General features: G+C 35.0%; 1 long non-coding RNA gene across 1 annotated transcript; it reads left to right on the top strand.

Moving 5' to 3' along the window:
* Window positions 1–57,912: 57,912 nt before the first annotated feature.
* Window positions 57,913–116,236, top strand: LOC141553504 (uncharacterized). Its single transcript, XR_012485482.1, has 3 exons — window positions 57,913–57,989; window positions 63,965–64,036; window positions 115,904–116,236. It is a non-coding gene; the product is annotated as an uncharacterized LOC141553504 (long non-coding RNA).
* The last annotated feature ends 27,943 nt before the right edge of the window (window positions 116,237–144,179 follow it).

The raw sequence follows: 144,179 nt of genomic DNA, 5'->3' as shown, positions 1-144,179 counted from the left end.
ATTTAAACTCCTTCACAACTGGTCCCTCCCTCCCTTCAGTATTTGTACATTTCACTCCTTTCCACATATTTTATGATCCAGCAATCCCAGACATCTTGCTGTGGCTTATGTAGCACAATCCATCTCAACTCTTTGCCCAAAATTTTCTCCCATCTCGCTTCTGCTTCCTGCCTTCCTTCAGTATTCAGCTTAATTCCAATCTTCTATAGGAGTCCCAGTCCCTAGCTGGGAGTGTAAGCTATAATTTAGAACTGATAGGTTGTTTCTGTCCATGTAACCCTCTTCTTATCCAAGAAGCTCCAGGAGCTTCCTATTATTGAAGGATAACCTACAAACTTTTCAGTTTGGCATTTAAAGCTCTCCTCTTGAATCTAACTTCAATGTATCATCTGAAACTGAGGACACATTGTTTTCCCTCTCTCATTCTATACTGTAATTTAAATGACCTTGCTCTTTCCCTTACGTTGCATCCCATCTCCTTTCTCTGTCTTTTTACATTGACTGTCTTGCATGTCTAGAGTGCTCTTTCTCCTCATCTTTGCTTCTTGAAATCCCTGATTCCAATGTCACTTTCTATAGGAAGTCTTTACTGATTTTCTCTCTCATTAGTTTATCACCTTTTCTCCCCTAAAAAAATTATATATATATATATATGTATGTATGTAAATATATATTTTATATTTACACATACACATTTTGTACATATTTGTAATTGTTTTCCCCCAGCAGAATGTAATCTGCTAGAAGGCAGGAAATGCCTTTCAGTAAATTTTTGTTTTTGTATTCCTGGCACCTAGCATATTACTTAATGCATAGTAAGTACTTGCTAGGAGGCTCCCTGAATGAAACTGAAGCTGTCCATTTAGCCCAGAAGTCTCTGGGACTTCTGCCCTGGTCTTTTTGCAAGTTACCTCCAAAGCTACTGGGCACATTCTGGGGGTTTCCTTTGGAATAGAATGGACTAAATTTGGAAGAAGGGTGAGTAGATGTGGCAGTCTTGCAACTCAGTAGAGTCTCATAGACTAGACAAGCACCATGAAAACTTACTACTTTTAACAGTTCTTGGAATACGCCCCAGAAAACACACACCTACTGATTCTCATGGGGTGGGAGGAAGCATATGAATACTGTGAAGTCTGCAGGTTTCATTTGGTTGGGATCTGTCAGCTGGCAAGTAGTCAAGTATCTGACATACCTTCCTATGTCAACCTCAAACGCTGTGGCCAATCCACATGATGAAGTATCCAGTCAAGTTTTGGCAATTCTGAAGGTGTGGCAATCTGTATTCTCACAAGGGGCTGATGGGGAGAACATTGCGACAGAGGCCCTTATGCTTAGGATGAGACTGGCACCTGGGATCCCCACAGCAGTTTTCTGAGAAGGAGGGCATCCTTGACAGTTGACATCTGTGTCAACAGAGCCCTATGTTGCATGGAGTGGGGAAAGAACCATTCTTTGGCTGGGTAACAATGAATCAATTGATAATGGGAACTTTCCCCTGGAATCTTCAAGTGAACATGCTTTGCCCATTGACCAAATTTCAAATTTGAGGTTTTTAGTAGCTATTAGCAATGGAGTTATGGATATGGGAGACCCATGGAGAGGGCAACTGTTTTTTAAAATTTCTTTTAAGGGCTTTTTTTTTAAGTCAAAAGATTTATTGATATTTTTATCTGACAGCATGTGCAGTATCATAGATCTATAGTTCTCCACCTCTGAAAGGAAAGGGGATGGGCATATTGATTCATTCCTTCTTTGGGGTCAAGTTTGGTCAATATAATTACAGTGTTAAGTTTTGTCATTGTTATTCCTTCCATATATATTATTGGGTTATTAAGTGTATTGTTTTGGGAAATATTTTAATATAATTTAACTCAATTTTATTGTGCTGTCATCTTCCAATAATTTCCCATCCCTTTGGAACCCTCCCTTATTTCAAAGATATGTATAAAATAAATCAACACATTGGCTGTGTCTGAAAAAAGTATACCTTATTCCATATCCATAACCACCTCCACTACAAACACCTTATTAGCTACAACTAAGACTTACTTACTAACCATTCTTCCCCTCAGTTTCCTCATATCAAAATGAAAATCATATCTGTAGTTTCTATATCACTCAATTGTTGTAAGGCTCAAAAGGGATAAAGAATATAAAAATGTTTTGCAAATCTTAAAGCATTATGTAAATGTAAGCAAAGATAATGATAAACTAAATTATTTACAAACATCTAACTTTATTTCCAAAAAATCAAAATAAAAATTTATCTACCTTTTAAAAAAAATCTCAATTGTCTTACCTCATTCAAATTAAGTAAAGACTTTATTAAATTTTATTATAAATCTTAAATATACCATAAATAATTAGCATATTATGTACTGGTGGAAATACTTCATAAATTTTCATAATTTATATAAACAATAGGTTTATTTTTTGATATAATTTCTCAAAACTAAGTGGCATGGATAATATTATTTGTAATTCTTTTTAAAAATCTAATGAAAATTGCTGCTTTGTTTTATATTTGGTACAACAGAAAATATTGTTACATACCAATAGATGTTACAAATTGTTATAACATTTGACTGATAAGCCACTGAACTCCTTTATTCACCTGCAAAATATAATACAATTTTCCAGTTATTTCAATGTATCATTACAAAATGTGTTTATTAACAATAAGACAAAATATATTCTATGTCCATGGCAAATAGGTTCATATCTAAACTCTAAAATAAAAAAAAAAATTTTTAAATTGTTTCTATATACCAATCAGGTTGCAAATAATCAAGTCTTTACTTTCTTTTGCAGGGCAAATATTTTTGAAGTTAAGAAAAATGTCAAAATAATATTTTGTAATGTATTATCCATGGCAAGAATTTTAAAATTTTAACTTAACTTAAAAATAAATAAAAAATGATTTCAAGTTTCTCCTTTCCTTCCTTCAGCTCCTTTCCCTATCCATTGAGAAGACAAGCAATGTGATATCAATTAATTGTATATTTGAATACATGTAAAACATATTTTCATATTAACCATGCCACCCTCCCCCCAAAAGCAAGAAAAATAAAGGGTAGAAAATCACACTTTACTTTGCTCTCAGAATTCATCAGTTCTTTCTGGAGGTGGATAACATTTTTTATCATAGATCCTTTGTAATTGTCATGGTATTGTTCAGGCTAACTAAGCTTTTCACAGTTGATCATTATAATTTTATTGTTACTGTATATAATGTTTTCTTGGTTCTGAACAGAATTGAACAGTTCACTTTGCATCAGTTCATATAAAATCTTCCCAGGATTTTCTGAAAACATTCTGCTTATCTTTTCTAAAAGCACAATAGTATTCTATCACATTTTAATGTCACAACTTGTTTAGCCATTCCCCAACTGAATTCTTTACCACCAGAAAAAGAGATTATAAATATTTTTGAACATATAGGTCATTTCTCCCTTTTCTTTAATCTCTTTGACATACAGACCTAGTAATAGTATTAATGGACCAAAGGGTATGCATAGTTTGATAGCCCCTTGGGCATAATTCCAGATTATTTTCCAGAATGGATAGATCAGTTCACAACCCTGTCAATCATACATTAGTAACCCTATTTTTCCACATCTCCAGCAGTAATCATTTCCTTTTTCTCTTATGTTAAACTGTCTAATAGATTTTCAGTGGCATCTTGGAATTGTTTCTATTTGTATTTCTTTAATCACTTTAACAATGATCTAGAACATTTTTTTTATGTAATTATTGATAATTTTGATTTTTTTCTGAAAACTCTCTCTTTATATCATTTCACCATTTATCAATAAAAGAATTGTTTTTATTTTAATAAATGTGACTGAGTCCTCTATATATCTAAGAAATGAAACTGTTACCAGAGAAACTTGCATAAATCCTCCCTGCTCAGTTTATTTCTATTTTGGCTTCATTAGTTTTGTTTGTGTAAAATCTTTTTAATTTTATGTAATCCAAATTATTTATTTTTACTTGCCATGATTCTCTTTATCTCTTGTTTGGTCATAAAGTCTTCCCTTATCTATAAATCTGTGGCAAAAATTTCCATGTTCCCCTAATTTGCTTATGATATCTCCCTTTATCTTCCCTCCCCTTTAAAAAAAAAACCCCACAATTTTATCTTGCTATATGGGGTGAGATATTGGTTTATGTCTAGTTTCTGCCAAACTGCTTTCTAGTTTTTTTTAGCAATTTTTGTCAAAAAGTAAGTGGCAAGAACTTTTTAATAAATGAAGTTGCTTATTTTTTCTGGAACTAAACATGAATATGAGAAGTTTGTTTTAAGGTCGAATATAAAGGATTTTAAAAACACACAAAAATGTAAGTTTCAGTAGGAAATTTTTGTTATAGAGAAAAATTCACATTTCTTCCTCCTCAGCCTCCTAGTCTTCTTCACATTCTCTGATCATCTTATCATTGTCATCGTCCTCCTCTTGTTTCGCAATAACATAGAAATGCTCAATGCTCTTGCCAATCTCTAATGTCCATACCATCAGATCTTTTTCCTGAAACCTTTTTATTTTAATGTTTATTTTAAAAAGTTGAATGCTCTTTTAACAACTTGGAAAAGTTGTAGATGAATGCCATATTTTTAATGTAAATGATTGCAAAATATACAAATGTTTAAAATTGTACAATTGGTTACATATTTAGCTAGTGCTTGTAGACCTGAATTTTATTTGTCATTAATATAACTCTAGTGCACTAACTCAATGTAGTCTCCATACAACTCTTTTACATCATAAAATTTTCATTAAAAAAATTCAGAAATTAAATTGAAATTTCTCTTAATGCACATTGACATCAAGTTGCAATAATCTGCAATGATAGCCATTTATGTGTGATTCATGAAAAATTATTTTGACTAAGTCAATAATTCTAGAAATATCAACATTTCTTCTATTGAATGAAGCTTTTTATCAAGGAAAACTTTATCAGTAAACACATATGATTTAATTAATATGTCTTAGATGTGGTTCTTCAAAAGTTTGTTTTTGTCTGTTGAAAGCATATAATTTTCTTTAGAAAGTACTCTTATATTAATATAGTTTTCACTTTATGTTTTTGTATTTCCAGTACTTAAATTAACTGTGGTGTCTTTGCTCATATAATTCTCAACTGATCCTGTTAATTTTTTTCTTCAGATTATACACACACACACACACACACACACACACACACACACACACATCTCACAAAGGGATATCATTCCAACTTAAAACACAACAAAAATTTAAGACAGTTAAATTTAAAATTGTTATAAAATGCAAGCAATCCCTAATAAACTGATCTAAAACTATTTAAATTTTTTCAAAGAAGTAAATTTTTTGGAAGCCAGCTTATTATGTTATTCTTAACAAAATGAAAAAATAATAGACACTTTTAGCTTCCTCACAAAGAATGTTCTTTTAGTTTACACACATGTTCAGATGTATCAAATAATTCAGAGGTTATATCATGAATTTGGATCAGTTGATGTAGATGTTGACAGATTGTGTCTCGGAAATTTGACATAAGGTCAATAAATTTGGGCCTTCTTTGTGCATACTGCATTAAATTTTTATCATGCTTCATTAACTATCAATTGGAGCTAACTTGCCTAATTTTTTTTGTTGTTGTTGACTTGGTAAGAACTTTGTTTTCGTTGACAAAAGTAGATGTATTTGCATATCAGTTGTACTAAAAATATTCAACATTTCAAAAAAAAATTATTTTGCTCCAATTCACTGTTACAATAAAACATGCCCTTTAGTTTGGAAAAGTCTGAATCAAGGCAAAACAAAGTTGTCATGAGGTCTGAAGGGTGTGTGCCCTCAAAAGAATTATTAAAGTATTTAAGTATTCTGTAGACATAGAGAAATACAAATACTAAGTCATTTTTGGGGAGCTGTCTTAAGACCAATTGTTATGTGTCTATTAAAAAAAAATTACAAAGGACCTGCAGACATTTAAAAAGGGAATAAGAATGTTCTTAGTTTCTAGTTCCTAGAATTTTGCTATTTTACTCTTTGTTATCCAATCACTGATGGATATATGGCATCTTTAAAATTCAAATCATCATTCCAACAGCAAATATGACTAAATCTCCAACTATGTGCTTATGTACTCAAACAATGGGGAGAGTGGAGAAATGGGTAGAGAGGAAATATAAGATAGGTTCTTCTCTCCAAGGAGCTTACAGACTAGGCAAAACTCATTCTTTAGAAAGAGCAGTGAACCTTCTTTTTCATCTCACATCACTCAAATGCATTCTCTCATTATCTGTTCCTTTACCCCTGTTCCAGATAAAGAAAGGAGCCTTTCTTGCCAAGGCAAACCCCTCTATATGCAGAAGTGGGCCCATTCCATCCTATCTTCTCCAGTAGATGGACCACTCTATTATTATCTATTATGTTCAATTGATCCTGTCTATTGTCTATTTCCCTACTGCCTAAACCATACCAATGGCTCCCTTAATCTCAGTCTTCACTTCATCCATCCATCTCCACAAGCTATTGCTCCATATACGTCCTCTTTTATAGCAAATATTCTTGAAAAGACTTCTAAAATTTATGTCTCTACTTCGTCTCTTCTTACTCTGTAGTCTGACTTCTGAATTCTCTACTGTTTCAATTCATTTTTTTCTTCAGATTATTTTGTGTATACACATACACATCTTACAAAGGGATATCATTTCAATTTAAAAATTAAACACAACAAAAATTTAAGACAATTAAATTTTAAATTGTTATAAAATTCAAGCAATTCCTTGTAAGCTGATCTAAAGCTATTTTATTATTCAACAGATACTGTTTCCTCCAAAGTTAATAAAGATATCACAGTTGTCTCTTCTATTAACCTTTTCTCAGTCCTCATTTTCATAACCTTCCTGTAGATCATCTTCTTTTCTTGATCCTCTCTTCTAATTTTTTATTATACTTACTCCTACTTCTTTGAACACTCCTTCATTTTTTTCATCTACATCATGCCTGATAATTGGAGGAGTCTTCCAAGGTTCTAATTTGGGTCCTCTTCTTTTATCCCTTTAGACTATTTCATTTAGTGCTTTTATCAGCTCCCTATTCATTATATTATTATTTCAGATATATTTTTCCAGCCCTAACCTCACCTTGGACTTCCAACTGCCTACTGAACATCTTAAACTAGATGTCCCATAGACATCTTAAATTCAACATGCTCAAAACTCAACTTACTCTTTTCCCCACAAATTCTCCACTCTTCCTAATTTTCCTATTGCTATTGAGGGCATCACCATTGTCCCAGTCACCTAGGTTCACAACCTAAGTGGCATTCTTGATTTCTCACTTCTCTTCCTTGTTCATATGCCAATCATTTGTCAAGCACCACCATTTCTACCTTTGTAATATTTCTTGCATATACTGCTTTATCTCTGAAACTGCAACCACCATGGTACTCCTGTATACCTGGAATGTAACCTTGTGGTTGGTCTCCCTGCCTCAAGTATTTCTCTGCAGACAGCTATTCTTAACTCAACTGTCTTCTTAATCACAGGTTTAATCACACCACTACCCTATTCAATAAAATTCAGTGGTTCCCTATCACCTCCAGGTCTCCCACTGTATCCAGGGCCATTTGCAGTCATCTTGATCTATATCTGGCTACTGAACCCAGATGTTTCTGGAGGAGAAAATGAGGCTGATGACTTGGCACTGTCCTCCCTCACTTGCAAGTTATGGCATCATCTCCTTGATATCACGTCTTCTGTGAAAATGACAAACAACAATAGCAACTTCAATAGTTTCCTATCAACTTCAGAATTAAATATAAAAATCTACTGTTTGTTTTTTAAAGCCTTTCATAACCTGACCCCTTCTTACCTTTCTAGTTTTCTTATTTTCCACTCTCCCCCATGTACTTTGTAATCTTTGCTCCTCTTTTGTTGTTATTCTAACAATATATTTCTACTTTGGACTCTGAGCATTTTCACTGGCTGTCTCTCATATCCGGAATACTTTCTCTTCCCAGATCTACATCCACCCTCCTTTGCTTTCTTCACATTTCAGTTTGTCATCTTCTGCAAGAATCATTTGTTAGGTTCTTACTAAGTGCTAAGTTGGAACTTAACAATTCTCTAGTTCCGGCCTTTCCTGGTAGTTTGACTTGTGAATTCCTAAGGAAGAGCTTGTGTGCTTGGGAGGAGCAAGCTCATTGGTTGAAGTGGTTCTTCCCAGAAGCCCTTGCATTATCCCACGCCCATTCTCTGGGAGGATAAAAGAGGACAGCACTCCAGAAAGAGGAGAAGTCTCTGCACTACATCAGGCTTGACGGGGCTCTCTGCAGGAAGGGAAGTCACTTCTCTGGACAAGAGTTAACGGCAACTGCCTGGAGACAACGGTTCTCTACAGGAAGAAGAATCTGTCTGAGAGATTTGAGTTTACACAGAAGATCTCCTTCCAGATAGCGATCTGCAGCTTCTGGAGACAACAGCACGTTAAAATCATTTTCTAGTTCTTCACTCTGAGATTACTTCCAATGTATCCTTATATGTATGTATCCTATATATGTGTATGTGTGTGTATATATATATATATATATATATATATATATATATATATATATATATATATATATATATATATATATATATATATATATATACATACATATATATATATATATATATACATACATATATATATATATATACACACACACATATATATATATATACACACACACATATATATATATATATATATATGGTTGTTTTGCATATTGTTTCCTTTATTAGACATTAAGTTAAACTCTTTCATGGCAGGAGCTGGTTTTTTTTCCTCTCTTGCCAACTGTAAATATTTATTTTCTACTTATTTTTATTTTTATCTTTTTTTTTTTTTTTTTTTTTACAAAACAAAACAAAACATTGTCAAGTGTACAGCAGCGCATCAGGATTCAAAATATATAATAATAAATTACCAGTTGAAGAAAGGATATATAATAGTGGAAAAAAATTATATTCATGAGTGTCTATTTTTCTTTATTTCTTTATTATTTATTATAATCAATAATATGTTATATTAATATAATAATATTGTATATAATATAATAAATAATAAATATTTAATTATATATTTACATAAATATAAATGCATTCATTATTAAAATAAAATTATTTATTTAATATTTCCACTATTTATTTCTTTTTATTTATATATACATATATACATACAGAAAGAGAGAGAAAAATAGATATATAAGCATATACATATATACACACATGTGTACATGCCCACACATATATACACATACACATATATTCACACTTGCCCACATTCACACATATACACTTTTATATATACACTAACGCAGAACAACATTCATACATATCTATATACACTCAAACATATCTATATATCTATATATATACATATATGCATCCACCCACATATAAACATGCATCTAAAACAATATCAGTTTGGCTGACATATAATATAGATTTTTCTATTAATTGAATCTTTAAATTTGACTTATCTCTTCTTTTCTATCCCTGTTAACTCTTCTGCTATAAATTTGCTCTTTAAATTGCCTCACTGTTACTTAACCGCCGTCTGCCCATGGATGCCTCCCTTGTCTTCTTCCCTCTCGACCCTTATTTCTTATAGCTTTTGGATGGTGCTTGATAGAATATATATATATATATATATTTATATATTTATATAGTATTGCCTACTACATTCCTGATATGAGTAGGTTTTCAGAACTATGAGCCCTCTTCCCCACTCTAATCCTCCATGTCTATTCTTCCTCTGCACCTCATTTGTATAACATAATTACTATTTTTATCTTTTTCTAGATGGTTTTGCTTTTTTTTTTTTTTTAGTCTACTCAATTCAGCCCCAATATCTCTTTTGAGCTACCCAATTGCTTATGTCAATCTTAAACATAAGGTATGCATTTCCATATGAAAAACATAAATTTGTTTATGCTAATTTGATCTTTGATATTGGCTCATATGTTAAATGTTCTACTGAGTTCCAGTTGGTTGAAAGAAAGAACTGAAAATCTGCAAGTTCATTGAATGTCCATTTTTTTTTTGTTCAATATTATAGACAATTTTGCTGGATATGATATTTTTGGCCACAGGCTTAGTTCTTTTGATTGCCAATATAATATGATTCCAGAACCTGGGGTCATTTATTGTGGTTGCTGATAAATACTGTACAACTCTAATTATAGCTCACGTATTTGAATTTTTTTTTCTTTTTTCTTGTAGAATTTTCTCTTTGATGTGGGGATTCTGATATTTGGTGATAATATTTCTATATGTTTTCTACAAAGGATCTCTCTGAGGTGGTTATCAGTGGATTTTCCTATTTTTACTTTCCCCTCTTGTTATATCACTCCAGAATAATTTTCTTGGATTATTTTTTAGATTATTGTTTCAAGGTGGCAGAAATTAGATATGGATCCACACTTAACACCATATACCAAGATAAGATCAAAATGGGTCCATGATTTAGGCATAAAAAATGAGATCATAAATAGATTAGAGGAACAGAGAATAGTCTACCTCTCAGACCTGTGGAGGAGGAAGGAATTTATGACCAGAAGAGAACTAGAGATCATTATCAATCACAAAATAGAAAATTTTGATTACATCAAACTAAAAAGTTTCTGTACAAACAATACTAATGCAAACAAGATTAGAAGGGAAGTAACAAATAGGGAAAATATTTTTACAGTTAAAGGTTCCGATAAAGGTCTCATTTCCAAAATACATAGAGAACTGACCCTAATTTATAAGAAATCAAAACATTCTCCAATTGATAAATGGTCAAAGGATATGAACAGACAATTCTCAGATGATGAAATTGAAACTATTTCCACTCATATGAAAGAGTGTTCCAAATCACTATTGATCAGAGAAATGCAAATTAAGACAACTCTGAGATACCACTACACACCTGTCAGATTGGCTAAGATGAATGTTGGAGGGGATGTGGGAAAACTGGGACACTAATACATTGTTGGTGAAGCTGTGAAAGAATCCGGCCATTCTGGAGAGCATTCTGGAATTATGCCCAAAAAGTTATCAAACTATGCATACCCTTTGATCCAGCATTGCTGCTATTGGGCTTATATTCCAAAGAAATACTAAAGATGGGAAAGGGACCTGTATGTGCCAAAATGTTTGTGGCAGCCCTTTTCGTAGTGGCTAGAAACTGGAAGATGAATGGATGTCCATCAATTAGAGAATGGTTGGGTAAACTGTGGTATATGAAGGTTATGGAATATTATTGTTCTGTAAGAAGTGACCAGCAGGATGAATTCAGAAAGGTTTGGAGAGACTTACATGAACTGATGCTGAGTGAAATGAACAGAACCAGAAGATCGCTGTACACTTCAACAACAATGCTGTATGAAGATGTATTCTGATGGAAGTGGATATCTTCAACATAAAGAAGATCCAATTCACTTCCAGTTGATCAATGATGGACAGAAACAACTACACCCAGAGAAGGAACACTGGGAAATGAATGTAAATTGTTAGCACTACTGTCTATCTTATCCAGGTTACTAATTCCGTCGGAATCTAATACTTGACGTGCAACAAGAAAATTAGATTTACACACATATATTATATCTAGGTATTATATTATATCTACATGTAAAATATTATAAAATTATATTATATCTACATGTAAAATGTATGGGATTGTCTGTTATCTAGGGGAGGGAGTAGAGGGAGGGAGGGGAAAATTTGTAAAAATGAATACTAGGGATAATGTTATTTTAAAAAAAAAGATTATTGTGTCAAGATTTTTGTTTGTTTGTTTATTTGTTTTCACACAGTTTTCAGGTTGTCCAATTATTCTTATATTTTCTCTTCTTGATTTGTTCTCCAGATCTGTTCTTTTTCTTATGTTTAACATTCTGTTCTATTTTTTTTTTCATTCTTTATATTTTGTGTTGTTATTTCTTAGTCTCTTAATAGCTTTTATTTACCCAATTCTAGTTTTCAAGGAGATATTTGCATCTTTAAGATTCTAAATCTGAGGGGCAGCTAGGTAGTACAGTGAGTAGAGCACCAGCCCTGAAGTCAGGAAGATCTGAGTTCAAATCTGGTCTTAGATACTTAACACTTTCTAGCTGTGTGACCCTGGGCAAGTCACTTAACCCCATTTGCCTCAGCAAAAAAAAAGAAAAGATTCTATATCTCCTTTTCTAGTTGGTTAATTTTTTTAAAATTATCTTGTTTTTCTTAGATGTTTTTATTTTTTGTTTTTAGTTTTTCCTTAATGATTCTCATTTGCTTTTTAAATTCTTTTTTTGTTTTTTGTTTTGTTTTGTTTTGTTTTAATTCTTCTATGAATTATCTCTGGGAAGGGGATTTAACATTACTCTTTGATGTAAAAGCTTTTTTTTTTTTTTCCCCCAGAATTATGATCCCTCTTCCCCACTCTAATCCTCTCTGCCTGTTCTTCCTCTGCATTTCATATGGATTTATTGTTTTTATCTTATTCTAGGTGGTTTTGCTTTTTTTTTTAAATAGTCTACTCAACTCTGCCCCAATATTTCTTTTGAGCTACCCTATTGCTGATGTCAATCTTAAACATAAGGTATACATTCCTTCTCTGAAAATGAACACCAGTTTTCCCTGTTCCCATGGTAAGTTTTGTGTGGTTGGGTCCTTCTTTACTAGTTTATTTTTTTCTTTAAAAAAGAAGTAGTAATATGAGCTCTCTAATTGTGGGATGTGTGTGTGGGAATGGTGCCTCTCTTCCCTCTGACCAAGAGTTCCAACCTCCAGAATGTGCCTACAGCCAGTAGTATCCCTGCCCTACTGTTTCTGGATTCACTAGGTGCTGGTTCCTTTTCATCCAGAGCTGTATCCAGAGCTGGACCAGGAGCTTCTCATCAGCTGAGGTTTACTCTATTTTCTGGGACTCAAACCCCTACCTCCTCACATTGTCCAGGAGGTGAAGATTTCCATCGTTCCTGTTGAGGCTTCAAAAGCCAAACCCAACTCACCATAGAGGTCCCCACTTGCTGTTTCTATGGAGCTAGCTTGGAAGTGTTTGCACTTTACACTGGTTAATCTATGGGCTTGGGGGATTTCTTTGGATTTTCTTGGCTTGTACCAGGAGGAGCCCTGTTCTTCCTCAAGTTTTCTTGATTTTTCACCTGGCTATGCTTCCCCTGAGGTGCAAATTTGTTCTGTTTGTGAGGGAAATCTGGAGAGCTTGAAATTTACTGATCATCTCCCCAGAATCTTCTCCTGTAGGAATTGTTCTGCCTTTTTTTTTTGATATCCCTACTTTTTAGCACAGTTTCTAGAACATAGTAGAGACTTAATAAATGCTAATTAGCTGACTAACCTATTTTGAAATGCTCTAAGTTGAAAGCAGAAGCTTGGAATAGTCAAGGAAGATTTCTTACAAGAGGTGGGAATTGGAGATGGATTTTTGAAAGATGAATAGGAATGGATTGGTGGTAGACGTTAGACATTCCAGGAAGGGGGAATAATAGTATAAGTAAAGATGTGAAAACTTTTCTAGGCATGATCTCTCCATGGGTGGGCAGAGGGGACTCATTTTAGCTTGATTTTATTTTATGGAACAGCTTCCTTCTGTGTCTGACTTTGCCAATTTTTTTTGCCTCTTTCTCATGGAGTTGTGTAAGTGTCAGGGAAGAATCAAAGGTTAATAGCAGACTATATTCTAGATCCACTTACAATTTTTCTTTGTTTATCTTCTGTTCAGGAATTATCTGTGCCATAGAAGCAATCAGAGGCTGATGACTTAAGAGCTGACTAAATTAGAAGCCAACTCATTATTGGGCTCTCAGAGAAGATGTTAAAACCAGATTGGAGTCTTCTTGGTCAGCTATGGAAATGTTGTTTGAATACATCTTCAGGTAGATTGGTCTTCTGTCACTGGTAGCCCTGAGACACATCAATAACACTCATATGTGAAGGTATCTCCAGTGTCTGACAGGGTGAGGCTATGTTTGTATTTCTACCACCATCTCTATCACTGCCATATGTAACCACAGATGTTTGCCACCCTGGGGTCTCTTTTCCCTCTATTCCCAGGTAATCTCCTTTCTTGGCAGGAAGTCATCAGCAGGAGTTACTGTCTTTTAGGGAAACAGGTTGGCAAAGGTTCCAGGAGGGTGGGGACTTGGGACACTGGGGATGGCTGGCCCACCCAGGTTGCTCATCTCAAAGTCTTGTCACTTGGCATTAAGTTTGCAGGGACCTCCCCCATGGGTGTGCATTCCAGGTGAAGATAACCACATTGCTTCGGGTATTAGTGACCTGGGATTGGTGAGGGGTAAGGATTTCCAATAGAGATTGGCCAAACATTTGCCCATATAGAAGTTTGGAGCTTATGGTTTAGGGGAAATGCTCAAACTAATCCTTTTATTAGGTGGATTAACTTTTCAAACTGAAAACAAGCTTCTAGAGGTCCCAGTAAAAGCTTTTTGTCTTTTTTTTTTTTTTTTTTTTTTTTTTGTCAAGAACTAGAGAGCAGTGGGGTACAACAAGGAGGTGTGGCTGCTTTCAGCAAGTGGTTTCATGCTCCCATCAGCTAGCAGGGCCCTCTGGCAACAAGGCTTTACCCCAAATTGGAGTATCACTGTTCTGTAAGAACTCCACCTATGGAATTCCTTCTTTTCCTTCAAAGCCCAACATAAATGTCCCCTTAAGAGGCTTAACTCTGCTAAAAATGAATTTTCAAATCCCACAGCATTGTGTCTATATACTCTTATCTGGCTTATCATATACAATCCATTTTAAAAAATTAATATATATATTTTTTCTTTTTCTTTTTCTTTTTTTTTTTTTTAATTAGAGTTTTCTATTTACAAGGTAAATGCATGGGTAATTTTACAGCATTGACATTTACCAAGCCTTTTGTTCCAATTTTTCCCCTCCTTCCTCCTACCTCCTCCCCCAGATGGCAGGTTGACCAATACATGTTACATATGTTAAAGTATAAATTAAATGCAATATATGTATACATGTCCAAACAGTTATTTTGGTGTACAAAAAGAATCAGACTTTGAAATAGTGTACAATTAGCCTGTGAAGGAAATTAAAAATTCAGGCAGACAAAAATAGGGGTATTGGGAATTCTATGTGGTGGTTCACAGTCATCTCCCAGAGTTCTTTCACTGGGTTTGACTGGTTCAATTCATTACTGCTGTATTGGAACTGATTTGGTTCATCTCATTGTTGAAGATGGTCATGTCCATCAGAATTGATCATCATATAGTATACAACCCATTTAAAAAAAAAAAACAAAACAAACTCCAAATCAAAAAATATATGTTTGTCTCTGTCAGATCTCCCCTTCTATATCTATCTATGTATCTCTCTCTCTCTCTCTCTCTCTCTCTCTCTCTCTCTCTCTCTCTCTCTCTCTCTCTCTATATATATATATATATATATATATATATATATATATATAGTTTCCTGAGAATAGAAATGTTTGTCTCCCCTAAGTACTTAGCAAACACATAATAAACTTAGAAAATATTTATTTCTATTTTATCTCATGACTGTTTTTGTTCAATTAAATGGTATTAATATCGAGTGGGCCAGGCACTAGATATTGTGGGTGAGAATAAAGAAGACATAGTTATAGTCAAATTAGAGAGTCAAAATTTAAATTCATAAAACATTTATATGTAAAAGTAAGCTAGCTGGAAATAGGAATCAGGGTGTATTCTAATTGGCTTTTGGCCATTATTAGCTATGCAATCATAGCCAAGTTACTTTCTGAGCCTCAAACAGCCCAAACCAGATATAATATTACACTAATGGCCTAATAGGCCTATTATGAGAAATATACCTTTAAGTAAATCAATAAGAATTTATTAAGCACTGGGCATGTGCTAGATAAGTTAGCTGGTCCTCTCATCTTTGACAGTTCAAATCTAGCCTCAGATATTTATTAACTTTGTGTTTCCTTATTTGTAAAATGAACTAGAAAAGGAAATGGCAAACTAGCACATTTGTCAAGAAAACCCCAAAGAAAGTTATGGAGACAAGATGTTGACTGAAATGACTCGATGATAACAACAACCACAAATAAACTAGATTCTATAATAGGTATGACAAATACAAAGATAGAAATAAAATAGTCCCTTGAAGTTTGAGATTCAAAGAGTTACTTGGAATGACCATATATCTACTAAGTGTCCTAGGAGATTTTTTAATCTGGGTCTTGTGTCTCTAAATCCAGACCCTTTTGCAATACACATAATTTTATTTGTAAGTCTTATGTCATTATATAAATAAGAGTGTTTATTTTTAATGTTAATATGGGGGTCACTTGAATGATGAGATGGAAGATTGTACAATTTCCCAAAACAAGAATTTTGTGTTAGGTAAAATAATTATGCATGTCTCTGCAGGTTCATATGCCAACAATATATACTATATACTATATGTACTATATACTATATATATAGTAGCAACCTGATGATTTAGTACTCCAGAAGACTGATTCCTAATCTCTCCATCAGTTCCTTTCTCACCCCTCCTCCCTCTATCAAGGTAGCACAATCTAAGCCAGAAGCTTGTGCTCTAAGGCTCATTCAGAAATTTTTCTTGCTGTTGCTATAGTTTCTACCAGGCATCCTACCCTTGCCATCATTTTACCATTCTGTAGCAACAAACAACAGAATACAATTCTGTTTCCCTCTCTAGTAGAAAAGTTGTAGAAGGTGAAAGTACTCAGTTTGCAACAGTAGCTCTCAACAAGAGTATCAAAAACTAAAAGGAACTACAACAAGGTATCTGCATTGTGGGGTCTGTACTAGGTCTGAAGGAAAGGAGACTGACACCTAGTTAAACCCAATTTTATTTCTTTCAAAATCACTAGTACAGGAACTGAGGTTGGTAAAAAAAGTGACATCTCTAACATGGGAGGTTGTTGAGACAATTTTGAATATTAGCCTTTTGAGATTCACCTTGGAGAAAGGAGTCAGAAAGTGAGCATCATGTGAATAAAAGGGGGGAAAGACTGAAATTACCAAAAATCGTAGAAGGTAAAAAACACAGTTTAAAAACTTGAACACAATATTATGGAAGAAGAAATGGCCTCTAAGACATCTAAATAAGTCCAAACACCTCTGAGAAAATATTTCACAACTAGGGAAAATGAATCAATACCTGATGAGACAGAGAACCCTATGGTTTTCCAAGAGAGCATGGAACCATAGCAGGATATTTCAAATGGTTCAAGAGATAAATAAGAATTTTAAAAGAAAAAGTTACATTCAGCATAGCAGAAGCAATCAGCAAGGTAGAAAAATTTGAATTCACAATTTTCCAAAGTAAGGAAAAAGAGAAAGAAAATAGATTGAAAATACAAACTTATAGAAATAAAAGACAATTAGGGAAAGATAGAGGTAAAAAGCTAAAATCTGAAAAGATTACATGAATTATATACTAGCAAAACATGCTGTTCTTGAACATAAGATGTATAGAGACAACTTAAGGATCATAGATCTATCAGAAACACATGCCAAGCCAAAAAGTTTTAATATCAAAATGCAAGAAATAATACAAGAAAATTGTATAGAACTTCTGAATACTGAAAAAAATGCTAATCAAAAGAATCCATAGATTGCTTCCAGAAAAAAACTCATAATACAAAATAAAATATATATGTATGTATGTATGTATGTATACATATACATATTTTTTAGATTTAATGATTATAGTGACAAACAATACATTTTGCAAGTGGACAATAGAAAAATTTTAAAATATAAAGGAAAGGAGATTTAAATAACTCAAGACTATTCTGCACTCACCAGAAACCATGAGAGGGATACCATTCTGTTCTGAAGAGCAAAGGATCTCAAGATAAAATCCAAGGTAATCTTTTTAAATCTGAACCTAATCATCAGTTTAAAAATATAGTCATTCAATTAAAGAGAAGCATTTGAAGAATTCCTATGGTAAGAAAAAGACAGATTATTCATACTGTAAGAACCCTAGACAATAGAAACACAAGAAAGATAGATTAGTAGTCAAAAAATACTATTCTGGTACCTCATTGTGGTGTGGAGGTGACCCTGGAATTAAAGCCGTCAAGTCCACTTCTAGATCATACATTAAATAATATGGAGCCTCAGACTTTTTCTCTAGCTCCCTTGATTTCTCAAACCTCTCCAAACTGAAATTGCACATCAAGGATAAGGAAATTTCATTTCCATGTTTCCATGATTTGAGACATCTGGAATTCAAAAGAAGGGAAAAACAAAAACCCATAAACTGAGTGATACATTGTGCTCAATCAGTATGCCTCCCACAAAGTCCATGCTACCAGCAGCAAAGCTGCACTAGCCAATTCACATAAGCTTACAACAAAACCCAACCCCATATTTGGGTCTCTTCTAACTCCTACCAGTATAGGAGAGCTTCAGGCTCTAGGCTGCTTGAGTTGGTACAGCCAGCCAGCATACCTCTGCAGTACTGTAGGCTATAGAAACTTGCTGGGGTCACAGATCCAGCATGGAGGTGGGAAGCATTCTGTTCTGCAAAAAGATCTTTTTAGGATTTCCAGGAACAGAGGGAAAAGTGCAAGACACACTTGAAATAGAGTTCAACATCACATCTTCCTGCTTTTTCCCAAAGCTCCAGAGACCTAAATTACAAAAATTCAACCATTTAGCACCAGGAAGGCACATTTCTGAACTTCTTGTGTCAGATGAGAAAAGTGAGAAACAGAGTGAGTGGGACAGAACAAAGTGAGTGTGGGGCTTTGTGGCACTCCATTAAGCCTGAGAAAAGGTACAGAGCATTCAGATTGGGATCAGTTCTATCTACTCAAAAGGTATTTGAGGCAGATATTCAAGATGTTACATTGAACATTGCCTAGCCCTAAAGTGAGAGAAGGAAGAGACACTTCTAAAGAAGCTACTTTAAAAGGGAAAGGAGTCCAAAAGGGAATAACAGAGAGAAATAATGTGGGGAATGGGGAAGAGACTGAAGTAACCACAGATCTCAGGAAGAAGAAAATGGAAAGACCTTACACATAAATAAATCAGCACATAAAACATTAACAGCTGAAAAAAAAAAAAAAAAAAAAGATTTCCAGATCTAGTAAAGAAGTCTTGAAATCTCTGAATAAATACTACAAAACAAAGGAAAATTATCACATAATAAGGAAGAGGACTTTGTGGAATTTGAGAGCATGGAATCACATGGTAGCACAATATGCTATTCCTGAATGATTCAAAAGAAAAATTAGGATTATGAGAACAGAATTTATGATCTGCACTACAAAAATAACAAGCAGAATAGAAAAACTGGAATCTGCAATGACAAGACTCATCAAAAATACAAAAGAGAAAACAGAATAGAAGTGAAGGAATAGAGAAAGAATTCAAGTCAAAAAAATTCCACTAAAAGCAAATATGCTCACTATGCAAGCAAAACAAAGTGATCTCAAAGACAGGTTTCATGTAACATCTTCCAAGGAATCCTGAATGATTTTGATATGTAAATAAAAGACACTTTGTTATAAAAAAGCTTATAAGACAATGTTTTGTTCTTTGGCTCAGTTTTTTCATATTCAATAAACAATAATTGCAGTAGACACTTTTACTCTCATTGTGAGATGGTAAAGATGCTCATTTTGGAATAGTGATTTCAGAACCTGCTCATTTTTAAATGATTTTCATTGAGGATGCTTTCAATTCACATATATACACATCTATCTATCTATCTATCTATCTATTTATCTATCTATCTATCTATCTATCTACCAGCTATTCCTCTTCATGATTTTATGTAGATAGAGTATATATATAGTTTGGTAATTCAACTTCAAAAATATTAATAAGGTTTGACAATTTGTTCATGCCTTTGGTATCTTTCTTTTCTTAGATACCTTGTATTTTAGTCTCTCAATGTCCTCACAATTGTATCACCTCCAGAAGAAATCTTCTCTGTGTGTACTTGATATGATAGGAATAGTTTTCTTTATTTTTCTTTAGTGCCATTTATTCTTCTTCTGTAAGCTCCTCCAGGAGTATCATATGATTGTTCCACTCTCTTTGATGGACAAAACAGTTTGTTAAAAATGTTTTTCACAAATCTTTTTACTTTTAAAAATTCCCCTTGGAATCCATTCATAATATTTAATCATTATTCTTTATAAAAATTGTATAGCCAAATTTATAATTCAGTATTGCCTTTGTTGCCTCTCTTTTTGACAAGTAAGTCATGTGTTTGCTGACTAAGATATCCTCTAGGCCCTTTGGCCCTCCTTAATATAGTAATTAATTTACAGTGGTTTAATTTCTTTATAAAATTACTATAATTGGGTCACTTCTTCATTTTTTCTTGTACTGTACTCCCAACTTCTGGACTTCTTTTTCCATCATGACCTAGCAATTTTCTCCCATTGGATGACCACTTCATCATTATGATATTTCCTTTTTCTCTGACAATTCTTCTTTCTCTGGTTGGTAAGTTTTTCCTGGTACCTCCATTTTAAGGAAAGTGCACAGGCCAGTGATGTTCACTCCTTCATTCTTCTTTAGCTCTCTCTATTCCTGTCTCTGTGGACTTTTTTCTCCACCATGATTCAGAAGATCATTCTGCTTTTGTAGCCTTTCCTCTCTTTGGTCAGTTTCTCCCAATATCTCCATTTTAAGGAAAGGCCAACTGTATTCAATTTTTCATCCTTCTCTGGACTCTGCTCCCAACTCTCTGAACTTCTTTTTACACTCCGAAGCAATGCTTCTTCCTACAATCCTCATACCCACTTTTCATCTTATATGTGTTATTTTCTCTCAAGAATGTATAGCATGTATAGCAGATACACTCCAGTAGAGCTGTCTCAGTAGATGGGCTAAACCAAGATAAAGAAAACTGATAGGACTCAAACTTATTAGTGAGTTAGAGGTACTCCAAGTATGTGAAAACTTCTCTTCGTGGAATGGATAGATGAGAACAGTTTGTTCCAACAGCTATGAAGATAGCTGATCTAAGTGCTGTAAAGCACTTAGATTTTAATCTAACACAAAGATGTCAAGGTTATCCTTCATGACCTTGTCACAATGTCACTGTATCCTGGGCCATCATCAGACTTGACTTTTGGCTTGTCATTAGAATATAAGTTTCTTGAGAACTATCTTCCTTTTTGTCTGTATTTGTATTTCTTATGCTCCAAGTTCCTAAAAATAAAAAATTTTGCAGGGGTTGTGGAATGTGATACTTTAGTATATTGAGATCCTATGAAATGGTATAATCATTTTGGAAAGCAATTCAGAATTATGCAAATAAAGTGATTACAATTTCCTTATCATTTGAACCAGAGACACTATTTCTGGGCTTATACCCCAAGGAAGTTAACAATAGAGAACAATATCTCTGAGTACTCCAAAACACTTATAGTCACACTTTTTGTCATAGATAAGAATTGGGAACAAAATAAATGCCCATCAATTGGAGAACAGCTAAATAAATTGTGGTACATGAATGTAATGGAATATTATTGTGCTGTAAGAAATGATGTGATAGCACAGTGGATAGAATACCAAGAATACCAAGCCCGAAGTCAGGAAAACTCCTCTTCCTGAGTTCAAATCCAGCCCCAGATGCTAACTAGCTATGTGACACTGCACAAATGATCTGGTTTGCCTCAGTTCTTCATCTGTAAAATGAGTATGAGAAGAAAGTATCAAATCACTCCATTATTTGCTAAGAAAATCTCAAATAGGTTTTGAAGAGTCAAACATGACATCTGTAAGATGGTGGACCCACAAGTGTTACACATTACACATGTTTTGAACTTTTTCTACATATCAATCAGTTGTATTGAATTTTGTTTTCCTCTCTAAAAAATAATATTTGATCTAAGGGGTGACTTTCTGGAAGGGAAGAAGGAGGAACACAGGATAAATATGTTGATGTAAGAAATAGAAAATATGAATAAAAAGTTTAAAAAAGAGAGACTAGTCCATGATTTGGGATATCTAAAATCTAAAATAAAGGAAACTAATACACCAATCTATGAACTTAATTTTACATTGAGATCACTCAGCATCCCTCCCCAAATCCCATCTTATTAGCATCCAGGCTGCACAAACCCTCACCCTCCCAGGTACTCAAGAAGAACCAATTTCAGACCCTGGTCTTTTCTCCTTTTCAGCAATAGTATCTCTCCATCTTTACAGAAGTCTGTTTGGCTTAGGACAGAGAACCAATACATCCATATAGTATTCTAGACTATGGAAACTTGTTGGGATTAGATAGCCTGCTCCATAATTGGCAACATTCTGTGCTGAAAAGATCTTTGCAGGAGAGCCAGGAACAGAGGAAAGGGCAAAACATGTGTCTGGAAGTAAAATACACATCCTATTCCACCTTTTTCTCCAAAATCTCCAAGACCCAAACTAAAAAAGTTAGCTATGTAACCTTTCTGAACTGCTGGTGCCAGACCAGAGAACTGAAGAGAGGGAACAGAATACTACATCAGAACAGGACACAGTGCACATGAAAGCTGTGTGGAGGGCAGCTAGGTGGTGCAGTAGACAGAGGACCACCCCTGAAGTCAGCAGGACCTGAGTTCAAATGTGACCTCAGACACAATATTTTCTAACTGTGTGACCCTGGGCAAGTCACTTAACCCCAACTGCTTCAGCAAAAGAAAAAAACAAAGAAAAGAAAGAAAGCTGTGTAAAACATCACTATACCTGAAGGACAGTACTCAGCCTTTACTTGAGGCCAATTCTATTCACCCATATATTACTTGGGTCAGAGACCTAGACTGGTTTATCTTAACTCCTATTTGTTTCAATTCTTCAACTGTAAAATGGGAATACATGGGAAAAGAAAATAGCAAACCACTTCAGTATCTTTGCCAGGAAAACCTCATAAACAAGTCCATGGGTCATGAAGAGTGGGATATAACTGAATGATTGAACATGTATGTTGTCGTGCCAATTAAACAAATTTCCATTTACTCTGATTTCCCCCCCTCCCCATAGCTTCTATCCCAGTTTGCTCCTCTTTCCACAATCAAGATACTTAGAGTCTTCTTCACTTGCTACTCTACTGTCTCTTCCTCATTATCCATTCATTTTATATCCTCTTCTTGTCTGGCTTCAGACCTCATGACTCTATTGAAATTATTCTTTCAAAGACCACCAACTTTAAGTTTGATGGACTTTTTCATATTCATTATCCTACATGATCTCTGAAGCTTTTGATTTTGTCAATCTTTCTCTCTTCCAGAATGCTTTCTTCTCCCCTTGCTTCTGTGACTCTTCATTCCTAGCTTGTCTCCTACCTTTCTCACCAGTTCTAGGTCTCCTCTCCTGGATTATTATCAAGCTCCTATCCCCTTCTTATGGATGTTACATGAATCCCTACCCCAGAGACCTTTTCTCTCTTCTTTCTATAGTCTCTCTCTTGTTCATGTCATCTACTTCTTTGGGTTCAATTAGCATTAGGGATACAAAAATTTTTAAATGAGTAAAGTCCCTAATTTTAAGTAACATATTCTTTCTCTTAAACTTGCTCTAAGTATTATTTTTCTCTAAGAAATAATGAGCAACTCTTCAACAATAAGATGATTCAAACCAGTTCCACTTGCTCAGTGATGAAGAGAGCCATCTACATCCAGAGAGAGAACAGTCAGAACTGAGTGTGGACCACAACATAGCATTCTCACTCTCTCTGTTGTTGTTTGCTTGTATTTTGTTTTCTTTCACAGGTTTTTTTTTCTTCCTTCTTGATCTGATTTTTCTTGTGCAGCAAGATAACTGTATAAATATGCATACATATATTGGATTTAACATATATTTTAACATATTTAATATATTGGACTACCTGCCATTTAGGGGAGGGGGTGGGAGGAAGGAGGAGAAAATTTGAAACAGAAGGTTTTGCAAGGGTCAGTGTTGAAAAATTACCCATGCGTATGTTTTGTAAATAAAAAGCTTTAATAATTAATTATAAATAAATAAAATTAAATTAAAAAAAAAATGATGAGCAAGATGATTTCAGAAAAACTCTGGAAGACATATATGAACTGATGCTTAGTGAAGTGAGCAGAACCAGGAGAACAATGTACACAGTAACAGCAAGATTTTGTGATAATCATCTGTGATGGATTTGGCTCTTCTCAGCAATGCAATGCTTCAAGCCAACTTCAATAGATTTGGGAAGGAAAATCCCATCCACATTCAGAGAGAGAACTTTGGAGACTGGATGTGGATCACAGCAGAGTATTTTCATCTTTGTTTGTTTGCTTGCTTTTTCTTTCTTATGTTTTTTTTTCTCTTTTGGTCTGATTTTTCTTGTACAACATGACAAATATGGAAATGTTTAAAAGGATTGTACATGTTTAACCAATATCAGATTATTTGCTGTCTTGGGGCAGGGAGGTATGGGAAAGAAGGAGAAAAATTTGGAATTTAAAGTCTTAACAAATGACTGCTGAAAACTATCTTTACATATAATTGGAAAAATAAAATTTCATTGAGAAAAAAACAAAAAAACAAAAAAAAAAATCTGTTCCAAGCTAGCCTATATGAAATATCAGATAGCTGAAATATCAGGGAAGAGAAAGAGAGAGACAGACAGATAGAGCAACACAGAGAGAGGAAGCAACATGTATCAGGCAAATCAAACCACTACTACTACCTTAATCAGCATGTCTCCTCAGACTCTGATGGGAAAACCCTGAACTCAAGAACCTGAAGAATTAGCAATGCTTCCAACCCAACCCATTGATCCTAGTTCTGGAAAGCAACCCTCACGGAGATGCAGTTTGAAAACTTCTCCTGAAGTTGCTACATTGTAGCAATACATTATATTGAAGACTCAGAAAGATTCAAGATTGGAAAGTAAAATGATAGTACTAGTAAAAAAAGACAATAAAGAAGAGACCCTCACATCTGCTTTGCTTCTCTACCTTGAAGATTATATCTAACGTGAAGCTTTGTGTTGCCTATGTGTTGCCTCCCAGTCATTAGAAAGTGAGCATATTTTTTCTTAATTTATGAAATTAATATTTTTTTTGCTGAATCAGAAAAAAATTTGAAAAAATTCATTTGAAAAAACAAAAATCAAGAATATCAAAAGAAATGCTGAAATAATGAAAGTGAGCTTCTTGAGAAGAGGAACATACTTTTCCAGAATTTGGTAGAATGCTTTGAACATAGTATTTTATATTAATTCATTCAGCTTTCATTCCCTTATTTCCACCTATAATCACTACCATAGTTCAAATACTCCTTACCTCTCTTTGAGACTATTGTAATATCTTCCTAATTTGTTTCTCTCTATTAACATCTTTAAGCAAAGACTGGGTGATCACTTGTTAGGTATATAGTAGGAGGGATTCTTTTTCTGATATTGATTAATCTAAATCAGAGATGACATATTCGTGGTCTGCTTTTGCAAGCAACAAACTTCCTGAGACCTGATTAAAATATAATTGGAAAATGTTTGACAAAACAAATAAAAACATAATACGACATAAGTAATTTTAATTTATAGTTTTCTAACTCAATGTATTCTTCCCCATCCCCCAGTTTTGATTTCAGGTTGATCCATTGGACTCTATGAACATGTGCTTTGGCCAAACTGGCTGTTTCTTGAACTTAGCATTCCACTTTTCATCTTCATGCCATCAAATAGGTTGTTTCCCATGCCTAGAATGTGCTTCTCCAAATCTCAGGTTCTTTATCATCCTTCAGGCCCCAGTCTAGTTACCTCCTTTAGCATGAACCCTTGATTCCCCCAATTGTTGTTGCTGACTCTCTTCCCAAATTACTTTGTGTGACACTTCTTTATGGATATGTTGAATCCCCACAATGAAGTATAGACTCCCTGAAGGCAAAGATTGTCTCCTTTTAGTCTCATATCCCCAACTCCTGTCCTAATCCTTAGCACATATTAAGAAAACTATCTAGCTACCTACCTATCTATTTATCTATCTATATCTATATCTAGCTAGCTATCAATAGATTTATCATCTATTTTATCTATCATAGGTCTAGTGTTAGATCATCTACTTATTAGTCTGTCCAAAATAGTTATTAACTGATTGCTATCAGACACCTTTCTAGGTGTAAGGAAATAAAACCAAAATTGAAATAGTCCCTTTCCTTAAAGAGTTTATAATCTATTAAATGCTTGTTGGATTGAGTCATGAGTGATGAAGGATGCTGGAAGATAGGATGAGAAGTATTAGAGCTGTTTTCACTAAACCTAGGAAAGAGGAGGCAACTCTAAATTTAGAAACATTCTGGATTAGTCTCCTTGCAGAGGATTATCAGTATTAATCTCTGTGGCCCCCAACCTCCCTCTTCCAAGAACTCAGAGTTAACATGAAAGTAGTCTAGCATCTTGGCAATGGTGGTGAAAACATTTAATTGTATTTGTTTCTGAAACAGAAAGATTTCAGATAATTTGGATCCAAATGGAAGGAAAGCATACTTTAATCTTTATTTTAATCAGGGTGACTGATTTATTACCCCATATATCAATAGATTTATAAACTGGGAGTAAAAGATAAATTTAGTTAAGATGTAAATATTATACATTAAAGTATTAACTGACTATTAAAGATACATTGAATTTTATATATTATGTAGATGTGTTCATAGACTTCAAAGTGGGGTCATTTTCACACTAAGGATATCTATAATACAGTTGTTAATCCCAAAAAATGCTATCAATTGTCAATGACTATTTTCTATAACACATTATGCCTGTAATTTTAAGTAGAATTGAAACCCAGAAAGCTATATAAAATTCTTTTACTACATAAAGCCCATATAATTGCAAAAGTACTCAGTAGAGCATGGCCTGGTCCTTCGAGGATAAATTGGTGCCTAGGACACATGGCATCCAAATTGCTTTTTAAAATCAATCCATTGAAAGCAAAATGTGACAGTTAAATAAACTTTACTGGAGCTTTCTGCATCTTCTGGAACTTCAAATTAAGACAACCCTGAGTTACTATTGCACATCTCTCAAAATTGGTTAAGATGACAGGAAAACATGATGATAAATGATGATAAATGCTGGAGGGGATGTGGGAAAACTGGGACACTAATACATTGTTGGTGGAATTGTAAACTGATTCAACCATTCCTGAGATCAATATGAATCTATGCCCAAAGGGCTATCAAATTATGCATGTCCTTTGATCCAGCAGTGTTTCCAATGGGCTTATATACTAAAGAAATCATAAAAGAGGGAAAGGAACCCATATGTGCAAAAATGTTTGTGGCAGCTCTTTTTGTAGTGGCAAGAGACTGGAAACTGAGTAGCTGCCCATAAATTGGAGAATGGCTGAATAAATTATGGCATATGAATATTGTGGAATATTATTGTTGTATAAGAAATGATCACAGGATGATTTCAAAGAGGACTGGAAAGACTTACATGAACTGATGATGCTAAGTGAAATGAGCAGAACCAGAAGATCATTATACACAGCAACAGCAAGATAATATGATGATCAGTTCTGAATGGACATGGCTCTCAACAATGGTCTTGTGATGAAGAAAGTCACCTATGCACAGAGAGAGGACAGTGGGAACTGAATGTGGACCAAAACATAGTATTTTTGCTCTTTTTGTTGTTGTTTGCTTGCATTTTGTTTTCTTTCTCTTTTTAAGCTGATTTTTCTTGTGCAGCATGATATTTGTAGGAAAATGTATAAAGGAACTGCACATTTTTACTATATATTGGATCACTTGCCATCTAGAGAAAAGGGTGGAGAGAAGGAAGGGGGAAAAATTAGAACATAAAATTTGGAAGGGTGAATGTTGAAAATTATCTATGTATATATTTTGAAAATTAAAAGCTTTCATTTAAAAAAAAAAGAGCTGGAGCTTCAAGAACCATATGTTATAGTCTATATATCTAGGCTTTTAGCATTATCTAAAGTCTCCTTTCCAGAGATATGGAGTGGGATATGGCTACCCCTTTTCTGGACTTCAATGAGAAAAAGTAAAAGCTGTCTCTGCCTCCAAGGAGCATACATTCTAGTGTGAGAAACAGTACCTATATCATTGGGTTGATTCAAGATAAATACAGAATGTATAGAAGATAGCCTTAAATGGGAAGTAATCAAGCAATTGAGGAAAACATGAAAGGCTCCTAAAGGTGGCCATTGAGCTGAGTTTTAAAAGGAGAATCTTAAGGGTAAATATTAGGAAGAATGAACATTCTAAGAATTGGAGAGCAGCAAGTGTAGAAGTATAAAGTAGGGAGATGAAGGAAATAAGCATCAGGAGTAAGGAATAAATAAACAGTAGGCCCATTATAGCTGGACCATAGAGTCCAGGTTTCAATAACAGTATTACATTGTTGGAATAGTTTGTAATGATAAGTCCTGTAGGAATCTTTCCAGAGTGGAAAGATCTACATTGATAGAAATGCTCTGGGGTAAAAAAAAAAATAAAGTAAAAAAAAAAAAATTGACTCACTCAAAATCCCATGGGAAAAGAACCACATTTGGCTTTATAGGGCTGCACGTGGCCTATGTTTTATTTTTCAGTTTCTCTCTCTCCCCCTCTGCTTCTTTCTTCCTTGCTCCTCCATTCCTATCAAAGAGATCTCATTTTAGGAATATTATTCATATCCAGTGGTGGACTAAATATTTGATATTTCAGGAACTCATGTTTTCTCACTGCTAATTTGTACAGGATGAATTGCTTGGATCCCTTCTCTACTGTTTTCCCCAACTCCTGGGAATGGCACTTTGAAATCAGTTTAAATGTAAGAACATTTATAATCTGGTTTCCTACAAGTCTCAATTCATAGGCTGCCTCTAATGAAAATTATTTTCCTCTTTCTTTAGTTGTTAAGAACTCTCTTCATCCTCTTTAAAATTTCAGTATGTTGTTGATTTTTTTTTCTGTCTCTTTCCTGGAGTCCCCATAATGCAGGCTCCTTGAAACAGGAATTGTTTGGCTTTTGTCTTTATATCTCTGGCATCTAGCATAGTATCTGGGACACAAGAGATACTTTAAAAATGCTCATTTAAGTAAGTCAAATTGGTCAGTGGAAATTTAAAATCAAATCAGTACTTTTAAAAAAAATCCAAAGTGGCTGGAGAATGGCATCATAAATATTGCTCAATTAGTTTTTAATTTAAAAGCTTATGATTTCATATATTTATAACTGAAAAGAGACTCAGAGGAACAGCTTCTCCATCTTCCTTCATTTTATTGTCTATAGGTTTTCTCAGTAATATTTTGGAAATGCTGAATAACAGATATTTGGTCTTATTCTATGGTTTCCCCAAAGTAAAGATCTCTGAAGGATTATGTGAATTGCTCAAACTGAGTAAGTTTGTCAAAAGTAAGTTGTCAAAAGACAAGACTTGGGTCAAGGATACCATTCTATCACATTGAGCACACAGCCTCTGCAGATAGCCAATATGCATATAAATATAAGGAAAGACAGTAATATGAAAGAGTCTCTTCTTGCTTTTAGATACTTCATGGCTTATAGGATGTATCTAGTCACTTCCTGGTTTGTAATTAATATTTGTATCCAGGTAATCAACAAACATTTCAATTAACCCAGTGATTTTTATGTTATTTATTTGGAATTTACTGTATTAAACTTTAAAATGTCTTGGCATTGCTATGAAAATAATTTTGATTGTGGCAACTCCTTTTCCCCTCCTACTTGGGGATATTGAGAAATCACTTGAAAATCACTGGGTTGCAAAGATCCCAACTTTTGGGATAAGAATTCATTATTTGACAAAAACTGCTGAGAAAACTGGAAATTAGAATGGCAGAAAATAGGTATGGACCCACACTTAACACCACATACAAAATAAGATCAAAATGAGTCCATGATTTAGGCATAAAGAATGAGATTATAAATAAATTAGAGGAACATAGGATAGTTAACCTCTCAGACTTGTGGAGGAGGAAGGAATTTGTGACCAAAGGAGAGCTAGAGATCGTTATTGATCACAAAATAGAAAATTTTGATTACATCAAATTAAAAAGCTTTTGTACAAACAAAACTAATGCAAACAAGATTAGAAGGGAAGTAACAATTAAAGGTTCTGATAAAGGCCTCATCTCCAAAATATATAGACAATTGACTTTAATTTATAAGAAATCAAGCCATTCTCCAATTGATAAATGGTCAAAGGATATGAACAGACAATTTTCAGATGATGAAATTGAAACTATTTCCACTCATATGAAAGAGTGTTCCAAATCACTATTGATCAGAGAAATTCAAATTAAGACAACTCTGAGATATCATTACACACCTGTCAGATTGGATAAGATGACAGGAACAAATAATGATGAATGTTGGAGGGGCTGTGGGAAAACTGGGACACTGATGCATTGTTGGTGGAGTTGTGAAAGAATCCAGCCATTCTGGAGAGCAATCTGGAATTATGCCCAAAAAGTTATCAAAATGTGCATACCCTTTGACCCAGCTATACTACTACTGGGCTTATATCCCAAGGAAATACTAAAAAAGGGAAAGGGTATGTGCCAAAATGTTTGTGGCAGCCCTTTTCATAGTGGCTAGAAACTGGATAATGAATGGATGTCCATCAATTGGAGAATGGTTGGGTAAATTATGGTATATGAATATTATGGAATATTATTGTTCTGTAAGAAATGACCAACAGGAGGAATACAGAGAGGCTTGGAGAGACTTACATCAACTGATGATTGGTGAAACGAGCAGAACTAGGGGATCATTATACACTTCAACAATGATACTGTATGAGGATGTATCCTTCAATGTAGAGAAGAGCTAATCCAATTCCAATTGATCAATGATGGACAGAATCAGCTACATCCAGAAAAGGAACACTGGGAAATGAGTGTAAACTGTGAGCATTGTTTTTTTTGTTTTGTTTTGTTTCTCTTCCCAGATTATTTTTACCTTCTGAATACAATCCTTCCTTGGTAACAACAACAATAACAAAATTTGGTTCTGCACATATATATTGTACCTAGGATATCCTATAAGATATTTAATATGTATGGGAATGCCTGCCATCTAGGGGAGGGGGTGGAGAGAAGGAGGGGAAAAATTCAGAACAGAAGGGAGTACAAGGGATAATGTTATAAAAAAAACAACACAAATTTACCTATGCATATGTACTGTCAAAGAAAATGTTATAATTATAAAAATTAATTTTAAAAATGTAATCAATAAAAAATAAATAAATAAACAAAAACTTAAAATAAAATAAAATAAAAATTTCAAGTCAGGAAAAAAAATGTCTTGGCATTGCTATGAAAATAATTTTGATTGTGGCAACTCCTTTTCCCCTCCTAAAGTCTTGGGGATATTGAGAAATCACTTGAAAATCACTGGGTTACAAAGATCCCAACTTTTGGAATAAGAATTCATTATTTGGCAAAAACTGCTGAGAAAACTGGAAATTAGTATGGCAAAAACTAGGCATGAACCCACACTTAACACCACATACAAAATAAGATCAAAATGGGTCCATGATTTAGGCATAACGAATGAGATCATAAATAAATTAGAGGAACATAGGATAGTTTACCTCTCAGACTTGTGGAGGAGGACTTGTGACCAGAGAAGAACTAGAGATCATTATTGATCACAAAATAGAAGATTTTGATTACATCAAATTAAAAAGCTTTTGTACTAACAAAACTAATTCAAACAAGATTAGAAGGGAAGTAACAAATTGAGAAAATATTTTTACAGTTAAAGGTTCTGATAAAGGCCTCATCTCCAAAATATACAGAGAATTGACTCTAATTTATAAGAAATCAAGCCATTCTCCAATTGATAAATGGTCAAAGGATATGAACAGACAATTTTCAGATGATGAAATTGAAACTATTTCCACTCAATCACTATTGATCAGAGAAATGCAAATTAAGACAACTCTGAGATATCACTACATACCTGTCAGATTGGCTAAGATGACAGGAAAAAATAATGATGAATGTTGGAGGGGCTGTGGGAAAACTGGGACACTGATGCATTGTTGGTGGAGTTGTGAAAGAATCCAACCGTTCTGGAGAGCAATCTGGAATTATGCCCAACAAGTTATCAAACTATGCATACCCTATGATCCAGCAGTGCTACTACTGGGTGTCTATTCTCTAATGTTAGTTGAGTCCCCATTGATCACATCACCTCTTCCCCAACTGTTAACTTTTAGTGAATAGTGTCCATGTTTCACTTAAATTATCATCAAAAACTTTTGGAAAGAACTATTTATTTCAATAATATATAGCAAGATCCTAAGTAAAAAAAAAAATTACCTTAACAACTCAGTAGTAAATTTTCTCCTAGATCATTTGATCTCTGGGACAGATAACAAGGTTATCATAGTTTCTAGATAATAGGAATCCCAACAAGTTCACCTTCAGATGCTACATGACTATGTTCTTGACTCTACTACCACCGGACAAGATTCCAATTGTTATTCCTTCCTCCTCAGAGCATCAATGCTAGTTCCAAAACCCAGCATGATCTTTAATTTTAAGATCCCTAGACCCCTTGAGAAAGCCCTACTGACTTTTTGAAACCATCAAAATTAGAGCCTACAATTAATATTCCTCACTAAAATGAAAAGAACAGATGTCAAGGAAAAAGGATCAAGCTTCCTTTCCATGGGGCCATATGTCAGTCCTGGAGGGGAGAAGGACCAAGACATCTTTTCTTATTGTTTTTCACTGGACACCATAAGTAGAGTCAAACCAAGGGTAGAGATCCCCTAAGACAGCAGAAGAGAATGAGACTGAACCCAAAGAAGATCTTTTTAAAGGTACCCCTAATTTTGGTTTCACACTATAGTCAATAAAAAAGCTTTCTCCCAGCTAAATAGTTAGCACATTAGAACCAGTTTCAGATGGCCTAAGCATTCTTTAGAGTCTCCCCAAACAATTCCAATGACATTATTACAATTCTTCCAAAAGCAGACTCTTCAGCATTTTCCATACGAAATGACACCATTGGAGGCACAGTGTATATGTGATAATCTATAACAGTCTATAACCACATAACAATAACCTCAGAAGGAATACTACTAGAGTTACTATTATCACAATTTTATGGATGAGAAAACTAAAGCTTGGAGTAGTTGTGACTTACCCACTGTAGAAAACCACTCTGAATAAACCCAGATTTTCTTAACAAGGTCTAGCATTCTAGTTCTTGTTCTATAATGTCTCTGGGTTGGAATGCACTTTTTGATAAAGCTAACAGCCACTTTGTGAACACAAGTATTTTAAAAAGGTCTTAGATGAGGTCTAGAATTGGGGTACCTAAATGAAATTAGGGTTTAATTGAGGTTTAGTGGCAGGTTTGGAGTACAGGGAGTCAAATAGAATTCCCCTGCAACCCCTTTGGATTCAGGGCAAGGATACAGAGTTAAATGGGTCTAGTGGCAGTGCAGAGTGCCCTGTAAAGGAATTTACAGATTTGAAAACCTAGATTGATAAAACAGGTTTATTATGGGGTTTGGAACAAAGTTAAAGTCTCATTAGTAAAAGGTGTTAAGTAAAGAGAAGATGGCACTGGAACCAGTATTCCAGTGGATAGAGATCCTTTGGCATGCCAGGAGAAAGCCTGCCATGTTAGGAACCTCTGCAAAAAGAGGACTCCAGCTTGGCTCTTTTATAATGAGAGATTAGGGGTCTGTGGTTGGCTCAGATCTGGGTGGGGGTTGTGAGAGCCTGGATCTCCTATTGGAATTCAAAAGGGTGCTTTTGACAGGATTTGTGAATTAAAGGTCCTAGCTTCTTGAATTGATAATGCATCAGCTGGAAGGGGCTGGGAATCCGAAAGGACTAAATCAATCTGAAAGGATTAGTTTCTTAAAGGGAGCACAACCCAGCTTTAGCTTCATTCTCTTCTGCTGCTCTCTTTGTGGTTCTCTACTTCCACCAGGAACCACTAGGACCCAAGTTTCCCCAAAACTCTGTATCAGTATAGTTTCAGAGTCTTCCATTGGCTTTCCTTAGCATTGAAATAGAACATTCACATCTTTACCAGACTGGTTGCAGGCTTCAGAAATGGTTTTTTGCTTCATATGGAAAAGAAGGGTCAGGGAACAGATGGAGCATATTAAGTGGAACAGCCACCATCGTATCATTTTCTAGGTTTTACAAAAGAACATCAGAATAAAGATACTCAGGACTGTGTTCTACCTGTCTACTCTCATGTTTCTGAAACCTCAGGGTTTTATAGTAGATTTATTTTAATAGGGAAGAAAAAAACTAAAGAGAGGAAGAATGAGATGGGAGCCTCCATTTCTAGCAATGACTAGCTATATTTTCTTGGGGATCCATCTCTCAGTTTTTGATGTTTTCTTTAGAAATTCATAGAGTTTTTAGTTTGAAACTTTACATTTTTATAGTTTGTATTTTTCCTTGGGGGGGGGGGAGGAGGATTACAGCAAAGTTTAGACCTATATAAGATAGTAGGGTTTGTCCCACTGCTCAGCATTACAAGGATTATGGATATCAATTATGGTTATCCCCAATTACAGAGATTTAGATTTCTCCTTGGAGGCAAAGGGCTCAATCCCATCTAAAACTCCTGTTTGTGAGAGACACCTGTCTCCCAAACAAATACCTGTACTGATGTGCAAATGTATAAAGGCTTATCCACCCAGAGGGCAATCTGGTGATTGGAGAATAAAGAGTATGAAATGAGGGCAATAGGAAGGGTCCCTGCCATCAATATGTCTTCTATTGGCTTGTCATACTGTTTGATATTCCACTATTAGAGCTTCACTCTTTTGGGTTCAACATTGACCTTTCTCAGCTCCTCTGTGAAAATATACCTGGCTTCCATCCACTCAAGGGTAAGACCTTCAGTTCTAACTGAACTTAGTGTGAGCAAGTTGGTTAGAGCTTCTCTTCCCTAACAAGGGGAAAGTCCTTTCAGTCCTAGTTCAGCCCTGTAAAATGAAAAAGATTGACTAGATAATGGAACTGTATAGTGTAGTAGAAAGATCATTGGACTTGCAATCTGGGAAAACCTGAATTGTAATCTTGCTTTTGACACAAAGTAGCTGTGCAACTGCAGGCACATTGTTTAAAATTTTCTAGTCTCAGTTTTTTATCTGTAAAGTGGGGATAGTAATAGCTGTAGTACTTGTTTGACGGGGGTTTAGTGATATTCTAATGAGGTACTTGCAGAGGAAGTTGATCTGGAGGAAATTTAGTTTTATGAGTTCCTTTATTAACATAATGAAATTTTAGGGATCTTTGTTTGGAAGTAATTGAGGGGCAACTACCCCAAATTGTGGCCAAAGTACTTTGTACCTTGCTTTAAGCATAGGGCACTCTGGGTGATTTGCTGACTCGAATTTAGGAGACCAGACTATCTTCTTCTTTCTCCAAGTAATACACTGCATTACTTTTCTGTAGAAGTTCTTATCTTTAAGTAGGGCGTTCTCTAGCTTGTGTCAAGAGAACATGTACATATTTACTTTTTGCCATTTGCTTCTGTAAGGCATCTTTATGTGCTTTGGTTGCTACTAAGTGTTAAGTTGGGAAAAAATCCATCCTCAGATTGTGTGCAAGTATTTATTATTATATTACATAAAACAAATGATATGATATACTACACATTATGTACACTATTATCCCCATTTTATGAATGAGGAAATTGAGGTTTACAGAGGTTCATTGATTTGTCTAACATCACATAGCTAGTTAATGACTAAGGCAGTTACAAATTTATCTGCCACCTAGCTGTCTTCTTAATTTCATCAATTAAAAAGAGTATTATGATATTTGACACCATTACACATTCATTGTGAAAAAACCTCCCTTTTTATTAACCTTAAAGTATCATAGAAATGTGTTATTTTCTCTCCCCTTCCTTCTCTTCATACTTCTATTCCTTTTTTGCTCTTACTCATATTCTTTATCTTGTTCTTATTCTTTTCCATTTCTTTTTATATGTGCTTAATAAAAGAGTTTAATTTATATACCAATTTCAAGTGTGTAAAGCAGCTAATGTGTATTATTTTAGCATATCCTTTTAACTACCCCAAGAGGTTGAAGTACTCCAGGCATTCCCCAATTGTACAGATAAAGAAATTGAGCTTCAAAAGGATTAAATCATTCATCCATTGTCATGCAACTAATTTACAATGAAAGTTAAGAATCTAGGTCTCTCCAGACTCCAAAATCTGTTTTTCCTGACTTTTCTACTCTTATTAGCAACCTCTAGATAAACATTTTTTGATAGGATTTGAATTGCATTCCCAATCACATGTCAGATTCTGAAAGAAGTTTATCACATTTTGGAAGAGAATCCATTGCAGAAGGGGCCTCTTTCTTGTACCACGTGGCATCCTTGCCTTACTCTCTTAGTTTTGTAGATGTCTTCCACAAGTCCTCTAAGTCAGTAGTTTCCAATATTTATTATTTCTCAAACTCATTAAAACAAACAAAAAAAGGTGTTGTGAATGCTCAGGATAATTAAACATTTTACTTACTCATAATATTCTTTAGATTTTGTAGATGTCTTCCACAAGTCCTCTAAGTCAGTAATTTCCAATATTTATTATTTCTCAAACTCATTAAAACAAACAAACAAAAAAAGGTGTTGTGAATGCTCAGGATAATTAAACATTTTACTTACTCATAATATTCTTTAGATGAACTCACTAAGTGCTTGCAATAACTACCAATACCTTTTGAACTTCATAGTATATAATTATAAAATATAAAATTTAATTCTACCTATAGTTATTAAAATTCTAAATACTGCAATGCTGAAGAAACTGAGGCAAGATAGAGATTAGAGAGTTATAATATTTTATTTCAAAGGGAGAGATTTACTGCACAAAATGGAGCCATGGTTTGGTCCTAGAGCTGAATGAGATTATCATCTCCAAGAATCCAGCCACGAATGTTGGATACAAAGATTCTTTTATAGGGTAACAAGAGCGATGACCTAAGGGGGGAGGCACCTGGGATGGGGATGACATAATGGAAGGAGGTACTGGAGTTGGGAAGAGACTCCTGATAGTCTAATGATGTCTAAGATATAAGATTTTTATCCTATCAAACATTCTAATGATTAAGAGGGAATGATTATAGCCTGAGACAGAGTAACTGAGGTAGGACATTAGAGAAAACTGGGTCAGGACAGAGAACTGTGGCACAATAATTATAATATAGTTATTATATATTATACCATAATTATAAAATATTTAATATAAGATAAACTATCAGAATAAAAAATAATACAGCAAGACCTTATCGACATATTATTACCTGCAAGACTTCATACTAAATTTCTTTATTTTTATACATTTTATTGAATATAAACAATTTAAAAATGAATTAACTTACAACTTGAAATATGTTTATCATAATATAATAATCATACATAAATTTAATTTCAATGGTGGACAAAATGAGGTACAATATTTGGCTCAACATCAGACCAATATAGACTTACATCTAAGTCTTCATTGAGTTTATTTTTGTATTTTGATTAAAAAAAAAAAAAAAAAGGTAAAAATACTTCCTCATACAAATATATGATGGGAAAGAATAGGAGAATTTTACAAGCTTACTAAGGAGATGGAAATTAGTTTTTTTTTTTAATTTTTACCCCAAATTAATAAAGCCATTATTTTTAAATGATGTTTCTATTTTTAAATCCATTGACATCTCAATTAATTTTTTTCATCAATTGTAAATTTACCAGTGACACAAAAAGAATATGAAATGAATTGAGGATTCAATTTAATTTACTGAAAATTTCAAGAATATATTCATTGAAACTCACTTCTAAAAATTTCAAATTATTCTTGACAGTCTAATCCAAAGATAGTTCATATTATAATAAGAATACTAATTGTATGTAATGTCACAAAGAAATCAATAATGTTCTATAGTTATGTGGCTCCAAAATTTTACTCTCTGAATAATCTTTTATTTTGTCTTGAACATCAAATATGCTTGTATTTACACTCTATTATGAAGTGCTGAATTGATAAATTTTTAAAAAGATGTCTGCTATACTTATCATGCTATATCTCCTGTACATTCAGATGAAAAAAATGGTCACTGAAAAACAAGCAATAACTGTGCCATGAAAAAGCCACTTAACATGAATTGGAAGTGTAATATACTTGCTGCTCATATCTTTTCAAACAATTAAGATTTAATGGGATTTGATATTATAACATTATTTTGACAATGTCATCTAACATAGTGTTGTGGAATCCTTTTTTATACCAAAACTTATTTGTGTATAATTTGTATAAATTATAGTTGTAGATATTCATTATCTCTAAAAAACTGAAAATGAAATTTAACCTTCATTTTATTGTCTCCTTTTCATGTCCATCACATAATACAGGCATCTTGAATGCAATGTATCCATAGTATATTTGAGATGAATTTTTAATGTGAAACACTCTAAAATTTCCCAGTAACCAATTTTAATATATCTGTAAAAATTCCAGTTGATTTGTTTTCTTTCAAAGTATGAATTAATTACATTAAAAATGCCTTCCCCTCTTATATATCCTATTCTCTGATGGCACCAGAGCATATTCTCTTCACTTTTTGTATCATATAAATATCTTACAAATGTAATTGAAATTGCTAGTTTACAAACATCAGTTGTCTTATCTAATTGGAAAGTATAAATGTCACTTTTTGAAATTCTTTCTACAATAACTGATTCAACATCATCAAACATATCATGTAGCTTATAAGGCGCTGTATTGTTAGAACTAGTTGCCTGTAATCATCAATTGATTTGTCTTGTAGAAAAATTAACTTTTCTGCTATAATATAAGCTTCTCTAATTTTTGTGATTTGAAAACTTACTAAATATGAAACTTCAATCATTTTTCTACATTCTTGTTTGTCACAGAAATAAATGAATTATTATTGTGTCTTCAAATATTTTTGGTTTTTTAACAGGCTTATCAACTTAGCTTTCATGTTTTAATTATAAATATCAAAACAAAAAAAAAAGGTTTTAAGCTGTTTATAAGAACTTTAAAGTTATAAGTTTATAAGTTATGTTATAAATTATAGTTGTAGATATTCATTATCTCTAAAAAACTGAAAATGAAATTTAACCTTCATTTTATTGTCTCCTTTTCATGCCCATCACATAATACAGGCATCTTGAATATATTTGTACATTATTCTAGAATTGTGACTTTTCTGTTGTTCTATCACTTCAGCCATGTTCAGTTCTTCTTTACCATACTTGGGTTTTTTTTTGCCAAGATACTGGAGTGACTCACCATTTCCTTCTCTAACTCATTTTATAGATAAGTAAACTGAGACAAATGGGATTAAGTGACTTGCTCAGAGCCACACAGCTTATTAGTTTCTGAGGGCAGATTGTAACTCAGAAAGACCTGATTCCAAGCAGGTCTGGCATTTTATCCACTGTGCTATTTAACTGGCCCATAATTATGACCTGTCATATTGTTTTTGCTGATGCCCTCATCATATAGAATATTTTGATTTCTCATAAATACATTAAAAAGTTTTTTTAAGTAAACTTCTAAGGCTTTATCAAATAATATATTGGAATTATTATAATTTTGAAAAACAAAGTGAGTATTAAAGAGTTATTATATTCAATATTTATTAAACATATAACAATAAACAATAAATAATAAACAATATAACAATATTATCACTACAGTTGGCACTAATGTTTATTCCTCCAAATAGCTTGATTTTATTACAAGACAAACATCAGGACATTCCCTTGAAACTAAATACTGCCACTACTGGTAGACTCCAGTAGATATGGCTACTTAATCAATTGACAAAAATGAATAATATGATATTATACAAAATATTCACTACAGGCCAATGGCAAAGACTATGTTAAATGATAAATGTAAAATTCCATTGCATATAATAACATTTTTTAAAAAAATTTTTTATTTTTATTTTTTTAGCAAAGTTTAACAAAGTTAAACTGTTACTAATCAGTTTATCTGAAGATCAGATGGAAAAATAGTAACTTCAGTAGAGGATATATTTAGATAAGAAAGCAACTTTATTACAACAATGAGAAAAAAACATAAAGTTTGTTTCTGTGGAATGTTTGTGATGTCTGTGATGGTTTCAAGAGGGCTTATAACAAATAACAAGTCATGGTTTTCAAACAGATTAACATGTGCTACTATTTCTAACATATGATCATGTGATTATATAGGGATGAGATGTTAACATAGGCTAACAGAAGGAGCTGCATTGTACAGAATGCATATAAGTGTATATATCTGACCAACTATAGAGGAGTAGTTTGTTTTCAAATGTTTCACCCTTCCTTGTGGTTTGGAAACAATTTGATGACAAGTTTAAATACTATGGTAACATATTGTGCGTAGTCACAAGTGGTCAAAGTTTGATGTAATCACTCCACAAGGGCCAAAATCAAGATGGTTTCTAATCACTGCAGAAACAAGCCTATAGTGCTTCAAACATGCTTGTGCTTGTCACAGAAGAAAAATATATCTGTAATATAATTGAGCAATGACTTCTTAAAGCACCATTAAATAATTCTCAGCATTAATTCCTTGGACTATTGCTTTGAACTTCTTGCTACTGGATCCAGATGGCTCTGGAAGAGACAATGAAGGTAGTGAACTTTGCACAACCCTCTCTCACTTAAATCCTTTTTTTTTTTTTCCCCTGAGGCTGGAGTTAAGTGACTTGCCCAGGGTCACACAGCTAGGAAGTGTTAAGTGTCTGAGACCAGATTTGAACTCAGGTCCTCCTGAATTCAAGGCTGGTACTCTATCCACTGCACCACCTAGCTGCCCCCTCTCACTTAAATCCAATTCACTTGCATATAATAGTATCACCTCCTTAATGTCATAGTCTTCTCGAGACTGAAGAACAAGCAACAATTTCTGTGAGTAGTAGTAGAGATTGCCCCATTGGAGACCTAACTGCCCAATTGGACAACCAACAAAACTTTGTTCCTCCCTTCCTTCCTTCCTTTTTTCTTTTCCTTCCCTTCCTCTGTCCTTCTCTCCCTCTCTCTGTCCCTCCCTCCCTCCCTCCCTTCTTTCCTTGCTTTCTTCTTTTTTCCTTCCTTCCTCCCTTCCTTATTCCTTCCTTCCCTTCCTCCTTTCCTTTCTTCTTTCTTTCTTTCCTTCCCTCCTCCTTTCCTTCATTTATTTTCTTTCTTCTTTTCCTTCCTTTCCCTTTCTCCACATAGGATATCTGCCCAAAGAAATATAAGTTGTGTTTGCTGAATCCTCCCAAGATATATTGGGGTTTACTGGATAGATTTCTTTCTTAAGGTCCATGCCTTAAACCCAAATCACTTTGGCTGTCATTGATTTATCAACAATAGGTCCCAGAGAAAGGCCCCACTTGGTTATTCTTTGGGCCCTGATTGGCTCAGAGTGAATATAAATTGCAATTGTTTCTGTTTTGGTCAGAAATCTTGAGGTTCTTTCCCTCCTAAATTGATTTTTTTTTTCCCTCTGTCTCATTTCTTTCCCAGCCTTAATCATTGAATGAGCATTGCCTCAGTCAAACTGAAAACTGTTAAAGATCTTGGCTTAAAAAAACCAAAGTTTCCCACTGCATCCAGAGCCATCTCCAGTCACTTTGAACTGTATTTTGCCTCTGGACCCAAATGGCTCTACAGGAGAAAGAGAGCCTTGTGACTTTGTATAGTGTTCTCTCACTTAAATCCAAATTCACTTGCAAGACAGGACATCACTTCCCTGGTGTCATGGTTTTCTTTGAGAATGAAGGATAAACAACAACAAAGAATTTATGGACCACTAAATGGGAATTACTGCTATAGGATAATCTTTTTTCACTTTGATCCATATTAATGCTACAAATGGAATTATCATCTGAACAGGAAAACTTCCTTTTCATTTTCTTTTAGCTTGAGAGGGGAGGTTGATGAGGCAATTTGAACACATTCTTTAAATAGCCAGTGAGGAACAAAGCTGTTGGTCCCTTTAAGAATCCAGGTGGAGGGCCAAGGTCTCCATTTGCTAAGTGAAGGTGGAGGGAGGTTCCCAGTTCCCACCCTGATGGTCATTCCGTGATAAGCAATAATACTAATAATCCCCAAGTTCATTCTGCCTTTGAACTGAACACTTTGTCTGTCTCGGGCTGGTAGTTTTTTTGAACTGTCAGTTTTGGGGGATTAGATGCATGTTTAGGCTGGATGAACTCATGAATGAAAATATTTGCCTTGGCAGTTTTTAAAAATGTAGCCTTAGCATTACCAGCCCCTCTTCTCTTTCTCCCTCTCTCCACCCCAATTAAAAAGCTGAAGCTTTAAGGGGCAGCACTTAGTTCCTCTCCTCCTCCCATTTCCTCAGGTTTATTCGGAGAAGTCCTTTTAACAAAAGCAGTAAGAGAGTAATAACATGCTCTCTGCCTGGAAGTGTTTAAGATGATTTTGTATTTTTCTGAATTTGTTAGCAATAAGTTCTCATTATATATGAGAAATGGCTTCATTTGTCCTTTATTTTTTAAAATTAAAAAGCATTTAATTTCCGCCCTTCCTGACTCTTCACAGTGCGAATTTATTTGTCTTTACAATGTTTTTTTTTTTTTTTTTTTGTGTGTGTGTGTGTGTGTGTGTGTGTGTGTGTGTGTGTGTGTGTTAACTAATAAAAGCATGACTGGGAAGATAGAAATTAGTTTTGATTTAATTTATCCTAGGATATACATACTTTCTTGTACATCTTAGGAACCAAAGAATTCCCACCCCCCAGACTCTGCTTCCTAAAAAAAGATATAGCTTCTGGTGGGGTAAGGTATGTGTATTAAGCATTTAATATTTCCAAAGCACCATGTTAGTTGTTATCCTGTAAAAGTCATTTGGTGAGTCAAGTTCAGAAACAATTTCCAATTAACCACTATGTGCTAGAGCAAGAAAATGACATAGTGGATAAAGTCAGGATGACCCAAATTCAAATCTGGTTTCAGAGACTTACTAGTTGTATAACCCTGAGCAAGTTACTTAACCCTGTTTGTCTCCATTTCTTCATCTGCAAAATGAGCTAGAGAAGGAAATGGCAAACCACTCCAGTATCTTTGTCAAGAAAAACCCAAAATGGGTCATGAAGAGTCAGTTAGACTGAAAAACAACTGAACAAAGGGATTCCAAGAGACAGATATCAAGAGCATTCCATGCAGTGGGATAACCCTAATAAAGAAACATAGAAGATATAATATTGCATATAGGCAATAGCAAAAAGGCAGCTCAATATTTTCTCCTGCTTGGAAACTGTTTTCTTCCTTAAAAGGGATTCATTTGTGGGAAAACTGGAACTCCGATATATTATTGGTGAAGTTGTGAACTGATCCAGTCATTCTGGAGAGCAATTTGGCACTATGCCCAAAGGGTTATCAGAATGTGCATACTCTTTGATCCAGCAGGGTCTCTACTAAACCCAAAGAGATCATAAAAAAGGGAAAAGGACTCACATGTGCAAAAATGTTTGTAGCAGCCCTTTTTGTAGTGGCTTTTTGTACTGGCAAGGTATTGGAAACTGAGTGGAGGCCTAATTTGGGGAATGGCTGAATAAATGATAGTATATGAATGTAATGGAATATTATTGTTCTATAAGAAATGATTAGCAGGCTGATTTCAGAAAGACCTGGAGAGACTCACATGAACTGATGTTAAGTGAAGTGAGTAGAACCAGGAGAACATTGTACATAGCAATAAGAAGATTATGTAATGATTAATTGTGATGTGTGATTCAGGGCAATTTCAATAGACTTGGGAAAGAAGGAGTCCTCAGCATACAGCCACAGGACTATGGGGACTGAAGATGTATTTTCACTTTTGGGAGGTTTTTTTTTTTGTTTGCTTGCTTGTTTTTTTCTCTCTCATTTTTTCTGCTTTTGATCTGATTTTTCTTGTGCATTATGATAAATGGGAAAATATGTGTGGGAGGACTGCACATGTTTAACCTATATTGGATTACTTGCTTTCTAGAGGAAGAGGCAGAGGGGGAGGGAAGGAGAAAAAATTGGAACACAAGGTTTTGCAAGGGTGAATGTTGAAAACTAGCTTTGCATATATTTTTAAAAATAATTAAAAAAAAAAAAAGAAATGGATTCAATGTGTGAGTTTTGCCTGAGCATTTTCTTTTCCCTAATTCCTTTTCTCTACAGTGATAGAATTGAGCTAAATAATTTGTAAGGTCATAGTCTAAAATGGTGTTAAATTTAAGGTAGCAGCATACTTGGCTCCATAATAAGCCAACTTCTACCACTGTCAGGCAAAAGGACCTCATATCTCTCTCTGCCCCACCTTTTGCTGCATGAATGAATTCCCACAAGAGATGGCATATATTTGGGTTGGAAATGGGAGACTAAGATTGGACTACACAGCCTTAAAATGGAACACTTTCTTTGATTAAGGAAGTCGTGTGGAACACAACCACAAATAAGGACTCTCAGTGCTGCAGAAGAATAAGGACCACATTACCACAGTTCAGTCCATCTTTCAGTAAACATTTGTGTTATTAGGTCCAAAAATGAGTCAGCATTTGGGGTGATTCCCTACAAAGCTTTTACTACCAGGGCTCCAACAAGGAGGTAGCTAGGAAACAAGGAGAAACTTTGGGCAAGTACTGAACTAGTATTTCATTTTGGATAGATGAAATCATCACCTGTTTTGAAGATTAATCTGTGGTAATTAATAGATTAATGTCATTTAATAGATGAGGAATGTCCTGCTTCAAGACTCCTAGAGGGTTTATCTAGTTCTCACTGCTGGAAAGTGCTAAGAGCTAATTGTGAGCTTTTTGGCCGCAAATATTTCCCAGAGTAGCAGCAAGTCTGGACTCCATGCAGGCTTCCCCATGGTTACCTCCCTCCCTATATCAATCATCCAGTGATTTTAGGAAGGTGGAGCAGAAAGTCAATATAGAAGAGACCATTCTAAAGCATGAGATGTTAAATTATGCAGAAATGAATAATTCACTAAAATATTTCTGTATTCAGTTCAGATTCAGCACAAGGAGTAGATAGTGAATCATGCACATGAGTGTTGTGCTTTGTTGCTTTTTGTTTTTCATGAGAAGGAGAGAAAGGGTCAAAACTCACATATCTAGATCTGGGTAGTGGTAGGTGCCCAGAATTGGCACCTTGAAAACATATTAATCATAAAATGGTAGAGTTGGAAGAGGCTTGGGAATCAATCTTCCAATTTTATAAATGAGAAAACTGAGATTCCAGAAAAGGGAAAAGACTTGTTCCAAGTTACTCAAGGAATCATCAGACAAGCTGGGACTAGGACTCTAGTTTTTTGCCAACCAGGTCATTGTCCTTTCCACTGACGTTGAAAAGCACTGTGGGGACGGACAAGGGAGAAAGACAAGAGTAGCATATGATATAATCTCCCCTAGAAAGGAGGTTTCACTCTATCTGGGGAAATAAAACTGATTTTAAGCACTAGAAAACAATACCCTGTGTGGCATAGTAAGGTATAGTGCTATGGGAAAGCACTCATTTTAGAATTAGGGGCCCTGGATTTAAATTTGGATCTTGCCATTTCCTACCTGTATAATTTTGGAGAAGTCTCTTAATCTGGGCTTTAGTTTTCTCATGTGTAAAATGAGAGATTTGGATTAAATCTCCTCTAAGAGATAGTGAATGAATGGGTGGAATATATGTGGTGCCCACTAAAAGTTGTGTAGGAATTCTGAGAAGTGAAAAAACAAAGAAGATTGCAGATGATGAGGAAGACTTCTTGGTGGAAGTGGCTTTCTTTTTCTTCTGGATGGGTTTTATCTAGGAGAAGATTTTAGGATGGTGAACCTGTTAGAGAATGCATGTGAGAGAGTTTTGTGTTCAACTCTTGATGGGAAGATCAAAGAACCATGTTAGCCCCACCCATGAGAGCTGCCTGGTTATGTAAAGAATTCTCATTACAGGATATGTAAGAGATAGGAGACTGGGTATGTGGAGGTCCTGGGTGGGTAATAGGACTATGTTAAGATTGATCATTTGAATTACTTAGAAAAAAAATGGGAGTGGAGAAATAGATTGGTATTTTAGATACAATATGGTGTGATAAAGAAAAACTAGGGTGGGTCAACTAGAACTTTGTCCCAAGTTGAAAAAATTTACAATGCACTGAAATTTAAAGGGTACCAATAATATGCTACTTCCTCTCTGTTACACTCCCTCTGCCTTTTCACTGGATCAAAGAATCATTTATATAAAGTTGGAAATAACTTTAAAGGAGCCAGTCCAATGCTCTCCTTTGATAGATGAAGTCATCTGACTTCAAACCCTTTCCACTATATAGGCAGCCTCCTTAAATCATGGCAGCAGCAAGAGACTTCACTGTTTCTTAGGATACACATTTTCTGATAGCCATTCTCTGTTTGGACTTCCTATTTCATCTTCTCTTGTCTTCTTCACCTTCACCTTGACTTAAGCAAAAAATTTAATCATACTTATGGTTCTGGTGGAAAGAAATCTATCCCTAGAATATAGAAATCTGATTCAAAGAGAAGAAAATGTTCACTCCTTTCTTTGTAATGTCATTACTTAAAACAATGCCTCACACAGTGGTGTTTAAAGAAATTTAGATGATAACTTTATTATATATTTAAAAGGAATAACAATAGATTTATAGCTTCATATGAAATCATCTTTTCTTATTATACTATGTTATGGAAATATTTTCCATATTCTATAAATTAAAAATAAATAAAGTTTATTGGCTGTATACAAAATATACAAGAAGTATACAAAATTGTATAATTTTGAATACATTTCTTCCCTGATTTGGGCCTGTTTCCTTTAAAAAGCGAAACAGCTAGTCACTAAGGGTCCTTCAAATTGACATTTTGTGTCTATGATCTCTTCTAGCTTCAATTTTGATTATTTTATTGGATCATTATTCATCCTGTCTTTTTGAGCATTCAAAATTGCATCATCCTTCTCAATTCAATCCTAAGATAAAACTCAATGAGGAAAGGAAAGAAAGGTATTTAATCCACACAAGGTTTTAGATTCCCAATGGAGATCTGCCATTTAGAATCCAGGCAAATTCAGAAAATAGAGGATGGATAATGGGGGCCAGTGTCTCTATTAATGTCCTGGTGAACATCAGGGCTGATCCTGAGTCCCATGAGAGAGGATCAGTCCCTATCCAGCTACTTTCAGAGATCAATAGGTAACCATTTGCTACTCCTAAGAATGACTGTGTCTTAAGTTATCCCATAATTTCTAGGCACAATCAAATGATTGTATTTTATATATTTGGCATGGGTAAGTACATGAAGTTTTTATGCTTGAGAATTCAGCTCTTTCAGGTGAAGAATAGCGGGTACCCTGTGCCTTGAGTAGAATTTCCATCCTCCCATACATATATACTCCAGTATTTTCGAAACAAGTTGTTCTCAGCTCTACTTTACCACATTAGACAATTCTTGTGTTCTCAGATATAATTACAACTCACTGATGTCATCATGGAACATGTTACATCACTTTCCCAGAGACTTCAGTCATACCCATGGCTCGCCAACCTTTTTGCTTATACTTACACCTACTTTTAATATGTCCTCTCCCCAATTCTCCCCCCTTACCTCCTAGGCCAGTGAAATGGTCATGCAGGACAAAATGTTGGGTTTTTGTCAAAAGACCCATGCTTGAGTCTGTCTGACTCTAATATTCACAACCCATATGACTTTCAACATATTCATTCTCTGTATTCCTATCTTCCTTTTGTTTATGCTATACATAGTCATATAATACCTATGACCAAGATATTTTTACATTTCATCACATTGTTAAGATTTTTCCATCACTTTCTTAAGTTTAGACAATCAATAAAACAATAAATCAAAACTCTAACTTGTAGCATCTACCAATTTCCAAAATATGAATTTTCAAGATGAAAATTCAACTATTGGCTCTGAAGGGAAAGCACAAGCTTATTCGAGTACTCACCTGATATAATTGCACATTGGCTTTTGTTTAGTTTGTGATGAATTCAAACCTGCCTGCTCCTCCATTCCTATAACTTATCAATCTTACAGGCAGGGCAAGGTCCAGTTTGCTCTCATTGGCCCAGTAACACTGTGTTCTTGGCCATTTCCCCATAAAATCTGTTTAAGGAGATGCCCCAATGCTTTAACTGATTTCAGATTAAGATAGATTTTATTTTCTTCATTGGCATAAAGTGGAAATAGTGAGGATGTTTTTTTCTTGTCATGCATCTCACCATGTATAACCTATGTGTGCAGAATAACTTTTCACAGAAAATACCTTTAAAGCTAAAAGGGAGTCTAAAGGACAATTAATTAGTCAGGCCTTTCACTTTAGAAATAGAGAGGAGGTCCATGCTGGTAGTATATGGCAGAGATGAAATTCAATCCTAGATCACTGGAATCATATATTGAAAGCTGAAAGGGTCTTCAGGTATCAGCTATTTCAATTCCTTCATTTTTCCTATGGAGAAGCTAGGGCTCAGAGAGAAGAAATAAGTTGTCCAAGTTGCACAGTTAGTAAGATGAAAGATGGAATTGGAACTTTTTGCTTTGACTCCAAATCTGGAACTCATTCCATTTTGCCATGTTGACTCTTAATCCAGAACTCCTTCCTCTGAACCACATTGCTTCCATTTCCAGTCAGGAAAGAAATCCATTGTTTAGTCCAGTGCTAAGCATGCATCAACATGGACATATATCCAAGACTTGGGATTTTATTGTATAGGAATTCCACACGAAAATTCCCTCCATCAGGACAAATAACATATTGTCTATAATTGTTGGAAAATTGAGTAAGTTTGTTAAATCTTTTCCTGACAAAAGATTTTGATAGAGGGTGGAGGAACAAAAAGGAGATGTGGATAGGAACAACCCCTTCAAAAGTGAAATGATTTGGTTAATTAGTAGGTGGAAGAGTTGATATTGAAACCCAGGTCCTCTGATTCCAGGTGCAATACTTTTGCCTTTCTCCAAAAACATACTTTACCTATCTTACAATTTGGATGCTTTGATTTAAGTGAATATAAACAGTAAGGTACAATTTCTCTTCAAGTATAAGGAGCATCCTTGTTCTTTAAGTCACTCACGATCTTCATTGGATGATAGTCTTTGGGAATCTGGAACTTTTTACCTATGAGGGAGAAGGGAAGACTTGGTAAGGAGAAAGATGCATATTTAATTTTTTTTCAAATATCTGAAAGGCTGTTGTGGAGAAATGGGATAGAAATTATCCTGAAGGGCTCTGGAGGCATGAATTAGATTCTCTAAGTAGAAGCTATCAAAAAACAAATTAAAAGATATATTTAACAAGCTAATTCACACTGAGTAATATGTGATTGTAGGTAAATATACTTATGTGTAAAATATATGTTGTTTTCCTTCTTTTCATTCCAGGTTTTTTGTCTGTAAAAAGGATTGAGTAGAACGACATGACTTCTAAAGTCTTCCCAGTTCTAAATTTACAATTTAAGGTCTATCTAGGTTTAAATTGAGAGTCTGCAACTTAAAAGCTGTGTGCTCCTAGACAAGTCACTCTCTGGGCTTCCATTTTTTCATCTTTAAAACGGTTCCTTCCACTTCTAAATATATGGTGTATGATCTTTGAAATATATGACAAAAAAATTTTAAGTTCCCATAAGTTTTCCCTGACAGTTTCAGGATACACTTTATAGAAACTGTCATTAAATTTTTCTAATCAATTTTAGATGACGCTTTACTTTGGTTTCCTATTCCAGAAATATATGTGGGAGGAAGGGGCTTTAGAGGACAGAAAGATATTTTAGAGGACTGGGACTTGTCCTGTGACCTTGATCATATCTCCCCAAAGTCCATCATCAGCTTGCCAGGACTTGGAATTTTATTTTAGGTCATAGTTCCAAAATTTGATTTTGATCCATGGGGTCAAAGTCCACTGTGAGTTTAAACCAGGTCCCCTTTAAAGCCAACCCTTTGTTTTTTTTCTTTCTCTGGGCTGCTCTTTACATTGGTGGGCCTTATAGTTTAGTCTGGTAAATCATTGTTTAATCAATATTAAATCATTCACAGTCTAAGTGTTTACTTATGTGCTTTGAATCATTGCTAGCAATAAGAGCAAGTGATGCCCCTAATCTGCCTTCACTATGCTCCCCAATTATGTAATTTAGGAAAGAACATTTCCTGACAGCAGTTACCTAGTACATGGCAACCAACCCGATTGGGGAATGGACCAAACAATCACGTAATAGTTAGCACATGTAGGCCATAGCCATCAGCCAGGCAGCTGAGGGCCTGTTTCCTTCACTCTGGGGGTGAGCACCAGTTTTTTGGGCTTAAGGTTTTCAAATGACAGAACATTAGTGCCAGGAGACATAATTTCACATGAAAGCCCTCCAGCTAATAGACCATCTTCAGACTTGCTGAGTTTACAGAATAAATTCTCACTTCAAATGATTACATATTTGGCTGATCAGGAGCATAAATCTCACCTAGTTGATAGGGGAGACAGCCTAAGGAGGCTTTGCAGAAACTTTGTGTGAAGGATAATCTGCACCGTCTTCTGTTTTTGTCCCATCCCTATCCAGTCCAAACATTTCTGTACTGCAACATGACCATGTCAGGAGATATTGAAGCAAAGGCACTATCCCCTTAGAAGTTGAAACTTTTGGTGAAAGCTAACAAATGTTTCCTGACTGCCTACTAAGTGACAAGCATTATATCTGTTATCTCAGATTTCATTTTTACTTTGGAGGGTAATAATAGTCCTGATCAAATAACATCAAAGATGTTCTGACAAGACAATATATATGAGGACACTCTGAAAAATTGAAGAACTGTAAAAACACCCCAAGCTATTATTAGAAAATGGTTTACTAAAATTTACCTCTCTTTAAAGTAATCCCTTATTTTCATCTCTTTCCAGAAGAAAGCTTTGCAGCCACAGTAGGCTCTTTATTGAATCCTTGTTGAATGGAATTGAGTACAACATTTTAAGCTTTTTTAACAATAACCTTATGAGGTTGTAAGACACTAGAGTTGTCACTTTAGGATCAAGTGGTACAATTAGAAAGAATATTGGTTTTGTATGCATAGGAGCTGGGTTCAAATCTTACCTAGAGCCATTTACTACTTATGTGACCTCAATTTACCTGCACCTCAGTTTCTTCATCAATAAAAGAGAATGTTGGCTTGGACCATATGGTTGAGGTCACTTCTTCCTGTAGAGAATGCTATTGTTTGCCCTTTGTTCTTGAAGAACACCATGACATCAGAGCGATGATGCCATGACCTGCAAGTGAATTGAATGATCCTAAATATCAGAGCCAGAATTCAAATCTAGTTCCTCTGACCCTGAGATCAACTTTCTTGCCATTGCTGAGAAATGGTGTGATAGAAAGGACATTGGCCCACACTTAGGTATAGTTCCTGGCTTCATCTTTGGATTATGAGACAGAGATGGATCAGTAATAAATATTGGAGCCAAGGGTGTACTGTAGCCTTCTGACTCCCAACTTGTACTCCTTTCACTGGACCATGCTGCCTGTGACCCTGAACAAATCATTTCGCTTTTGTGATTTTCAGCTCCCTCTTCTACAAAATGAGTATGATGGATGAGGTAGTCTTTAAGAACTGTTCTAATTCTGTGAGGTTTCCATGATATCTGTTACCTTGTCAAACTATGTGACTGACTGGAGCAGCAGCTTTTCCAAACTCCTTTAGTAGTAGCTTCCTCCCTTGCCTCAGTGCATGGCTTTGCCCTCAGTATATTGATGATGACTTAAGAGTTATTCACCTATCCGAGGGGAGTATTTTTCCCTCATGGAGTGGGGACTTAGCTCTGCCCAGGCCACAGTGGGCTAGAAGCCTGGGATACTTCCAAAAGAAGAATGGAAAATGACCTTATTTTCTTTTTCCAGCCTCCTAAAAATATTTGCCAAATATTCAGTTGCTTTCAAAACCACTTGGAAGACTTTAGTTGATAGGAGATACTTGACCTGCTTCAGTCAGGTGGCTGGTTTGCAGCCACTGCTAGGGGTGGAATCCAGCAGCTCTTTCGTGACTCCCTAGCAACATAGCCCAACATTGTAGTTTCTGAGTCTCAAATATTCAAACAGAGCTCCAGGGGCACTTGGGAGAACTCACCAATGATGCCAAGATTTTCCTTTGGTCCTAAGTCACAAACTAATGCTTCAGCTCTCATGGAAGTTGACAGTTGCTATGGGAATAACTTCTAGTACCAACAGAGATGTCTGATTTTTGTGATTGAGAGTGCTTTCTGTTTCCTTTCATTCATGAAAAGAGTTCCCCTCAATTAGATGTGGTCCACTTGCTGATTTCTTTGAGAGAATGAAAGCTCCAAAAAATTGTCATTTTGTGTCTACTTCCACTTTTCAATGGGGATGAGAAAATGGTAGGACTGGAAGGACTAAGGGGAATCACTACCCTAGCCACAGGCCATAGGGATATTTCAATTGATCTTATGTGAGAATGTTCATACAGATTTGGAAGAATTCTTAGTGGTTATTTAGTATAGCTCATGTTACATATAGGGAAATCAAGGCTCAGAGACATTAAGCACATTACTCAAGGTTACACAGATAGTTTCAGGGGCAGGATTTCAATTCAGTCTTCCTAACTCAAAGTCCAAACTCAATATTGAAAAAAATATTGACAGCCATCAGTCAGTTCCCTTAGGATTGTGTAGCACTAGTTACAGCTTGGAGCTTCACTGGATCCAAAATGAAAAGAGTTTTCACTAACTCACAAAATTTAACTGTCTACATGGTGAATTTAGGGGTGTGCCCCTTCAGACATTAGTGGAGTTGGGTGTCTGAAATGTGTAGATTTTCTCTACGTAAATCAGACCTGTGACATACCAGACTATTATGATTTTTTTTTCATTTAAAAATTGTTTTAGAAATATTTATCCAATTTAAATAACTTTTAAGCTGCTATTTAGTAGTGAGTTTGGGAACTCTCCAGCTTGGGTGCTCAAAGTTAAGTAAGGAAACTTGAACTAACAATTCTAAATTGGAAGATTTAGAAGTCACTTTTGAAAAGCTGGTCATGAACTTGTATTTATTTCTTTTAACAAGCTATTTCTGAAGATCCTTGTTCAGATAGATAGAGTCCTTTTCTCTTTCAGCTCTCCAGCTTTAGTTGTGAATTAATATTGAATCAGTTTAAAAATCATCTTTAATCAGGTATCTTCTTTTTCCTCTTGGCTTATGCCAAAGCATCTAAATTAAAAGGGACTTAGAAAGAGACTTAGGAAGATGGGAGCAATTTCAGGAAAATAACCAGTTGTCCTGATCACATTTTCCTATTTGCCATTGAGTACAGTAATCCTTGTCCTGGCTGATCAGTGTTCAGTGAAGTGTAGAAATTTGCTTCTAAAAAATCAGGATCTCTAAAGAGAGGAGAACTGGCTCTTTCCCAATGCAGGGTGCCCAGGAAGAACACAGGACATAACATGGTAGGGACATTTTTCCACAAAACCTAGCCAGACCTCTGGAGTATTACAGCTCTCAGCCCCTCCTTTGCCCCCCACCCCAAGCTATCCCACCATCTAATTCTGAACTGAATCCATGCAGTAAAGTGGTAGAACCTGAATTCTCTGCATTCCAAATTGTTCCCAGCAAATCTGACTAATGAAGGCTGACCCCTGGTGAATTTTCAGAAGCCAGTATTTGCCTGAACCTAACCGTTGGTGCTGATAAGATAGGCTTTTGTGTCTAGAAGGCACCCAGGGAGCAGCTTCAATACTGTACATATTAAGTTGTTACTAATCCTTCTGCTGGCTAAGGTTGACCAAATAAATAGCCTCATTAGGAAGGGCTATAAAAGGTCGATAAGATTCTTCCAATTATACCCAAAGCAGCACACATTTGGAGGTTTCCTTTGGAATGGAATGGAAAGGAAAGGAAAACATGGAGAACAGTTTGTTAGAGAAGTATGGAACCTAAGCAGCAGGCCCAGGAGCCCCCAGCATGGCTCTCTAGCTGCAGAGACTGCAAGATGCATGTTAGGCTTTTGCAAAAGCAGCAAAATGTCGAACTCTGGTGTGGGGGAAGGGAAGACAATGCTATGTTTTCTGCTTCTTTTTCACCTTTGCAAATCAATACAGGATTCATTAAACCTCCATTTTTCCAGGAATGATAAGTGTAATTACCTCTCCTTGCCATAAAAACTTGTCCTTATTAAATGTAAATATTTAAAAATGATTGAAATACATTTGAAGGAAACTTTATAGCTCTCTTTTATATGCTGACATCTGGGTTGCCTTTCCTAAAACACTATATTTCTGGGCGAGTTATTAAATTAGTATTTTGAAAGGCCTAACACTAGACTTGCTCCTTGTTTCCATTTTAATTTCATACATATTTAGAATTGATTGAGGACCAGGAAGGGTTTGCCTTTTGCCAAAGCATCATTATGCTTGCTAGCCTGGTGCATAGACAAGCCCTGATATTATTTGGAGTAAGAATCTTTGAACAGTTGGAAATTCCATCTCCATATTTCTTGTATGTTCTCAAAAAGTGGAGGCTAGGGATAAAGAGTGGCTGGAAACATGGCCTTATCTAAAGATCCTTGGGAGCAGGAAGATTGTATTTTAAATATTTATTTGGCTTCCAATTTGCATCATTGTAGATAGGGATAGGAGATCAGTTTCTGTTAGGGTTTATTTAGCTTAATCCTAGAAAAAGATATATAATGGGACAGGACTGAAAATGACTGAACAACAAAACAACAACCACTGTTTTCTTAAACTTTAAATTTCAGCAGAATATTGTTGTGGTTTTTTGTTGTTGTTCTTGTTTTGTTATTGTTGGATTTTTTTGTTTTTTGTTTTTGTCTTGGTGCAAAAAAACTTAATTTCAACCACTTCTGTTTTTGGAAAGTTTAAATCACTCAATTCCTTGCTTCGAGCTATTCAATAGAAAATCTAATGTTTGGAAAACATATCTACTCACATATCTACTTCCAAATGCGAATAAGGATATGCCCAAATGTCAAAGAATTTGATATTTGGGGTTTCAAGTCATTAAAAAAATTAACAAATATTTTCAATATGAATATACTCCTGATCCCTGAATAGAGAAGCACCCACCCATGAAAGAACTCTTGATCAACTTGAAGCTATCTTTACTCTTTTCATTTCATAATATTAGACTTCTTGAGATATTTACAGATGTTATGATAGGCAGCAGGTCAAATAATCTGCACAGGGAGATTTTTATAATTTTTAATTTTTTCTTTGTGAAGAAAAATGTTTCTTCAAATAAATCTCCTAAAATACATGATGTGTGGAAAAACAAAAAGGCTATTTTAAAACTCCCCCCAAAACCATTTTATAACAAAATCTTCTTTCAATTGAATTTCATTGGAGAAAATAAATTCCATCTCAGTGATTTCCCTTCTGATAAGCTTTTAAAAAATAAAACTGTCTCTGAAGGAGGGGTGGGCAGGAATAAATGTCAATAAAGTGGAAACCTTTGCAGTGAGTGACTTAAGTCGGTTATTAAAGCCGTAGTTTTTTCTTGTTTTCTCCTCTTCTTTTCCTTTTTTTTTTCTTCCTAATTTTCTTGTGCCCTATTTTGAATCAGAAAACGCTGATTAAACCTAAGCATTTGTGAACTTTGTTGGTTTTAATCACCGAGGCCACGAGGAGTTTCCAAAGTCCAATAAAAATACTTAGATATGCACACCCAAAGCGCCGTATTTTTTGTTTTACTTTGTTTTATTTTTTAGGAGCGTTTCGCCAATCTTTCCTTTAGCTGAAATGATTGGCCTTAAGTCTGGATTGCATGTTTATCCGAAGCTGTTTTAGGTGAGACCCGAAGGGAAATCGCATTGTTGGGGAGATGATCTACATTAGGGATTCAGGAATTTCTCACCAGTAATATTCCCCCCCCCCCCTCCACAATTAATTCTTTTGCAGATCCTATCGACTACGAGCTATCAGAGCGACCAGATTTAGTAATCGAGCCTGGTGGTGGGGTGAGGGGTGGATTTGAATCACAGTATTCCCGTGTGAAAATAAGGAGTAACAGTAAAATCCGCTATTGTTTAAAAGGATTAGAGTTTAATAAGTGCGTCTTCTTTGCACCTATTCTCACAAACATTTTAAAAGTTCTTTTGTAGATGTTCACTCTTTCATTCCATGAAACAGTAAAGAGTTACCTTTCCTAGCAGTAATATATTTTATATGGGTATCTTAAATGTGGATTCTTTATTTTGAAATAAAATATTAACTCTTAATTCCTTGAATTCCCAAGTAAAGATGAAAGATATTTTCTAAGAATTTTTCTGTGAAATAGCCGTCAAAGACGCTAGGCGACAGCCCTCTTTGCTATTCTAACCTTTGTTGAATCCCTGTATGAGAGCTGTTTAAAAATTTGTTTGCTTTTCCAAAAAGTAGGGAATATCAGTCAGTTCTTCCAAACAGCGTCTTTCTTATCCATACCATGAAAAGACACAATTAAATTCCTCTTCTTTTATCCTAAGACACCCAAAGTTTCCTCCATAACATGAAAGAGATAGGTAACGGCAGCTAAATGTTCCAACAACAACAACAATAAAACAAGCAAAAAACAAACAAAACAAGAAAATTGTGTCCTCCAATATTCTGTGTGGAATGGCTACGGCGAGGAAAATCTACAACTTTTACCAACCTTTCCCTTTCGAGTAGATCACATTGTAACAAGGGACCGTTTGTTGCTGGTGATATTAAAAAAAGAGAGACTTAACGGGGGAAATATTTATTTGGTCTCTGAATTGATCAAATGACTGATTGATGTTAAATATTATAATCAGTAAATAGGCAGATGCAAACAATTTCCTCACTAACAAAAATGTTGCACTTTCGTGGTAAACCCCAAGGACTCTTTTAAAAATTCCTAAATTTCTGAAAAGAGAAATTGATAGAATTTGTGGCTGTTATAAATTCTAGGAAATGAGCATTTCAATCAGTGGGTCAGATTTTCTTTCTTTCTCTCTTTTTTTAAAGAAAAAACCAGAGTACTGAATTCTTCTTTAAGTTCTAGGAGGTAGTTTTGGATTTTTCTATGTCCAGATTGGATCAGTCCAGTTGCTCCTTTGACCTAAACTTTGTGCTCAGCCGTTTTCAGCCTTTCTCAATGCAATTCATTTTAGTTGTTTGTTTAAAGTTAATCTGAAGCACGATTTTTATTTTCTTTATCAAACAGGTTTTCATAAATTAGTATTTAAAGATATCCAAGTTTAAGACAAGCAATTCCGGCTAAAGAAAGACCTCTACAAATTAAGATATTTCTGTTAAACCTGTCTTTTTGAATCGAAAGTTTAAAATGCATTCCCAGTTGAGGGGACATTGGTTGGTGATTCTTTGTTTGTAGGTATAATCTCAGCCCCAGATGCTGCCATCTCCATCCAAACAATCTTTTCTCCGACTCTCTTTTCCCGCCTTTGAAACTGATCAGGAATTTACAGAAGGGCAAGTAAATAACATCAAAGCTCCAAACTTGTCTCCTCCTTAGAAGAGACGAGCCTTGAATGCCTCTAAAACAATTTCTTTGGAGCATTTTACTATCACTAAGTGCAGCATTACCTGTCTTTTATATTACTTAGGACTAGATAACTTTAGAATACAGCAAAATTTATCGTTTTGTTACATAGTTTCTCCACATCACGTCTCAGTATTCAGAAGAACATTTTTGGGGGGCGAAGTAAAGTGAGGGAATCCCGAGGACATTTGGGGAACTATCACTGCTGAGGAAGCAGAACTGATTAAGCCTGATGAATAGTTTACTTCCCCCATGTCTGTGACCTGCGCGGCGACAGGACACAAAGAGCTATTCCATCCATCTCTGGAGGGCTTTCCTCTGTTTGCTTTAGAATTTGGCGGGCATGAAACATTATTACGGCTTTAAAGGGGGGGTGGGGTGGGGAGAGGGAATCCCTCCTTGACCGTCATGTCCTTTCAAAAGGTGATTTTGAAATCGCGGTGAGCCGGGAAGCAGCCAAGAAATAATTCTCGGGTCTTCCTGGAAGGTGAGACCAAATGGCAGTTGCCACCACATTTATCTTTGCTCTCCCTCTTCTCCTTAATCGCCTGCTTTCCGCTCCTGACTTTTGCTCTTTTCAAGTAATTCAAAACCCTACTTGCAGAAAGCGGACAAACCTCAGGTCCTAATGTAGACCAGTGCCTGCGTCTTTGCAGAGAAAAACGCTAGCTTTGTCGGAATCCCCTGAGACAGCACTACATGGGCTGCCTTTGGCAGAGGGGATTGGGAGGGGGTGCGGTGTAGAGAAATGGGGGTGAAGGGCAAGGAGGGAGGGTTCTTGCTGAAGGCTGACAGGCGGCATTAGATTGACAATTTCTGCAACTAAACTTCAGCTAGACTTCCTGTCGGTGACTCTGAAACAATTAAATGAAGTTGGTGCATATATGTGTATATTCACATGCGTGTGTGTGTGCCGTGAATTGACCTGACCCCACTTTGAACAGATAGGGACTTCCTGCCGGGTAAGTGAGGGTAGAGAGGCATGTGTCTCACATTCCCAAGGACTAAGCAGTTCATTGTCCTTGTTCTCAAAGTCTCCACCTTTGCTGAGATCTCAGGATGAAATGAAGAGGAAAGATTGTGATGTGAAATATTAAACTCCAGGGCCCTGAAACCAGTTCCCTCCTTGACAGTAAAAAGTGGAATAAAAAGACCTCTCCTCCCCTCTTCTCTTTCACCCTCCCTCCCTCCCTCTTCATCTCTGGTTCTCTCCTTGAGTATCTCTCTAAAGCGGGGTCACTTGTATTTATTTAAAAGAAAGCTCAGTGAGAATCCAGCCTTTAAGAAGCAGCCCAAGTGGAAATGTGCCTAAGCTCAGGTGAGTTTCTTCCCTTTCCACTTTGTGAAGTGGGAGAAAAATAGTCTCTCCTGCCACCTGTTGGTAGTTTGGGGTGGTGAGTACAATGGAAGACAGGAAAGTGAGCAGAAGAGAATGTGAGATTTGGAGTGCTTGCCTTCTTAGCTATACCGAGAATTTTTAAAACTTTCTCTAGTAGATGAAGCATTTGAAGAGTGCTACAAAGTTCTGTGGTCACATGACAGATCTAGAAACCTTTATGGAGCTCCCCATTTCATGGTAACTTGAATTAGTGCTCACTTTTTGGGTCTCATCAGTCTGAGAAAGACGACAAGGGCTGGCTTTCACAAGGAGATAGCCAATTCTCCAGGAAGGAATTGCTGTTTCTCCCAAATGAGTAAAATACACCCAAGGTATTCTCAGTTGGAATTACTGCAAACAATGATATTATTAAGGGCTGGTTTCCGTTCTGTAAAATGAGGGAGTTGGATCATATGATCCATGATGTCCCTTCCAGCTCTAGATCTGTATCTGTGATTCAGGGTGATCTCTCTGTAGCACATTTTCTTTCAGTTTCATTGCTATTATTCTGTTGTGACAAGAAGCACCTACCTTCACTGTAAAGTCTAGGGACTTGGGTTCAGTTTGCCCCTCCCATGAAAATTATTTGAGCTGTCATTTAACCTCCATAGGCCTCAGCTTTCTTATCTGGAAAATGTAGGATTTAGACTGAATGGCTTCTGAAGTCCTTTTGAGATCTAGTTCTAAGGACCTAAAATGCTGCCTGTACAATTGGAAGGTAGTTCTCCTCTGGGTGCTATTATACTTCTCATTTAATCATCATAGGTGAGGAAATGATATTTTGCCAAAACAAGGGAGAGAGTTTCAGCCATAAGCAAAGGTCAAATATTGATGAAACCTGTGACAGTAAATGTGCTGACGTAGGTAGGTAATATAAAGGGAAGGTAAGCGTGGGGTGAATTTTTAAATCTTGTATATACATTCATACTCTCTCTTTTAGTACATAGTGTTCACTGAAGGTCTTAAGTTTACTTCCCGTTCTTCTTCTTGTCTCCTATCAACTTATGGGTGGGGAAGAGATCACTTTGGAAATGATCAAATGGGGGCAAAGTCGAGTCCAAAATGATTTCGGTAAAAATGCCACTGTTCTGGATGTGAAGTCATGGATTCTAATATTCTTTGATCAATGGGCTTTACTCCAAGTTATCTAGCTTTCCATAATACGGAGGAACTCCTGAAAAGGAACTAAGATGTCAGAGAATATAGGTAGTAGGCCAAGGAGAGGAGCAGGGGAAAGGGATACTGCTTACTTGTTTGGATTCTATGCAGAGAAAGAGTAATCGTTTGTAAATATTATAGATAGCATTCATCATTTCTTTTTGGGGAGGTAGGAGGAAGATGTTTACAAGACCCATAGGTGTGTATTTCAACCCACTGAGGGGTTGATTCATCACACTGAATGGATTGGTTGATTCAACCAAACAGCATTAACAGGTAAGTCTATAACAAAGTGGCACTTTTGAACAGAAGAAACTTTAGGAAGTTTGGCCCATAAATCTTCACTTGTGTTCATGCTAAAGTAACAATTCATCTAGAAAAAAAAATGTTTGCCAATTATGTGTTTTGGTAGCTGACAGTGCACGAAAGAATGAGCCAAGGAATGATTTGGACTGCACTTTTCAAGATGCCATTCATCATTCTGTATTTTACTGTTAAGTTTTTTAGATGAGGATTGTGTAATAGTGGGAGGTTTCAGGTGTAAGGGAGATGATGAATATGTGGGAGAACTGTGTGTGACAGTTTCATTTTCTAAGATAGAATGAAGGCTTTTTACCAATTCCTGCTGCCTGCTGTGAGTTACCTGACATGTGTTGAACCAGTTGCTGGCTCTTGCCTAAATTTGTAGAATGCAATATTTCTTCATTCTGTATTTGTTTTACACACAAAAGATGCACAGAGCTCAACCTCGCCCACCAGCAGTATTTGTATGTGTTAAACATAACATCCTTTTACAATCCAAGTTGGGTTTGGAGATCACTGCAGCTTACAGAAATTTAGCTTGAATGTATTCTCATATTTATTGTTATATTTATTGTAGATCTCCAAGTTTGACTATTTGTGTTCTTAGCTTTGACAACAGGACAGATCTACTTCATCTTGGATACCCTTAAAATCCCATCATAGAACAGGAACCTCTTTTCTCCTCTACTCACAAAACTACTCTGGAGACACTTTTATAAATCAAACTGCCATTTTTTTTTTTTCTTCCTTTTCCACATCTATGATACAAGGTTCAATGAAATGTTCGTCTTTATTTATTTATTTTTTTTGCTTTAAAATTTTTTGCTAATAATTTCCCATCCCCAAAGAATATTTTCTTAGTTTTAAGATTCATGTGAACTTTGGAGAAAAGGAAATTTAGTGCTGTTTTTTTCCATTCACCTCATAACTTCACCTAGGAGAAATTTGGCAGCATGTTCCATTGTGGGTATCTATTGACTTTTGAGCATTTCCATTGACTGAAATGTTCAGAAGCCAGAGGTCTCAATTTTGCCCTGCCTGTGCTCTTACTGACCACTGAGTGAGTAGCTCTTTGTAACCTTCCTAGATGGGAGAACTAAAGGAGGCAAAAAAATTCCAGTTAGCAAGAAATAGCATTTTTATGGAGCAGAAGGAATGCTAGAAAAGTCAGTAAACTTCCAGGCCTTCTGGTCCCATGAATAGAAGAAGGTGGGGGTAGACTTTGCCAGCTGCTTATTTGCTCTGGAGTACAAAAGCAGCCTCCCTCTGTGCTACCTCTTTTCATTTCTAGGTACTGTGACACAAACTCATCACTGGCTGAATGCACCTTTCCACAATACCGTCTATCATACAGCTACTGATGGACTAAAATAAGATGAACTTTAAACACACCTGACACAGGTGGCTCTTGCCTTTCAGTTTGGAATGGCTAACAGCCACCTGGCTGCCAATTCCCCCATCACACCACCTCCACAACCATTGCCATTGCCACTGCTACGGTCAGAGAAAATAATTCACTTTGCTGACAATCTTCCCTTTGTGTCTGTTTGTTCTTTCCAAATCAGGCCTTTCAGCAGGGTTGGGAGAAACCTGTCAAGAGAGAGCAGCTTTTGTTAACTTGTAAAGCTAAAAAGAGTCTAAAATAGGAAATTAACAAAGAGTTTCTTTTTATTATCTTCCATTGCTCTAATTTCTGTGGCTAAGAGAAGAACGAGGCAGGGAAAAGACCACGTGGGTAATTTCCAGCTAATTGTGCTCATTCAATATATTTTTTTTTTTTTGCTCATGCTCTTTATCCTGTACAAAAGCAAAAAAATAAATGAATTCTTTTGTAGTGGAATTGGTGGTGATGCTTGTGCAGAGGTGCTTTGCCATTTCCCTGGGCAGTTTAGTTCAACTTCATGCATAATAATCTAGTATCTCTATGCATTTCCCTAGATCTGTGAAAAAGAAAGGAAGAAAAGTAGAAAGGAAGGAAGGAAGAAAGAAAAAGAGGGAGAGAGAAAGAAAGGAAGAAAGGGAAGAAGAAAGAAAGAAAGAGGAAGGAAGGAAAGAAGGGAAGAACAAAGAAAAAGAAAGAAGAAAAGAAAGAGAAAAATAATGAAAATAAAAAAGGAAGAGATAAAGAGAAATAAAGGCAGGAAAAAAGAAATAAAAAGATAAAGAGAGACAAAGTCTTTTATTGGCAATAATTTTTGACAGTCTCTGAACCAGGGCTTCTGGGGTTCTTATTCTCCCCAGGCAACTTTGAGGCAACTCGATTTTCAAACTTGCTTTATAACTGGATAGGAAATTACTTCGTCTGGAATTAAGCAAAGCTAAGACTGTATAGTAATCCTTGGAGTCTTTGTCCACAGCTGCTTCAGGTTCATTTGTTTTACTTTCCATTGACTGAGATAACATATTCCAGAGGCTAGAGAAAAGCCAAGGTGGTATATGGAAAAGTAGTTTAAGTGGGAATGTTGCTTCTTGTATAGGCAAGAGATTAGCCCCTGATCCATAGGGAAAATTTTTTTGCAAGTGGGCTTTAGCTATATTTGACTCCCTGGTTTATCAAAGGTTGAAACTATGAGGTGATGTAGTTTTGTAGTTGTAGGGTTTTTTGTTCTTTTTGTTTTTGTAGTTTTAAAATTTTTTCACCACTAAGAATTTTATTTTTTCTTCTGTAAGAGGTTGCAGTCCTAACAATTATGATTTGGGAATTAGGAAAGGAAAACAAAGCAATCAAATTGGTATTCTTTTTGTCAAGTTGGAGAATCTTGAGTATTTTTATAGGAGTTTTCTGATATTACTTAATTCATATAAGGAAGGCTATCTGATTATCCTACCACTTTAGAGATAAGAAAATGGACCAGCAATTTTTTTCTCTTATGATTGTTAAATCTAAACTCAGAAGGACATCTCACAACTCCTGGGTGTGGGGTGGGGATAGTATATTTTATTGGAGATCACAATGGAATTTCTGTTTAAATGCATCAGAACTCTTGGAGTTTTCATAAAGATTTTTATAATTATTAATACTTTCCCAAGAAAATAATAATAAAAGCCTCTCACTTTTTAATACTTGGATATTCACTGAGAAAAGACTATGAAATTCTAGGTTCTCAGCAGCAACCTGGAGATATAGAAACTACCAATTACCAATACAATCTGAGTTGGACTTTGAGCATACTGATGCCAGAATTTGTCCAACTAGGGAAATCTCAGAGCACCAAATAAAAAAGCTAGGCTGTTTTCCCCTTTTTTTTTTTTTTTCCTTACAAGAACTATTCCCTTTTCTATTAAGTGATGTCAGATGCTTGAATCCAGAATAAACCTCCAGGAAGAAAAATGAATTTGCATGTAGGTGATTATTCTTAGCTCTTGTCATCCCCATTCACTCCCAATATTTTTGTATTGTAAATTGCTCTGGAGACATAGTTAGTTTGCTATGATGTACTGAGGTCATGATTGTGAGAGCATAAAGTCATAGATCAAAAGCTTAGGAGACCCTAAAAATTATCTATTTCAGTTCTCTTTTTTATATTATTAAATAGTTTCCCAAGATTTCTTTTTACCTTTTTATGTTTCTCTTGAGTCCTATATTTGGAGAACAAACTTTTTTTTTTTTTTTTTTTTGTCAGAAATATATGGAATTCACTTATTTCATTGAATGTCCATCTTCTTCTCTGGAAGAAAATGCTCATTTTGGCTGGGTAAGTTATTCTTGGCTGGACACCAAGTTCCTTAGCCTTTTGAAATATCAGATTCTAGGCCCTTCAATCTTTTAATGTGGACACTGCTAGATCCTGAGCAGTCCTTATTGTGGCTCCTCTGTATCTGAATTGTTTTTTTCTAGCTGTTTGTGGTATTTTTTCTTTGGTCTGATAGTTCTGAAATTTAGCCACACTATTTCTTGGAGTTTTGATTTTGGGATCTCTTTCAGTAGGTGATCGATGAATTCTTTCAATGTCTATTTTACCCTAAGTTTCTATAACATCTCAGCAGTTCTCTTTGATGATTTCCTGAAAAATAGCATCTAGGTTCTTTTATCATCATGATTTTTCAAGAAGTCCAATAATCCTCAGATTATCTCTTTTAGATCCATTTTCCAGGTCTGTTGTTTTCCCAAATAGGTATTTAACATTGTTTTCCTATTTTTTCATTTTTTTAGTTTTGCTTGACTGATTCTTGGTGTCTCCTTGACACATTCATTTCCATTTGTTCAATTCTGATTTTTAACGATTATTTTCTTCATTTACTTTTTATTTTTTTGTAATTGTCCCAATTGAGTTTTTAAATGAGTTGTTTTGTTCTGTGGAATTTTTTTCCATTTTGCCAATTTTATTTTTAGAGAGCTATTTTCTTTTTCCAATTCACCAATTCTGTTTTTCAGAGAGTTGATTTCTTTATCCACTGTATCTTGTAATAAGTAATATGACTTATCCTGATCCCCTTGCAAAGCTTCCCTTTCCTTTCCCCATTTTCTTTCTAGCTCTCTTTTAAGAGAGCTTTTAATTTCTTCTATGAGAGCCTTGTGTGATGGGGACCAGGTTATGTTACCATTTGGGGCTTCATCTGGAGACAATCTGCTTTTAGTCTCCTCAGGGTTTGAAGTCTGCTTTCTTTCAGTATAGAAACTATGTATAGTTAGAGCCTGCTTTGCTTTTTTATTCATTTTGACAAAGAAGAAAAAGAAGAAGAAGAAGAAGAAGAAGAAGAAGAAGAAGAAGAAGAAGAAGAAGAAGAAGAAGAAGAAGAAGAAGGAGGAGGAGGAGGAGGAGGAGGAGGAGGAGGAGGAGGAGGAGGAGGAGGAGGAGGAGGAGGAGGAGGAGGAGGAGGAGGAGGAGGAGGAGGAGGAGGAGGAGGAGGAGGAGGAGGAGAAGGAGAAGGAGAAGGAGAAGAAGAAGAAGAAGAAACAACTGCAGTTTGCTTTTGGGGCAGTGTGGTATTACCAAGCTTCTTCTATACACAACAGGAATTAGCAGTGAAGCAGCAGTGGGACAGCAATGGCTTTGCTGGGTCTGTAAAGTGGTTGTATTCTGAGAGCCTGCTGAGTCACTTCAGGTGCTGGGTGGGTGTGGCCAGGTCCCGAGAGACTCTAGTGTTTTGGGGTTATAGTCTTTACCCCCTGTGTTTATAGCTTCTCTGCTAATCTACTGGCTTGCTGCTAGAGCAAAGTAGCTAACACTGTGGTAGAATTCTTCCTGCAAATTTTCTACTGGCTGAGACTACCCCCCACCCCATTCCAGCTTGCTTAGTTTGACCTGCCTTCCATGCTCTCACTGCCAATTTGCCTGATGCTGTGTCTGGCCTGGCCATCCCACCTGCAAGCAAAAACAGACCTTTTCTGGTGAATTTCAAGATGATCTTCTGTTAGTAATGTATTGTACTCCCAATAATCGTGGGTTTTGACTATCAAGCATTAATTCTGAGGCTGATTCATTAAAAAGTAGTCTGAGGGTAAGGGAGAGCTTAGATAGACTTGTGTGTCCTCTCCACCATCTTGGCTCTGCCTCCTGTGTATGTTATTAAATATTTTATTAAAATCTTTTCACTATGAACTTAATAAAAACTAACAAATATAAATATTTCAAAATGTACAAACAAAAGCCTTTGGATTTGTCATGTAGTTTGTCATTCTCCCCTCATTTCTGTCCCCACATACTAAGTATAGATTGTTTTTTTGTTAGGATTCTTACAAGATGCTAAGTCACTGGAATGGATATAATTATCTAATGGTTCAGTATGATTAATCTGATCCTACAAGGAGATGTTATAGGCCAGAACTTGAAACAAGGTACTGAGTGGAATTGAGGAGACAATGATTAAATCTAATTTAGCATTGATTTAATCCTACAACAAATAATGGTTTCCTAGTGATGAAATGATTGATATATACTCAGTGTGCACCATATAAGCAGGAAGTTCTCAGGGCCAAGGAGGACTTTGGGAAAACTTCTTGGGGGATTCAGAGTGAAGATTCATTCCCACTTCAACCTTTGTGCTGGCTGGAGACATTTAGACAAGAGCTCTCAGGGAACCAACAAAAGAGATAGGCCTCTAAAAAAGCTGGCCAGACCCCAGGAAAAGATTCAAGACTTTGAAGGACACAATAAAGGATCCGGACTTTAACTCCAGGCTGCATTTTTGGATTATGGAACTGAACTGAAACTAAGGCTGCTCCCAGAAGCTCCCCAAGAAACCTGTCCCCAAGAGAATGATTATGATTTAGAGAAGAAAAGAACATTACAGTTTTTATTTTATTTTTTATGGAATTCAAATTTAACATGGTAGTTCCAACACTGCCCTGTTTATCTCAGTACCCTTTTGAACTTTTTCCTGCTCTTTTCTGTTTATCTTTAAAAATAATTTCTCAGACCTATATGAACTGATGCTGAGAGAAATGAGCAGGACCAGGAGATCATTATATACTTCAATAACAATACTATATGATGATCAATTCTGATGGATGTAGCCCTCTTCAACAATGAGATGAACCAAATCAGTTCCAATAGAGCAGTAGTGAACTGAAGCAGCTACACCTAGCGAAAGAACTCTGGGAGATGACTATGAACCACTACATAGAATTCCCAATCCCCCTATTTTTGTCTGCCTGCATTTCTGATTTCCTTCACAGGCTAATTGTACACTGTTTCAAAGTCTGGTTCTTTTTGTACAGCAAAATAACTGTGTGGACAAGTATACATATATTGTATTTAACTCATACTTTAACATATTTAATATGTATTGGTCAACCTGTCATCAGGGGGAAGGGGTGGGGGGAAAGAAAGGAAAAGTTGGAACAAAAGGTTTTGCAATTGTCAATGCTGAAAAATTACCCATGCATATATCTTGTAAATAAAAAGCTATAATAAAAAAATTAAAAAAAAACTAGAATGAAAAAAACAAAAAAACAAAAAAAAATTTCTCTATGCTAAATAGGTAGGTGAATAATGAATGACCATTCATTTGGCCTCGAGTGAGTAAGATCTGATTTCAAATGTAAGCTCAAATGCTTTCTAACTGTTTGACCCCTGGCAAGTCACTTAACCTCTGCTTCAGTTTCCTCTTCTGCAAAATCGGGATAATAATGATAACATCCACTTACCAGGATTATTGTGAGGAGGAAATGAAATATTTGAAAAGTGCTTTTTAACCTTACAATATATATGTGTGTCTGTGTATATAAAGTACAACTTCCTTTTTTTTTTTTTTTAGTGCAATTAATTCCCATCCTCTATATCCTTCCTTAACTGTACCTAAAAAAAAAAAAATCCAGAAAGTTTTCCTTTCTAACAAATAAGCATAGTCATGAAAAACATATCTTTATATTGTCTTTGTCTGAAAATATCTCCTACCTTGCCCCACCATTTTTTTCTTTTTTTAAAAATTTTTACAAAAATTTTATGCATAGTTAATTTTCCAGCATTGACAATTGCAAAACCTTTTGTTTCAACTTTTCCCCTCCTTCCCCCCACCCTTCCCCCAAATGGCAGGTTAACCAATACATGTTAAATATGTGAAAGTATAAGTTAAATACAATATATGTATACATGTCCAAACAGTTATTTTGGTGTACAAAAAGAATTGGACTTTGAAACAGTATACAATTAGCCTGTAAAGGAAGTCAAAAATGCAGGCAAACAAAAATATAGGGATTGGGAATTCTATGTAGAGGTTCATAGTCATCTCCCAGAGTTCTTTCACTGGGTGTAGCTGGTTCAATTCATTACTGCTCTCTTGGAACTGATTTGGCTCATCTCATTGTTGGAGATGAATTGATCATCATATAGTATTTTTGTTGAAGTATATAATGATCTCCTGGTCCTGCTCATTTCACTCAGCATCAATTCATGTAAGTCTCTCCAGGTCTTTCTGAAATCATCCTGTTGGTCATTTCTTACAGAACAATAATATTCCATAACATTCATGTACCACAATTTATTCAGCCATTCTCCAATTGATGAGCATCCATGTAGTTTCCACTTTCTGGCCACTACAAAGGCACATACAGGTCCCTTTCCCTTCTTTAAAATCTCTTTGGGATATAAACCCAGTAGTAGCACTGCTGGATCAAAGGATATCCACAATTGGATAACTTTTTGAGCAGAGTTCCAAATTGCTCTCCAGAATGGCTGGATGTATTCACAATTCCACCAACAATGTATCAGTGTCCCAGTTTTCCCACATCCCCTCCAACATTCTGCATTATCTTTCCCTGTCATTCTAGCCAATCTGACAGGTGCGTAGTGGTATCTCAGAGTTGTCTTAATTTGCATTTCTCTGATTAATAATGACTTGGAGCATCTTTTCATATTTGCCCCACCATTTTGACAGAGGAGAGCACTGTATGTCTTTGTTGTCTTTCCTATGGGAATAGAATTATCTGACAGTCTTGAACTAGAGTTTTCTTTGTACATAAAGATTGTTTGATTTCTCTTTGTTACCCCATTGGCATACTATATTGGCATATAGTAGGAACTTAATAAATGCTTTTTAATTGACTAACTTGGTAACTTTTGAAGTACATTATATTAGCCCCATTTTATATATGAAGAAACTGAGGCAGATAGAAGTTATGACTTAGCTATGGTATAGCTAGTAAATGTCTGAAGCAGGATTTGAACTTGGGTCTTCCTGACTCCAGGTCCAGAAATTTGAACTAGGATATGAAGGTCTTGGGATCTGTGTTGATAGAGGGAAATACTCACAGAAGTTTCATATGTTGCAATATTTAGAGTCCCTACTCACTTTTAAACTGTGTCCTTTGAAATATTGTGTAGGTACATCACCTATTGTCCAGTTGATACACCTGTTTCCTATTAATATACAATTTATAGTCTTTTAAGCAATGTCAGTTCCAGGCACACCCTTAATGTCAGCTCACCTAAGCTTCCTTTTGAGGTGTCTAAATGTCACATGTTTGAGGATGCCTTTGCACAGGGCTCATAGGTTGGCGTTCTTGACCTGCCCATTACCTGCACCCTGGGATTTCTTGCTTAATTAGTCTTGTATCTTTTGTGTATGTCTAGTGAACTGGGCTCATAGTCTTGTGGTACAAAGACATGTCCAAATAGTGGGAAAGGAAACAAGGTAAGAACTCTCGATTCACGTTATATAGAAGAATATTTCATTTGTCTAGTTTACTCTAATATTTTGCCATCACTTGCAGGCAGTTAGTCACAATTGACATGTCGACTCAAAAAATGTTAAAGGTATCCTGAGGAGCATCCCAGAACTACTAAGATGGAGTCACTTTTTGTCTCTTACTATATTAATGGATCAACCTCTTGCACTCTTTTTTTTTTTTTTTTTTTTTGAGTCTACAGAATGAAGATCAAGTCAGCCAGCTAGCTCAGCAAGGAAGTCCTGAAAAGCCAGAGTACTTGGGACTTAAGCCCTAGAACTGGGACTTTGCTATAGAGGAACCAAAGTTCCATGCCAGGTTGGCTGGCTGCACTATTTCACCTGCAATCCAGGCTTTGAGGTCACTATGGTCTGAACTCCTGGATGTAGTGGATTGGCCTGCACATGAAATAGGGAGTGACAAATGACATAGAACAAGAACAAACACTCCTAGGCTCATTTCTTAGAGTTTGGGGCAAAAGGAACACAAAGGAAGACCTTCCCCTCTTATAGGTTCAGTTCATGGCATAATAATTATAATTAATATATAAATATAATCAATGATTGATGTGTCAATTGTTTGAAGACCAGCTCAGATTAATTTTGGGAAGTTTTATGATTGGTTAGCATGTAGCAAATGTTTTGGCCTTAGAAATGTAGGAAACCCAGGAAGGCAGATTAGCTGGGGGATGGTCTACAGACCTTCCAGGAATCTGTAGAAAGATTTTAGGGGATCCATGAATCTGGGTGGGAAAAATTTTTTTTTCACTAACCTCTAGCTGAAATTTAGTATTTCCTTCAATTATTTCATTTTTGACAGCTCCCACCAATATTCTGAGGTCTACTCTGAGTGAATTGTGATCTTTAATCTCTGGACTCAACAGGAAAGAGTAGAAACAAAACAAAACAAAAAAGACAGAAAGGTGACCTGTCTTAGTCTTACCAATTTTATAAACATCCTTTTCCAGCTTCATAGTCAACCAAAGGAGGTTACACCCAGAGCACCTCCATTTTTTCAGAGACTTAGTCATGCCTAGGCAAGCCCTTCAGGTCACCTGCATATTAGATGGTCTAGGAATGTTACAAAAATTGCAGCATACAGTATTGTGTTGATGTGTTTGAGGTTTGGCACCAAATGATAAGATTGATGTGGACACAAAATATTGGAGTTTGGTCGTGTGAAGAATTCACAATGGCCTTTCTCTTTGCTTTATTTTAAGAGAAAAGGTTGCAGACAAAATGAAGAGACACAATAGATACCAGGAATGGTAAATATGAGATAGATTTGGGAGAACAATAGGATAACCAAGGAAAAGAGTTTGGAAGAATCCATTAAAGGAATATGCCATGAAGTAGGAGTACTTCATTGACTGGCAGGCTAAATTCAGCTATAAGAAGGAGAAAGATACCATAAGGCATGAGGGAAGGGTGAGATGGGTTAACCCAAAAGGAATTCAAAAGATGGTGTGGGCCAGATTTATAGGAGAAATTTAACCTAGGAGTTAGACATGGATTTCTGATTGGACACAGCAAGGTGGGGCTACCCATGACCTCCACAGAAGATAGGACTATAAGGTTGAACTGATCCCCATCAATGCCCTCGCCTGCTAGCCTCAAGGAATAAATTTATCAGTGCTTCAGTCTATCTCTGTCAACCCCACCAGATGATCCAGGACGTCATCAGTGTGGTTAGTTAACTTTCCTGTAGGTGACTTATTTCTATGCCTAAGTAAGCCCTTTAAGAGAAGGATTGCATTTCTCCTCTTCTTGTCTCATGTTGTTTTATTCAATAGAATGCAAACTGCTTAGGGGCAGGATTATTTAATTGTTGTAACTATCTCCAACATCTCACTCAGCACTTGATGGTAAGCTATAAATAATTGTCCCTTGAATTAAATTTCTTGTGTTTTGCTCTAATACTAAGCCCAGAACTGAAAACATAGGACAGCACTCATTGACTACAAATTGAATTGAACCTGTCCTGATTAAATGTCCCAAACTGAAGTCGTATAACATAGGAAATACTTTATTTGTTGCAATTTCAACATTTAAAACACTGGCTTTTAAGAAGAGAAAGTATATTTTTGAATTTCAATTGTTCTTTTTGAGACTGATAAGACAACTAAGTTTTCAAAATGCTTCTGTCATTTATTTCCAATGGGAGAAATGCCCTCTGGTGGAAGGAAATATATAGAAAATTTTCACACAAGACTTAAAGTTTTTTTATACTCTTGAAAACCTTACTTATTTATGGAGGAAATCAGTCTTCTTTCTTCAAAGAGAGGAAGAGTGAGAGCATTTTGATTATTTAAATGTTCAATGTGAGAATAGTGCTGTAATTTTTAGTTTTTATACAGTTTTTTCACTGCCCAGAAATTTCAGCCAGCCAGCCTTCTTTTCTTTGCTGGCTCCTGGTAAATACAGCGGTGTGGTAAATACACTCCAGTGTTACCTTACTTAGGATATATTACTCTGAATTACCTTCTCATACTGTAATACTTTGCAATGGAAGAATGCTGCATTTGATTTCAGAGAACTTATGTTCAAATTCTAGCTTTGCTGTTTATTGTATATGTGACTTTGGGAGTCATATCCTCTCTGAGCCTCAGTTTCTTTATCTGTAAAGTGCTTTTCAAAGTCTTCTCCATTAATTGAACCTGGCTTCTTATTACTTCCCAAGAGAGGAAAGAAATGAGACCCTTCCTTTCTAACAAAAATAACGACTAACGTTTGCATCTATGCTTTAAGGTTTTAAAAGAATTTTATGTGCCTTATCACATTTTAGGCTCATTATAGCACTGAGAGGTAGGAGCTAATTATCTCCACTTTCCAGGTGAGGGAACAGAGCCTCAGACAACTTGAATGATTTATTCAGTGGCCCATCTAATAAAGTTAGAAGTGTGATTAAAATTCAAGACTTCTCACCTAACTAGATAATGTTTTATTGGTCAATAATATTCTTAGTGTATAATCTGTATCAATTAATAATCTTAATTTATGCAGGACTCTAGATGAGGAATGTCCTAGTGCCTTAGAAGTTTAAAAAAATAAATGCCAATTTTTTGCTTTTTTATAAGTACTCTTTTTTTTTATCAACATTGTTTTCATTTCCCAGTAACTTTGCCTTCTCAAATTGAACCTTTCCTTATTAAATATAGATACAGTCAAGTACAAATAAAACATCAGCTTGCTGAAAATGTGTGCCTCAGTCCTCACCTGTAGGCTACCACTTCTCTGCTCAGAGATTGGAGGTGTTTCAGCAATTGCTACAATTAATCAATAAACAGGTATAGTTGAGTGCAATCACAGGGTAAGAGTCACTCTGATGCTACTGGTGCTGTATATAGTAGGCTCTCAATGAATGCTTGTTTCCCTCCTAATATCCCACCAAAGCTGGAATCAGGAATGTCAATTTGGTTTAATACACTCTATGGAAGTGATTAAAAGAGGACCCTGATTGAGACAACGTGGACCCCATGCCATGAAACTGACTGGGACCATATGAATCTCATCGACATGGTACTTTGAAGAGCAATGTAATATTTACATTCCTGCCAGTGGACCTTTTGGAGTAGTCAAGGCCGCTGTATAAATAGCGTTACTAAAGGCCTACTTCCAGGCTAGAGCAAACTGTGAAGTGGGGACACAGACATGAAAAGAAACATCTTTGGCAGAAAAAAATGTTGATCCCACATTTAATAGAGAACAAAGCCTGTTCTGTGATTGTCTTGAAGAATTGGTGGTGCTTATTTAATGCAATGGAAAATGACTATGGCAATTAAACAAACAACAAGAAAAAGCTCCTTCCCAAAGATTAAGAGTGAGAGGAGTGAGTTCTCCTTTGAGGGGTTTCTTATCTGCATTGCAGAATTTGTATGCTTCTCTCAGAGTGGACATCTAGCTTAAATAAATGGTAACCAGCTGTAAGGTTTTCGATTGAATACATATTTTCATCTGGTTGTTGTTGGTTAATCATGTCCAACTCTTTGTGACCCCATTTGGGGTTTTCTTGACAATGATACAATTGAGTAAATTGAGATAAAAGGGGTAAGTGACTTGCCCAGAATCACACATAGAGAATAAGTTTCTGAGACTGAATTTCTCTATTCCACTGCACCAGTTACCTGTTCCTACATGTTCATCTCAGCTCTTTTCAAACATGAAACTAGAAAGGAGAAATAAGGAGTCCCATGAAAGAGAAATATGACAGCTGAGATCTGACCCATGTCTGTCCAGGAAAACTCAGAAAATGTGAGTGCCTCTCTGCCTAGTGAAGCTATTGCCCCATAGAAGCTAGTGCTAGAAAGGACCACAGGGATAAAGTTAGATTGGTTTATTATTAACCAATTATTTACATTTATTATAATAGCTAAAATTTATGTAGCATTTAGTATGTGCTTCATTTTATCCTTACAACAACCTGAGAAGTAAGCAGATATTAATTATCCCCATTTTTTATAGAGGAGGAAATTGAGGCAAGCAGGGATTAAGTGACTTGCCCAAAGTCATGCAAATAGAGTTAAGATTTGAACTCAGCTAGTGCTCTTGTCATTGACTGGGGTGGGGTGGGGGACAGGGTACCAAGGAAGTCAAACTCTTAGACTTATATTATAACCGTTGCTTTTTTACAATAGTATTTTCACCTACTTCATTACATTTGATCTGAGAGAAAGAAAGAAAGAAAGAGAGAGAGAGAGAGAGAGAGAGAGAGAGAGAGAGAGAGAGAGAGAGAAAGAAAGAAAGAAAGAAAGAAAGAAAGAAAGAAAGAAAGAAAGAAAGAAAGAAAGAAAGAAAGAAAGAAAGAAAGAAAGAAAGAAAGAAAGAAAGAAAGAAAGAAAGAAAGAAAGAAAGAAAGAAAGAGAAAGAAAGACAGAGAAAGAGAAAGAAAGAGAGAGAAAGAGAAGGGATGGGAGGAAGGAAGAAGAAAGAAAGAAAGAAAGGGAAGAAGGGAGGAAAGGATGGGAGGAAGGAAGGAAGAAAGAAAAGAGAGAAGAGACAAAGAGGGACAAAGACATATCAAAAAAAGCTTCATTTATTCCTTTGATTTTCAGAATTTTTTTTTAAGATTAAAGATGTGTATTTTGTCAAAAGCTTTTTTTCTGTATTATTGATATAATTATGTGTTTTTTCTTTTAAATCAATATTTAATTATTTATTATTTTAAAATTTAAAAATAATTTTATTTTTATTTATTAATATTTTATCATTATATTTTATATAATTATATATAAAATAATTTTTAAAATTTAAATACAAAATTTAAGAAATATTATTAAAAAATCAAATCAAATAAAACAAATTTATGTTTACAGTTTGCATAATGTTAAATTAGCCCTTTATTTCAGCTATGAGCCCAACTTGGTCATCACACAGTCTTTTAAATAATTTATTTTAGCTTCTTTGATAATATTTTTATACATTATTTTTTTTCATTGATCTCTAGCTTTTTTCTCCTGTGGTTTCTATTTTCTTAATTTAGATATAGAAATAGTATTTATGAAAGTGAAAGAAGTTTGATAGGAGCTATTTTTTTCCTATTTTTGCAAATAATTTATATAAAATTAGAATTGATTATTTTTTAAGATTGATAAGATTTGTTTGTAATCAATATGCTTTTTCCCTGTCCCAGTTGCACTCTTGTGGAGATTCTTGATGACTTGTTCAGTTTCTTTTATTGATATTAGACTCTTTAGATCTCTATTCATTATCTGAATATCATTATATTTATTATTTTTATAAATATTCATCCATTTCATCTAAATCATTTTACTAGAGGGTAACTGGATAAAATAGTTCCTTTTCATTTTTTGATATTTGCAGTTTGGTTTTACTTTCCTGTTTTTTAAAAAATTAGCTTAGGTAATGGCTTATCTCTTTTATTAATAACGCTCTTAATTTTATTAACATGGCAATATATTTTTTTCAATTTTGTTATTTGATTTCTGAAATTTCTGGTTTTGTTTTACTTAACCTTTTTTTTTTTAGTAAAAAAAACCCTTGAATTTCTAAATTTTATTTTACCTGCATGATCAATTATTTGAACTATTTTTTGTCTTATGAAAGTGTTCTGTTTCTGTTCACAAGTGATTACAGATATAAAGTTTCCTCTAATAACTGCTGTGGCTACATACCAAAAGTTTCTGAATAATTTTTCATTGTTGCCATTTTATTTATTGAAATGATCTACTATTTCTATGATTTGCTCTTTGATTCACTAATACAATAGAATTAAAATATTTAATCTCCATTTAAGTTAAATTCTTTCTGAAAGACTTTGTATATTGTAATTTTATTGCATTGTGATAAAGTATATATTTTAACATGTCTACTTTTCTGCATTTGTTTATGAAATCTTTATGCAAAAGCAGTTGATCATTTAAAAAAAGATTTTGTGCTTTTCAATTTATAATAAATAATTATCAAAAATATTTTTCTAACTTTTCTAAGATAAATATTTTAAAATTCTTTTTTAAAAAGTTTTTTTTGTTAAGTAAATTCTAGGTATGGAAGGAGGGCATTATTGAAATCTTCAATTATATTATACTTTCTCTGCATATTTACTCCTATAATTCAATTAACTTTTTCCTTAACTATTTAGATGCAGTCATTTAATGCCTGTACATTAAGTACTGATATTATTTCAATTATGACAACTTTAAGCAAAATGTAGTTTTCTTGTTTATCTTATTTAATATGATCAGTTTTACTGTTTCCTTGTCTGAGATCATAATTGATATTCATTCCTGCTGTTAAAATCTGAAACATGATAGATTCTATTCCAAACTCTCCTTTTGACTGTGTATAAATCTTTAATATTTTAAATGTTTCTTGTAAACAATATATCATTAGAATGTCTGCTCTATTCTCCCATTTTCCAAGTGTTTAACTGTTTATATTCACTGTTATGATTGTTAATTATTTCCCTTCATCACATTCTCTCTTCTTCCCTTTCCTTTTCAGTTTTCACTGATAAGCACTAGGAATCCATAACTGAAACAAACTGTTCTAACTCTTTTGCCCCTTTTCTCTTCACCAACCCAGACTCAATTTCTATTGTTTAAACATTTTTTAAATATCACCCTCTTTGCTCATATCTTGGAAGTTGAAACTTTTTTCCCCTTGATTATTCTTTCCCCAAATCTACTCTCTGAATTATATCACACCTTCATATATCCCTTTTAAAATTAATATATTTCTACAATAAGCTATTGTGTGTGTATGTGCATGTGTGCATTGTGTAATATGTGTGAGCACACATTTGGGTATATATTCAGTTCTTGTGAGGACATACAATGCTCACTTCTCCCACCTTTTTCTTGTGCATCCAATGTATCTAAAATAATTTTTCTCCTTTTTCTTTCTCCTTTAGTCTCCAGTCTATTATTTTCTCCCTTTTAAAATCAATAAAACAGTAAAAAAAAAATCTATACTATCCCCTTATTTAACTCCTGTGACCTTGAAGCCATTAGGATTAAAAATGTGATTTTGTTTCTTCTAGAGTTAGATTGTGAGCACTTTATCATCATTTGTCCCTTTTAATTACTCAAATGTATTTACCTTTCTACTTTTCCCTTAAAACTTGTGTTTACATTTCAAAATTTCTGCTTAGCTTGCTTCATTGGAAATGTTTGGAAGTCCTCTATTCTAATAAATGTGGTTTTTTGTTTTTTGTTTTTTTTCCTGTAGGATTATACTCAGTTTTCCAAGAAAAGTTACTTTTGGCTTTAAACCTTTGTGTTTTACCTTTTGGAATACCCAAATATTTGATTTCCAAGATTTCCTCTTCTTTTAATCACTTGCTTCTAAATCTTGCATAACTATGGTTCTTTGTATTTAAACCCTTTCTGTTTGGCTACCTACAGTAATTGTTCTTTGATTAGCAGTCTTTCAGTATTGCCTGACATAGCTCTGTATTTTCAGCTTTGGATTTCTTTCAGGAAAAAATTGGTACATTTTTTCTATTTTCTTTCTTCCTTTCCTTTTTTTTTTTTTTTTTTGGGGGGGGGGAGACAATTGAGGGTAGTAACTTTCCCAGACTTACATAGTAAGTGTCTGAAGTTGGATTTGAACTCGTTTTTTTCCTGACTCCAGAGTCTATGCTCTAGCACCACCTAGCTGCCTCATCTTTTCTGTTTTCACTTTGCCCTCTCATTCTAATAACAGAAAGCTTTTTTTAGTGATTTCTTGAACTATGATTCCAGAATTTGTGTTTATTTGTTTGTTTTGGTTTTGGTTTTGTCATGATTTTTCAGAGTCCAGGGATTCTTAAATTATCTTTTCTGTTTTCCAGGCTAGATTTTTTAAAAAAAAAATAATTAATAAATTATATACATTTTTTTCTTTTTTAATCTTGTGACTTTGTCATAATTTTATTATAACTTTGCTTTGCTACAATATTTTATTATCTTATGTAATAACAGAATTCCCTCTGCTCCATTATGTTTTTTCCAGGGCATTTAATACTTTAGTAAGGCTTTTCATTTCCTGTTCTATAGTATTTATTCTTTTTTCTTCCTGAATTCTCATTCATTTTTCATTTCATTTTTGTCTTTTGTTTTACATCTTTCATTTACTATTTTAAGTCTTGTGACACTGATAATTCTTCACCCCTGAGCCTGTCATCATTGCTACAGGGATGTATTGTGCTTATTTTTAACTTAATTGTTGGCTTTCTAATTTTTAAATTACATATTCAATTTGTAAGTCCTCTTTTTTCTTCTATTTTTTAAAAAGTATATTTTTAGGCATATAATTTTCCCCCTCAGGCTATTTACCTGCCATCTAGAAATTTTGTTATGTTTTTTCACCATCATTATCTTTTACATTGTTGTTAACCATTTCTCTGATTTGTTCTTTGATCTATTCATTATTTAATATTTCATTAAGGTGTATTTTTTGCTTGTGTTTTCCAAATAAATTACTTTTTGTTATGGTCTTTAAAGGGTATTTTTAGTATTTGTGCTTTTTAACATGTAATTGCAAATTCTCTATGTCCTAAGACATATTCAGTTTTTAAAATACCATGTGGTGTTTGAGAAATATGTATAATGTTTAGTGGTCTCATTCAGGAAACACTGCATTTTAGATTTAAATTCTCCAAAACTTTTTTCAATTTTACATTTTGTTTCATTTAAAAACATCTTTTCCTGTTTGGTTTCATTAGTTCTAAAAGAAGAATTTTAGTGTTGCCTACTACATTGTGTCTTTTTGCAATTCAGTAACAAAGCCTATTAATTCAATGAATTGGCCATATCTGAAAAGTATGCTTCTTTCTTTACATTTGATCTATTACCTTTTTAACAAGATTGGGAAGCATGTTTCATCTTCTCAAGTCTTTTCAAGTCAAGGTTGGTCACATTTAGTGCTTCTTTTTTTTCTTTTTAAAATTTTAAAATAAGTTTTTATTGATTTCTTCTGTGTTTTTTTTTAACATCATGATAATTATTCCCAGTATCCATTCCCAGAGAACTATCCCATATAATAAACAATATTTTTAAAGATAAAAAAGGAGGAAAACAAGAAGAGGAAAATAAATTCTCACACTAGATCAATAAGGGAAAGCCCAAAAAATGTACAATGTATACTTCCATCTTGAGGTGGGTTGAGGATGTCTTATCACAATTCTTCATCCAAGCATTGCTTTATCTTTATAATTTTGTTACATTTACTTGTGATGTTTTAGTGTATGGTTGTTCCATACACCATTTCCATTTATATATAATTACCATGTTCTATCTATGTCTGTTCTTAGTCTCTTCTGCTGGTGCTTCATTACAGGGCATGTCCACTGACTATGAGTGTCTCCAAGACTCTATCATCTCACTCTCACTCACTTCACAAATCCAGTCTCTTGCTAAGTCTTATGAATTTTGCCATCCAACATTTTTGATATAGATCCCTTTTTTCTACTAATGCAGGTATCACTTATGCCTACATGCCTCATGCCTACACTATTGCAAGACCTTTCTGTTTGGTCTCTAGGCTTTCATTCCACCTTTTACTCAGTGAGAGAATTTCCCAAATCTGATTTTATCACTCCTCTTCCAACTCCGTAAACTCTAGTGGCTTTCTGTTATCTCCAAGATCAAATATTATATCTTCTATTTGATCTTTAAACTCTCTTATAACTTGATCTTTTTCAGTCTTTTATTTTACCAGAAGTATTCTGGTAAATGTTTAACATTCTGCTCTCTGGAGGAGAGAAAAATGACATTTTAAATTAAATCTGCATTATTAACACTTTCTCCATTGCTTTGTTAAGTCTAGACAGTCAACAGAACAATAATTGTAGTTTGAGAAGCTTTAAGGTATAAATGCTCACACATAAAATTTAATAATAGCTCTAGAGAGGCAGATCAAGTTGACTATTTTAAAAAATTGTATTTTTTTTTCAATTTATTTTTATTTATTTATTTTGTGAGACAATTGAGGTTGTTACCTGCCCAGAGTCTAACAGCTGATAGGTATTAAGCATCTGAGGCCAAAATTGAACTCAGATCCTCCAGATTCTAAGAATGGTGCTCTATCCACTGTGCCATCTAGCTACCCCTTCTGGTTTATTTGTTTGTTTGTTTGACTCTCTTCCTTATATCCTATGACCTAGTGACATTGGCCCTCTTACTGTTACATCTCATGGCTATGCTTTTTCGATGACTGTTCTCTGAACCTGAAATGCTTTCTCCTTCTGCCTCCTGGCTTCCTTCAAAATTCAGCTTACATTCATCTTCTACAGACCTTTCCCAACACTCAGCATTGTTAAATCCTTCACTCTGAGATTACCTTCCATTTTTTCTATATCTATTTTTGTTTGCACGTTGTTTCCTCTCTTCAGAATGTGGGCTTCTTGAAGGCAACAGTGTTTTTGCCTTTCTTTGTATTTTCAGAACTTAGTACAGTGCACATAGAAAACCTTAATGAATACTTGTTGATTGTTTAGTTGAAGAGATGAAATTCACACCAATAAAAATTTAAGCTATATCCTCTACAAGATAGCATCAAGCAAATGATATATAAAATAAATGTTACAAGAATTCAAAAGAGAAATGTATTTCTGAGCGTGAGGCTTCATGGAGAAGGGAGTTCTTCATCCAGGTTCTATTTTCTACTCCTTCTCTCCAGAAGACTATAAGCTCCCTGAAAGTAGGGATTGTTTCATATTTTGTCTTTATCTTCCAATGCCTAACACAGTACCTTGTACATAGTAATTCCTTAAAATGTTTGTGGACAAACTGTGCATACCCTTTGATCCAGCAGTGTTACTACTGGGCTTATATCCCAAAGAGATCTTAAAGAAGGGAAAGGGATTCATATGTGCAAGAATGTTTGTGGCAGCCCTTTTTGTAGTGGCCAGAAACTGGAAACTACATGGATGCCGTCAATTGGAGATTGGCTGAATAAATTGTGGTATATGAATATTATGGAATATTATTGTTCTGTAAGAAATGACCAGCAGGATGATTTCAGAGATGTTTGGAGAGACTTACATGAACTGATGCTGAGTGAAATGAGCAGGACCAGGAGATTGTTGTATACTTCAACAACAATACTATATGATGATCAATTCTCATGGATGTGGCCATCTTTAATAATGAGATGAACCAAATCAGTTCCAATAGAGCAGTAATGTATTGAACCAGCTACACCCAGCAAAAGAACTCTGGGAGATGATTATGAACTACTACATAGAATTCCCAATACCCCAGTTTTTGTCTGCCTGCATTTTTGACTTCCTTCACAGGCTAATTGTACGCTATTTCAAAGTCCGATTCTTTTCGTACAGCAAAATAACTGTTTGGACACGTATACATATATTGTATTTAATTTATACTTTAACATATTTAACATGTATTGGTCAACCTGCCATCTGCCGGGGGAGGGGAGGAAGGAGGGAAAAGATTGGAACAAAAGGTTTGGCAATTGTCAATGTTGTAAAATTACCCATGCATATATTTGGTAAATAAAAACTATTATTAAAAAAAAACAGAACAGGAAAAAAAATGTTTGTGGAATTGAATTGAAAGGATAGGGCTTAGACACACAGAAAAATGGGAAGGGCAATAGCATTAGCTAACATGAGAACAATCATAGTGCATTTGGGGGAAATGAGGAGGCTGGTTTGTCTAAAGCAAAGGTTCTTCTAGGATAGTTGTGGGAAACAAGGTGAGAATTTTATGGCCCCACTTCAACTGTGAGATCCCTGAGGAACAAATGATACATCTTATTATATCAATCTCTAAAGTACTCTGCCAACTTTACAATGCTACATAAAGGTGATTTTTACTGTTACAGTAATAATAATTATTATTACAGTGCTTGGTAATTTTTTTTAATGATTAAGAGTTAGACTGTCATTGGATTATAGAACTTCTTGAATGTCAGGTTAATCCTGTAAGTAATAGAGAGTGACTGACAGGGTCATGCTTTGTAGGGATTAATTATGTACCCCAGTGTAGTTAAATAAACTTGCAATGTAATCACTCCCCTTCCCCCCACTCCACCAAATTTTGTTGCTTTCTACTTTGTTTATACGATTTTCATCTCATTTCAGGATCTGTATTCCAGGCTCAAACAGGGAATTTAGAATGTTTCAATATAAATTCTCTTGTGATGGAAGAGCCTTTGGAAACAAACTATTTCTCTCTCTCCCTGTTTCATCAAGGGATAGATAATTAAAGTTTGATAAGCTTCTCTCTTCTTGTCCCCCACTTTCCTGGTGAAGTTGGTACCATTTGCCTTAGGATGATCTCAGCCTTTAAACTATCATGGTTTTAGCTGGATTAAAGGCCTTTATTGTTGCTGGAATAAAAGGCAGTACCTTTGTGATTGCAGTTTAAATCTATCTAACAATAGCCACATGTTGAACGAGATTTGAGAGTTATTAAATATGAACACCACTTTTCCCTTTTCTGCTATAAAATGTCTTTGTTTTGAAAGCTGGGGGAATAAAACAAAAAGAATGAAAGAAAGAAAGAATATGGAGATTCAGAGCCACTTAAAGGCACTGATTCTTGGAGCAAGCCCTATCCTGTTTACTTCTCTGCCCCATTTAGTGAAAAATTCTCCTTGACCTATTAAGGTTAGTTAGTCTGAGAGTTGTTTGGAAACAATCTTTTTTGGTTCGTGCCTTGCAGATGTTGTGAGGGAAGCAGAGAGTGACTTGTTGTAGATGTAATGTAAAAGAGTGCTGGAGTGGGAATTAGGAAACCAGAATTCCCTTCTACATTTTGCCATAAATTTGGTATGTAACTCTGAAAAATTCATTTCTCCTTCATGATCCTCAGTTTCTCAATAACCTCTAATATGACTTCCAGTTTTGTATGTCTAGAATACAGTTATGGGACATATACAGTAGAAAAAACATGGGAAATTTGGGTCCTTGTTTTAACTTCATCATTGTGGGACCATTGGCAAGTCACTTCTCCCTTTTTGGGGGGGCTAAATTTTTTCTTAGGAACATGAGGAAATGAACTAGTTGGGCCCTAAAATTTCTTAGTGTTCTGATGTTATGTGACTCTGTGGTTCTGGGATTATTCATTGCAAATTTTTGACCTGCTTCAAATGTCAATTGTTAGGCAATTTTGAGAGCTGGTCTTGGAGTCAGGAAGACTTGAACTTAAATTTTGCCTCTGATATACTGCTTGATACTAGGAAAATCACTTAGGTATTTAATGCTATAATAATAATATAATATAATTATAATAAATATAATAACAACAATTACAATGATGATGACAGCTAGCAATTATATACAGCATTTCACAAATATTATTTCAGTTTATCCTCACAACTCTTGTAGGTAGGTGCTATTTTTATCCCCATTTTGCAAATGAAGAAACTGAGACATACAGAAGTTGATTTTTTTCACAAATATGTGTCTGAGGCTAAATTTGAATTCTGACATTCCTAACTCCAAGAAGTCCAGTATTCTATACACTCTACAATCTAGTTGCTTTAGGCAGTTTTGTGAGACTATAGGTTTCAGAGATGCTACATTGTAATGGTTGAGGGGGGTTTTCCTCACATAAACTTGTAAGTTTTCTGGCACTAGTGAAATCATAGGTCTAGTCCCTATCTGTATCCTTCAATTATCCAAAAAAAAGAAAGAATGAAAGGAAGGAAGGAATAACAGAAGGAAGAATGAAAGAAGAAAGAAAGAGAAAGAAATGAAAGAAGAAATGAGGAAACAGAAAGAAAAGAGAAAAAAGAAAGAAGGAAGAGAGGGAGGAAAGAGGAAAGGAGAAAAGAAGGAAATAAAGAAGGAAAGAAAGAAAAAAGTGAAAAGAAGCCTTGGAGATGCTTTTGCATTAGGAAAATATGCTTGGACATCATTGTCTAACCAATCAGGAATGATTCATATTTAGGCAGGTTTATGTTGGATGACATCTATTGCAAGGTTTTATAAACTTACATCATTTCTCCCTTAATAGTGGGTAAAATCTTAATTTATGGACTTCCTGTTATCTTTTTTTTCCTTATAAAGAGCATAGTGAGAAATGAGTGACACAGTATGATGACTGCAAATGGAACCATCATGGCTTTGAATGCTTTGGATCTTCACACTTATAAAATCACAAAATCAGCACATCAGAGATTAAAGGGACTTAGTCTGCCTTGTTCCTGATCAGAAGAGCCTTCATCAACATCCCCAAGATGTAGTCACTTAGACCTGCTCATAGCTCATCAGGAACTCATTGCTATTCCACTCCTGAAGAGCTCTAAAGTCATATTTTTCTTACAACTGCTTCCCTATAATTTCTACTCACTTTGTCTTCTGGAGTCAAACAGAATTAATCTAATATCTCTTTCTCAAGCTAGTTTCACCTATTTGAAAATGGTAGTCATGTTTCCTTCAGCCACTTGGCTTTAATAATATGGATAATTAATGGGAGAGACATAGTTTGTGATCTTTTTTGTAATTCATGGATTTTCCTTCTTGTGGTAAAAAAAAAATATGGCCTTTAGTTCTTTTTTCTTATATATAGTTTTTATTTACCAGATATATGCATGGGTAATTTTACAGCATTGACAATTGCCAAACCTTTTGTTCTAATTTTCCCCTCCCTCCCCCCCAGATGGCAGGTTGATCAATACATGTTGAATATGTTAAAGTATAAATTAAATACAATCTATTTATACATGTCCAAACAGTTGTTTTGCTGTAGCTTTTGTTTTGCTAGTAATCCTAACATTTTGCTATACAAAAAGAATCAGACTTTGAAAGAGTGTACAATTAGCCTGTGAAGGAAATCCAAAATGTAAGTGGACAAAAACAGAGGGAATTCTGTGTAGTGGTTCATAGTCATCTCCCAGAGTTCTTTCCTTGGGTGTAACTGGCTCAATTCATCACTGCTCTGTTGGAACTGATTTGGTTCATCTCATTGTTGGAGATGAATTGATCATCATATAGTATTGTTGTTGAAGTATATAATGATCTCCTGATCTTGCTCATTTCACTCAGCATCAGTTCATGTAAGTGTCTCCAGGCCTTTCTGAAATCATCCAGCTGATCATTTCTTACAGAACAATAATATTCCATGATATTCATATACCACAATTTAGCCATTTTCCAATTGATGGGCATCTACTCAGTTTCCAGTTTCTTATGGCCTTTAGTTCTACAAGCATTGGAAACATAGCTCCTTGATGATAGCCCTATTTGGTCAAAGGACCTTTAAAAAGTGTGGATGGTGTATAATGATGTCAAAAACTTTGACAAATTTGCCTCTAAATACCATTGATAAACCTTCTCTTTTCTGCCTCCTAACAAAATCATTCATATTCAGAAGCACACAAAGATTTTAGGAAGACAAAACAGATCTTAGAGTGATTGCAGAATCTTCTGAAAAAAAAAGGGTGAGGGGAACCTTGACAGGCCATTGAAACCAATCCTCTATCTTCTGGCAGAAATTACATTCCAAGCTTTCCAGAAAAACAGCTCTCTGTCCTTCTTTTAGAAACCTCCAGAGGGGGAGAGTCCTCAGGCTCACATAGTAATGCATTCCAGTATTTCACACCCTCACAGCAAGAAAGTTCTTCAAACGGTCTAAACTTAATGCTTCTTGCCATCATTGAGCGACATTTCCTTTTATAGTCTCTTCAGGGAAATGAGATCTGATGTTTTCTAATGTAAGAAGCATGCCAGCTGTATATTAAATAAACCTCTCATCATGATGCCTGTACTAAGTCAATTTAAGGAAAATTAAAGGGGAAAAAAAGAGAAGAAAGGAATGGTAAAGAGCATGTAGTTATGTCCAAGCTGGGACCCTTCTTTAACAAACAATAGAATTTATACATCCAAAAGAATACTGCCCTGTTTTAAGTGAGGCTCTAACACAAACAATTCAAATTCAATGTGGAGATGAAATGAGATGACAGTGATTACTGAACATTCAACAAAAGTAGTTTACTTTGCCTTAACACATCTAGAAAAGGCAAAAAGGATATGGTGGCACTTTCCCTCTTCTGGATTTAATACCCCCTTTCTTTATCTCCATTTGAAAGCCTGGCCAATAAGTCATCAGAGTATGACCATGCTATCAGGCACCCACCAAGTCTGAGAGGCCCTGATTACATGCATATGGTGATTCTTTGTGCTCTTGTCAGGAAGCTTTGTCAAAGTGGAGCCAATCAGGTTGCTTGGGGAAGGAAACTGTCAGGGAAGTTGGGACTATCAAGAAAATTGAAATTGAAGTAATTTGTGTCAGAAAAATACTTGTCCTATGACAGTCCCCCTTGAAGTCATACCTTTGAAAGGTTATATACTTCAGCTCTGCTGCCATTTATTTCCTAGATTATGTCTAGATCCCCACTTTGGAGCATCATGAATAGGGCTTTGCATACAATAGGGATTTAGATTCAATGTGGAATTGAATCACTTTCAGAACTTTGGAATATTCTCAATGGTTGCCACTCTTCCTCTTTGGGGGACTAGATGAGAGCTTTGTTAGCACTCTCACCAATATATAATATATTATACATATACATGCAACACAATACATATACAATATTATATATATATGTGTACATGCACATTTATATAATAAAATATATCTTGGGTGGATAAATCTATATATATACATATATACATAATATGAATCTATATTACATATCTAGTATATGTATATATTACATGAATGTTATATGGCACCATGTTATATGACAGCATAATATATATTCATAGGGAAAAAACTGGGTCACATGAGATACATGAGAGGTCACATGGCATTTGGAGTGGGAAAAGGGCCCAGGAAGTTTTCATCAGTAAAAAGAGACCCAGGGCTTCTACCCTGACTGGAGTCCAAACCTCATCTGGGGCCCCAGGACAGAATTGGCTTTGGAGTGGGTTAAAAACAAGGGTCTTAATAGGGTCTACACTGCTCCTGTCAGTGTCCCATTAACTGTGCCAAGTACTAGGGGCGTAAAACATAGTTGACTAAACCTTATTGCATGCACAGCCCTATTCATGATGCTCCAAAGTGGGGAATCTAGATATGACCTGGGAAATAAATGGCAGCAGAGCCTTTCAAGGGATTGACTTCAAAGGTGATTGTCATATGAAAAGTGTTTTCCTGACACAAGTTACTCCAACTTCAGTTTCCTTGATGGTACCAACTTCCCTGATGCAGTTTCCTTCCCCAAGCACTCTGATTAGTTCCAGTTTCCTTGAAGCTTTCTGGGCAAGAGGCACACAGAGTTACCATTTAAATGTAATCAGGGGCTCTTGATGGGTGCCTGAAAAAAATTCACTTTTTTTTGGACACACATATCCCTATACTTTTGTTCATTAGATTCTCTATTTCTGTGTAACTCCTAAAAGTCCATCTATTGCCATGGGACTCTCTTCTTATTGGTAGAGATCAATGTCCCAAAATTATGTAGGTGTGGAGCAACTTCTAGTCTCAACTTTTTGCTTTCTCTCCAGGAAGAAAGTTTCCTTTGGAGAAGAGTAGGGGCTTTAACAACACACTGTGAAAGCTTCATGCCATATGTGAGGGACAGTTCCCACTATATCTAGACTTTTTTTCCTTTCTGCCACCTGATCAGTGCTTGAAGGATTAGCTCGAATGTTATGCTCTTCATGAAGCCCTTCCTACACCCCTCTACTAAATGTGATCTCAACCTTCTTTGAACTCTCACAGCACTGTTCTTAAGTATTCACACATGCTGTTTTGTATTAGGTGATTCCTGTAGTTGGCTTATCTTTTTCCATTAAACTTTCAGATTGAGAAACACAATCATATTCTTAATCCTTCTTCATATTTAATTCAGATCTTTGCACATAGTGTTGTTGTTTAGTCATGTCTTACTTGCTCAGGGTCATACAGCTAATAAGTGTCTGAAGCTAAATTTGAATTCACCTCTTTTTGACTCCAGGTCCCACACTCTATCCCCTAGATGTCCCATAGTAAGTCTTCCAAAAATGTATGCATTTTCCTTGAGCTTCCAGTCAGTTGCCCTGTAACTGAGAAGCCCTTGTAATTCCTGGTAGAGAGCCACAAAGTCTTTGGGATGAAATGGATGAACACCTCTCTCTCCAAGTGCAATTTTGTGAATAGCATAAGGTCCTGGGGAAAAAACAGATGTGATTTTTATTTTCCCATCTGTCCTGAAGCAGCAGGATGGAAATTGGCTGGAAGAGAGGTAGGGCTATTTAATGATAATAAAGATTTATTCCATTTATATCCCGAAGGGCTAAATAATTTACAACCAAAATCCCTTTCATTCCCACTGTGACCAAGCAAAGTAAGGAGTCAGGGAATTTTATCCTTTTCCTTTACAATGAAAAAAGAGGGTCTTTGGCTTGGGGAAATTGGGATGACTGGGAGATGATGTAGGAATTCTTCCTAGGAAGATTTCTAGAACTATGAATGGCTCCATCATATGGAATATTTCCTGAGCCACCAAGGTGCTTTAGTGGATAAAGCTCTCACCCTGAAATCAGGGAGACCTGAGTTCAATACTGATTCTGATCTAAGTAAAAGAAAATGTAAGTCATTTAACTTCATTTTCTCTTTTGTAAAATGGATACATTTTACATACTTCATTGGGTTCCTGTGAAGATGAAAGAGATCCCAATGAGATGTATAAAGCAATTAAAAAATCAGGAAGCTTTACATTATATAAATGTTTGCTATTTTTGAATGGTTTTACCTGACCTGAGTTCAAATTCAGCTTCAGACACTATTTGTGAGACACTGGGCAAGTCACTTAACCCTGTTTGCCTCAGTTTCCTCCTCTATAAATTGAACTAGAGAAGGAAATGGTAAATCACTCCAGTATCTTTGCCAAGAAAACCCCAAAACAGGGTAAAAAAGAGTCAGATATGACTGAACATTATTGACCACAACATTACTGAATGGATTAATTTGGTGACAGAGGAATGGGTTAGATGGCTCCTTGACATTTTATACTCTTTTAGGAGATAATACCTCTAAAGTATCTTGTCAGTGGTGACTGAAGTGGGAGTGAGGAATGAGACAGAGGTAGATCTTTTTGTAATTCTTGTCCTTCTCCACCTCGATTCTTCCTCTACCTCTCCACTTTTTTTTTTCTTTCTAGATAGTGATTCCTTAAGAATAGATCCTAGTTTTGCAACCATTCTTATAATCAAATAATAAATAAATAATTTCAGCACAAGGTCTTGTAATAAGCATTTAATTAGTGTTTATTTAATTATTTGATTGCTAGTGACTGCTAGAGTTCACCCTTATAATTCTTTAGCTCTGCCCTAACCACTTCCAAAGTTTCCTGCTTCTATGTCAGAATGTTTCTGATAGAAACACATTTCTCAATCCCCTCTATTTCCCCCCCCCCCTCCCGCCACACACACACCTGCTAACAGTGTGGACAAATTCATTTTGGGCTAAGATCAGTGATCCAGGTAGAGTCAAAACTCTCAGAACAGAAAGATATGTGTTCTCCCCCAGGACAGACATAGTGGGCACCGAGGATTCTAACTCATCCAATGCTTGTAAGAAAAGAAACGACAAAACAATTCAGGTTTTAGAAGCTAAATCCTTATTCTGAACATCTCTCTCTTTCTCTCTCTCCATGTCTCTCTTTGTCTCTGTCCCTCTGTCTTTCTGTATGTGTATCTCTTTGTCTCACTCTGTCTCTGACTGTCTGTCTGTCTGTTTGTCTCTCCCCTTTGAAACAAAAATGACCCTTCAGTTTCTGAGTCAGGTTTTCCAGTTCAGAGGGATTTTGGATTTCATTGTTCTACTTTTCATATTTAAATTTTCTTTGCTCTTCAGTCTTCACTTTCCACTGACCCTTGAAGAACTGGGGGATTTCAAGAAGGGGGAAAATAGCTCATTATAAGAAATAAGAAAAAGAGAGCAGAGTTTTAAAGCTTTTAATGACTAAAACACTGTGTTCCAAGTCAACATTGTATTGGGATTGAAATCCCTGTTTTGTTACAAGCATTTTGGTTCTAAATGGGGTTGATGACATCTGTTTAATTTTAGATGTCTGGAATGCATTCGGAAAATAATGAAGTCCAAATGTATGACCAAATTAGAAAACAATTTTATCTGTTACAAAGACATTTTCAACATAGAGCAAACATTTCAACCAGCTTTGAAAGATGCAGCAAGCACTTGGTCATGATGCTTTTCCTTTACCCTCCCCCATTGTCCCTCCCCTCCCCCTTCGCTGACAGAGAACATTTCTTTTTTTTTTTTTTTTTCTCATACATAACAGATGCAGTTTTGCAATTTTGCACCCATGTTCATTTTTTTTTCTATAGTAATAATAGCTCACATTTCTGTAGTGTTTTAAGGTTTATACTGCTTTCCAACAAGTCTGGAAAATTGACAAGTTACCATTTATAGCATGCCAGAATTGTAAGGGACTTGAGCAGTGACAAACATTGATTAAGTGCACTCAATATATAAAGACAATAGCAAACCTCTGCTCTCAAAGAGCTTACAATCTATTGGGGGAAATGGCATGTACACTGATAAATATATATAAAAGCAAAGATAGACACTGGACCTGTATTTTTATTGGTATTAGGGAACTCGTAGATGAGGAAAGATGTGACATCAGATAGTTCCTAGAATTTATTTTCCCTTTCTATGGAAAGATTCAGGGATTTGTCCAAGGTCAGAGGCAGGAATTTAACCCATCTTCCTGGCTCCTAAGTCCAGCTCCCTATTCACTATATCAAGTCTATGCAAATTAGGTAAAATAATTAATACTAAATACATGGAAAGTAATAATTTTGGTGGAAGGCACTAGCAATTGGGAAGAACATCTCATGTAGGAGGTAGCATTTGAAATAAGCTTTCAAGAAAACTAAAGATTCTAAGAATACACTTCTAGGCCATTGAGACCAATCTATACCTGAGCAAGAATTCCCAATAAAACATTCCCAATTAAGAGGCCTTTCAGCCTTCACTAGATTATCAGTAATGAAAGAGAACTCATCCCTTCAAGGCAACCTAATTTCCTAATTATTAAAAGTTTTTTTTTTCCTTACTGTGAATCTAAATCTTTTTTCTTAGTAAATTTCAGTTATTTCAATTAGTTATGCCCTTTGAAGGGAGAACAATCTTAATCCTTCCTCTATATTACAGTACTTTAAACACTGAAAATCAACTCCCCATTCTTCTCTCCCACCCCCCAGCCCCAGCCTTTTATTCTGTTAAAAATTGTTTATTCTGGACTTAATAAATCACAAATAAAGAAAAATACACAGAAGAATATAACAAGGATTGTACATGAAATTGTGAAATTTATTACACCCAGCTTGCATTCTCTTTTCAGTACATATTTACCCGGGAACATTCAAAGTCATCAACCTTGTGTTCCTTTCTTTTCTTTTCTGTGCATTAAATTTTTTTTGATGACCTCATTTTCTTTCCTTCTTTCCTTTTTTGATTTACTGTCCTTGCTTCTACCTCTGCACACACACCTCTCCCCACAGAGGAAAACAAAAACAACAACCTAACAAATTTGTAGCCTTCTATTCTCCAGAATAAAGAGCCCTAATTTCTTTCTTTTTTAAAAAAATAATATTTTAATTTTCAAAACACATGAAAAGATAGTTTTCAACACTCACTCTTGTAAAACCTTGTGTTTCACATTTTTCTCCCTTCTTCCCTCCCTCAACTCTCCCTAGACAGCAAGTAATCCAATATAGGTTAAACGTGTAATTCTTCTACAAGAAAAATCAAATGGAGAAAAAATGAGAAAGAAAAATCCAAGCAAGCAAACAACAACAATAAAGAAGTGAAAGTACTATGATGTGATTCAGTCTCCATAGACCTCTCTCTGGATGCAAATGCCTTTTTCCATCACAAGAATGAATTACCTCATGTTGAAAACAGCCAAGTTCCTTACAGTTGATCATCACATAATCTGGTTGCTGTGTACAATGTTCTCTTAGTTCTTCTACTCACTTCACTCAGCATTAGTTCATGTAAGTCTTTCCAGGCTTTTCTGAAATCAATCTGCTCATCATTTCTTATAGAATATTATATTATGTTTATAAATCATAACTTATTCAGCCATTACCCAAGTGATGGTCATCCACTCAATTTCCAGTTCCTTGCCACTACAAAAAGTCTTAGTTTCTTTAACAAGTCCTCATGCAGCATGGTTTCTCGATCCTTACTATCACATTTACTTTCTTCTGGATCATCTCTAGTTGGTTAATGTCAAGGTCAATGTCTTTCCTAAAATACAGATAAAGAACCAGAGGTTTATGATCCTTTATGAGGCCATTGATAGTGAAATTCCTGCTAAACTCTCCCTGGCAGAAAGTCAGTTAGTCAGCAACCTTGAGAAATAGCCTCATGCAGTGCACACAATGCTAGATTTGGAGTCAGAGGCCTGATATTCAAACTGGGGTTATGCCATTTGCTGTCTAATCTTGGCAAGTCACAGCCTTGCTGGATTTCATGTTTCTTATCTCCAAAATGAGGGGGTTAGACTACATCTCTTTCAAATCAAAACTGATAATCTTATGATCACCAGCAATGGGAGGTTCACCACCTCCTAGAGCAGCCTATTCTACTGTTGAGCAGTTTTTTTTTCATTAATTAGAAATTATTTTCCTTATGTTAAGGCAGTAGCTATAACATTTCTTCATGAGATCCTGCCGTGCTTTTTGGAGAGATGCCCAAATGTTGGAGGAGCTATGGGAAAGCAGGCTCCACTATTGTTGGAACAGTGAATTGGTCCAGCTGTTGTAGAAAGCAATTCAGAAGTACATTCCCAAAAGGACTAAGCTGTCCAAACCCTTTGATCCATTGCTACCAATATTGGACTCATATGCCAAACAGGACTAAGCTGTCCAAACCCTTTGATCCATTGCTACCAATATTGGACTCATATGCCAAAGAGATCTTTTCCTTGATCACTAGACCCAAGAAAGGTCTGTATTTTATGGATTTAAAAAAAATTTACATATATCTATATCTATATATCTATATCTATATCTATATATATAGATATAGATATAGATATATAGATATATAGATAGATATATATGTATTAAGAGCTTTTCCCTACTCTCACCTTCAACTTAAAATCACACTTGCTTATTTCTCACCCATATTTTGAATCTACCTAAACTCTTTACTATTATCTGTCAACACATTTTAATTTAGTAGCATTTGCAAATGTCATTACATAGCAGTTTTATCTACAAGGGAAATGCCCAGAGGGGCTGGAGTGGAGGGGAAGCATCTTCAAGGCCCCTTCCCCACAAAAGCAGAAAACTGGAATTCCTCACAATGTTAAGCATAGAGAAAATCACTGCTCAGAGACAGAGTAGTACTCTTCATAGATTGTTAATTCTGAGCATGATTTGTTGAGACTCAGTAAAAATAGTCAGGAAGTAGAATCTTGTTCTCCAACCTCATGAGACCATCTCACAAGTAGTATCCTTTTTGTCAAGAAACTAGGTTTAACTTTCCTCTAGTAGCTAAATGATGACTGAACACTGGCATCAGTGACTGGTAAGTGCCAAGATCTCAGATCCCAAAGTGTAAAGAGCTCTAAATCTAAAGCTGTTGCTTTACCTCTAATGGAAGCTGCAACACACTGTTGTCAGATAACTGAGTCAAGAAGTTCTTGATTTAGGAAAACCTTGATTTCAAGTCCTGCCTCTGACACAAACTAGTAAGGCTATCCATATGGTGATGGACCTTGGGTAATGTCACCCATTCCCTGACCCTTTTCTACCTCTTCTTTCTGCCCCAAACTCAGCACTTGGTCTCCTCATACTAACTTATTCTTCCCCTAGCAAGCCTTACTCTCTGTACTCTGGGTCTTGGTTCCTCAACCTATCATCTTCTCAACTTATCTTGTGTCTTTTTCTGCAAGTAGCTAATTTCTTAGGAGGAGGCTACTATACTAATTCATACTAAGGCATTAATGACAAATAATGGCTTGACAACAATAATTTCCTGTGTTGTCGCTCCAGTCCTCTGAGCTAGGTGGTAGAAATAATTTTGGTCATATAACTTTCAGGCACCTTGCAAATCACTCTACATAGATGACACCTGTTGGGTATAAAAAGGCCAACCCTATAGAAAGGGGAAAGCAAATTTAAGCCTTAAGAAAGGTAAAGAATAGTTTAGTATCATAGAATCTTTTCTTTTTAACTGTGTGATAAAGTTTAATGCCCTAACCATGCTCAAAGGACTATAAAATTGCATATTCTTTGATTCATCAGTGCCATTACTGGGCCTGTATCTCAAGGAAATCATAAAAGATGGAAAAGGACTCAAGATCACATGATTGATTAGTGGCAGATTAGGGCTTGCTGATTCCACTGACTTTTACTTGATTACATTGCCATAACAGGTGATTCTGGATGACAAGGATGGGGTTCTTAGCACCTTCTAAAGGCAAAGGAAAACTTTTAATACAAGGTTGACTAGGAATAATTCTAATTGACACTCTAGTAGTAAATTTGACTGTTCCCATGTCTCTTTTCCTTTCCCTCTGGGTACTTCATCCCTGCTATAAGGTTATAAGACATTTAAAATTAATTTTTAAAAATAAAATTCACTCTGGTGACCTCTTCAACCTCATCTAAAATGTAATGAAATCCAGGTTATCTTCAGAATACTGAGGGCAATAGTACAAAACCAATTTAATTTACATAAAAACATATGAACACATGTGGTCGAAGTCTCTGTATAATAAAGAATAAAAGTCCTAATCCTCTAAGTGATCACCAGTATTGAAGCAAGGCTGGCTTTAATGGGGGATTACAAGGGAGAATTAAAGGTGCCCAAGGGGTGAATTCGGTTACTTCAAACACCTTTTGGAAAACAAATTAACATGGTTTTTTGAAAAGATTTTCCCAAGGTCTAGGCAGAAAGGTTTTCCTCAGGCTTCTTCTGTTTTCTTTTGAAATGTGTTTGTAATACTTGTATAAACAGTTTGGGCCCAGTTCTGAATGAGGACATTAACTTCCCCCTTTCATTAAAGGGCCAGAAAGATGGTGTCTCAAGAAGAGAAATTTGGTTCATTATCTAGGAGGTTTGATGCTTTTGGCTATATTTAACCCGATATTAACTTTTTCTTCTCTGCTGATTGGCTTTGGAACACCAGGTGGCATTGGGTTCAGTCTGTTTCTATAGTTTCTAGCAGGAGACGGCAGAGAGGTTTTCCTAAAAGTCTTAGAAGCTCAAAAGAATTGGGTTTCTGTGAGTACTGGAGGCAAAGGTACAAAACTAGAGAGAAAGCATGTCCCAAGCAAAATGAGAACATCTCCTGCTTTTGCTTTGGAGTCTCTATCTCTTCTTTCTCAACTCCTTCCTCACCCTTTCAGAATCATTTTCCCCCTCAGAAAGCTGTCCAGCCTCTTTGAAAAAGTCTTCTGGAGTGGCTTACTGAACTCTAAGAGATGAGTGCTAATGGGAGAATGTCAAAAAACCACTAAATAGTGGTAAAGGGACTTTTGGAGTGGGGTGCCAGTAGCTTCTATGACCATTTTGAGTTCTCGATGTCTTTCTTGGCACTTAGCTAAGGTTCTTGAGCTTAGGTTTCCATATGTAAAATGAAGCCATAGGTAAAAAAGATTTGGAGCTCAAAGAGAAGTTAGAAAACATCAAAAGTTCACAATATGCATAGTAACATTAGTACTAGATACTTTGGAAAGCTGTTTAGAAAACTTTAATTAAGCATATACTGTGTGCAATGTGATAATAGAGGGATTGGAATTCATCCGGTTGGGAGCTGGTAAGGATGCTATAGGTTCAATATCTATCAGAGATTCTTTCCTCCCCCACTCCCATTACTGCTTATTAGGATAATCTTTTCTATAAGAAATAAAAATGTCCTTACCTATATATTTATAAATGTCTATATCTATAAATATCTATAAAAATAAAATATACTTAAAACTGGTTACTGCATCACCACTGATGCAACTTCTTTTCATATAAAAGGAACTTAGTAAGTGTTTGTTGAATAGAATTAAATCAGTAACTGTATATGACAGCTAAGAAAGAAGTTACTTATTTCAGCTTCATTCAGGGATTCACTCCAATACCTGCTTGAACACTTTCAATAGTGGAGCAAATTTATAAATCTCTCTGGCTCTTGGTTTCCTTATCTATAAAATGAATGGGTTCAACTAGTTGATCTATAAAGTTCCTTTTAACTCCAATATGATTTCAATGATCATATCAACCCTTTAGAAAGGATATCTTCTATCTCATTTCTCTTTAGTGAAAAGAATAGTGTACCAAGAATTTGGAGACTTTGAGTTCACATCCTATGACTCTGGGCAAATCTTTCTGAGACTCAGTCTCCTCATCTGTAAAATGAGGATCTTAGTTGTCTGCCTTATCATGACTCTTAGGTTCCTGGGCCAAATGAGTCTTAAGGATCCCTTTTTTAAAAACTTTTTATAGAAGGAACCAGACTATCTTACATGAATGAGAGTTGGGGTAGCAATTTCTGATAGTTATTAAACCTATAACATCCTTACCAGCTGCCTAAGGGAAGGAACTGTGTCTTATTTAAAACTTATTTGGAGGATCAAAAAAAGATATTAGATATAAATAATTTATAAACTAATATATAATTTATTTTGTAAATTAATTTATAAATATTATTCAAATGGATTTATCTCATCAATGTGGTTAACATTGCCTATGGTACCTCGCCCACAATTTGCCATCCTGTGTGAAGCTTGTTAACTGTCTCTGACATATTTTTCATAGATATTTCAGCCAAAATGCTAGAAAGCTTCTTTGTTTTCTTCTGACATTGTTAAGATGCCAGTGGAGCATATGGGCTAGTTGGCTGTTGTTAATTACTGGCTAGCTATTGAATTCACCACATAACCAGCTCATATCTGATGTACAAACACACACACACACACACACACACACAGAGGAACATAGATTGGTAGTTGTTGATATTCTCTGGGGAAAGTATTTTTGGCATTAATATGGTCTAAGAGGCAAGTTAAGTTATGCAGTAGATAAAGCTCTCAGTTGAAAACTGACTTTAGACTGTAACAAGCTTAATCACTGTGCCTCACTTTCCTCATCTGTAAAATAGGGATAATAAATAGCCCCTGTGTCATAAGGTTATTTATTATAAGGGTCAAATGAGATAATTTAAAAAAGTATTTAACATAGTACTTGATACATAGTAGATGTTAATTTCCCTCTCTTCAAAGACATTTTCATATCTTTTTTCTTAATCTTCCTCTTCTTATGATATTTTGTGAATTTGATCCCTCAGTACATTCAATACAGATCCCTAAGTAAACTTGGTATAATCCAAATGCTTTTCTCTTCTTTGTTGTCTTTAATGCCATGTCTACAACTGTGAAGTTAAGACTCAAGGGAGGTAGAACTATCTTTAATGTTTTCTTTTTTTAAGTTTGTATAACTCTAACAAGGTTGTTGTGAGGATCAAATGACTTAAGATTTGTAAAGTACTTATTAAAGTACCTGGTATATAATAGGCATGATATAAATGCTTATTGCCTTTTCTTTCCTTTAAAAGAATGCCTCTAAGTCTTTTTTCTTTCTTTCTTTCTTTTTTTGTGTGCTATTTATTGTCTGTTTTCCATTTCATCCTTAAATATCCTTGGGATGATTTTTCTGAGTTAGATCTCTTGACAAGCTCTCTTCAAAACTCATTTTCCAATACATACACTACTTTTGTTTTAAAAGCTAATACAGGGAAGCTAGGTGGTGCAGTGGATAGATCACCAGCCCTGAAGTCAGGAGGACCTGAGTTCAAATTTTATCTCAGACACTTAATGCTTCCTGCTGTGTGACCCTGGGCAAGTCACTTAACCCCAAATATCTCAGCCAAAAAAAAAAAAAAAAAAAAAAAGAGAGAGAGAGAGATTATACAGATCATAATTTTTTTCAACTTTCTTCATAAGATTTTATAAATGGCCTGTATTTCCCTAGCTTTCTATATATCTTTGCTTGGCAAGTCAAGAATTTGCTGATAAAAGTGCTTTTTAGGCTTTTTCTGTCTCCTTTTTATAGTAATTGACTTATATCAGTGAAATTTGTGTATAAAATTATTATAGTTTGTGTTTATGTTTCTCTTGCTGTCCATATCCTATTTTTCATCATCAGTAACTTGTGTGACTAGGTCAGGATTGAGGTAATTTAATTGCATCACATATCTTTCTTTTTTAGCTTCTCTTCAAGGTTTGTAATAATTCTTATATTTATGCTAACAAGTCAGTGGTTTATGCTAAGAACTCTATCTCATTTGAGTTTTTCATATAATTTATCTATCTCTTCATCTTTAGTAACAGATATTGAGGCGAAAGCTGCAAATATTTTTAAGGTCATCTTTTAGTATGTGCTTATCATAAAATCTTTTACATGAGATAGACCAAAGGACCCAACAAATATTTCATTTCACATATCAACAAATGCCTTGTGCCTTTGGGTAAAAAACAAAACTAATTTTGCTTGTTCTTTTATTTGTCTCTCTAAAAAAGACTCTATCTATGAAAAAAATCTTATTTAGCTGACACTTTCTTCTCTCTCTTTTTTTTTTTCATTTATATGATATCAATAATAATTATCTGATTAAATTTCCCTAATGGTATATTCATTCATTGATCATTGGATAAGGACCTCACATTTCTAATACCAAGTTCGGATTTATAGATTGTCAAAAAACTATGGTCTTTATACCTCTTGCCCTCTACTTTGTCAATATGACCAAGAAGTAAAAGGGGGTCACAAAAGAATTGATGGTTACTTTGTATGTTTCTTTATTTCATTCCTGAAGCCAAAGAATTCATCAAGTGTCCAGGGTATGACCCCCCAAAAACCTTCAATACCTGGTTAGGATCATAAAAGTAGCCTTTCCATTGTGTGAGAACCTGTCAGATCTGGATTTGGGTCACCATATCTGGAGATATTATTCATCCAAATTCTACCAGTGGTATTATTTCAGCTATCTGTTCTTGTGTAAACCAAATCTGTTTCTTCCTAACTATGTCTTGATTGGTCCTAGAATACTAGGAAACAGAAATAGAAAGTCAGAGGTTATATTTATATTGCTCAATCATCTGTCTATCTACCCTTATGCTGGTTGGTGGGATAGGTTCAGTTGTTCCAACTGAATTCTCCTAATATGAATCAATCATTGAAGGATTTGCACAAATGCTGTGAGCATTTATCACAAATCTGCCTATGTTCATTGCATTTGTAATTACAAAGACCTAAGATGAGTTGAGTTTTCTTATTTACAAGAGAAAATGCAAAAACTGCATTGCATATTTTGACAGGGGTTAGTGAGATTTTAATAATTCTTCTAGGATCCATTCTGCTTTCAAAGAAGTTGCCAGTTGCTCAGCCAGTTTTTGAACTCTGCAAAGCCAGGGTTTAGCTTAATTGAGGTGATTCACTCCAAGTTCAAAGTAGTTCACCTTCCATGTATCTGAAATTCTCACTTCCTTTATTCTGAAGTAGTATGTGAAAACAAATGAAATTTGGTAAGATGGTTTATTTTTCTAGAAAAAAAAATGACCTCCATTAAACTATGAGTTCCTTTAGAAGAAAATCTGATTTTGCCTTTTTTGTGTTTCCAGTATTTCGTATACTGCCTCACACATAGAAAGTGTTTAATAAATGCTTATTGACTGACTTTGGAGAAAGAAGATAAACTTTTTCAGGTACATGGCTAACAATAAAAAGAGACCATTTTAATGTGGCATGAATAGATACCAAAACTGAGATCAAGCCCACTCCTCTCCAAGGGAGACTACAACTTCCATCTTGAAGAAGAGCTGTGACTGAGCATGTACTCTCTCTCTCTTTCATCTTCAAGAGGCATATTGGTTAGAATTATATTTACTATCAGATCTCAAATATTAGTAGTCTAGGGGTTTTATAAGGCCCGGGATAAATGCTATTTTTCCTAATAGTTGTCAAGGGGAGGGTAATACTTAGTGTACTATTGCCAGTTAAAGTCCTTCTCACCAAACTCTGATCAACACAGCAGACCATCAGGAATAGATTTTATGAAAGCAAATAGTAAGAAGAAATTAAGGAAGTTGTACGGTAGAATAGGCTATGTCAATCAATTCTCAAGAACCCTTTAAACTGAGTTCAAGTTCACTTCAACCAAGGAGAGAGATTCTCAGCGAGAGTAATCTACTCTTAATAGTCTCTAAGGTTGCAAGTGCTGGGAATTAAAAAAAACAAACAAACAAACAAACAACAACAACAAAAACACATTGAGGGCTGTCTCTACGTGCCTGAAGTTCTGGGAAAATTTGTTGACTTCTATTTTTAAAAAAATGAAGCTTATCTTTTGTAACTGCCTCTCCTAAAGTTCTTTGATCATCTGAAATTATGTCTTCCTCATATATATTGTATTCATCATCATGGGCTCAAAAGTCCCAGAAAATTAGAAGTCACATCTCTCTAAACATACATAGCACATAACATAGTCATAGAAATGTCTTTCTGATTGAGTGGGGAGAAATGTTACATAATTTATTTTTCTATCCAGAGCCAAAATCATGCTCAATCTATCTCAGAATTATTGTATTCTATATCCTTTCTGAATTCATCTAATAGATTTCATTGTTTTTCTGGAGAATAAATTCTGGTGGGATGGGAGAATGGAATCAGGAAGACTCGTTTTCCTGAATTCAAATCTGGTCTCATGCACTTACAAGCTGCATGACCTTGGACAAGTCACTTAACCCTATGTGCTTCAATTTTCTCTATAAAATGATCTGGAAAAGTAAATCCTGTACCTTTGCCAAGAATACCCCAGGTAGGGTCATGAAAGATTCAGACATTACTGAAACAATAGAATGACAATCCTGAGGTCCAGAGAGATTGAATACCATCTCAGGGATATATTGAAGATCACACAGGGATTAAACAAAGGCAATATAGAATCCATGTCAAGTCCACAAGTATTTATGAAATACTTCCTGAATGATGGCTGCAGGGACAAGGCTGCAAGACCATTTAAATGTATCATTAAAATGACCTGAGGCTTGATTCAGGTTTACATGAAGACTTTTTTCTTCTAACCTGGACTTTGAAAACTTTTAAAGTCATATTGTCCCAGATTCACATCATCTTCTATAAATTCATTTCTTAGTAAATGATTTCTAGACTGATCTCATCTTATTTTCCATCTCTAAGATTAGTTCTACCAAATTAGTTTCACATGGCAGTCCTCTGGCTTACTTCTACATTGAAGTAAACTTCAATGATTTAAAAGTGATGGTGGGGAGAGGATCCCCTGAGAAATAATTTAAAATTTTTCATTTGGAAAATGATTATTTTGGAAAGAAATTTAGTTAAAGAGGTTCAGGAAAATGAGCACACCAGAGTTGCAGTCCCCCATTAAGGCAATGTAAACCTTTTAATGCAGCATTTTCAGGAGACATTCAATAACACAATTATAGATGGTTCCATCTGAACACAGGGCTCTGAAGACTGTTACTAGATGAAACCAATATCTTGAGTCACCATGAACTAAAGTTGACATCTGTTGAATGACTAGGAAAGATGTATCTTGGCTGTGCTCAACTCATGGGGGGAAGACAATATTACACTTAGGAAAGAGCCTATGCTCTTCAGAATATACCTGATGAGTCCCAGATGTTCCAACAACCCTGGATTACTAAATAAAGCAAATAGAATGAATGGGGTCTCTTAGGAAATTTAAGAAAGGGTGGGGATGGTTTGGGCAACTAATTTGCTAAGAGGAAAGTAAAAGTCTAATACATTTCTAAAGAATTGTGGGAGTTCTAAACTGTAGAATTATACAAAGTAATATCCTTTTTTACAGCCCAGGATTTTCAAAGCACTGACTACAAAGTGGGCCAGGAGTATATTTTGTTTTTCTAGCTCAGGAAAAAAGGAGTAGGCTCAGTCTATAGGATCTAGTTAATGCTTAATATTCTCTCCTTTCTTGTTTTTTGTTGAAAATCATCTATGTTATTGCTCTTATTTTGACTTATCCCTGTAGATATTTGTGACTTTTTTACATTGGTGAAGTACAGAATTAATATATTTAGTTAAAAAAAATATTATGAATCAACTATGCCCACAGCCCTGTTTAAAATATTGGAAAAGAAACCTTAAATAAAATAATAATAAGTAAAAGATATTGCCCCTCTTCTCAGGGACTTTGTATATGTAAGTAAAAAAATAAAACAAACAAAACAAAATAAAAAAAAGACATGTTCCTCTATGCTCAAAAAGTTATCAAATTGTGCATACTCTTTGACCTGGTAATGTTTCTATTGGGCTTTTATCCCAAAGAGATCTTAAAGGAGGGAAAAGGGACCCATATGTGCAAAAATGTTTGTGGCAGCCCTTTTTATAGTGACAAGAAACTGAAAACTGAATGGATGCCCCTCAATTGGAGAATGGCTGAATAAATTGTGGTATATGAATGTTATGGAATATTATTGTTCTGTAAGAAACGACCAAATAGGATGATTTCAGAGAAGCCTAGAGAGACTTATATCAACTGATGCTGAGTGAAATGAGCAGAACCAAGAGATCATTATATGTTATGGGCTAGAACTCTGAACTTGAAACAAAGGATTCTTACAAGGTACTAAGTCAGTGGAATTGATAAAGACAATAGTTATCTAATTTAAGATGGTTCAGTATGATTGATTTAATCCTACAAGATGTTATGGGCCAGAACTTGAAACAAGGTACTAAGTGGAATTGAGGAGACAGTGGTTAAATCTAGTTTAGCATTGATTTAATCCTACAACAAATAAGTTTCCTAGTGATATAATGATTGGTTTGTACTCAGTGTGTAGCATATAAGCTAGAAGCTTCAGCCAAGGAGATTCAGAGATTTAGAGACAAGTAGGTAGAAGGCTGGAGACTGAAGGCTGGAGCACAAGCCCTTGGATTCAGACAGGTTCATCCCATCTCACACCACCTTGGTGGCAGGCTGTCCTCCTTCACTTCCCCACTGAACCCAAGACTCCCAGAAAACTAGCCAAGCCCCAAGTGAAGGAGATAGAACTGTGAAGGAGACAATAAAGGATTTGGATTTTAACACCTGGCTGCACTTGTGGTGATTACTGAATTGAAATGAAGGCTGTTCCCAGAGACCCCAAGAAAACCTCAACAGAGAACATTACATTTTAGAGAGAACATTACAATTATACACAGCAACAACAAAACTATAAGATGATCAATTCTGATGGACATGGCTCTCATCAACAATGAGATGATTCAAACCAGTTCCAATTGTTCAGTTCTATCCCCAGAGAGAGGACTGTGGGCACTGAGTGTGGACCACAACATAGCATTTTATGCTTTCTGTTGATGTTTGCTTTCTCAGGGTTTTTTTTTTTCTAGATCCAATTTTTCTTGTGCAGCAAGATAACTGCATAAATATGTATACATGTATTGGATTTAACATATATTTAACATGTATTGGACTACCTGCCAGGGTAGGGGTGGGGGTGGGAGGAAGGAAGGAAAAATTTGGAACAGAAAGTTTTGCAAGGGTCATTGTTAAAAAATTAACCATGCATATGTTTTGTAAATAGAAAGCTTTAATTAAAAAAAAAAAAAGACATGTTCCTTGCCCTTAAAAGTCTTAGACCTAATTAGATTTATGGCATATGTATGTTGTGCTACTAGATTATATAGGGTAAATGCCAAAATGAGTGAGAGATATGGAATCTAAAAATCTTAGAGATGAAAGGGACCTCAGAGATTTCTCAATAACATTCCCCAAAATAGTCATTTGGCCTTTGCTTTTGAAAATTGATAGCAAGAGAGATCTCATTACCTTATAAAGCAGTACCTCCCATTTTTGAACAACTCTTAATACTAAGAAAATTTTCCTTAAATTTGGCCCAAATCTTTCATCTTATGACTTTTACCTATTGATCCTAGCTCTGCCTTCTGGATCTAAGTGGAACAAGTCTGGTTTCTCTTCCACAGCTATCATGTCAATTCCTAATAACATACCTTCTTGAGGCTTCTTATCCCTAGTTTTTTAAACTGATCTTTCTATTGTATGGTTTCCAGTCTCATTACTATCCTCATCATTCTTCTATAAATTTACTTCAGATTTTCAAAGACCTTTTTAGAGTGTAGTGTTCAAAACTGAATAGAATATTTCTTTTGTGGTCTGATAAGGGTACAGGACATGATCTTCATTTTCTTTGCTATAAACATCATGGCTATTAATGCAGAATAAGGATAAGTTAATTTTTCCCTTTGGAGACTGCTATATTAGTAATTGGCTCTGGTTAAGGTTGCAGCTTATTAAGATTCCTAGTTCTGCTTCATATGTTTAGTTGTATTTCCCCCATCCTGCATTTGTATAGTTGATTTTTTTTTTTTGTTAAACCTGAGTGTAAAACTCAGTGCATTTTATTAGATTTGATCCACTACATTAGTCTGCCAAAATCTTTTGGATTTATTTGAAATTTTCTGATTTTCCCTACTTGCTTTTTCTCTCATCCTCATTAAATTATTTTGAATTTTTCCTTCTCTCTACATTTTATCTCTTTAATAGACTGTAATCTTTTTGAGGACAGCAACAATTTCATTTTTTTATTTTATGTTGCTAAGATCTAGTAGAGTGCTCAAGTAGATACTTAATAAATGTTTGTTGAATTGAATTAGGGCAACTAGATGGTGTTGTAGATGGAGCACTGGTTTTGGAGCCAGGAGGATCTGAATTCAAATTCAGCCTCAGACAATAAATATGTCCTAATTATGTGATCCTGAACAAGTCACTTAATTTCAATTGCTTCACAAAAGAGAAAAAAAAGGATATGTTTTAAAGAGAGAGAGACATACAAAATGCTAGCTATTCCATCATTTGTATTTTATATGAAAATTTGATAATCATATAACATGCCTCCAATTAAATTTTTCCACCACATTTATTTATTTTATTTTTAGTTTATAGAATAAAACAAGCATTTCCATAACATAGTATAATAAAAAAGACATGAAACTTCAATTCTGTTATGAACAGCTTACTATTCCTTTTAAATATGTAATAAAGTGACCATGTAAATTCCTTTTTTTCTTCCCTCCCTCCACACCTCCCCAGTTTGGAAATGACAAAAGAAATTGCTGTACATAAATGTAATACAACATTGTTATGCCTTAGAAAATGACAAATATGATGATCACAAGAAGTTTAGAAGGATTTATACAATTTGATACATAAAAAATGGAAGAAACTGAGTAAAAAAAATGACAACAAATGAAGAGAATAGCTACAAAACAATCAAATATAAATATTGAAAAATTACAAAGAATATCATACTTACAAAGAAGAAAAATGAGAAGATACTTTTACCACACATCCCCTTTAGAGGAAAGAGGTTCACAAGTATTGTACACTGCACATATTTTCAGACCATTCATTAATCAGTTGTAGATTTTTTTTTCTGTTTTTAAATTTTTAAATATTGTTATATGGGATGGCCTTTGGGGAGGAGCAAGAGGAGAGACATTTTGGTGGTATAAAAATAAAAGATTTTTGTAGTGTTCTCTCTAAAATGTAATGTTCTCTGTTGAGGTTTTCTTGGGGTCTCTGGGAACAGCCTTCATTTCAGTTCAGTAATCACCACAAGTGCAGCCAGGTGTTAAAATCCAAATCCTTTATTGTCTCCTTCACAGTTCTATCTCCTTCACTTAGGGCTTGGCTAGTTTTCTGGGGACCTTCCAGAGTCTTGGGTTCAGTGGGGAAGTGAAGGAGGACAGCCTACCACCGAGGTGGTGTGAGATGGGATGAATCTGTCTGAATCCAAGGGCTTGTTCTCCAGCCTTCAGTCTCCAGCCTTCTACCTACTTGTCTCTAAATCTCTGAATCTCCTTGGCTGAGGCTTCTAGCTTATATGCTACACACTGAGTACAAACCAATCATTATATCACTAGGAAACTTATTTGTTGTAGGATTAAATCAATGCTAAACTAGATTTAACCATTGTCTCCTCAATTCCACTTAGTACCTTGTTTCAAGTTCTGGCCCATAACATCTTGTAGGATTAAATCAATCATACTGAACCATCTTAAATTAGATAACTATTGTCTTTATCAATTCCACTGACTTAGTACTTTGTAAGAATCCTTTGTTTCAAGTTCAGAGTTCTAGCCCATAACAGATTTTCATAAATTCTATTTATTTTTGCTGAGGCAATTGGGGTGACGTCACACAGCTAGGAAGTGTTAAGTGTTTGAGATCGGATTTGAACTCAGGTCCTCTTGACTTCAGGGCTGGTACTCTATCCACTGTGCCACCCGGATGCCCCAAATTTCATTTAAAAAAAAAAAGATTCTAATATGTGCAAAATATCACACTAGGCACTGGGGCTACAAAGATGAAATAGATTCTCTCAAAGAGCTTTCATTTCATAGGAAAATACAACAAGAAAACTGGATAGCAGTCAGACCACTATCTCTAGAATCACAGCATCTGGGTTCAGATTTCACTTTTGATTCTTATTAAACATATAACCTTGTTCAAGTAGTTTGACCCAGTTCTAAGATGGGATCTTAAGTAGATGCAACCTGGGACCCAGAATCCTACAGCAATTCTTTACACAACTTAGAGTCAGTCTTGGAGCTTTCCCAAATCTTTTTCTGACTCTTCTCTGACCCAACACCTTCTCTGGCTGGAAATCTTAGAACTTGGCTCAGTTTTCCCCTCCACTCTCCAGGAAGATGGGTCCAGGAATTCAAGTGGAACATTTTCCCCATTATTTCAGATGCAGGAACTTCACTATACTCATTTCTAGGCCTTAATGGTTTTCCAGTAGAGTGTAATCTCCATGAGAATAAAACATACTCTTTATTTTACCTTTGCAAAAATATTTCTTGGGTTGAATGGGATGGGATTAGATTTATTCTTTGAGGGAATACTGTTTGGATAAGCTGGCCTTCCTTCTCTAAGGAACCCAAATTGCTCAATGATTTTTTTTTTTTAACTCTTTTCTCTTTGAATCTCTAATTTCTTTGTGGGCTCTGTCTGCTCTCCCTCCCTTTTATGGTAATATAAGCATTGTTGAAATTTACAGTGATCAAGATTTAGTACATCATGTTTAATGAATCAATGAGCAAGAGGTAAGGGCCCATACCCTAACAAGGAAATTTCATTAATGATCTCAATGCCCATAAAGTTTCATGTGTGACATCAGTGAAGATGCCCGTATCTTCCATAAGTACATGTCTTACAAATCAAAACAAAAGCCTTATTCTTTAACCTTGAGAAGGTAGAAAGAATGGTGAAAATTCAGAATTCAAGCTTGAAAACCAAGATAGTTTCAAGTTCTGCAATTAATTCATATTACAAATTTAGCTCAATTACTCTCTAAGTCTCAGTTTCCCTATCTGTAAAATGAGAAGCTGAGACAGATGTTCTCTAAATTAGATTTTATGTGTGTGTATGCATTCAGTATAGCATTCCCAATGCCCAATGCAGAGACCTCCTACCTCTGAATTGGGGGCTGCTTTGAGAGGAGCATGGCACAGTGAGAAAGCTGTTGGTGCACTTTCTCCATGCCAAGGACTAAATTTTGCAATAGGCAGTATGGTTGTGGTTGTGTGACTTTATAAAAGTAGCAAGCAGCCAGAGGAGAAGGATTATGAAGCAGTTCTGGTCTTGTCCAGGGATGGGAGGGATGGGTGTTTTGCCTTTTCAAAGATTCTCTCCTCCTACCAGCCCCAGATTCATAGTAGCTCCACCATAGGGGATCTGCAGAGACATGTAGAGGATCTGTATCAATGGTACTACTTCCTATTTAGTTTCCAACACTCACATAGACCATTTCCTTCCCCACCTACCTGGAAGCCAACCTTTAGACACACCATGCACTAGAAAGAACATTGACCCTCCATAGGTACCCTGTTTTCCCCCTGTCCTTCTACCAAAACATGTCCCTTCCCTCTTTGAAAATTCTGCTTAGAAATCCCTCCAAGAGACTTTCCTACTCTAAGCCAACCTACCTCTAGCCAGTCCACTTAATTTACTATCTACTCCTTAGCCCCATAACACACAATCATTGTGTCGAGCTTCTGTGCATTAGGTGTTTGACTTTCAGCGAAGGGCCTCAGTTCATCTTCTGTGAAACGAAGGGCTTCAGCTAAGGCCTCTTCCATTTCTAAGTTTTTCCATTATGTCTTGTTGATGCTGACATTTTAGCTATTTATAAAAGGTACTTTAAAATATTAATCCCTAAAAAATTCAATAACAGTAATTAGGTTAAATTAAATCTCTAAAAATCATTTTCTCGCATAAAGGGTGTGAAGCCTGGCACAGTAGAAAGAACCCTACAATGGGGATAGGGATACCTAGATTCTATTTTCAGTTCAGCCACAGGTGTCATGTGTAATCTTAGACAAATCTGTTCACATCTATGAGCCTCAGTTTCCTCACCTGCATGTAGGATAGTGGTACTTGTACTCCTTACCTCTTAGAGCTATTGTAAGATGATAGATATGTGAGCCTTTTGAAGAGCTGAATGTACTCTTAGTATAAACAGTTCTTGGCTATGCTGCCCCACACAGGGATTATTAATAAAGGTGAACATCAGAGTGGTGCTGGGGGAGTGCTGAGAAAGGATCTCCTTCTTTTGTTCCATGGAAGTTGCTGATGAATAAACAACAAGTTTGACTATGTTGACACATCCCAATTCTGGGAAATCTCTCATTCTGCCCTCTTTTCTTTGTTCATCCCTTCACACTTGAAAAGTGAGCAGAGTTGAGTGACACTGAGGGATTGCTTTCTGAACAAACAAGGCACACCTTCTTCTAGAGACAGTCCCTCAGAATTGGGACCTCTCTGTTCATATGTGTGGATGTGTGACCACAAAAAAGGAGTAGAGGACAAGAGGCGGGTCTCTCCAAGGTCAAGGACAAAACAACCTATAATTAATTTTTCAGCTCCCCATCAAGAGAGGTTTCTGCTTCAGTATTCCAGGCAAGCTGAGAGCAAGTTTGCTTTCTCCCCACATGGATGGATTTAAATTTTGAAGAGAGATGAAAGTAAGATGGAGAGAAAATCTTGAATGGGTTTATTAGTAATTGTGCTGCCAGTCTGCATTGTAGAGGCAATCTCCTCATAAGGAAAGAAATTATATATTTTGTTAAATAAAATTAGTAGTCCTGTTATTAATTCATACCTTTGGTTTCATACATTAGGGAATTCTCTCTGTCAATGAATATCTATAATTGCTATTCAACTTCAAAATTCTCACTGGGAACATTGAAAGGTTAAGTAATTTGCCCAGGACCAAGTCACTAATATGTTTTTCGTTCACTACACAACTTCTCTCACAAGGATGAATTTGGGGGATTGTGGTGATTATCTAAATACTATTTTTTGTTGTAGGAAATGGAGACCTTTGGTTTTATTATCCTGGTCACATATGTTCCCTGCATAATGGTATATAATTTGTAGGAGACTATATTCATATGTGTATGAAGAAGACTTTTTAAAAAGTCATATTTGCTTTTTGTTTGGTTTAAATGTATTTTGGTTTTGTATTTTTTGCCTGACTGCTAAATCTAATCATTTAATGATGATTATTTAAAGTTTCCCTCCTCTTCTTCCTCCTCCTCCTCTTCCTCCTCCTCCTCCTCCTCCTCATCATCACCACCATGGCAGCACAATTTAGTGGAAAACCCAGATAGCTGGTTCTGAGGTTAGGAAGATTTGAATTCAAATCCTGCCTTTAACACATACTGTCCATTTGACCCTGAACAAATCCTTTTGCCTCTTAGTTCACTAGACCAGCTGTGTCAATCAATCCATAAGCGAATAAACATTTATTAAGCACCTACCATGTAATGCTGAGGTTAAAAAAAAAAGAGGCAAAAATAATCCCTGTCTATAAGAAGTTTACAATCTACTGAAGCCATTAAGCTTTATATAATGATCCCTAGAGATCATATATTGATTTTATTTTAAAATGTATGTTTTATTGTATTCCTATTTAAGTTATCAAATATTTCCCAATTGCCTTGTAATCTGGTTCTACCCATCATTGTTTGACACCTCTGCTTTAGGTAACTTCCGGAGACTATAAAATTTGCAGAACATTTTCAGATTTTAGTTGAAGTTCCCTCCCTAACCCAATGAGCTAGGAAAAGTCTCTATCTATGTTATTATTAATAGTGATAGAAATAGAGTAATAATAATAAGAGCTATGGTGTTTTGTGTAATTTTTGTGTAATAATAATAATAAGAGCTATGGTGTTTTGTGATCTCCAAAACACTTTTTCTTGGAACAAACCTAAGTACAAGTAGCATTATCCCTATTTTTCACATGAGGAAAGTGAAGTTTAAAGAGCTTGTCTTGCCCACTTCTACAGAACTTGCTAAGTATCAGATTCAGGATACAAATCCTGGCCTTAAAAATCCAAGATCTGCCTTTCTGCTAAACATGGGGTAGAATGATCAAACAGGTAGTTTCACAGGATTTGATGCCAGAAGGGTATTATACTAAAAGATTAACTGGAAGGATCCTTATAGGTCATCTAATTCAACCTCTTCCAAAAGGAAGCTATTGATGAAGAAGCTATTGTCAGAGGGGTTGAATGATTTTCCCGAAGTCACACAGCTAAGATAGAGTTATCAGTGGAGCTCACTCAGGCTCCAAGTGCAGGGCTCTTCCTGATGTACTTCAGAAGGTCAATGAAGTACCATATTCTCTTATCTTACATGAGACTCTCTGAAGCCCAGAATGAGAGTGGTTCTTCCAAAGTTAGATGTAACTACATCTGGCATATGTCCCCTGACTCCAAATTCAGTGTATTTCCCACTCTTCTACACTGTGTCATTGGTGTGATGGAATCATCTGAAACTGAGGGCACAGAGTTATTGTAGAGAATAAAGATCCCTTTGTCCTTCAACTCTACTCAGAAGAAAGCAGGAGACAAAGGGATGCATGCAGGGAAGGTATTTTTAGCCAGAGTCAAATATTTTAAAGAGGAAGTGATTCATTTTTCTTTAAAAATTCAGTGAAGGTGCCCAGCTATTTGGAATGACAGAAGCAAATCCCAATTTAAATTTTTAGTTTGATCATTTGCATCTTGGAAATTCACAAATGCTACAAATTAGGTTTTGATGTATTGATTTAGAACTAAGAAAGTGATGGAGAGAATGTTAATAATCTGGTGTGTGTGGATATATTTCTCCCCTTTTCTCCCTCCAGAGAGCCAGTTATTTAAAACTTACCAACACAATAATACCTATGGGTATGAAAAAAAAAAAAAACTACTCAATTACATGAAGTTGAAGACCTCAGATTTGTTGGATTTTTGAATACTTCTTAAGCAATCACAAATCTCAACAATTTAGTTCATGATTTTTGCAATTTGCCTTGGATCTAATGCATGAACCAGTGATGATAATGAACCAATGAGCCAGAGAAGCACCAAAAATAACAGGAAGACAGTATAAATATTGACACTTCCAACACCTTTGGATTTTTCTCCTAATGAAGAGTACCATCAGGACCACAAAACAGATGATGATATTGATTGTACAATCAACAATTCATCCTGAATCAAAATCATCTGTAGTACTGATACTAATATTTTGTTCATACCATCACCAAACTGGTATTCCTTGGCTCACCACTAAACTGTCCCTTCTCTGAGAGCTACCTCAGGGAAATGGCATGAGATATGTGCCTCCACTATAGCCCACATCCAAATGCCTCTATGAAGAGTCTATTCCATTCTTCCAAAGGGACTAAATAAGTATTTTCCTTTATCTCCATCCATGGATTCAGAATTATCACCAAGATATCGAAGGGGTTCTATTTCTTCCAAGTAAATAATAATTATAATATATATATAATTATAATATTAGAAGCAAGATGTGTCTCCAAAATATCATCCTTTAGGTTTCCAAGCCCTTTTTGGGAAGGATTTCTTCATGCCATCCTGGAGGAAAGGAAGCCTTTCAATTGAAAAGGATCTGAGCTACTTCTCCAGGGTATAGGAATCCCCCAATTCTGGGGGAAGGAATAAGGACTGATAACCAGATACTATGCCTCCAAACAGTCCATTCTTATTAGGTAAGATTAGGTAATAGAAACCACCAAATCACAGAGTCTTTTTCCTTTCCAGTCCCAGGATGGCACTGATTTGACACAGACATGGCTTCTGGGAGGTTATACACCTGATCTCGTCAGTAAGCATGATAATACAGCCATTGATTAGAAGGGGCAAGACTCTTGTCTTGAGGTGAAAGATCATAAACATTTTTTAAGCACCTACTTTGTGCCGGGCACTGTACTAAGTTCTAGGGATATAAAACCAGAAATAGTCCCTGCACTCAAGGAATTCTTAGTCTAATGAAGGAGACAACAAGCAAACAAATAAGTACAAAAAGGCTATATTAAAGATAAATAGGAAACAATTTGTATAAGAAAAAAGTTGGGAAAATACTTGAACTAAAAGTATGCTCTAATTGTCACAAAAAAGCTCAGTAAGACAGGATTAGTGGCTTCATCCTTAGGGGGAATATTGTTTTCTGGCATCACCATCCCAATGTCCATAACAGTATAATTCTTCAGATTCTGCTATTCTTTTTTAATTATTGTTTTTTTATTAAAGCTTTTTATTCACAACGCATATGCATGACATATATATTGTATCTAGGATATACTATAAGATATTTAATATATATAGGAATTCCTGCCATCTAGGGGAGGGGGTGGAGGGAAGGAGGTGAAAAATTCGGAACAGAAGGGAGTACAAGGGATAATGTAGTAAAAAAATTACCTATGCATATGTACTGTCAAAAAATTTTATAATTATAAAATTAATTTAAAAAAATAAAGCCCAGATTAAGTAGAAAAAAAAAGGCATATGCATGGGTAATTTTTCCAACATTGACCCCTGAATAACCCCCTGCCACAAATTTTCCCTTTCTTCCCCCCATCGCCTCTCCAACCTGGCAGACAATCCAATACATGCCATATACGCTGAAATACATGCCAGATCCAATATGTGTATACGTATTCACACAGCCATCCAATTGTTCAAGAAAAATCAGATCAAGAAGGAAGAAAAAGAAAAACTGAGAAAAAAGAAACAAAATGCAAGCAAATAATAATAGAGAGAGTGAGAATGCTATGCTGTGTTCTACCCTCTGTTCCCATGATTCTCTCTCTCTCTCTGGGTGTAGATGGCTTTCTTCATCACTGCACAAATGGAATTGGTTCAAATAATCTCAATGTTGAAGAGAGCCCCATCCGTCAGAATTGATCATCATATAGTCTTGTTGTTGCTGGGCATAATGATCTCCTGGTACTGCTCATTTCACTTTGCATCAATTCATGTAAAATCAAGTCTCTCTGAAACCATCCTGTTGGTCGTTTTTTACAGAACAATAGTATTCTTCTATAGCATTCATATACCATAATTTATTCAACCATTCTCCAATTGATGGGCATCCACTCAGTTTCCAATTTCTTGCCACTACAAAAAGGGATACCACATGTGGGTCTCTTTCCCTCTTTTAAGATCTCTTTGGGATATAATCCTAATAGAAACACTGCTGGGTGAAAGGGTATGCACAATTTGATAACTTTTTGAGCATAGTTCCAAACTGCTCTCCAGATGGTTGGATTTGTTCACAGTTCCAAAAATAATGTATCAGTGTCTCAGTTTTCCCACATCTCCTCCAACATTAGTAATTATATTTTCCTGTCATTTTAGCCAATCTGACAGGTGTGTAGTGATATCTCAGAGTTGTCTTGATTTGCATTTCTCTGGTCAGTAGTGATTTGGAGCACCTTTTCATGTGGTTACAAATAGTTTCAATTTCTTCATCTGAAAATTGTCTATTCATATCCTTTGACCATTTATCAATTGGAGAATGGCTTGAACTATTATAAATTTGAGTCAATTCTCTATATATTTTAGAAATGAAGCCTTTATCAGATCCTTTGTATGTAAAAATATTTTCCCAGTTTATTGCTTCCCTTTTAATCTTGTCTGCATTACTTTTGTATGTATGAAAACTTTTAAACTTATTATAATCAAAATTATCTATTTTATGATCATTATTGATCAATAATGACCTCTAATTTTTCTTTGGTCACAAATTCTTTCCTCCTCCACAAATCTTAGAGGTAAACTATCCTCTGTTCTTCTAATTTGTTTATAATATCATTCTTTATGTCTAGATCATGAACCCATTTCGACCCTATCTTGGTATACAGTGTTAGGTGTGGGTCTATGCCTACTTTCTGCCATACTAGTTTCCAATTTTCTCAGAAGTTTTTGTCAAATAGTGAATTCTTATCCCCAAAGGTAGGGCTTTTTGGTTTGTCAAATATTAGATTGTTATAGTTATTGGCTATTTTATTCTATGAACCTAACCTATTCTACTGATCAACTAGTCTGTTTCTTAGCCAGTATCAAATGGTTTTTGTGACTGTTGCTTTATAGTTTTAGATCTGGTACAGTAGGCCATCTTCATTTGCTTTTCTCTTCATTAATTCCTTTGAAATTCTTGACCTTTTGTTCTTCCAGATGATTTTTTGTTGATATTTTTTCTAGTTTAGTAAAATAGTTTCTTGGTAATTTGATTGTCATAGCACTAAATAAATAGATTAATTTAGGGAGTATTGTCATCTTTATTATATTTGCTTGAGCACTTGATATTTTCCCAATTGCTTAGATCTGATTTTATTTGTGTGGAAAGTGTTTTGTAATTTTGCTTATATAGTTCCTGACTTTCTCTTGGCAGATAAATTCCCAAATATTTTATATTATCAACAGTTATTTTAAATGGGATTTCTCTTTGTATCTCTTGCTATTGGATTTTGTTAGTGAGGTACAAGAATGCTGATGATTTATGTGGAGTTATTTTGTATCCTGCAACTTTGCTAAAGGTGTGGATTATTTCTACTAGCTTTTTAGTTGATTCTCTGAGGTTCTCTAAGTATACCATCATATCATCTGCAAAGAGTGATAATTTGGTTTCCTCATTATCTACTCTAATTCCTTTAATCTCATTTTCTTCTCTTATTGTCAAGGCTAATATTTCTAATACAATATTGAATAACAATGGTGATAGTGGGCAACCTTGTTTCACCCCTGATTTTATTGGGAATGGTTCTAGTTTATCCCCATTACATATGATGCTTGCTGATGGTTTTAAATAGATGCTACTGACTATTTTAAAGAAAACTCCATTTATTCCTATACTTTCTAGTGTTTTTAACAGGAATGAGTATTGGATTTTATCAAATGCTTTTTCTGTATCTATTGAAATAATTATGTGGTTTTTGTTAATTTGATTATTGATATAGCCAATTATGTTAATAGTTTTCCTAATATTGAACCAGCCTTGAATTCCTGGTATAAATCCTACCTGGTAGTGGTGTATTATCCTGGGGATGATTATCTGTAATCTCTTTGTTAATATTTTGTTTAAGATTTTTGCATCAATATTCATTAGGGAGATTGGTCTATAATTTTCTTTCTCTGTTTTTGTCCTACCTGGTTTAGGTATCAATACCATGTGTGTATCATAAAAGGAGTTTGGTAGGAGTCCATTTCTTATTTTTTCTAATAGTTTATATAGTATTGGAGTTAATTGTTCTTTAAATGTTTGGTAAACTCTGCTATTCTTATAATGATTGCAACCAGTTGTTCAGCATATAATGCCTCTGATGGGTGCTGATATGCTGCCCAAACAACTGTATCTAATGGCAGACATCAACAAAAATTCCACCCTTGGTCCTGATCCAAAAGTCTTTGATTGTACAGATCTGTGCTCTCCAGGTCCCAGACCTCTTAGTCAAGCCCATGACCACTGCCTAGGAATGAGTATAAATAAAGATCTTCATATCATTCTTTGAGATTCACATGCTAGAATCTACCATTCAATCTTACTGGGATGACTTGCCGGAACCCTCATTTGTTAGAGTGTCTCCTGCCTTTGTAGCTAGCTACTAAAGTCCAGTTACATATTCCTTTTTTTTTTTTTTTTAGGAGATGGGGCTATTTGTAAAATCAAGCAAAATGATACTTCTTAGGAGTCAGATCCTGATAGATGGAGGCCTATTGGACAAACAGAGGAGACAAGGTTCCAGAACCTGTAAAGACTCTGGATGACTCTGAATCTGATATAGGGACCACCTGTTTGTGGAAAACAATACCATCAAAGGGATCCAGGCAACTACAATCTTTAATGTACATTTCTATTTAGTAGTAGAAACCTCCTGTGCCTTATCTGGTTTCACAACCTAAAATTGACAGCCCAGCTAGGTGAACAGTTGCTTTTCAAAAGTGTCCAAATAAATGGCTACATGAGAGGGTTATGGAATCATAGCATACATCCATTTTGGGAACTCTCCATACTTTTCAAAGACTTTTCAGAACGGTCATTCCATTCCAGAATTTCCAGGAATGTAGGCCTTGCAGGGTCAGAAAGGTCCAAGAGGAGTTTTCTATCTTCAGGGCTATAATCTGGGCTGCAATTATAAAAGAAAGATTTATTTATAATTTGGTAAATGAGAGTCATGAATATACTCAGATGAGGTATGTATACTTTTTAAAACCTGGAGAGTCCAATATGTCTTTGGACTTCCTTTTTAGATAATGTGAAAACAATTCTCAATGGCTTTGATAGAGTACATCTTCTAGGAGAAATATAGCAATAATCCTGAGGCACCCAGGAGTTCTATCATTCTAACAATCTGTTTGTCAATCCTAAAATCTGCTGGCTTTAGGAATACTATAATGTAGTCCTAGAAACTTTGTTGACTGCCAAATAAACAATGGGTGGTCAGTGATAACAGGATTTTTGAGACAAATGGTGAGGTGCATACCAGACTACTCCTCAGTTCTACTTCTGAGCCATAAATCATTAACCCCCATATCACTAATCCTGGGCTTGGGCTACTGGTCTACAGAAAGATCTAAAGTCAGAAGCAAGGTCAGTAATGGACATTCCCTGAAACCTGTCCACCATAAGCTGCCAGGTGCAATTTACCTTCTTTATAGGTAATATTGGGTTGTGATAAGAAACACTGGTCCATTGTCCTTCATCTCAATCACAAGAAAAGAAATATCTTTCTCTCCCAAGAAACTGATATTAAATGGTATTAACTATGTAATATATCAGGTAAGTCTAAAGATTTCTATTTGCTCCTATCTATAAAATGCAAAAAGGTTGCTGAAGGTGTCCATGCAGAAACTGGGCCTGTCATATACCATCTTGGTCTGCTCTCTGTAGCCTCTTTGAATGATTTGAATGGGGTAGTGGCTTTTAGAAGATATCTTACCTTTGAGTGATATTGAAGGGCCTCTTATGGCATGGTGCTGATTTTTCTTATATTTTACTCACATTCCCACAGGTTAACCATCAATTACTTTCTTATCTATTATTGCTTCAGGAGCTTCATCCAAAATAGTTCAGAGTTCCCCCAGCCTATGGAAGTCAACTGTTGAGAGCTTCTTATTATTAGACCACACCTTCAGGAACCCATTGCTTCAGTGACTCATTAGGTTCCTGTTGGAACTTCTCCTATAACCACCCCAGATCCTTGGTGGAGAAGGTTTGCCCAGCCTCTGTTCCCTCAGGGCAGGGACTCACCCTACACTCAACAGAAGTATTAGGAAAGGCTTGTAACATTCTTCACGGATAGGAGTTCTCATGTCCACCATAATTCTTCTGCCTTATGGCTCAGATCTCAGCAAGAGCATGAAACTCTGAACTAGAGACCATCAGGTAGATGTGGCTACTAGTTTCAGTAGTTTCTCCTCTGCTTTCTTTAATATTGCCCTAGAATTCTGTCTCCAATGTTTATTTTCAATCTTATTCTAAAAGCTCAACTTCTGCAGAACAATCAACAATAATTAGGGGGATATTGACTTGAAACTTTCTTTATACTTATGAGCAATCTCTTTTGATTTGTCTTGCTTAAGGTACTCTCAAGTCCTCAACAGTTAACAGTTTACTTTCTCTTAAAGCAAGGATATAAAACAAGAGACTGGAGAGACTTTTCTCTGAATGCAAATACATCTAGTCATCTAGACAGGATATTGTGACTTGAGGGATCTTAAGAAATCCAGTAAATCAGAATGGTCCCAATTCCACATGGGTGAGATTTTTTTATATCCTTAAATTACCAGGCAGCATGATTCAGTGGAAGCAAAGGCTAATCAAGTATAAGTAGCAGCTTTGTTGCTTTTAGGAAAAACCAATTTCTATCTTAAGAAAATGGGAACTTTGTTCTACTACCACACGAGACTATATATTGGTGGTACATATGTGACCAATCTACATGAGTTCAATAGATACCCATCAGGAAGATAGGACCACATATAGGATGTATATAGCCAGATCACTCTCCTGGCCATGATATTCTACAGAATTATTAATGTGTTCTGGTGATGACGTGCTACTCTCTTCTGTTGTGAACCTGTATCCTCAAAATCTCTCTTGGATACCCAACTTTTAGCTCCCAGATTCAGGAGAGCTGTATAGCTATATTAAGGCATTAAAGCATATCATGTCAATTTACTTTTTGGATGAAAATGAAGTTGGTGCAAGAACAAAAGAGCAGAAAGCAGCTTAGTCACACTTATTTCTTCATTGTTTATACCTGACACCTAAAAAAAGCCCTGACTTACTCTTTGGTCTGGACCAGACAGAACCTCATTAACTCCCTACTTGGTTGTGTCACCATAATTATCTTAAGTACTTGAGGAGAAAAGAAGGAAACAATTCATAAAAATCATCTTAAAATATTATAAATTTTAAACTATAAGCAAAGGACAATAGTTATATAACCACACAAAAGATAGCTACATAAAAAATGGAATTTTCCACAAACGCTTAATATTTAACAAAGTAAAACCAGATAAATTTATAGACAGTGATTTGTTTGTTCTGTACCCTTCTTCAAGTCTATCTGAAGTGGGAGGGAAACTGTTCCCTTTACTGTGTTTCCTTTTCCTTTAAAATTATCACTCTGAGATTTTTTTGATCTTAGAGATAAGGATCTCCCAGGCTCCAAGGAGTCTAGAGACAGGGCCCATCCTCCCAGGATGAGAGAAGTGACACTATTCAGAGGCAAATCAACTCCCATTAATCTTTTTGAAGTTCTGAGTTCTCACTGAATTGAGAAATCCTGGTCTGATCAGCTCACACTGTCCCAGCCACCTACCAATATATCCATGTAACAGGTTCCCTTAAACTCACTCCTTGCAGAAGGCCTAAGGTAGCTTGCTCAGCTGCTAGGAGTCTTTTTGCCTTGCTGAGAAGGCATTCTCAGGGCCAAATTCCATTTCTTTAATAGGACACTGTAGAAGTCAGTCTTTTAGCAAACTGGTTTCTATCCAACAATAAACTCTCATTTTGCAATTAATAATTCCAGAATAAGTGAATTCTTCCACTTTAAACCTGAGGCTAACCAAAAGGGGATTTTTAAACAACTCTCTTATTGCCACTAACCTCATCACCACCAGGAATTGAGGGGATACAAACCTCACCATGTTTGGTTCCCTGACCAGAAATAGAAAGGAGCAAAACTTTATCACATCTACCTTTGACTTTGTTTACCTTTTCTACAGAGTTCTTGTCAGGTAAAATGACTTGCCATGGGTCTTACAAAACTAATTTGTGTCAAGTATCTGAAGTCAAAGTTTTGTTTTTTTGTTTTTCTTTTTTTTTTAAATTATTATGGCCTTTTATTTACAAGATATATGCATGGGTAATTTTTAGCATTGACAATTGCAAAACCTTTTGTTCCAACTTTCTCCCTCCTCCCCCCCCCCATCCCCTCCCCCAGATGGCAGGTTATACAGGCAATACATGTTAAATATATTAAAGATAAATTAAATACAATATATGCATACATGTCCAAACAGTTATTTTGCTGTACAAAAAGAATTGGACTTGGAAATAGTGTAAAATTAGCCTGTGAAGGAAATCCAAAATGCAGGTGGACAAAAGTAGACGACTGGGAATTCTATGTAGTGGTTCATAGTCATCTCCCAGAATTCTTTCGCTGGGTGTAGCTGGTTCAGTTCAGTACTGTTCTATTGGAATTGATTTGGTTCATCTCATTGTTGAAGATGGCCATATCCATCAGCATTGATCATCATATAGTATTCTTGTTGAAATATATAATGATCTTCTGGTCCTGCTCATTTCACTCAGCATCAGTTCATGTAAGTCTCTCCAGGCCTTTCTGAAATCATCCTGCTGATCATTTCTTACAGAACAATGATATTCCATAATATTCATATACCACAATGTATTCAGTCATTCTCCAATTCATGGACATCCACTCAGTTTCCAGTTTCTGGCCACTACAAAGAGGACTGCCACAAACATTCTTGCACATACAGGTCCTTTTCCTGAAATATAAATTTAATTCAGGTCCTGAGTCCAAGGTCAGCACTCTATAAACTGTGAAGCCTTACAGTTCCTACAGTAAATATTAACATATATAAATTTACTTATTAAAATGATCATAAATTTATAGCTAGGAACTTAGGGGATGATTTGCCCAAGCTTCTAATTTTACAGATGAGGAAACTGAAGTCCAGGGTACTTAAGGAACTTTCCCAAGTTTATGATAGTAGTGAGTATCAGAGATTAGATTTTAATATGGTACGCTGACTACAGAGAACAGTAGTTCTTTACTATGTTGTTTCCTTGTCTATATCTGAGTTCAAATCCAGCCTCAGACACTTAATCCTGTTTGCCTCAATTTCCTCATCTATAAAATGATCTGGAGAAGGAACTGGCAAATTATTCAAGTATCTTTACCTAGAAAACCCAAAATGAATTCACAAGGAGTTGACTGTGTCTGAAATGACTGAACAAAAACAACAAATATTACATATAGAGCTATAGCTATACATATGAGAATTTTAATCTATCTCTTTATTTTTATATTAGAAATATTGCTTTTTATTTGCAAAATCTTTGTATATCTTTGCATAATTGAATTTACTGATTTTTGTTTCCAATAATTTCTTCTACTAGTTTGAATGAAAAATGTATTTCTACTTTTCACAGTTGATACAAAAAATGGTATTCCTTTTATTCTTCCATATTTTAACTTTAAATGGCGTTGTAGAGGCAAATTTATCCAAGTCTCTGACAAATTCATTATGCACTGTTCACACTATATTCTGTTTCAAGTTTTATGGATAACAAGAATATATCTCCCATAGGAGAGTTAGAAAGTTGTGTGTTAGAACTGGAAAAATCAAAAGCCATGCTGATAGTAAGAAGAAAAATCTACTTTAGTCCCTCATTACCAAAAAATGTCAAGGATTGTCTCTGTCTCACATGTGAAAGCTGGAAAGTTTAAAAATAACAGAGTTTATGAAGACCCTTTACTGTTTTCCAGTTCTCTTTGTGTAGCCCATTCCTCCTCAACTAGACAATGTGTCCCCTATAGAATCTGTATGAGGCCATGAACATAGTAAATAAATAGAAAATAGTGACCTTTTTTTTTGTTTTATTTGTATTATTATTGAGGAGGAAGAAGATAGTGATGAGTCACAGTCTAGCTATAAGTATTTATTCCACAAATGGTACTTTATTCATATCCTTGTGAATCTAGCTTTTTATAGGTGTCTAACTTCTGTTTGTCTTTCCCTCTCCTCTGAGTCCATAATTGCCTCTATTTTGTAAGTCACAAGTTACAGACCTCTGTTCTTCCCTATTTGACAATAAGCAAAGTTTGACAGAAATTTTCAGCCTGGCTTATGCAGCATGGAAGGAGGAGAAAGAAGTGACTCAAGGAAAGAGCCTTTTGAGAGCTGTATGCAAGCAGGGATGCGATGCCAGACAGCTGATCAAATAGTTGTGTGGACTTATAAAATAAATCCTGGCTTCTGAAGAAGCTGTGGAAAATTGATTTTTCTCAGTGTCTATGGTCTTCCCAGAGGATTTGGTGGGACGGAAGCTGGACATATTTTTCATCTCTTTGTGCTTGGTAGTGACAGTCATCCTTCCAGAATGATAAAAGATGCCAGACACCTGGTCTCCAAGCATGTGTTAGAATTCTTCACCTAATCTTGTCTGCCTATAGTCTCTTTTTCAGCCCATGAATTTAACCATAACCTAAGAAAAGACTCAGAGGATTAGGTACATTTGGGAAGAAGGGAAGGAGGGAAAGAGCGAATGAGGTCTGTCTATATGTGACCTGAAAGTTGGAGTCCATTTCTTAAGAAGCTTAATTTACTCATCAGTGGTGAGCTTCTTGATTATGGGCACCATGCTGGTAGTTGGTATTATATGAAAGGCAATGTAGCACAATCCATCAATCAAAAAGCATACTATATATATAACTACACTATGCACTAGCCACCATGCTAGAGGTTGGAGGGTATAAAAATAAGAATGAAACAGTCCTTTCCCTCAAGTAGCTATATTCTATTATGAGAGACTACACACATACACACACACACATACACACATACACACACATCATAACAATTATATATGTACATATGTAATTACATAAATTTAATATAGAAACCACTGTACTCTTCAACCTTCTTGCTGAAAGCAAAGAGTTACAGTGTGTGCCTTTCCCTGTCTTGTACCTAGGTATGTGATCCTGAGCTAGTATAATTTCTAGAAAAGTTTGAGCTCTATTTAGGAGTATACTCCTTGACTTAATAATAACCCCACCCTACAGAATCTAGGGAATACTGCGATTATAGTAAAAGTTATAGCTCAGAAGTCTAAGGGACTTCTCAAAGGGAAAATAAAAGAAGTATTTACTTTAAAATATGAATCAGATATGAGACAGGTAATTTATTCTACTAGGGAAAGAAATGTTACTATGGAAGAATCACAACAGACTTAATAGGATTCAGTAAATTAACTCATAACTTTGATGCCAATATGGTGATGAGACTAAAATCATATAACTCATCAGAACATAAAGCAATTTTTCAATATTGCTCATTAGGAATTTTGCTTTTCTTTCTTTCTTTTTTTTTCTTTTTTTTTTTTTTTTTAGGAATTTTGCTTTTCAACTCAGCATTGGACATTATGCTTTCAGGTCCAGTACTTCTCACCTAGCCAAATGTGCCAGTTTTCTTTTTGTCTGAGGTCCTACTTTCTTTGCAGAAGCTTTCCTTGCCATCAGTCAATTCTGTTTTGGGAAGAATGTCAGACATGGAGCAAAAGAATTTGGCTTCATATCCAGCTTTGTCATTTAGGACCTAAGTGACTTTGGATAAGACAATTATCCTCTCTGAGCTCCTTCCCTCATCAATAAGATGCAAGAGTTGGATGGAATAACTTCTCAGCTCTCTTATTGCTTTGAATCAATGTTCTTGATATAACGGTGTACAGCCTTGGAGTCAAACACAATTAGAAATAGATCCTTGGGAGTAAGGATGGGGAAATATTGACTCGTGTTATAAAATAACACGATGTCCTTGGTTTCCTTTAACTCCCAACTAAAATCCCATATTTTACTGGAGCCTTTCCCAACCTCTCAATTCTGATATAGCTTGCTTTATTTTATACTTGTTTGCAAGTTGTCTCTCTCACTAAATTATAAACTCCTTGAGAGCATTGTCTTTTGCTTGCTTTTGTAACCCCATCATTAAAGATGCTTAATAATTATTTATTGATTGATTGATTTTACTGTCTTTTTATTTCATTAAACACTTCCCAATTACATTTAATCTGGTTCAGGACACAATAAGGAATTGTGCAAATTGGGCACTTATAGTGTAGAGGAGAATCTGGTGTAGAGTATTCTTCTCCTAAAATAGAAAGATCTTCCACTTTGCAGTTCTTGTGAAGTGTGTGTTATTTCTTGGTAACAGTTGTACAAACTGGGTTAAATCAGTGGCCCTAATGGCCTAGATTTGCCAGTGTGGGAAGGATAGTGATTCAGATTGAGGAATTCAGGAAACTGTGAGAGAAAGAAGTAAGTACTTGTTTTTCTTGCCCTTCTTCTTTTTTCCCCCTAAAAGTTGGGATAAAGTGAGGCCCTTTCAAGTTCTGAGTTTCTTTGTGTGATTGAGAAAGGGATTATTGATTTTCTCTCCTTGAAATTTTAATATATAAAAGCATTAACCAGCACAAAGATGATGAACACTGAAACAGCACCTAAAATGTAGTGAAAAATATAGTTTTAAAATGTTGTAAAAATTAGTACTCTCATTTTAGCATTTTCGTGGGTGGGGTTGGGGATGTTATATTGTTGAACCTGTAATTACACTGGTATAGGAAGGTAGCTCTTGACATTCCCTCTGCTAATTCAGATTACCGTTTGTTTCTCTTACCTTGCTGTAGGTATCTGGGGCACTGAACTGGAATCATAGAGCTATTATGTGTCAGAGGAGAGCTTGAATCTAGTCCTTAATTCTGAGTCTGAGATCTCAGTAACAAATTTTTATAAATTCTATTTCAGGAACTTAGTAGCCAGGAGGCCCTGAACAAGTCACTTATATAATCTGAGCCCAAGTTACCTTATTTGTAAAACTGGGATAACAATAGCACTTACCATTATGAAGATCAGATGAAATAACATATGAATGATTTGTAAAATGATTTGTAAACCTATGTGTTATTTAAAAGTGATCTGTTATTATCATTAGTAATAATAGCAGCAGCAGCAGCAGCAACAGTAACAGCAGCAGCAGTAGTCACTATTAATATTATTAGTATCGTGTAATCCTTTTGATATAGTTTAGTTAAAAAGAGTTCTGGGACAAGTCATTATCCTTCAGTTATTCTGTGGAGTTATTTCAGGTAGACAGATAATATCACTGCTTAAATTTTTATTTAATGCTTTTGTATTGAGATATATATTTAACTTTTGTAGGCTCATAGAAAGCATCTTCAGGACAACCTCAGGGGTGAACAGGACAATATGGATGATATGTACCCCCTCCTGTTCCTACTGAGTTTTGATTTTTTCTGCTAGATCATGTCTGGAATTCAATCCTTTACTTCTACATCATCGAGGCAGAATCTCTTCATTTAAGATTAAACTCAAGCATCATCTTCTTCATTAAAGCCTTTCCTGATTTCCCCAACTATTAGTGCCTTCCTTTTCAAAGTTACCTTTTATTTAATTACTTTGCATTTATTCACTCCATGGGTTTATCTTTCTAACTTATGGCTCAAATCCCATTTATTTATTTATTTATTTTTCCCTGAGGCTGGGGTTAAGTGTGCCCAGGGTCACACAGCTAGGAAGTGTTAAGTGTCTGAGACCAGATTTGAACTCGGGTCCTCCTGAATTCAAGGCTGGTGCTCTATCCACTGAGCCACTTAACTGCCCCTCAAAACCCATTTTTATGGGACTCTCCTTATTGGTGGAGATAATTTGAATTCTGTAGATTTTTGTGCTTGGGTAACATTTATATATATATATACTTGCAAAAATAGATTCAATTAAAAGAGATAAATAGGGAAACTAAATTCTGCTAGAAGATATCACAGACAATGAATTTATATCAATATTGAACATATATGCATCAAGTGACATAAAATCCAAATTCTTGAAAGAATTTAAATGAGTTATAAAAGGAAATATGCAGCAAAGTTTTAATAACAGGAGGAAGTTCAATTTATCCTTCTCAGAGCTAGATAAACTTAATTATAAAATAAAGAAGAAATAAATTAAGTAGATGAATAAAATTTTAGAAAAGTAAGGTATTCTGTGGAGAATATTGAATAGGAATAGAAAGGAGTATGTTTATCCTCAGTTCCTTCACAAAAATTGACCATGTATTAGTGCATAAAAACCTAACAAATTCAGAAAATTAGAAATAACAAATACATCTTCTCCTAAACATAATGCAATTAAAATCACATTCAATAAATATCCCTTCAAGCAAATAATCTGACAATAAAGAATGAGAGATATAAAGAACAAGTCATAGAAATAATTATTAATTTCATTAAAAATAATGACAACAACAACATATCAAAATTTGTGGGATGAAGCCAAAGGAATACTTAGGGGAACAATTATATCTCAAAATGACCAACTATATAAAAATAAAACTGATACTCTAAATTAAATGGATGAACATTTACAAAATATAAATTTTTAAGGTTAACAGAACAGGAACTAGAATATTTAAACAATCCTATCTTAGAAAATAAGTTAAGCAAGTCATAAATAAATTTCCTAAGGTGGGGGGAGAAACCCAGAAGCAGATAGATTTAAAAGAGAATTTTACCAAACATTTAAAGAACAATTAATTTCAATATTACATAAATAAATTGAAAAAAATAGGTAAAGGAAACCTTTTAAAATTAAATTAAATTCCTTTTATGATACAAATATGTTCTTGTTACCTAACTCAGTGACAGTCAAAATATAAAAAGAAAAAATAGATGAATTTCCTTTTTTTTCCTAATACTTCTTTTTTTTCTAATACTTCTTAGATGAATTTCCTTAATGAATATTGATGCAAACATTTAAAATAAAACATTAATGAGATGATTACAGCATGTCACAAAAATCATTTAGTATGACTCAGCTAGATTTATACCAGAAATGCAAGTCTGATTCAAGAGTAGGAAAACTATAAACATAAATGAATTTATGAAGAGCCCAAGACCAAAAGCCCAAACCATATAATTATTTCAATATGTAATGAAAAAGCTTTTGACAAAATAAAACCACCATTCTTGTTTAAAAAATAGACAAACAACTCTAGAAAGCAGAGGAATGAATAGAATTTTTCTTAAAATGATAAGTAGTATCTAAAAACTACTATAACCAACAGTAAGCATTATTTTTAATGAAGAAAAACTAGAAGATTAATAAGATTAGGGATAAAACAAGGATATATATAATCTTCATTATTATTCACTAATGCACTAGAAATGCTAATTATAGTAATAAGATAAGACTAAGATGTTGAAATATAGCTGAGAGGAAACAAAACTATCACTTTAATGGTTGATATGATTTATTTAGAAAACCCTAGAGAGTCAATTAAAAGACTAATAAAAATTTCAGCAATTATAGAATAATAAAAAAAAAAACCCACAGAAATCATCAGAATTTCTGTAAATTAACAACAAAACAGAGCAAAAAGAGAAAGAATGAAAAATTCCATTTAAATAACTACAGACAACATAAAATACTAAGGAGTCTGTCTGCCAAGATATCACGGGAGCTATATGACACAATTATACAGTTCTCTTTATATAAATGAATACAGATTTAAATAATTGGAGAAATATTGGTTCATGGATAGACCAATCTGATATGATAAAAATGACAATACTATATAAATTAGTGTGGTTAATTAAGTGCTACACTAACCAAACTACTGAAAGATTACTTTATAAAGCTAGAAAAAACTAACATTTATCTGAAGGAACAAAAAAAATACAGAATAATAAAGGAATCAATGAAAAAAATAGCATGGGGAGGAAGTAGTAGTATGAGATCTCAAAGTATACTGCGAAATTGTAACCACCAACAATTTGGTACTAGGTAAAAAACAGAGAGGATGATCAGTGGAAAGATTAAGTGTATAACACACAAAAGCAACTGAGCAAAGTAGATTTCAGCTACTAGACCATTTGACAGAAAGTATTGGGAAAACTGGAAAGTAGTCCAACAGAAATGAAGCATAAACAGAAATGAAATCAAAACAGGTCCATGATTTATACTTAAAGGATGATACAATAAGCACAAATTCGAGGAGTATGAAAGAAATTATCAGATCTATGGATAGAGGAAAAATTCATTCTCATACAAGAGATTTGTAAGAACTAAGATGAGTAATTTTGATTATATGAAATGAAAAATGTTTTGCATAAACAAAGTCAAAGTAGAAAAATGAGAAGAAAAGTAGGAAATTAAGTGGGGAATTTTGCATCAAAATACTTTGATAATGGTCTTCTCAAATATGTAGGGAGCTGACTGAAATTTATATAAGCCATCCCTCAATTAATAAATGATCAAAGAATATGAATAGATTTGCAGAAGAAGAAATCAAAGTTATTGGTTTTTCCCCACATAAAAAGATGCTCTAAACTGGTTTTTTTCCCATATGAAAAAATGCTCTAAATTGCTAATAATTAGAGAAATGAAAATTAAGTCAACTCTGACGTACAGCTTTATACACTTATTTGATAGGCTAGAATGACAAAAAAAGGAAAATGACAAATTCTGGAGAGTGTGAAAAAAGGAACACTAATATACTCTTAGAATTTTGAAGTAATACAACTATTCTGGAAAGTAATTTGGAACTATTCCCCAAAAGCTATTAAACAGTATATACCCTTTGACATAGTGTTATTACTACTAGATCTATTCTCCAAAGACATCAAAGAAAGGAAAAAGACCCATGTATCCAAAAGTATTTTTAGCAATTCTTTTTAGAAGTAGAAAAGAATTGAAAACTGAAGGGATGGTCATTAATTGAGGAATGGCCGAACAAGTTATGGCATATAAATGCAATGGAATATTTTTGTGCTCTAAGAAATTATGAAGATAATAATTTCAGAAAAACCTGAGAATACTTGAATGAACTATTGCAAAGTGACATAGGTAGATTCAAGAGAATAAGCTATATAATAATTACATTTTATTATTATATTAATTATATTATAAAATAATCAAATTTGAAAGTTCATAACTTATAACTCCTTCCTTTTAACCACAGCTGCAGCCTAGGATTGCATCTGAACAACTTTGAGCAAATATGCCATTTTGACTATTTTAAATACCCAAATTAACTACACAGAGCATATGAAGGAAGACTCCATCGGCATCCAGAGGAAAAAACTGATAAATAGAATAATATATATGTAGAATGGTTAATATATATACATAATGTGTGTGTGTGTGCACCTAATAGTAGCTATCTCAGGTTGGAGGGAAAAAAATAAAAGAGAAAAAAAGAAAGTTACTTGCTAACATTATATATTTGAAAGGAATAACGTTATAAATAATAGATTTGCAGTTTTATGTATCTATGTTATTAAAATATTTGTTTTGTTTCTTAATTTCAGGATAAAATGAATAAAATTTTAAAAAGATAAAAGACAGTAATTGAGCAACAAAATAACCAACCATAATTCCAGGGATCAACTCCAGATAGAAAACTAAGTGACTTATGTTGTACATTAAAGCATATTTTCTTCTATTTTTTTCTTTTTTTGAGAAACATGGTTAATATGGACATTTCTTTTGTGTATTTTAATGGGTTCTATTTCCTTCTTGCCTTTTCAGTTTGGGAAAGAAGACAAGGGAAGGGAGATAACTTGGAGCTAAAAAAGCAAATAAAAACAAATCTAATTTTAAAAAATGAACATAAATCTCTTGATTGTTTATCTCAATGAGATATCTCTATGATTGGATGATCAAATACTTTTTAAAGTCAATCCATAGCACCCTTCAGGGAACTGATTTTCCCAAGAGTTCTAGCACTCACTTTGACAACCAGTGATTTAAAATTTGTTGTCTCAATGCCTGTGTAGTATTTCTGTGCTATGGGATTATACACAATTAGGGAAGAGTTTTTTTTTTTTTAATCCTCTTTTTTATTATAACTTTTTATTGACAGAACATATGCTTGGGTAATTTTTTACAACATTATCGCTTGCACTCATTTCTGTTCCAACTTTTCCCTTCCCTCCCTCCACCTCCTCCCCTAGATGGCAAGCATCTATGTTATAGTATGTCCTAGATAGAATATGTGTGTGCAGAATCGAACAGTTCTCTTGTTCCACAGGGAGAATTGGATTTAGAAGGTAAAAATAATCTGGAAAGAAAAAAAAAAGTGCAAACAATTTACACTTATTTCCCAGTGTTCCTTTTCTGGGTGTGGATGATTCTGTCCATCACTGATCAATTGGAACTAAATTAGATTTCTCTTTTTCGAAGATATCCACTTCCATCAGAATACATCCTCATACAGTATTGTTGTTGAGGATCACTATTTTTCATTTCCTTCCCTTTCTTATTCTACTGCTAAGGTTCTTAACCCTATTTTAACTAATTTTAAAACATTAAAAAAACTTTTAATTTTAAAACTAATTTTAAAAATTTTGATAACTAAAAATATAATTTATTTCCCTTGTAATCCAATGTATTTTATTTTATGTATTTAAAAGCACTATTCTGAGAAGTGGTCCATAAACTTTACCTGACAGGGTTGACTATGACAAAATCTGTTAGGAATCCTTGTTCTACAATAACTGCTTTCTGAAAATACCAAGTTCAGTTTACATTTTTTTCAGTCCTCTTCTCCTGTGACATTTTTGTAGCATTTGGCTCTTACTGGCTATCCTTTCTTTTTTTTGGCTTAAGGGATTCCTGGTTCTCTTTATAGATCTCTAGAAGACAATACATTTCAACATCTATCTCTGGAGTCTTGATTGGCTAATACAATTAAGTTAAATCTAATTGCTTTCAGTATTTATACTTTTTCACCTTCTTCACTCGTTCTTCATCTTTTCCCCACCCCTAAATTTTGTCCATTAAATTACTCAGCCTGGCATTCAAGTGTCTTCACAATCAGGTGTCATTCAGCCTTTAAAAAAATCTTATCACAAAACCCAAATCCCACAATGGGCAGCGAGCTGGCACAGTAGATAGTGCACCAGACTGGGAATCAGGAAGACTCATCTTCCTGAGTTCAAATTCAGCCTCAGATACTTACCTGTGTGACTATGAGCAAGTCATTCATAGTTTGCCATCTCATCTGTAAAATGAGATGGAGAAGAAAATGACAAGTTATGCCAGTATCTCTGACAAAAGAAGCCCAAGTAGTGTCACAAAGAGTTGGATGACTGAAACAACTGAATAACAACCATATACTCATTTACTCAAAATGGCTATTTTCCATTCCCAAACTAGTCTCATTCTTCCCTACCTATGTTTTTTTGGTCACACTGTTCCTCAGGTGTAAAATTCCTATACATCCTTTAAAACCTAACCCAGATGCCATCTCTTTCACTAGTAATGACCCTTTAAATTGAGAACCTTAAATAGCAATTTATTTTGCAACTCTCTAATAAATTTACAATGTTACATTTTGTATATTACTGAGCTAATTATGGATCAACTCTTAATATATTCTCTTCTTGAGAACAGGAATTCCATCCCAACTAAATATTATAACTACTCAGGTCCCATCACATTGCTATGCATATAAGCAATATAGCCACTGAACTATTTGTTTAGCTTACCTTTGGGAAAAATTATAATTTCTCTTTTCTAGGATAGCCCTTTACGTATTTGAATTTAGCTATCCTTTAAGTCTAATTCTTTTCTTTACACTAAATAATCCTCATTTCTTCCACTTGTCTTCTGTGGCATAGTTTATTGTCCCTTCTCCATTTTTGTTGTCAGTGTACTCCAAATATGCCATTTACTTAGCACCTACTACATGCTACACCACTATTGAAAAGAAGGGAGGAATAGATATGTTGTCTTCCTTTAGGAAGTTCACACTTAAATTGGAAAAACTAAGTGTGCATGTACACACACATACATAGAGATTAGTACAAAGTAAAAATGGAGATCAAATTGTTAAAGCAGTAAATGTTATGGTAGGTTAGAAAAGTTTTATATGATTACAAAAAAGTTAATAATACACTGAATAGAACCCTGAGCTTAGAGTCAGGAAGACCTGAGTACCAAAATAATAGGTACCTTACCTCCAGGTAATACCTAGGATTTGAGATACCAAGTATGGTATTTCATTATGGGGCATGCCTCATGTATAAGATATCATCTGTGTGTTTTATCCCCCCCGTCATCCAGAGAAGAAACTGGTTTGAGTGTGAGTTCATTCAAGCCAATATGTACCTGGTCACCAAGTATTTTCCAACCTGGAAAAACAAATGCCACTGCCTGCTTTCTGCAGTTTGAAGAAAAACACATTCCAAGAGCCTGGAAAGTAGATGCTCCAGTCAACTAGCAGATTTTTGCCCATAACTCTATGCCAGTCAACTAGAATTTCTGAGTCTGCTAAATGGAGAACAAAGTTTTTTTCCTGCCATATATAGGGAGTCAACTATGGGGCACAGTGTTAGCCCTCAGTCAGAAAAAAACTGAGTTTAAATCCAGCCTCAAACTTGTCCTTAGGAAGCACACATAGCTCTTCCCCAAACTCATAATTGAAGCTTTTCTTTTTTGTTAATGCTTGCCAGAGTTTGCTTCAAAGGCTGTGACTATGAGGTTATTTCATAGTTTGTTTTCTTTTTTATCTCCAAAACATAGCTGACCATGTAAATATGAAAAACTAGAGGTACCTAACATACAAAGGGTATTTAATAAATGTTTGTTAAAATGAAATTAAAATCCCAAATCACCAACATACTATGATAAACATGAAAGTAAAGCTTTAGTCCTCTTATCCTATAAATGTATATAGTTATTGTATAATTTTTGTAGTTCCTTTAACAGTAGTTTGGTATAAAGGATAGAATGCTAAATTTAGAGTCAGAAAGATTTGAAAATCAGCTTCTGACATTTAATAGTTTTATGATCATGGGCAAGTCATTAACTATAACATTAACCTAGATAACTCCAACTGTATTGGTAGATGGGATATCCTATTTTTACAGATGCAGGTTTTAGTTTTGCCATATATGTAATGCCTCACATGTGTATAGCGCTTTTAAGTTTTAGGATACTTTCCTGGATCCTCTGAAAGAAGATAATAAGACAAGCATTAATATTTCTAATCTTCAATAGTTCAAGTTCAAGGGAAAACACTGGGTATAGAAACTAATACTACTAATTCCCATTAGGACTTTTTCCTATCTCTCAGGCGATTTTTCTCCTTTTTTCTCCCTTTCTTCCCAAAATATTAGTACAATAACTTGTTTGGAAATCTTATTTCCTTCTCTGATAAACAAATCAATTATTTAGAGCTCTTCCTGAAGATAGTTTGCAATTATTTGAAAGGGACTGAATATCTGAACGCAGGGAGGGGGTTGAACTCCCTTTAAGGCGACATATGAGTGCCATTCATACCTTATTTCCTGTTCTTCAATAAGTCACAGATTCATGCATTACCATACCTGACAGCAGAGCAAAATATTAAGAAAAACTAGCAGGAATGTGAAGGTTACCTATATAATTAAAAGGAAACGGCATCTGGTGACCAGATTTAGGTATGAGTGGGGACTTAGTGTCACCAGTCTTGGATGTATGTTATTTGGAAGGTAAGGGGAAGGATGGATAATGAAAGGGATTTCTAGAGAAATATACCACGCTGACATTTAATACATGAATTGGTTACAGGTGAGAGAACAACAGGCAATTAGTACCCTATGGACCAAATCTACATGATTCTCCCATCATTTATTCAATGTCCAAATTCATCTTACTCTCAATAATAGTACCTTCAAGGTATGTTTTTTACCTTGAAGATCTGTGTATAATTAAATTTAATAATTTAAATTAAAAATATTAATTGACTCCTATATGCAAAGTATTATGCTGGGAGCAGAATCATAAAGTCAAAAATAAAACACCCCCCATCTTCATAGAGCTTACATAAAACCAATTACAACATATAAAGCAATAAGTAAAAATAAAACAACTTGAGACTATTAAAGCCTTAATAGTGAGTTTTGAGATTATTAGATTCAGTAACAGTTGAGTCAAGTGCTAATAAAGATTTTTGTTGCACATAGGAAAAAAATTGACTGAAGGAAAGTCAAGACAGATAGGACTGAAAAGTTTCCCATTTTGTTTGAGATTGGCTAAAAATGGAGATAAAGGGATCTAAATAACATTCTAGAGACTGTGGAATCATTTGGACTCAAATGGACATCTCTACTGCATTATAATGCAGGAAAGGCAATGACTTTCCAGATTAGTTTTAGAGAAAAAAGCAAAAGAAAATGAAAGGAAAATTTAAAAAATAGTAGCCATTTAATATGGGCATGAACATGCCCAGGAATCCTGACTCTAAACTACCAGGAGGCTGCCCTTGAACTGTTCTCTTAAGAGAGTAAGAGGCTGTTTGGTAATAGTGCTCATTATTAGATTCTAGAGGGTGGGAATAAACTTCCAAAACATAAAGGTTCTGCCAATGGAGGAATGACTTTATTACTGTAACTATATATAAGTATGTGTATGCATATATCTATCTTTATGGTAAGCAATATAAATTCATCTACATTTTTTGAAAGAAAAGTCAATACTGACAATTACATGATTATACGATCACCTTCCACATTTCTTTAGCAACCACAAAGAAGAGACTATAATGAATCATGGCAGTTATCATTTCATGGACCCCACATGGACAGTAAGAAAGAAGAATGACTGATAGTCAATCCTTCTATTCCACTGATATCCTCAGGATATCAGAATACTTGGAAGGCCTCTAACATTGAATGGTTCTGCAGTGTCAGACGTATAGAAGGATAATGACTACAGCCATATATGTGGATGTAATTGTGACTGATATCATTACAAAGCATTCCCACAATGTTGAGATCTCAGATCTACTTGAGTATTTGATAGGCTTTAATACAAATATATTGTTGATTGGATATATGGCCTAGCAAATAATGAGCTGGCCTCTAGCCAAATACTCGGTCTAATTTAAACTCTGTCTCAGTGTCTCTAAGATGAGAAACTGTAGAGAAAAAGCTGACCTTCATTGGTAGAGGAAATTTCCTTATGTAGAAGTTTCTGGTACCCATGAAATCATAGATCTAGTCCCTATCAGAATTTTTATGTTGCGTGTGTGTGTGTGTGTGTGTGTGCGTGTGTGTGGTATGAGCACAGGGATGAGAGTGGATGTAGGAGGGCCAAAAAGAGGGAATAAGTGATTAGAAAGGAGGGAGCTTTAGATATGAGTAGGGAGATAGGATTTGAACACAGGAGACAATTATTATTATTTTTTTTTAATTACAGTTTTTTATTTACAAGATATGAGCATAGGTAATTTTTCAGCATTGACAGTTGCAAAACCTTTTGTTCCAATTTTTCCCCTCCTTTCCCCCACTCCCTCCCCCAGATGGCAGGTAGACCAATACATGTTAAATATATTAAAGTATATGTTAAATACAATATATGTATACATGTCCATATAGTTATTTTGCTGCACAAGAAGAATCGGACTTTGAAATAGTGTACAATTAACCTGTGAAAGAAATAAAAAATGCAGGCGGACAAAAATAGAGGGATTGGGAATTCTATGTAGTGGTTACAGGAGACAATTATTAAGAAACATAGTTAGATGTGATTCAGATGAATGCAAAAGAGAAGAATGGGGAACAATGCTGGCTGTACTGATTAAGTATGGAGGCTTCCTGGAGAAATAACAATTATTGGGCTTTGAAGACCAGGATTTAGCAAAAGGTAAGTAATAGGGGAAAGGTATTAATTTGTGTGAAGTACCATGTTACTAAAAGTTCTAACCCTGGATCACTGAGATTTTTCTTATGCTTTGTCTCCCTTTTTAGCCTAAGTGCATTTTAAAGAGATTAAATTAAGGATGAATGGGGGTGACCTAAAGGAATGGGGATGTCAATTTCAGCACCCTTTGTCTTTTTTCTTAACTTGATTAAATGTTGTCTTTGTTTTTCTAGCATTTTTTCCCTTGAGAAATTCAACATTTGATGGGAACAAAATTCTGAAGCAATGTATAGGTTGTTTTTAATCTCTATTTTACAAAATGTGAAAATGAGTTTCAGAAATTTTCTTCACACATAAAACTTAGTGGGAAAAAGAAAATGTTGTCTAGGAAAGGCAAAACTTAGGATGGGAATCTAGTAGAGTATAAGCAATGTGCCTGGCATATACATACACACAGATAAACACATACATATATACATACATGTGATGTCCAAGGTAACTCCTTTTATCCAAGTGGTGCATGGGTTACTGATGGAAGTGCAAATGTGAAATTTTGGAAGCTGATTTTATTTGGAGGTATTTATGGTTTTTGGTTCTGTCTTTCATGATTCTAAAGGGCTTTAAAATAAAATTTCAAACAAGCATTTACTAATTAATTATTAAATGCTAGTCACTGGGCTAAGAATTGGAGAGAAAGAAAAAATGATAGTTTCTGTTCTCAAGAACTTTTTTGTATAATAGAGGAGATATGCCAATGTGAGGATTAAAATTATCCTACATACACTAAGAGTGACTGAGGCAGAGGTTTGCGCCAATGGCATCTTATTAAAGAATTCATAGTCCCCTCAGATCTTCACAATCTGAAATTCCTCCTCCTTCCAGGACTCTATTTTTGTAGGCTAAATGTCCAATCATTCCAGAACAGCTATACTAAATACAGAATAATTCCATTGGTTGACATATGATGTATAAACTAAAATAAGCAATATATCAGCAGACTTACAAGTTGGGTGAAGCAAAGAATATCTTAACATAAAATGAACAGGCTTCTCTTTAATTTGGGCAGGCAGAAATGGTACAAGCTACCACAGTCAATGCTGTAAATGTAAAATGTCATAAGATCATTATCTGCCTATTGAATAAGCATTGGTCCAGAGGTACAAAAATATTTTGGGGTACTTTCCATGTAGTTGTCTCTCTGCCAAGCTGAGCTTAATCATCATTACAAGGCAAAAAAAGGATGAAAACAAGGATTAATTAATTTCCCATAGTTAAGCAAGTGAACTTAGAATCTATAGCTCATATCTTTGGGTCTTTATATACAGAACTTTGATATGATTCTATCAGATTCACTAATACTGATTGGAATAGATTAGGGGTCCAAAATAAACTATTTCTCTCACCAACAACTTACTGGCATCATACATACATACAGGATAAAGTGTAGATAATCAACAGGGGAAAGGCACTAACGTTAAGGAGGACTGGAAAAAGCTTCTTGAAGGTAGGAATTTAGCTGAAACTTGAAGGAAGGTATAGAAGCTTAGAGATGAGAATGATTGAAGAGAGTATTCCAGACATGGGGGACAGTCAAGAGACAGTGTTTTGTATTCAGGAAACAGCAAGGAAAGCAGAATCACTATATCTTAGAATTCTTGGTGAGGTGTAACATGTAAAAAACCTGGAAAAATAGGAAGGGGGCCTGTTATGAAGGGCTTTAAAAGCCAAATAGAAGATTTAATTGTTGACTTGGGAGGAAAGAGAAAGCCACTGAAGTTTATTGAATAGAAGGATGACATAGTCAGATTTCTGCCTTAGGAAGATTCAGTTGACAGCTGAGAGGGTGAATTATAGTGGGGAAAGACGAGACAAGATCAATTAGAAATCTATGGCAATAGTCCAGGTATAAGATGATGAGAACTTGTACCATAGTGGTGGTAGCTTCAAAAGAGAGAAAAGGGCATATACTAAGAAGTATTGCAAAGATAAAATTGACAGATCTTGGAAACAACTTGGATAGGGAGGGTCAGAATGAGAAGTAGAAGATGCTATCTAGACTTTGAGCCTGAGTAAGTGATAGAATAATAGTGCCCTTGATGGGAAGCCTAAACTGGGAAAAAAACTTTTTACATCCAAGGGTTCTAATAAAGGCCTCACTTCTAAAATACATAAAGAATTGATTCAGATTTATAAGCCATTCTCCAATTGATAAAAAGTGGGAGAGGAAAAGGGAAAAGAAAAAGAGTAATAAGGGAAAGGTATAAGTAAGGGGAAGGGATTCAAAGGGGGTGGGAGGGACTATAAAGAGGGAGAGCTGTGTGAGGCAAGTGGTGCCCATAAGTTTGATACTAGAGAGGGGGGTAAGAAAAAGAAAAGCATAACCTGGGGATAATAAGATGGCAGGAAATACAGAATTAGTAATTTAAACCATAAATGTGAATGGGATGAACTCTCCCAAAAAGTGGAGGCAGATAGCAGACTGGATGAAAAGCCAGAATCCTACAATATCTTGTTTACAGGAAACACATTTAAAGAAGGGAGATACATACAGAGTAAAAGTAAAAGACTGGAGCAGAATCTATTATGCTTCAGGTGAAGTCAAAAAACCAGGTGTAGCCATCCTTATCTCAGATCAATCAAAAGCAAAAATTTGATCTAATTAAAAGAGATAAGGAAGGAAATTATATCTTGCTAAAGGGTAGCATAGACAATGAAACAATATCAATACTAAACATATATGCACCAAGTGATATAGCATGTAACTTCCTAAAGGAGAAGTTAAGAGAGTTGCAAGAATAGATAGCAAAAGTATAATAATGGGAGATCTCAACCTTGCACTCTCAGAATTAGATAAATCAAGCCACAAAACAAATAAGAAAGAAGTTAAAGAGGTAAATAGAATATTAGAAAAGTTAGGTATGATAGATCTTTGGAGAAAACTGAATGGAGACAGAAAGGAGTACATTTTCTTCTCAGCGGTTCATGGAACCTATACAAAAATTGAGCATATAATAGGACATAAAGACCTCAAAATTAAATGCAGAAAGGCAGAAATAGTAAATGCATTCTTTTTAGGTCACAATGCAATAAAAACTACATTCAACAAAAAGTTGGGGGTAAATAGACCAAAAAGTAATTGGAAACTAAAAAAATTTCATCCTAAAGAATGATTGGGTGAAGCAGCAAATCATAGACACAATTAATAATTTCACCCAAGAGAATGACAACAATGAGACAACATACCAAAATTTGTGGATGCAGCCAAAGTGGTAATAAGGGGAAATTTTATATCTTTAGAGGCTTACTTGAATAAAATAGAGAAAGAGAAGATCAATGAAATGGACTCACAACTTAAAAAGCAGAAAAAGACCAAATAAAAAACCCCCAATCAAATACTAAGCTCAAAATTATAAAATTGAAAGTAAAACACTATTGAATTAATAAATAAAACTATGAGTTGGTTTTATGAAAAAAAAAAAAAATAGATAAACCTTTGGTAAATCTGATCAGAAAAAGGAAAGAGGAAAATCAAATTGTTAGTCTTAAAAATGAAAAGGGAGAACTTTCCACCAATGAAGTGGAAATTAGAGCAAGAATTAGGAGTTACTTTGCTCAACTTATGCCAATAAATTTGATAATCCAAGTGAAATGGATGACTACCTTCAAAAATATAGGCTTTCTGGATTAACAGAGGAAGAAGTAAATTGCTTGAATAGTCCCATTTTAGAAAAAGAAATAGAACAAGCTATTAATCAAGTCCTTCAGAAAAAATTGCCAGGACCAAATGGTTTTACATGTGAATTCTATCAAACATTTAAAGAACAGTTAATAGATATGGATCCACACTTAACACCATACCAAGATAAGATCAAAATGGGTCCATGATTTAGGCATAAAGAATAAGATCATAAATAGATTAGAGGAACAGAGAATAGTCTACCTCTCAGACCTGTGGAGGAGGAAGGAATTTATGACCAGAGGAGAACTAGAGATCATTATTGATCACAAAATAGAAGATTTTGATTACATCAAACTAAAAAGTTTCTGTACAAACAATACAAATGCAAACAAGATTAGAAGGGAAGTAACAAATAGGGAAAATATTTTTACAGTTAAAGGTTCTGATAAAGGTCTCAATTCCAAAATATATAGAGAACTGACCCTAATTTGTAAGAAATCAAAACATTCTCCAATTGATAAATGGTCAAAGGATATGAACAGACAATTCTCAGATGATGATATTGAAATTATATCCACTCATATGAAAGAGTGTTCCAAATCACTACTGATCAGAGAAATGCAAATTAAGACAACTCTGAGATACCACTACACACCTGTCAGATTGGCTAAGATGACAGGAACAAATAATGATGAATGTTGGAGGGGATGTGGGGAAACTGGGACACTAATACATTGTTGGTGGAGTTGTGAAAAAATCCAGCCATTCTGGAGAGCAATTTGGAACTATGCCCCAAAATTTATCAAACTGTGCATACCCTTTGATCCAGCATTGCTGCTATTGGGCTTATATCCCAAAGAAATACTGAGGAGGGGAAAGGGATCTGTATGTGCCAAAATGTGGCAGCTCTTTTTGTAGTGGCTAGAAATTGGAAGATGAATGGATGTCCATCAATTGGAGAATGGTTGGGTAAATATGAAGGTTATTATTATATTATATTATATATATATATATATATATATATATATATATATATATATATATATTATATATATTATTATATATTATTATATATTATTGCTCTGTAAGAAATGACCAGCAGGAGGAATACAGAGAGGCTTGGAGAGACTTACATCAACTGATGCTGTGTGAAATGAATCGAACCAGAAGATCACTGTACACTTCAATGTTGTATGAAGATGTATTCTGATGGAAGTGGATATCTTCAACATTAAGAAGATCCAGCTCACTTCCAGTTGATCAATGATGGACAGAAACAACTACACCCAGAGAAGGAACACTGGGAAGTGAATGTAAACTGTCTTATCTACCCAGGTTACTTATACCTTCGGAATCTAATACTTAATGTGCAACAAGAAAATGGTATTTACACACATATATTGTATCTAGGTTATATTGTAACACATGTAAAATATATGGGATTGCCTGTCATCAAGGGGAGGGAGTAGAGGGAGGGAGGGGATAATTTGGAAAAATGAATACAAGGGATAATGTTATAAAAAAAAATTACTCATGCATATATAATGTTAAAAAATTTTTAAATAAAATTTAAAAAAAATAAAGAACAATTAACTCCAATATTATATAAACAATTTGAAAAAATAGGAAATGAAGGACTCCTACCAAATTTCTTTTGTGACACAGACATGGTACTGATACCTAAACCAGGTAGGTTGAAAACAGAGAAAGAAAATTATAGACCAATCTACCTAATGAATATTGATGCTAAAATCTTAAATAAAATATTAGCAAAAAAGATTATAGAAAATCATCCCCAGGATAATACACCATGACCAAGTAGGATTTATATCAGGAATGCAGGGCTAGTTCGATATTAGGAAAACTATTAGCATAATTAACTTATCAATAACCAAATTTAAAAAAAAACCCATATGATCATCCCAATAGATGCAGAAAAAACTTTTGATAAAATCCAACATCCATTCCTATTTAAAACACGTGAGTATATAAGAATAAATGGACTTTTCCTTAAAATAATCAGTAGCATCTATTTAAAACCATCAGCAAGCATCATATGTAATGGGGATAAACTGAAACCATTCCCAATAAGGTTGCCCATTATCACCATTACTATTCAATATTGTATAAGAAATGCTAGCTTTGGCAATAAGAATTGAGAAAGAGATGAAAGAAATTAGAGTAGGTAATGAGGAAACCAAATTATCACTCTTTGCAGATGATATGAGGGTATACTTAGAGAATCCCAGAAATTCTACTAAAAAGCTATTAGAAATAATCCACACCTTTAGCAAAATTGCAGGATACAAAATAAACCCACATAAGTCATCAGCATTCTTATATATCACTAACAAAATCCAACAGTTAGAGTTACAAAGAGAAATTCCATTTAAAGTAACTGCTGATAGTATGAAATATTGGGGAATCTATCTGCCAAGGGAAAATCAGGAACTATACGAGCAAAACTATAAAAAAAACTTTCCACACAAATAAAGTCAGATATAACCAATTGGAAAAATGTTAAATGCTCTTAGATAGATCAAGCAAATATAATAAAGATGGCAATACTACCTAAACTAATGTATACCAATCAGACTCCCAAAAAAACTATTTTAATGATCTAGAAAAAATAACAACAAAATTAATCTGGAAGAACAAAATGGACTTTCAAGGGAACTAATAGAAAAAAAAAAATCAAATGAAGGTAGCCTACCTGTACCAGATCTAAAACTATATTATAAAGCAGTGGTCACCAAAACCATTTGGTATTGGCTAAGAAATAGACTAGTTGATCAGTGGAATAGGTTAGGTTCAAAGGACAAAATAGTCAATAACTTTAATAATCTAGTGTTTGATAAACCCAAATACCCCAGCTTTTGGGATAAGAATTCACTGTTTGACAAAAACTGTTGGGAAAATTGGAAATTAGCATGGCAGAAACTAGGCATTGACCCACACTTAACAGTATATACCAAGATAAGGTCAAAGTGGGTTCATAATCAAGGCATAAAAAATGAGATTATAAGTAAATTAGAAGAACATAGGAATAGTTTACCTCTTAGACCTCTGAGAATGATGAAATTGGTGACCAAAGAAGAACTAGAGATCACTATTGATCACAAAATAGAAAACTTTGATTATATCAAACTGAAAAGCTTTTGTACAAACAAAACTAATGCAGACAAGATTACAAGGGAAACCATAAACTGGGAAAATATTTTTACAGTCAAAAGTTCTGATAAAAAGCCTCCTTTTCTAAATATATAGAGAATTTAATCTAATTTATAAGAAATCAAGCCATTTTCCAATTGATAAATGGTTAACGGATATGAACAATTTTCAGATGAAGAAATTGAAACTATTTCTAGCCATATGAAAAGATGTTCCAAGTCATTATTAATCAGAGAAATGCAAATTAAGACAACTCTGAGATGCCACTACACACCTGTCAGATTGGCTAGAATGGCAGGAAAAGATAATGCTGAATGTTGGAGGGGATGTGGGAAAACAGGGACACTGATACATTGTTGGTAGAATTGTGAATACATCCAGCCATTCTGGAAAGCGATTTGGAACTATGCTCAAAAAATTATCAAACTGTGCATACCCTCTGAACCAGCAGTTACTACTGAGCTTATATCCCAAAGACATCTTAAAGAAGGGAAAGGGACCTGTATGTGCCAAAATGTTTGTGGCAGCCCTCTTTGTAGTGGCCGAAAACTGGAAACTGAGTGGATGCCCATCAATTGGAGAATGGCTGAATAAATTGTGGTCTATGAATGTCATGGAATATTATTGTTCTGTAAGAAATGACCAGCAGGATGATTTCAGAAAGGCCTGGAGAGACTTACATGAATTGATGATGAGTGAAATGAGCAAGACCAGGAGATCATTATATACTTCAACAACATCACCATATGATGATCAATTCTGATGGACATGATGGACTTATTCAACAATAAGATGAACCAAATCAGTTCCATTTATTTAATAATGAATAGAACCAGCTATACCCAGTGGGAAATATGGGAAATGAGTGTGAACCACTACATAGCATTTCCAAAGCGGTGTTTTTGTTCACTTGCATTTTTGATTTCCTTCGCAAGTTAATTGTACATTATTTCAAAATCTGATTCTTCTTGTGCAGCAAAATAACCATATGGATATGTATACATATATTTTATTTAACATATATTTTAACATATTTAACATGTATTGGTCTACCTGCCATCTGGAGGAGGGGGTAGGGAGAAAGAGGGGAAAAATTGGAACAAAAGGTTTTGCAGTTGTCAATGCTGAAAAATTACCCATGCATATATCTTGTAAATAAAAAGCTATAATGAAAAAAAGAAAAGAAAAAGCTTTAAAAATTAAAAAAAGAAAAGAAAAGAAAAGAAAAAGCTTAAAAAATAGTGCCCTTGATAAGGCAATTAGGAAAAGGGGAGGGGATGGAGGGATAATGAGAATAATAATAGCTAGCATTTATTTATTTATTTTGAGGCAATTGGGGTTAAGTGACTTGCCCAGGGCCACTACTAAATGTATTAAATAACTAAGGCTGGTTTTAAATTCAAGTCCTCTTAAATTCAAGGGTGGTGCTCAATGTCTGGCATTATCTAACTGCCCCAAGAACTAGCATTTATTTAGTACTTACTATAACTCATTTCCAAATAGTATCTGACTCAATCCTAACTAGGATCTAACTAACTAACTAACCTAACTAGGATCTAACTAACTAACCTTAGGAGAAAAGTGCTAAGGAAACTGAGGCAAACAGAAATTAAGTAGCTTGTCCAAAGTCACATAGCAAATATATGGGACTGCATTTGAACTCAGATCTTCCTGACTCCAGACCCAGCTCTCCATAGACTGTGCCATGTAGATGTAAAGATAATGAATTCAGTTATAGACTTGTTGAGTTTAAGATGTCTATGAGACATTTAGTTCAAGATGTCCAATGGGCACCTGGAAATGAGAGTCTGGAGGATAGGACAGAGATTAAGACTAGATACGTAGATCTGAGATTTACTAGCACAGAGATAAAAATTTCATCCATGGCAACTGATGAAATTATCAGATGAAATAGTATAGAAACAGATGTAGAGAGTTAAGCTGAGAGTGAGTGGAAAGAAAGTAGAGGCTCTGGTTATAGAAAACAGTTTCATGGAGGAACCACAAAAGGGAGATGAGATTGTAATGCCAGAGAAACTGAGCAAGATAGAGATTAGAGAACAATTCAATAATTTATTTAAATGGGAGAGATTTACTGGGACCAAATGGA

The sequence above is a fragment of the Sminthopsis crassicaudata genome, chromosome 2 (assembly GCF_048593235.1).
Source record: "Sminthopsis crassicaudata isolate SCR6 chromosome 2, ASM4859323v1, whole genome shotgun sequence".
Classification (NCBI taxonomy): domain Eukaryota; kingdom Metazoa; phylum Chordata; class Mammalia; order Dasyuromorphia; family Dasyuridae; genus Sminthopsis; species Sminthopsis crassicaudata.
Note: the sequence above shows the minus strand (reverse complement) of the source record. Positions and strands in the feature narration are given on the sequence as shown.